The sequence below is a fragment of the Heloderma suspectum genome, chromosome 9, assembly GCF_057233095.1.
Source record: "Heloderma suspectum isolate Gila_16-S chromosome 9, 16-S_ref, whole genome shotgun sequence".
NCBI lineage: Eukaryota > Metazoa > Chordata > Lepidosauria > Squamata > Helodermatidae > Heloderma > Heloderma suspectum.
The window spans coordinates 40,323,637-40,467,815 of record NC_139466.1 but is presented as its reverse complement, the minus strand read 5'-3'; the positions used below and the strand labels follow the sequence as shown (position 1 = coordinate 40,467,815).

General features: G+C 46.2%; 2 protein-coding genes across 9 annotated transcripts; one reads left to right on the top strand and one right to left on the bottom strand.

Moving 5' to 3' along the window:
• Positions 1–29,717: 29,717 nt before the first annotated feature.
• On the bottom strand, positions 29,718–98,528 carry LOC146338639 (ubiquitin carboxyl-terminal hydrolase 12-like). 8 transcript variants are annotated; one of them, XM_084814187.1, is made up of 12 exons: positions 98,419–98,528; positions 76,464–76,724; positions 70,818–70,957; positions 61,319–61,399; positions 57,772–57,872; positions 53,663–53,876; positions 52,656–52,882; positions 51,528–51,604; positions 48,231–48,314; positions 46,210–46,407; positions 41,808–41,886; positions 29,718–32,982 (listed from the first exon to the last, which is right to left on the bottom strand). In XM_084814187.1, the coding sequence occupies exons 5-12, from the start codon at positions 57,829–57,831 to the stop codon at positions 32,881–32,883; spliced, it is 1,041 nt and encodes a 346-aa protein (XP_084670313.1). In that variant the 5' UTR covers positions 57,832–57,872; positions 61,319–61,399; positions 70,818–70,957; positions 76,464–76,724; positions 98,419–98,528; the 3' UTR covers positions 29,718–32,880. The 8 variants fall into 8 exon arrangements, 7 of the variants coding, with proteins under 7 accessions (XP_084670313.1, XP_084670308.1, XP_084670312.1 ...); XM_084814182.1 differs by lacking the exons at positions 57,772–57,872; positions 70,818–70,957; positions 76,464–76,724 and adding exons at positions 92,478–93,768; positions 96,128–96,293; XM_084814186.1 differs by lacking the exons at positions 76,464–76,724; positions 98,419–98,528 and adding an exon at positions 92,478–94,355.
• Positions 98,529–111,057: 12,529 nt separating this feature from the next.
• LOC146338638 (ras-like protein family member 11A-like) lies at positions 111,058–139,318 on the top strand. The gene is made up of 4 exons (XM_084813365.1): positions 111,058–111,456; positions 117,754–117,810; positions 132,854–132,936; positions 137,069–139,318. Exons 1-4 carry the CDS (start codon positions 111,222–111,224, stop codon positions 137,534–137,536), a joined length of 843 nt encoding a protein of 280 aa, XP_084669491.1. The 5' UTR covers positions 111,058–111,221; the 3' UTR covers positions 137,537–139,318.
• Positions 139,319–144,179: the final 4,861 nt, after the last annotated feature.

Below are 144,179 nucleotides of genomic sequence, written 5' to 3'. Positions count from 1 at the left end.
CAGAGGCTTCCTGTAATGCTTTTATGGAGAAAATGGTCATGAGAACTTAAATTAACTGGGTGTGTGGGAGGGTGTCTTATATATCTCATATAAGAATATGGTAGCGTAAGGACTACTACTTGAGATCTACCAGACCAATTTTGCTCATTTTTGCTTTAAACTGAAGCTTGAGTGGTGCAGACATGCAAAAAAAAATTAAAACTTCAAAGAAGTTCAAAGCTTGAACTTTGAAAGTTCAAAGCCAAAGCAGCCCAGGAAGGGAGAAGGGAAAGGGATGATGCATATGCCCCATGCTGTGCATGTAATGTAACATGTGACACAGTGTATGTAGGCATGTGAAATAATGCTCACTGCTGTGAGCTCTTAGAGTGCTCGGCCAATGAAAGGACAAGCCCAGAATGTTGGGAAAGAGGCTGAAGAAAAGTCAGTTTGTGACAGAGAAGGAGGAAGAAAAGATGAGGAGGAAGAGCACAAAGGACACTAGAGGGAGAACAGAGAGGAAGATCTTACATTATGTGTTTTCAGACTCAAACTGAAAGAAATGGTAGGCAACCTTTTTAAGAACATTTTTTTTTGTTTTCACCCTTGCCAGTTTGTCGTATATTTATTTTAAAAGTGTAAAGTTGTTCAAGTTGCAAGGGAAACAGAGATACATATTTTTATACAATCATTGTCAGACTACTAGACCCTGTGGTGACATGGGATTTGCACGTGTGTCTGTGTGTGTGTACATACATAGATATATACAATTATCTACTTACTGATGTATGTTGGGTTGTCCCATTGTGCCCTATCAATGGATCACAGCTTTGTGTCTATACCTATCACCTCTATGGATCTTAGGCTGTGTCTTATTCAGCAAAACGTTTTGTTTCATGTCTATTGGACACTGGAATGTCTCTTTAATAAGGGATTGGCTAATTTGGCTAATTGCTGATGGTGCAATGCAACTGATGCTTCTTTTAAATGTATGTTTTGGCAATGTCCAGTAGTTGCTCCTTTTGGGGGGAGGTTATTACACAGATAAATTTTGTACTGGAACAGTCTTTAATATTTGCTGAGGCACACAGTCTTTTAAATTATTTACCTGCTTCATGGAAATTAACAAATGGTCACGAGAGCAGTTGATAACGAGAGCAGTTTTGTGTGCGGGAACACCCTCCTTTTTTTTAGTGCATACATTGATCAAGAAACAGAGGAACGACTAGAAATACACATACAATGTTTGAGCGGGGGAAGAATTAAAAAGCTAACAGCATACCTGTAGTATGGGTGTTGGGTTGAGGCAGATGGCTGAAGCAGACTATGATTTGCTGATATGTCTGTCTGCCATTAAAGTTGCAAATCCAGATGGGAAAGCAGCTCCCAGTGCAGCAGGACTCGCTGTGAGTTCACTTTTCAGAATTACATCCCTCTTTGTCCTTAGTCATGAATGCCCTCTTTGGCTGTGTTTATCCCTTATCATGAGAAGCCATACGTATATCGCCGAAATATTTCCCCCTCTCTATTTCCAAGGAGATCACAATGAATGATCACTATAGCAACAAGCAATCTGCCTTTATTCAGCAACTGACTGACTCATCAGACATGATTGCATTGATATAACTGGAGTGACTGCGACATGTCGCTTTAACCAAGGAGCCGACCTTCGGGCTTTCTCCGACTTGATCCAGAAAGGTGTGGAAAGACCTTACTCCTCTTCTTCTTGACTCCAAAGGCATACACAAAAATTGACCCAAATTATCAGGAAATGTTCAGACATTTAGCATCATAAAGTCTACACCGAGGGTCGATTCACAACTCCAGTTTTGCCCCTTGAATAAAGATGCAACATATAGATTTCTGTTAAGGACCCATTTGTAAATTATCAGACCTTTATACAGATTCAGCAAATCTGTTAGGCCTTTGTCCATGCAGATGTCTTTGGTTTGCAAAGCCACTGAGATTTCTGAGTTTCTCAGCTACTGTGGCAGATAGGTTACAATGACATCTGAATCAGAGCTAAAAAAATTCTTTGCTCCTAAAAATGTCTGATAATGAAAATAAGGCTGTAATCCTACACCCACTTACCTGAAAGTAAGGCACATTGAACTCAACAGGACGTCCTTCTGAATAGATATGTATCAGATTATGTAGTGAAATATCAATACGTCTACATCCATTGGTCTATTGTAGAAGAAATGGTGTCTTCAGCAACTTAGATGTGTTGCTGAAATTATAGCATCATAGAGTTGGAAGGGACCTTGGAGATCATCTAGTCCAATGCAGTGGAGGCTGGTGTCTCCAATGTCAGTGGGGCAGTGAATCCACTCTGGGTTTCAACCAGAACCAGTCAGAACTCTAAAGGAGCTATCCAAGGATTTATCACCCCACTGACATCGGAGCCACCAGCCTCCACTGGTCCAACCCCCTGCTCAATGTAGGCTCTGCAACGAAGGATGCAGCTAGAGCATGCCTGACAGATGGCCATCCACCCTCTGCCAAAATACTTCTATTGAGAGAGAACCCAGCACCACCCGAGGCAGCCTGTTTCATGGCCAAACAGCTCTCCCTGTTAGAAAGCTTCTCCTAATGTTTAGCTGAAATCTCTTCCCCAGCATCCTCCAACCACTTGTTCTAGCCTTGCCCTCTGAATCAACCAAGGACAATTCTGCACCATCTTCTGCATGGCCGCCTTTCATATACTTGAAGAGCACTAGCATGCGAATCTTCTCTTCCCCAGGCGAAACCTCTTAGTTTTGTGTCGTCTACAAGCTCATACTTCACGTAGCTTGCGGCACCTTGCTTTCAGCAGCTTTGCAAAGCAAGGGAGGGATATATGAATGATGACCTGGACACCTGCATCACCACACTTCCTGCACTGTGCCCAGGGCCATTCAGCCCACATTCCCAATTTGATGGTGTGCACAGTCTCAGAGAATGGAATTCTCCCATGACTATTTTGATTTGACAACAAGGTGCTGGAAGCCATCAGAGGTTGACTATTAAGAGAGAGAAAGGAAGAGAAGAATGGCACTGTTGGTCCTCATGTAACGAAAACAGGAGCACCCATATACAAGAAGGAAGCATCACCAGGCCCCAAGGTTTGTTTGTTTGTTTGTTTGTTTGTTTATTATTACCTTTATATCCTGCCTTTTTCCCTCTTGCAGGGAACCTAAGGCAATGTTATGATCCACTTCCTCCATTTTGTCCTCACCACAATCCTGTGAGTTAGGTTAGGCTGAGAGTCAGTGCCTGGCCCAAAGTCACCTAGTGGGCTTCATGGCTGGGTGGGGACTAGAACCCAGATCTCCCAAGCCCCAGTCCAACATGCTAATCACTACATCTCACTGGCTCTCAATGTGTACAAGAATACCCCAAAAAAATCTGGGGGGGGGAGCCCTTACAAGTATGGGGGAGACTCACAGACCATAGTCAGTGGCTACTGAATTCTGACTGTTTGGATGGGGGGGATTGGAAACTGGAAGGTGAGGAGGTGGAATGGAATGGAGTGTCATGGAGGAGGTCATGGCTGGCTGGCGAACAGTGAACAGGATCGTTCCACACTGCAAATTTTATTGCAGGCCACGCGTGTAATATTGAAATTGTCACAGGGTTGAGATGGGATCAGTTGGCTGATGCAAGATGCATCTTCTCAGAGGAGGCTGGTCGTTCAGATTTAAGTGGGGCTGTAAATCCATACTGGCAGTGGAGGCTGGTGGCTCCGATGTCAGTGGGGTGGGGAATCCACTCCAGGTTCCAATCAGAACCAATCAGAACTCTGGCTTGGCACCTTGGATAGCACCTTTTGGGTTCTGGCTAGTTCTGACTGAAACCCAGAGCAGATTCACCACCCCACTAACATCGGTGCCACCAGCCTCCACTGCATCCTGGGTTTCAGTCAGAACCAGCCAGAATGCCAATGGAGCTGTCCAAGGTGCATTCTGGCTGGTTCTGACTGAAACCCAGGATGGATTCACAGCCCCACCCAGAATCGGAGCCGGCAGCCTCCACTGCATCTTCTGGTGGTTCAGAAAATCACGGCAGCAACCCTGCAGGTCGCTCGACATGCCTGAATGCTTCACACTGCAGTGTGAATCACACAAACAGAGCTTGATGGCTCAGGCACAGACACTGCTCGCAAATGTCTGTGCAGCCTTCAGCCTGATGCTCTCCAGATGTGCCGGACAACAACTCCCAGCACTCCCAGCCAGCATGGGGATGCTGTTCTAATGTTATTTAGCACCACTGAAAATGAGGGGCATTTAGAGCAGCACTAGATTCAGATGTTCAAGTAGCAACTAGCCACTTCAGTTAGATAGGGTGTGTGAGTGTGTGTGTGTGCATGTGTGTGCGTGTGTGTGTATGAAACCTCCTCTATTTTGCGAGGGTCCACTTTTTAAAAATCCTGTTTGGTGGTACTGTAGACCCTGCTGCTGCTTTGGGACCAGGCTTTCCCCCTGGCAGTGCAGTGGAGACTTCCTCCTTTCTGGATCAGTCACACGGATGGCCTCATTCAAGCAAGGCTCATGCACTGGAGCTGGATTATGTCACAAGGCAGATGAGGTTACGTGATGACGTTAATGAAGGCAAAGGGGGTTGGTTGAGAGCAAAGGCAAGTGAGGGCAAAGGAAATGAATATTTTTGGAAGGTGTTCAAAAATCATGGAAAATGGGAGGCACTTTTGGGCCTTTCTGGAAATGACATGTTTCAGCTGAGCCCTAGTTTCTGTGCTTCTATAAGGCATGGGTTGCAACTTCGAACAGATGTGTCCCCAGGTGCTCCTCTTTAGAGAATATCCCTCTCCTCCTCCTCCTCCTCTTAAAAACTAGCATATGGCTTGAAGCAGTTGCTCCTCAGCAACAGAATAGAAACTTGCCTGCTGTGGAGGCAGGATGGAAAGGACCCCTCGGTTTGGATACCTGGTGCCTCATACTTCCTTTTCAATCAGCCATTTATGCCCACATTCACTTTAGCAATGGAACACTTTGCATCCGTATCATTTGCATGTGGAGTTGCCAGCTGACCAGCTGGCTGCCAGAGGTGTTTATGTACAACAGCTGGATATTTGGACTGCTTGCCTAGATTTGTTTTATTGAGAATGTTCAGTTATTTGTCCATCTGTCTCTGAATACTGCTGCAAATACTACAGCAAGGGTGGGAAAGAAAATCCCCCTCCTCCAGTACAGTTTCATGAAGTGGAGGCTGATGGCTCCAATTTTAGTGGGGCTGAGAATCCATTCTGGATTTCTGTCAGAACCAGGCAGGATTCTGGACTTCTGGTAGAAGCCATGTCGCCCTGGCAAGTGTCCTGCAGAGGCTCTGCAGGTCGCCTCCTCAAACAGCAAAAGGTTGATAAACCTTTTCATCTTCTCCTGGAAGCTAGAGTACCATCTGGATAAGATCTTGGAAGAACAACTCCTTTTGCGGAACAGCGGAAGAGCTGGACTCTAAGGTCAGTTTTCTGGAGCATCATCTACTCAAAGCTGTTTTGAAACTCCTATGTAATTAGGAGACTCCAGGGCTGCTGAGTTCCAAAAGTATTTATGGATTAAAAATACCAACAATATCTGAGGACCTGCAAAATCTGTTGAAGTGACTGTTTGTTTGTGATTATACTTACTTGCTTTCTTTATGGAAGAGGAAGATGGCAGCATCAAGGGGAAGGAAAAAAGCCATGGGATCATCTCCAATTCCCCCAACACCTCCCTTGGCAAAGGTCGCCCTGTGGGATGACCTCTGCCGGGAGAGGGACAGGGGGAGTGCGACCCTGTTGATTCTCCTGGACCTCTCAGCGGCTTTCGATACCATCGACCATGGTATCCTTCTGGATAGGTTGTCTGGGTTGGGAGTTGGAGGCACTGCACTGCAGTGGTTCCGCTCCTACTTGGATGGCCGATGCCAGAAGGTGGTGCTGGGGGATTATTGCTCTGTGCCATGGCAATTGTGCCATGGGGTTCCACAGGGCTCTATTCTATCCCCCATGCTGTTTAACATCTACATGAAACTGCTGGGGGAGGTTATCCGGAGGTGTGGGCTGAGGTGCCATCAATATGCGGATGACACCCAGCTCTACCTCTCTTTCTCATCAAAACCAGATGAGGCAGTGGCTATTCTGAACCAGTGCCTGGGCACGGTAATGGACTGGATGAGGGCTAATAAACTGAAACTCAATCCAGACAAGACGGAGGTACTGTTAGTGGGTGGTTCGTCTGCCCGGCTAGGTGATATTCAACCTGTTCTGGAGGGGGTTGCACTCCCCCTAAAGGATCAGGTTCGTAGTTTGGGGGTGCTCTTGGATCCAGAACTGTCACTTGAGGCACAGGTGAACTCAGTGGCACGGAGCACTTTTTATCAGCTTAGGCTGGTATACCAACTACGCCCTTATCTGGGCAGAGATAGCCTAGCTACAGTTATCCATGCTCTGATAACTTCTCGTCTGGATTACTGCAATGCGTTATATGTGGGGCTGCCTTTGAAAACGGTCCGGAAACTTCAGCTGGTCCAAAATAGGGCAGCAAGATTGTTAACAGGGACTGGCCTGCAAGCTCATATTACGCCAGTACTTTTCCAGCTGCACTGGCTGCCAGTCCATTTCCGGGCCCGATTCAAAGTGCTGGTGTTAACATTCAAAGCCCTTAACAGCTTGGGGCCAGGTTACCTGAAGGATCGCCTCCTCCCATATGTGCCTGCCCAGACCTTAATATCATCATCAGCGGCCCTTCTCCATGAGCCCCTGCCAAAGGAAGTGAGGCGGGTGGCTACTAGGAGGAGGGCTTTTTCTGCTGTGGCACCCCGGCTCTGGAATGAGCTCCCTAGTGAGGTTCGCCTGGCACCTACATTGTATTCCTTTCGGTGCCAGGTGAAGACCTTTTTATTTTCCCAGGCATTTTAGCATTTTAGCTTTCTAAATTTTTATCTTTGCTGTTTTAAATCTGTATTTTAAACTCCTGCACTGCTGCTAGGGTTTATTGTGGTTGTATTGTTATATTGTCCCCTTCATGGATCACTGCCTTGTTGTGGCGAAGGGGCTTGCGTAACTCAGTGAAGCCATAAGCTATGCCATGCAGGGCCACTCAAGACGAACAGGTCATGGCAGAGAGTTCTGACAAAATGTGGTCCACTGGAGAAGGAAATGGCAACCCACTCCAGTATTCTTGCCAAGAAAACCCCATGGAACCTATCACAAGGCTAAAAGAGATGACGCCGGAAGATGAGCCCCTCAGGTCGGAAGGTGTCCAATATACTACTGGGGAAGAGCAGAGGGTATTTCCAAGTAGCGCCAGAAAGAGTGACGCAGCTGGGCCAAAGCCGAAAGGACACTCAGCTGTGGATGTGTCTGGCGGTGAAAAGAAAATCCGATGCTGTAAAGAACAATATTGTTTAGGAACCTGGAATGACATTCAATGAATTCAATGAATCAAGGTAAGCCGGAGGTGGTCAAACATGAGATGGCAAGATTGAACATCGACATCTTGGGAATCAGCAAACTAAAATGGACAGGCATGGGTGAATTTAATTCAGGTGACCATCATATCTACTATTGTGGGCAAGAATCCCTTAGAAGAAATGGAGTAGCACTCATAGTCAACAAAAGGGTGGGAAAAGCAGTACTGGGGTACAATCTTAAAAACGATAGAATGATCTCAGTACGAATCCAAGGCAAACCATTCAACATCACAGTAATTCAAGTCTTTGCCCCAACCACTGATGCCGAAGAAGCTGAGGTTGATCGGTTCTATGAAGACCTACAACACCTTCTAGAACTAACACCAAAAAAAGATGTCCTCTTCATCATAGGGGATTGGAATGCTAAAGTAGGAAGTCAAGAAATCACTGGGATAACAGGCAGGCATGGCCTTGGTGTACAAAATGAAGCAGGACAAAAGCTAATAGAGTTTTGCCAAGAGAACACGCTGATCATAGCAAACACTCTTTTCCAACAGCACAAGAGACGACTCTACACATGGACATCATCAGATGGTCAATATCAAAATCAGATTGATTATGTCCTTTGCAGCCAAAGATGGAGAAGCTCTATACAGTCAGTCAAAACAAGACCTGGAGCTGACTGTGGCTCAGATCATGAGCTTCTTGTTGCAAAATTTTGGCTGAAATTGAAGAACATAGGGAAAACCACTAAACCATTCAGGTATGACCTAAATCATATCCCTCCTGAATATGGAGGTGAGGAATAGATTTCAGGGATTAGACCTGATAGACAGAGTGGCTGAGGAACTATGGACGGAGGTCCGTAACATTGTTCAGGAGGCAGCAACTCAATCTATCCCAAAGAAAAAGAAATGCAAGAAAGCAAAGTGGCTGTCTGAGGAGGCTTTACAAGTAGTTGAGGAAAGAAGGGAAGTGAAAAGGAAGGGAGAAAGGGGAAGAAATATCCAACTGAATGCAGAGTTCCAGAGAATAGCAAGGAGAGACAAGAAGGCCTTCTTAAATGAACAATGCCAAGAAATCGAGGAAAACAACAGAATGGGAAAGACTAGAGATCTCTTCAAGAAAATTGGAGATCTCAAGGGAACGTTTTGTGCAAAGACGGGCATGATAAAGGACAAAGAATGCAGGGACCTAACAGAAGCAGATGAGATTAAGAAGAGGTGGCAAGAATACACAGAAGAACTATACAGGGAAGATCTGAATGTCCCTGATAGCCATGATAGTGTAGTCACTGAAGTGGAGCTGGACATCCTCGAGACTGAAGTCAAGTGGGCCTTAGGAAGCATTAGTAACAACAAAGCTAGCGGAGATGACAGTATTCCAGCTGACCTATTTAAGACCCTAAAAGATGATGCTGTTAAAGTGCTGCATTCAATATGCCAACAAATTTGGAACACTCAGCAATGGCCACAAGACTGGAAAAGGTCAGTTTACATTCCAATTCCAAAGAAGGGCAACGCCAAAGAGTGTTCAAACTACCGCACAATTGCGCTCATTTCACATGCCAGCAAGGTGATGCTCAAAATCCTACAAGCTAGGCTTCAGCAGTATGTGAATCGAGAACTACCGGAAGTACAAGCTGGGTTTCGAAGAGGCAGAGGAACTAGGGATCAAATCGCCAACATTCGCTGGATCATGGAGAAAGCAAGAGAATTCCAGAAAAGCGTCTATTTCTGCTTCATTGACTACGCTAAAGCCTTTGATTGTGTGGATCACAACAAACTGTGGCAAATTCTTAAAGTGATGGTAATACCAGACCACCTTACCTGTCTCCTGAGAAACCTGTACGAGGGTCAAGAAGCAACAGTAAGAACCGGACATGGAACAACCGAGTGGTTCAAAATGGGGAAAGGAGTATGACAAGGCTGCATATTGTCACCCTGCTTATTTAACTTATATGCAGAGTACATCATGAGAAATGCCGGGTTGGATGAATCAGAGGTCGGAATTAAGATTGCCGGGAGAATTATCAACAACCTCCGATATGCAGACGATACCACCCTAATGGCAGAAAGTGAAGAGGATCTAAAGAGCCTCTTGTTGAGGGTGAAAGAGGAGAGTGCAAAAGCTGGTTTGAAACTCAACATTAAAAAAACGAAGATCATGGCATCTGGCCCCATCACTTCCTGGCATATAGAAGGGGAAGAAATGGAAGCAGTGACAGATTTTACTTTCTTGGGCTCCAAGATCACCGCAGACGGTGACTGTAGCCATGAAATTAAAAGACGCTTGCTCCTTGGGAGGAAAGCTATGGCAAACCTAGACAGCAGAGTAAGAAGCAGAGACATCACCTTGCCGACAAAGGTCCGTCTAATCAAAGCTATGGTTTTCCCAATAATAATGTATGGCTGTGAGAGCTGGACTATAAGGAAGGCTGAGCGCCGAAGAATTGATGCTGTCGAACTGTGGTGCTGGAGAAGACTCTTACGAGTCCCCTGGACTGCAAGGAGGTCAAATCAGTCCATCCTAAAGGAAATCAACCCTGACTGCTCACTGGAAGGACAGATACTGAAGCTGAAGCTCCAATATTTTGGCCACCTAATGCGAAGAGAAAACTCCCTGGAAAAGACCCTGATGCTGGGAAAGACTGAAGGCAAAAGGAGAAGGCAAAAGGAGAAGGGGACGGCAGAGGATGAGATGGCTAGATAGCATCACCGATGCAATGAATATGAACTTGAGCACGCTCCGGGAGAGAGCGCAGGACAGGAAGGCCTGGCGTGCTATGGTCCATGGGGTCACGAAGAGTCGGACACAACTGAATGACTGAACAACAACAACAACAATTGTTATATTGTGGTTTTAATGTTCTATATATTTTAAATTGTTTTATTGTGTGTTGTTTGGTTTTAATTTTTGTGAACCGCCCAGAGAGCTTCGGCTATTGGGCAGTATAGAAATAAAATAAATAAATAAATAAAATAAAGGTTTCTAGAGATGCCGGAGATGTACAGGAGTTGCTGGCTCTCATAAAAACTTTGTCTTCTCAATTAACAGAACAGGCTAAGGGGCTGGATACAATCCAGGATTCTATTACTAACCTTCAAGGGGCTGTGGATTTATTTAATAGTTCTTTGTAAAAGATGGAATTGAAAGTTAACTCTCTCCAAGACCAGGTGTCTGCGCAAGAGACCGCTATGCATGTCTCCCATAATATCCTGTCTGTGAGAATTTCCCAACTGGAGGCATATACTCATAGAGGGAATCTGCGTATCATTGGTATCAAAGATCTGCCTGCTGATATAAGTCCATTTAAATTCTTGGATAAATTTCTGCATGAGCTACTCGCTCTGCCATCTCATTATTTACTTGATATTGAGCATGCATACCATGTTCCACGTCCAGTCCGTGGCACCAAAGGGACTGCCTTATACTGTTATAGTTCAATTTGCAAGAGTTTCCACAAAAAATCATATTTTGCTCTTGGCAAGGGAAGTGGGAGAACTTTTTGGGGGGCCGACATGAGACAAAGTTATGTTATTTCCAGATTACACTAAAGAAATCGCTGACAAAAGAAAGCAATTTACCAAGGTGAGAAATCAGGCAAGACAAATGAATCTGCAATATCATATCAAATATCCTGCTATATTTTGCATTCTTTTTGAAGGCCAGATGAAAAAGTTTTAAAATCATGAAATGGCGGAGGCATGGCTAGCTGGCGTTCTGAGTAAGGCATGGGAGACATCTTCCCCAGCCTCATGAGCTGGGAACTTTTCAATTATTATTCTTTTTCCGAATTTATTTGGGTTATAAGGTCCGGGCAGTACGCCAGTCCATAGGATTGTTTACATATACCCTCTTTTTCCCCTCTTTCTTTCTTACTTCCTCTGTTTTTACATTAGACATGATATACTGTATAATAAAATTCCTGTTTGTGTGTGTGTAGATATGTATACATTCATATATAGATTTAGAAATGTCACTATCTAAAATATAGAGGGCATAAAGTTATTATTATTATTACTTATCCTTTTTAATTTTCTTCCTTTTTATTATTATTACTATCATTATTATGAGACTTTGATTAGTAATATTTTGGCTGGTTAAATTGTTAAGCTTTACTATTATATGTTAACTGAAGGGCAATATATGGTTATTGGAAATGAATTGTAGGCTTGCTCCCTTGCTATAAGACTGAAGATATGATATTGAAATGTAAGGTTGATTATCTATGCTGTACTGAATTGTAATATTGGCAGTGTTATAGGTATAGCTTTTAAGTAGAATTGTAGTAGCAAGTTTATGTGTAATGCAGTTTAAATTTAATCCTTTTAAGTAACTTTTAAATATTTTTTTTCATTATCTTTCTTGCTTTCTTCTTCCTCTTCCTTCTTCTGTTCTTTTTTTCTTTTCTTTCTCGTTATTGCTGTGTCCTCCTAAGAATACTGCATTGTTGGAAACTGTAGATAATGACTAGGTTGTTGGTACAGTTTATTTCATTTATAAAGATAAAAAAATAGAATAGAAAGTATTTTCAAGAACCAGACAGGATTCTAAAGGAGCTCTACAAGGTGATGAAACTATTTTGGGCTAGGGTTCAGCACCTTGAATACTTCCTTTAGAGTTCTGGCTGGCTTTGACTGAAACCCGGAGTGGATTCACAGCCCACTGAAATCACAGTCACCAGCCTCCACTGAGTATATATATAGAATCCCCCTAAAAGTACAGAAATTATTTGGTTAATTGGCATGTATGTTTAAACTGAATAGGCAGTTTGTTGCTGTTGTTGTTGTTCCAAAGATGAACAAATTGCCTATTCAAATCAATAAAACATAAAGGTCAATTACCCAAGAGTTCAATCCAGGGGGGGATCTCCATGGCGACGGGTTTCCTTTGCTCTCCATTTTGTTGTGGTTTTATTGTGGAGTCGAATCTGCTCCGTCTGGGGACACACAAGGGTTGAAAACCCGGATTATCCCAAAGCCAGCCTTCGGCTCTGGGCAGGTCAGATGCAGTTTACTGCGAATTGTTTGGGTGGCTACTGGGTGGAGTCTCGTCCATGACATGTAATCATTTAAAGAGCCTGTTCCCACCCTCCCACTCCCACTTTGTTCCGCCCTTCTGCTTTCTCTGGCCAGTGTGTGTGTGTGTTGGTGCCCCCACCCTCCCCAACCTATGCCTGACCCTCCCCACCCAATTTTTAAAAACCCTTTCCTTCTAAAAACACAATAGCGCAATAGCGCAGGACTAAATGCGCAGTGACCCCTGACATTACCGCATTAGTGGGGATGCTCAATTACTCAAATCACTTTTGGTAGCCTGCTTTCAATCTTTAACATCCCCCACCCCTTCTGTGCATACTTACTCAGAAGTAAGAAATAAATCTCACTCCCCCGCAGTGAAAGGGTTAAAGGCTAAGCACTCTTTCGGTTCTCCCTTGTGCTTCTTTGATGTATGTAAAATCGCAGTAATGATTTTGCCTTCTCTTTGCCAGCAGGGGGAAGGAGAAAGGGAGAAAGGGGTGTGTGGAAGCAGTAGGCAAAAATGCACACAGGGGGGAAAACGGGATGGGGAGCAGTAACTCCACAGCAGATTGCTGGGATGCCAGGAAATTGGGGTGGGGGGAGTTAGAAAAGGGAAACATTGCAACCCTATGCATCTCTACTCAGAAGCAAGCCCCATTGGGTTCAATGGGACTTCCTCCTCTTTAACTGGGTTTAGAATTGCAGCTGACATCTTCCAGGGGAGAATTTGAAGACTTCTTTGTGAACCCAGTCCTCCAGAGCTCCCCCACTCCTCCCTTATTTCACTGCATCCCAGCTGTCTCCTTCAAATTCAGTCTTCAAATTCGATTTCAACTTGCCCATTTGGGAAGGGATCCTTCTCCTCCTCCTCCTCATTATTATTATATGTTCCTCTTCCTGTTTCTCAGGACTCCTGTGGGAGATGTTGGCTACAATTCTAAATGCACTTACAGGACAGGAGTAGAGATGCATAGGATTGCAATATTCCCATTTCTAGCTCTCCCCTACCCCAATTTCCCAGCATCCCAGCAACCTGCTGTGGAGTTACTGCTCCTCTCCCCATTTTTCCCCATGTGTGCACTTTTGCCTACTGCTTCCACCCACTCTCTTTCTCCCTTTCTCCTCCCCCCTGCAACGGGAAGGCAAGCGATCAAGCAATGAAGTGATTTTACATAACATAGAAATTTTACGGAACGGAGAAACTACAGAACACCAAAGAAGCACAACTTCACAATCAGGATTTAAGAGAGCGAAGGAGAAGCGAAAGAGCAAAGTGAAAGAGCGCTTTAGGGTGAGTTACTACAGTTAGCCCTTAACTCTTTCATGGCAGGGGAGTGAGAGTTATTTCTTACTTCTGAGCAAATATGCACAGAAGGGGGGGATGTTAAAGACTGAAACCAGGCTCCACTCCCCCCCCCCCCAGTGGCTGTGGTTGGTGAAACTGGAGTGCTTACTTCGCGTTCATGATGGAGCAGAAATGTGCTATTTCGATGTTGCGCTTTTAAGGGGATTTAGAGGTAGAGGCTGCTGAGGAGAGCACACCTGTACCTTTGGGGGCGGGGATGGCTGCCAGAGGTTAGTGGTAGGCAAAGTGAATACCAGCTCAAGATTCCTGAAGGGCCAGCTGCAAAATGGCAGAAACATCGGGGAAACACAGGGAAGGGAAACACTGGGGGAACACCCCTTGATGGGGGTCAGTGAGGTCATGGGCAGGCAAACGTCACTCCCCTGGGCAGGGCTACCAGGCCGATGTAAATGCAGAGGGCTGGAAGACACTGCAACAGAAGCACAGGCAAGATGCATTAAGGAAAACTATCAGACTAAAAGTAGTCTCTGAAAAACTTTTTTCTGAGACAATCTCTGGGATGGCTGCATGATGGCCACAACGTCATGTGCCCTGAACGACCTCCAAATGCAGCCAACTTGCAGTGAATTGCTTGAGAAGGCACCCCCTACTCATTATTTGAGTAGAGCCATTGAAATCAATAGGCATTAATGATTAACTTGAGCTCCATTTATTTCAGTGGGTCTGCTCTAAGAATGACTACATCTGGATCCAACCCCAGATAATCTCTGCACTTGTTGGGATCCTCTTTATGTTGTTGTTGTTCAGTCGTTCAGTCGTGTCTGACTCTTCGTGACCCCATGGACCATAGCACGCCAGGCCTTCCTGTCCTGCACTCTCTCCCGGAGCGTGCTCAAGTTCATATTCATTGCATCGGTGATGCTATCTAGCCATCTCATCCTCTGCCGTCCCCTTCTCCTTTTGCCTTCAATCTTTCCCAGCATCAAGGTCTTTTCCAGGGAGTTTTCTCTTCACATTAGGTGGCCAAAATATTTGAGCTTCAGTTTCAGTATCTGTCCTTCCAATGAGCAGTCAGGGTTGATTTCCTTTAGGATTGACTGATGTGACCTCCTTGCAGTCCAGGGGACTCGTAAGAGTCTTCTCCAGCACCACAGTTCAAAAGCATCAATTCTTCGGCGCTCAGCCTTCCTTATAGTCCAGCTCTCAGAGCCATACATTACTACTGGGAAAACCATAGCTTTGATTCGACGAACCTTTGTCGGCAAGGTGATGTCTCTGCTTCTTACTCTGCTGTCTAGGTGTGCCATAGCTTTCCTCCCAAGGAGCAAGCGTCTTTTAATTTCATGGCTACAGTCACCGTCTGCGGTGATCTTGGAGCCCAAGAAAGTAAAATCTGTCACTGCTTCCATTTCTTCCCCTTCTATATGCCAGGAAGTGATGGGGCCAGATGCCATGATCTTCGTTTTTTTAATGTTGAGTTTCAAACCAGCTTTTGCACTCTCCTCTTTCACCCTCCACAAGAGGCTCTTGAGATCCTCTTCGCTTTCTGCCATTAGGGTGGTATCGTCTGCATATCAGAGGTTGTTGATAATTCTCCCGGCAATCTTAATTCTGACTTGTGATTCATCCAGCCCGGTGTTTCTCATGATGTACTCTGCATATAAGTTAAATAAGCAGGGTGACAATATGCAGCCTTGTCGTACTCCTTTCCCAATTTTGAACCACTCGGTTGTTCCATGTCCGGTTCTTACTGTTGCTTCTTGACCCTTGTACAGGTTTCTCAGGAGACAGGTAAGGTGGTCTGGTATTCCCATCACTTTAAGAATTTGCCACAGTTTGTTGTGATCCACAATCCTCTTTATACCTGAATGGAAACCTTGCCAATTGTGTAGGCTTCTGTTTGCTGCCGTGGGACTGGACCTAGAGAGAGTTGAGTTCACCCAGGCTTGGTTTGGACTGGAACTGACTTGCAGCTCCAAGTGCAAGGGGAGAATGCAGGATCAGCATGGCTGGCCATTCACAACAGGCTGGCAAAATGTTTGCAGCTGCTCCTGGCACCAGCCCAACCCAATATATGATTCGCAACTAGATGAAAAGCCACTGATCCGTCAGTAATAGCCATGAGCAGTTGCATGATGCTGCTTTCCGTTCCTGACCTTTTCTCAGTCATCTGACATCCTGATCATGAAAGTCCTAGTTTGGAGAGCTCCAGATGCCATCAACCGTTACAAAAAGATTGCATCAACATCATCATCACCAGAACAACAAACAATTATTTTCAATTATTTAGCACCAGCTGTATCCTAAAGGAGAGGCCGTTCTCGGCTCAGTTGGCTTTGTGTTTCTAATTGCTGGTCAACGTTACCCCCTATTGATGATAGCTTTGAACTTTAGAACTGGGGGATTCAAAAATTATCTTTGGGCCGACCAGCTGTTACTGGGCTCGGCATGGTGCCGTATCCCAATGCAGCCATCCCCTGCCTTTTCTAATCCAAACTTTCAGGGTGGGCGAAATTTACTGTTTAGGAAATGGAAAGGTGCTAAGAGATATATATCAGCAATGCGCAGTATTTTCTTATTTTTTTACTTAATAATATGTATTGGTACGATATTAAAAATATGTAAATAAATAGACTGACTGAAAAAATCCATTTTGTATCATTTTGTACCAGTTGAACACAATTATGTAATTACTGCCTGGTCAGCAAATGTGTAATCCTGCACCTGCAGTCAGGGCTGGGCATGCTCTGCACTAAAATAATAGAAACAGTGGAATTCTGTGGCCTTGATATATTAAATAAAGGAACAGAGCTATCCCGTGCATGTCTACTCAGAGGTCCACTGGGACTTCCTCCCAAGTAAATGTGTCTAGGATTGCAGCCTACGTCTATTAACAGTGGAAGTCCCGGAGTTAATCATTTAAGGACCACTTTACTACATACCCACCCAGCCCAGAAATACACGTTGTGACTTGACTTGTGGCCAGTAATGAAGGCAGAAGCCCTGCGGCTCTTGCTTCTCCTCTCTCTGTCCCATTGCGCAGGGCAAAGGGCATGACCCAAGGGGATGTTGTTGAGGTTCCTCCCACCCCCCATTTCACCAGCTGTTGCATGTAGGGATGGGGAAATTCAGAATGTGCTGACATCATACCAGGCATTTTGTATTATGGGATGTTTCAGGGAAAGGAGGAGGAGGAGGAAATGTGGCGCTGCTGCTTTTGACAGTGGCCACATGTCAGCAGTAAGTTGGGCAATTTCCTCCCAAAGATCCACCCAGCCACTCCCCTCCTTGCATTTTGCCAGAGGGTCAGGCCATTTTAAAAACACCTTTGAAAGCTTTTCCCTGTGGTTGAGTGGACAGTGTAGCCTAGAGGTCAGTTTTTAAAGGGCAGATGAGCTGCTGAGTTTGTTCTTTTATTCTTACCACATTGTGGCATCATGATGCTTATTGCTGATAGGGTGCTTGGATATTGATGCATGGTCCAAAGGGTATGGTCTGAAGACATACAACCCAGGAACACTGCTGAAGCTAAGCAAGTCTAGGACTGACCAGTGCTGAGATGGGAGACACTTGGGAAGCCCATGCAGAGGAACAGTGTCAAGGGCAGGCATGGCTGGGCACCTGCCAAGGGCCCACACCCCAACAGGGGCCCACTGACAAGAGTACTTTGGAATTGCTGCCCCTCTTCACCATTCCAACCCACTTGTTCACCTGCTCTCACTTTGGTTCAGGCATTGGTGGTGGTGAGGAGTGCGGGAGTGTTTGTCTCTTTTAAAAGTTGCAATAGACCACCTGGAGGATGCTGTGACTCTTACATGGTGCTCAGAAGACATTCGTGATGCAATCAGCATAACCTGGAAGGGTTCTCTGTCTCCATTCTTCAGGTTAAAATTTGCCCAGGGGCCCTGCAACACACCAGAATGCTCGCTCTTCAAACACATCAGCTACCTGGTGGTATATGAAACCAGTTCAAGACTAAGAACAGAGGTTGTTGAACATTAGAAACACAGGCCTACTTGCTTCCTGGCTCTTTGCCTGTCAAGCAGGCAAGTAGTAGCCAAGATGAGAAAAAGGCAGATGGGGCAAGAGCAGCTGGTGGCGATGGTGGTGAGAAGGGAGACTCAATGAAGGAGGAGGCCCACGGAGGGTGTCTTGCCCAAGGGCCCTCCACAACCTGAAGCTGGCCCTGCCAATGTACATCACCTTGAGTCCCATGGAAGAAAGGCGGGAAATAATAAACCCTAAGTAGGATCACTCGGAAGTAAACCCAATTGAGTTCATCGGGATTTACTCCCTAGTAAAAGTGCTCAAAACTATGGCCAATGCTCAGTTTTGTAAGCACCACTGCTTGGCATAGCGTGGCCCCTATCCACGGCAGTTACGCCCTGCTCAAGCAAGCCCTTCCTCCAGCTAGGGCTTGCATCCCACCTCTGCAAATCCAATTAGCCCTCTCAGGAAATGACTGTCCACACATCCGTTGCCATCCGGGAGAGGCTCGATGGGTCCACTGCAGTGCTTTGCCACATGCTAAACTGTCCTCAAGGGAGAAAAGGTAGCAGGGATGGAGGAATGAGGGCAAATTCTGACAAATTCAAGCGCACATCCATCACGCAGAAAATGCCCTTTGAGGCTTTTTGAGTGATCAGTATGGTATTCTCAAAAATACCCTCTCTGGGGTGGGGTGATCACTAGGGTTTGTTTTTGTTTTTGTTTTGCAATATCCCTGCTACCAATAGTGATAGGCAGGCCGACATTCCGGTAGATTTGCAGAGCTGGATATTGCTGTGCTTACACCAGTAAAACAGCAGTGGGGTCATAGAGAGCCCTACTCTCATGGCGGTTGCCTAGAGATATTAATCCAGTGCTTAATGCTGACCTAGCATCCCATGGCTTTATTTTTTCCCCATGTTTTAGTGCCTGTCTTTCTGATTCAATGGTCTTTAGGGATGTATGAAAGTCACGTACCTTTCGCGGATTATGTTGATGGTGGGGGGGAGGCATTCCGTCCCTTCCCCCGGAATCCTCGCCGGGGGGAGAGGCGCTCTGTTCCTCCCCCCCGGAATCCACCGCGGCCGGCTGTGCTCCGTGGCAGCTCCACGGAGCAGCCGGCCAGGCCCAGCCAGGCCAGAGCCGTCCGCAGCCAGATTTCCGGCCGCGGAGGGCTCTGGGTAAAAAAACCAAACCAAACCGTGTACGCATATGGCGGTGGCTACGGCCGCCGCCATTTGCGTTCCTTATTTTTGCCATCTTAATCTACGTAAATATTTACATAGACTATGACGGCAAAAATAAAGGGGAACGCAAATAGCGTAGCGGGTGCTATTTGCGTCCCTTTTTGATTCACCGTTTTAGCCTACGTAAATCTTTACGTAGGCTAAAATGGCGAATCAAAAAGGGACGTAAATAGCGCCCGCTACGCTATTTGCGTTCCCCTTTATTTTTGCTGTCATAGTCTACATAAATATTTACGTAGATTAAGATGGCAAAAATAAGGAACGCAAATGGCGGCGGCCATAGCCGCCGCCATTTGCGTACGCAGTTGTTGTTTTTCTTAAACCCACCCAGCCATGATAGGCTACGTAAATCTTTACGTAGCCTATCACGTCTTTTTTTTTTTTACAAGCCTGGAAATGGCGGCAGCCGGTCAGAAGACCAGCCGCTGCCGCCGAAGCCACCGTTGGAGCCGCCGCCGCCCGGAAGATCTGCCACAGGTAAGTCCCGTCCCGGGGGGGATCCACAGAGGGGCGAGGGGGTGGCAAGCCATTCCACCACGGAGTTCAGGGGGCTGAATGAACTGGCATTCGGCCTCACCGATATCCATGGCGGAATTCTCTGACATCCCTAATGGTCTTACAGTTTATATAACGTTTCCCTGGGAGCTTTCAAATTATTTCCTATACCTTCTACATTGAATCTCTTTCAGCCTGAGGGCCAAATTCAGTTTCAGAGAAGGGGGGGGACACATTCCAGTGGTGGGTGGTGCCAAAATACCAGCATCTTTTAGCTTAAAGGTCCTACTGCTAGTAACTAAAGCCTTAGAAGAGGCATCCAACCTTTTAGAATGGAAAAAAAAGTGCACAAAAGCCAGGAAATCACCAAGCAGTGGTTGGGGAAAGGGGCTTTGGACTCCAAGTGGGGGGATTTGGCCTGTGTGTCTCATGTTCAACAACCTCTATTCTTAGTCTTAAACCAGCACTGGTTTCATACACCACCAGGTAGCTGACGTGTTCGAAGAGCGAGCTTTCTATTGTGTTGCAGGGCCCCTGGGCAAATTTTAACCTGAAGAATGGAGACAGAGAACCCTTCCAGGTTTTGCTGATTGCATCACAAATGTCTTCTGAGCACCATATAAGAGTCACAGCATCCTCCAGGTGGTCTATTGCAACTAGGCATGGCGGAGAATTCTGCCACGGATTTCACTGAGACTGAATGCACTGGCATTCGGCCCCCCGAAACCTGTGGCAGAACGGCCTCCCACCCCCCGCCACCCCATGGAATCCCTCCCGGGATGAAGCTTACCTGGGGCAGATGTTCTGGCGGCTGCAGCGGCGGCGGCAGCAGCTGGTCTCTTGGCCAGCTGCTGCGGACACAAATGGCGGCAGCCATAGCGGCCGCCATTTGTGTCCTGCCAGGCTGCCGTGATAGGCTATGTAGGTATTTACGTAGCCTATTACGGCAAAGAGCAGGGGCGCAAACAGCGGCCACTACGCTGTTTGCGCCGCTGCTCTTTCCGTGATAGGCTACATAAGTATTTATGTAGCCTATCACGGCAAAGATAGCCATGCAAATGGCGGCCACTATGCCATTTGCGTGGCTGCCTTTGCCGTGATAGGCTACGTAAATACCTACGTAGCCTATCACGGAAAGAGCAGCAGAGGAAATGGCGTAGCAGCCGCCATTTGCGCCCCTGCTCTTTGCCATGATAGGCTACGTAAATACTTATGTAGCCTATCACCGCAGCCTGGCTAAATGCAAATGGCGGCCGCTATGGTGGCTGCCATTTGCGTCCGCAGCAACTGGCCGTGGCCAGAACTCTGGCTGCGGATGGCCCTGGCCGGCGGCTCCACGGAGCCACCACAGAGCAAAGCTGGCCCACGGAGGATTCCGGCGGGAGGGACAGAACGCCTCTCCCCCTCCCCCACTGCGAATCCAAGCTGCGAAAAGTTAAGTGAGTTTCGTACATCCCTAATTGCAACCTTTAAAAGAGACAAACACCCCAGCCAATTTGCACGGGTGAAAGTGGGAAGGAACAAGCTGAACACAGCTGGCTTTTCAGGTCCAAAGGCCAGCTTTGAATAGCAGCCTGCTGGAGACTTGCACTGCAATATTCCAGGCAGGAAAATATTCTGCTATTTTTAGGCTTCCTGCTATCTTAGGAGGGATAGAAAAGAAAAATAACTCCTAGTATCTAAAGGTTTGTAAAAATAAAGCTGAATGGCTTCCTAGTTTGCTTCAGATCCAGTCAAATATGCTGCAACCTTTTGTTCAGAATTACTGGAATTAATGGCAAGCTGTCAGAACTAGAACAAAAAGGGAAAAATTAAAAGGAGAGAGTGAAAAAAAGGTTGACAGCATATTGGGGTATTGCTGCATATGGAGCTTCATGGTTTCTCTCCAGACCTGAGCTGCAGAGCAGGAGGCTCTCAGTATTTCAAAAAGAAAATAAAAGCAAAATAGTATGACAGTGGGTGTCCACAATCATCATGACCTCTGAACCAAGCCTCTCACAGTGCCTTGAGGAACATATAGATGAGGTGGAAATATAGGCTGCCCCAGTCAAGGGAGGACCCTAAGCATCTTCTCCTAGGACCTCCTGACTTGATGATATAGCCCTTCCAACTTCTTCAGAAGCCCCCAAATCATATCCCCATCCTCTCTGCACCATAAAATTCAGCAGTTGCAGAATCAGACAAGGGTCCTTTAAGATAACACAGCCAGCTAATGCAAGGAGGTGTGGTCAATCACAGTACAGGCATTGCCAGCCTACATGAGGCTTAGAGGGCCTCAACTCATCATTGAGACAACATCACTCCAGAGCTCAGCCAGCCTGGGGCCACTGGGAGCTGCCCAAGGTCCTAGTGCCTGCCTAGGGAGAGTTGCCTTGACCAAACTTTACCTGAGCTGATTAGACCTGCCTGGGAGAGCCTGTGTTTGACTGCTCCCCCTTCCCGTGTGAACCCACACCCATTGGAACAGGATAACAACACTTGGACAACTGCATTCCCATGGCACTCTCCACTGCAATGGGTTTTCTAGCTATTAGGAGGAAGAGAACATTTTCCCAGCTGCAAAAATATTGTGATGGAGTGTTGGGAAAACCAAGGCTGGTCAATTAATTATTTTTATAATAATAATAATAATAATAATGATGGTGATGTATAAATTATGTTGTCATTGCCATCCCTAGGAGCTATGAACAATACAAAGAGTGTCTGCAAAGGTTATACAATCTGAATGGTCAGTTTCATGTTTGAGAACTATTCACACATTACACCGAAAGACAAAACCTGGGTTTTCACAAAGGCAAACAGAGGTTATCCCAAGCAAGCAAGCAAGCAAGCAAGCAAGCAAGCAAGCAATGAGGATGGACCATTAGAAAGATGGCATGCATAATGTACAAAATAATGCTTTGAATAATACATAGGGCTTTAGCTCTGTGCTGGTGTGCAAAGCCCTGTGGGATTATGGGAAACACAGCCCACAGCAGAAGCAGCAGCAGGAGATGCACAAGGAGAGGACAGGGAGGTTCCTTCCTTCCTTCCCTCCTTCTCCATCTCTCTCACACATTGATCAGCAGTGTGCTGGTGTGCAAAGCGCTATGGGGTTATGGGAGATATCGTCCTCCTGAAGGATCTTGCCTTTGCAATGCACCTCCTCTGGTCCCCTGGGGCTTTGTGACATGAGAGCAACAGAGAAGGAGGAAGGGTGGAGAAGAAAGCCTCTCTTTGTCTCCAGTCCACTGCTGCTGCTCCCAACACTGCTTGTGGCAAGGGCTGGTGGCCACCAGGCTATCATACATGTTATCTAAGTAGGAATCTCCCAATAGGACAGGGCTTCCTGTCCTATGGGCATGTTTAGCCTTGAGAAGAGAAGACTGAGGGGAGATATGATAGCGCTCTTCAAGTACTTGCAAGGTTGTCACAGAGAGGAAGGCCAGGATCTCTTCTCGATCATCCCAGAGTGCAGGACACGGAATCATGGACTCAAGTGACAGGAAGCCAGATTCCAGCTGAACATCAGGAAAAACTTCCTGACTGTGAGAGCAATACGGCAATGGAACCAATTACCTCAGGAGGCGGTGGGCTCTCCCACACTGCAGGCGTTCAAGACGAGGCTGGACAGCCACCTGTCAGGGATGCTCTGACTTGGATTCCTGCATTGAGCAGGGGGTTGGACTCGATGGCCTTGTACGCCCCTTCCAACCCTACTAGTCTATGACTCTATGATCCCCATGGGACTCCCATTAGGATACCTAAGCCTTTCCTATACAGGATCTAAGTAGGGATCTCCCAAGGACAGGGCCCAATCCAGGATCCAAGAACTCACAAGCCTGAAAGCAAGTTGGCACAGGTAGGCAGAGACACCTGGGCAGCTCCCAGCCTCCCCTTGTTATCCTCAGGCCCTTGACAACTCTGGGAAAATCTCCTGTAGACAATCACAGGCCGACTCTAGAAGTGTTCCCAGACTGTAGGAGGGAGGGCAGGGAAAATTTCCCACAGGAACGCAGCTGAGATCTGCCAGTCCAATTAACTGAGTGTTACTCTGGCCTTGAAGGCCAGGGCTGCCAGGGCTGTCTTGAGATAACAGTGGTTGCATCACTGTGTGGTGTTTTAGCTTGGAGAGATCTCACAGTCAGCGTACAGCAAGAAAACAGAGTTCTTGACAGATACTATGACCAATGATGCTGAGAAGTCCAGCAAAACCAACAAGGATATATTTTGAGAAGTTTCCCCACCAAGAGCATGCTCCACAGGGCAATAGAATTAATCATGGCTCCTTGTGCAGCCCTCCCCAACCTGGTGCCCGCCATCCTGGCTGAGAATGCTGGGAGCCGCAGCCTACCACATCTGGAGGGGGCCACACTGGGGAAGGCTATTCCACACTGGCTGGCAGCAGCCCTACCTGGAGAGGCCAGGGATCGAAACTGGGACCTTCTGTGTGTCAAGCAGGAGCTCTGCCACTGAGCTACAGCCTATGATCTAGCAGCATCACCCCTCTCCCATCACTCCACATGGGATCTCATGTCTGATTCCTGCCACAAAAGTTAAGAGTCTAACGCGCTCACACGTCAAAAATGTCACAAGCCAAAGCAAATTAAAATGCTGAATTCAAAGTTTCATACTCAACTTTGTCTTCCTCTTCTTCATTATTCATTATTATAATAATTATCAATAATTGTTATTCAGAAAATTTTCAACATTTTGAAAATATGTAAATATTCGTTTCATCTCTAGTATTTTAGCATATTTCATAATGTTGATATTTAAGGTGAAGGGTTTATAAGCCACCAGGGGTGGGGGGAAGAGTAAAAAAAGTTTGTATGGTGGGATATAAATATATTAATAAATACAAAGTATATTATCATCATCATCATCAATAATAATAATAATGTCTGTCTGAGGGTGTATAGAAATGTGCACACTCATTTACATATCTAGTACAAAATATATTAGTGATTGTTGTAAGGTTGATTTTAAGATTTATTATCATATAATATTATAAATTTTATTAGTGATTTGTTAGTATTATTATTAATCTTTTAAAAACTCATTATTATTATTATTGTTATTATTATTACTATCATTATTGGTTACTAAGACTTTTGGCTGGTTAAACTGTTAAGCTTTAATATTATATAGTAGCTGAAGGGCAATATATGGTTACTGGAAATGAATTGTAGGCCTGCTTCCTTGCTATAAGACTGATGATATGATATTGAAATGTAAGGTTGACTATTTAGACTGTATTGAATTGTAATATTGCCAATGTTATAGGTATAATTTTTAAGTGGAATGGGATTTGAAGTGTCTGTGTAATGGAGTTTAAATTTAATCCTTTTCTTCTTTCTCTTTTTTTTCTTTTCCTCCTTCAGTATTGCCTTGTCCTCCTAAGAATACTGTATTGTGGGGAAATTGTAATTATTGATTAGGTTGTATTGTTTATTTCATTTATGAAGATAAAAAATAGAATAAAAAGTATTTTCAATAATAATAATAATAATAATAATAATAATTGCAGTGTACTCTTCCTCCAGAGAACTCAGAGGAGCATACATAGTTCTTCCCCATATTCTCCTCACAGCGACCCTGTGAGGTGGATGCATCCGAAAGAGGGTTCACCCAGGGTTCACTCTCATGGCTGAGTGGGAATCTGAACCCGGGTCTCTCCAGTTCTAGGCTGACACTAGCCACTACAACGATGCTGGCTTTCAACTCTTGTCCTGTAAGGTCCCCCCATGCACACACAAAGTTGCCCCTCAAGACTTCATTTATAAAATCTGCATACATCCCAGATACTTCCCCATTCTCAGGTTCCTGTTCTATCATTCCATCATACAGGTCTGTCTTTGCCCTGTACTGTCTACACTGAATATCAGCAGCTCTCCATAGACCCAGGCAGGGGTCTTTCCATGGCTATCTGATATCTTTCAAGACACTAGTGCAGAACCTGTGGGGGCCCCAGATGTTGTTGGGCTATTACAACTCCCACCATCCCCGACTATTGGTGGTGCTAGCTGGGGCTGCTTTAACATGAGAAGCTGGAAGGGAAGCTGGGGATTTCTCAGCACACAGAACATGCTCCACCACGGAGCCATTGAAAAAGTTCCCCCCTTCCTACTGTGGAACTTCCGGGGTGATTTTATGGCACCAGAAATCCCAATACTCAAAAGGCAGATGCTTGAAGACAAGAAGAGCTGGGCATTCTTCCAGAAAACTTCTCAAGCCTTTCAAGTTATTTTCTCTGGCTGCTGCAGTATAATTAGCAACAGAGCTTTTAGTGACTGACATTCACAGTTGTTGCTATTTTTTCCTATTCTTTTTACTCAACACTTCACTGGGTGATGGGTGGTGGAGAGGTTTTTTTGGGGGGGCGGTTAAATAAGGAGGGCAAAGGATGAAAGAAGCCTTGAGAGCCACATTTTGTTTGAGAAGATAGTTTTGTACTTAAGTTTTTGACAGAACCGCTTAGGGATCTATGGCCATGATTATGTCTTGCTTAGATCAGGAGTGGGCAAATTGTGGCCCTCAGATATTTTGGCCTACAGCTCCCATGATCCCTCCCCATTGGCTATTCTGGCTAGGGCTCATGGGATTTGCAGCCAGAACATCTGGAGAGCCACAAGTTGCCTACCTCTAGCAATGAGGATTCCTGAGAAGCTGACATGTTCCAGGTCAAGAATCCAAACAGCGCGTTCATCTTGCTGCTGCTGCATCTCCACCTAAGCATAGGAACACACATACACAGAAGTCTAAGCTTTCCAGACCTGCTCCTCATTAGAAACTGGTTAAGGCTGTGTGGGTGACCCCCCCCCCCAGGTGAGAAGTCCACAAGCGTGGCCGGTAGTGTAGTGGCAAATTCAGAAGTGCGGAGTCCCTTCATGACAGTCACAGCCACGCCCCCTTCTAAGAGTATGAGTGGAAGTGCTGGTAGCAGCAAGAGAAATGTGCCTGATCTCGGAAGCTAAGCAGGGTCAGCCCTGGTTAGTCCTTGGATGGGAGACCGCCTGGGAATCAGGCTTCCTGCATTGAGCAGGGGGTTGGGCTCAGTGGACTTGTAGGCCCCTTCCAACCCTATGATTCTATGATTTCTATGAACCTTGTAAGATATACAGCCTTCATCTGGGATCCAAAAACAGTGCAGATGAGAGTAAGGCAAGGGTATTTCAACTGGACGTCCAAGAAAAAATGCAGGGGTGTTAAAATCTCTTTCACCCACTCACTCAAACACAAACATTTTGGGTTTTCAAAATATGATACTCTATGGAAGCTTCCCCCTCTCAACTCAGCCCTCATGGACAGATCCCTTCCCATTTAAGCAGCCCCCTTGCACACTCCCTTAGCACCCCAACAGTACCCATTAGCCTTCCCTAAGCTCCTTCATTATATCTCCCCCTGCCCCCAACAGAAACGTCCACACACCCAGCTGGATTGAACTACGCACACACGCACACACACATACACCTCTTCTTTCTCCCCTCCCCACCACTGATTTTTCCCTGTTTCCCTCCCCTCAACCGGGGTTTGTTTGCCCAGGTACATGCCAACCTTGTACCAAAAATTGGAGCTGACAGAGCAGGTTGGATCTGGCAATTCCGCTTACTGTAGAAATTAATGTTCAAGAATTAACAGTGCAATCCAGTGGGTCTTTATTTCGAATTAAATTTACAGAGATCTTGGGAAGGCAGCTAAGGCTGCCGCCCTATGCACACTTACCAGGGAGAAAGCCCGATTGGCCACTGAACGTAGTGGGACTGACTTCTGAGTAGACACGCATAGGATGGTGTGATGAATCCTAAAAACTGGCGCAAACCAACTCTTACAATGAATATTAATAATTCAATGGCTGAACATGACATAATCTTTTTATTTATTTATTTATTATTGCATTTATATCCCACCTTTATTCCTCTTGCAAGGAACCCAAGGCGGCTTACATTATCTTCCTCCTCTCCATTTTATCCTCACAACAACAACCCTGTGAGGTAGGTTGGGCTGAGAGTGTGTGACTGACCCAAAGTCACCCAGTGAGCTTCCATGGCCGAGTGGGGACTAGAACCCGGATCTCCCAGCTCCCAGGCCAACACTCTCGCCACTACACCACACTGGCTCTTGCTTCTCATTTGCACCACCCATCTGCCTCCAACTTTTTCACGTTCATCAAGATGTGAAAGAAACTTTTCCATAAAATTTCTCCACCCCCCCACTGTAAAGCACAAAAAGGCACCAATCCTAAACACACTTACTGAGGGAGCTGGAGTATCGCTGTGGCCCTGTTCTCCTTTCCTGCCCTGGGATTGTGGGAGCGCGATAGGATGGTGCTCTAGCCGGCTCTGGCTGCTGGTACTGGGGTACAGTTTGGAGAACTGCCAAGAACAAGTTCAAACATCAGGAGTTTTAAGGGTGATGCAGTAATGCCCCCCCCCCCCTGCAACCTCAGTTAAGGGTATGTAAATCAGCTTTATGTGTGCTTTTAAATAAAAGGTACAAAACAATGGGAGCATATTTTCAGGAGGAGGACAAGGGCCTAGGCCATTCACATCTCCACACCCTTGCTTCCTAAAGGCACATTATTTCTAAATGGTGTGAGGAAAAAGGAGAACATGGTAATGATAATAATAGCTTGTATAATCAAAAAATAAGTTTCAAACAGCTATGTAACTTTAGATTACAAATTGAATTTAAATTTAGATTGTAAGCTTCTAGGGGCTGAGATCTGACTTTTTTTGCTGATGATTCTCTGTAAAGTACCACATATATTGTAAACACCAAAGTCTGTGCATCTTCCGGAAGCAGCTGAAGACATGTTTTGTTCAAACGGCTTTTTGGTGACCAGCAACAGGGAAAGACAAAGTTGATTGATTAGCATATTGTTAACAGCCCTGAGCCTTTGGGATGAAGTAGACTATACATCCAATCTATTAATTAAATAAATAAAACATCAGATATGGACAACAATGATGATGTATTTTTTTTCCTACCTCAGATAAAATAGTAACCCTATCATATGGACAGAATCAAGCCTCACGGCCATGGGGCTTACTCTCAAGTCTGGGGGCTTACTCTCAAGTAAGCGCAAAGCAAATATATGGAGGAAATGAGTGTGTGATGGTGGGAGGAAGAAGAGGGAGAACAAGAGAAAAGCTGCTTTACTTAACAAATGTGTTTAAAGACCATCAGGGTTGCTACTGGCTGCTGCAAGCAATAGCAGCAGCTCTAGGGCTCTTCCAGCCATCTGCCCTGGCCCACAAGTAAACAATGGTGGCAGTGCCCTCGCCACGCTCCCGCTGTGGCCAGCAGCAGCCCTGAACAGGTGGCTGGTGCTGCAGGATGACAAGGGCAGCACCGGGCACGCAGGCAGAGGCATGGAGCAGGGATGGGTGGAGAAGCTGAGAGCTGAGGAGAACAGGGGGTGCTGAGAGGAGGCTGCCGTGCTCCCTCAGGCTCCCTCTCCCGCCCCCTTTGCGGGAGCTCTGCGTGGTAGGAGAGTCAGCCGCCAGCTGCCCACACTCCCTTCCTCTGCTCCCTCCTCCCCTAGCAGACTGCGACCTGGCTGGGGGCCAGCTTCAAGAAAAGTGCGGGAGCGAAGCCCCAGCGCAACCTGCCACCACTACACCCGAGCATGGCAGAGAAAATGTTACACAGCACACAACAAATCCACGGAAGCCTTGACGGCACCTCTGGTTGGCACCCCTGTGGCAGCACTGCTCTCTGGCGCAGTGGCTCCTGAGGAGGGCGATGTTCATTTGGGGGAACCCGGTGAAAGACTGTCAGAGGCAGCTCTTGAAAGAACGCATGAGGCCACCGCACCAGCGCTCAGGGCTTCATCAACATGTTCTTTCTTCACAACAGCCTCCGTAAATTTGGGTGGAGGACCTCGTGGACAACAAAGGTTTGGATAGGTCAACCTTGTATCGCTCCTTAAATTCTACAAAACCTATGCCTTTATATCTGATGCAACACAGGACGCTGTCACTGGGGGTGGTGGAGAATTCCGCCACGGACTCCATCCAGCCCCCCCGGAGTCCATGGTGGAATGGAAGACTTACCTCCACCTCCCCGCAGAATCCTCTTTGGCCAGATCCTCCAGCTCCAGATTGCCAGCGATGCAGCCGTCATGCCGTATTGCTGGCTGAAGGGGACTGACTGCGGATGCAAATGGCGTCCAGGACGCCATTTGTGGCCGTAAAGGCCTTAGTTTAAGGTAAATGCAGCTATTTTACGGCTGCATTAGCCTTAAACTAAGGCCTTTACGGCTGCAAATGGCGTCCTGGACACTATTTGCATCTGCAGTCAGTCAAGTCCCCTTCGGCCAGCGATACGGCATGGCGGCTATATTGCTGGCGCTTCGAAGCCAGCCGGCGCCTCTGTGGAATCACCACAGAGCGGAGCCGGCCAACAAGGATTCTGGGGGTAGGAACAGATTGCCTCCCCTCCGGACTGGCAGGTAGGGGATTCGTACATCCCTAGCTGTCACTTACACAGCCCGCTCCATGGCAGCACCTGCTGTAGCCTGGAGCTCTTTACGGCTACGTCATTGCAGAAAAGGGCAACTAAGGCCTCAATTCTATGCACGTTTGGACAGAAAAAAAGTCCTACAACTGGGAGTTGTAGGACTTTTTTCTGTCTAAACATGCATAGGATTGCACCTTAAAATTATCAAGGGCGGGAGTAACTCCCTGATGAGGCAAGATTACAACATTTGAGGCTTTTTAACTTAGGAAAAATGTGAATATAGAGGTGTACAGAATTCGGCAAGGTGTTTCCAATAATGCTGATTGTTGGGGGATTCAGGACAATTAAAAGGAAGGACCTGGCCACACAGCACATAGTTAAACTATGGAACTGGCTACCACAAGGTGTTGATGGCTTTAAGATGTAGATGACCAATCTGGATGGCTTTAAAAGCGGATTAGACTAATTCAGGGAGGAGAAGGCTATCAATGGTAGCCCCACCCCATGTATATCACCTTCAGGTCCTTGAAGGAAAAGCAGCAAAAAATGTAATAATAAACATCAGCACCAATCTGGCATTTAAGCTCATATTCAGTTAAACACGCACACACACACACACGAGGCATTTCACCATACTTGTCCTTTATTGGAGTCATTTGGAGGTCATTTATTTTACAGAAGTAACATCACACCACTCTCTTCCAATTTAATCCCTTAGAAATCTGTAGCAAAATTGCACTTTTAATCTATAGTATATATCTTTCAATATTATCTCTCTCAGTTTCTCAAGTCAGGTAATTTTATTTGTAAAAACATTATCGCCAAATATACAAAATACAAGTTTAGTGTTCTCCTATGTTACTTTGCCATATTTGTTTAGCGTCTGCACCTTTACGCTTGGTGCCTTCCCACCCCACCCCAAGGCCTGTAAGATGACAGATATCGGTTATTGACCCCAGTTTGGGTTTTCAAGAGGATTTCTAGTAAAGGGAAAATTCACATGTAATGCAGTTTCATCAACCAGTTGTCAACAGTTATTTTATTAGGGATGACAACCTCTGAAGAAAAGAGTAAGTTTGCATATTAGACATTATAAATCAACCATGTCTATTTTCTTTCTGAAGTAATTTGAGGATGTGAATACTGAAACTTGAACCCAGTTCTGAAAACATTTTTTGTTTGTTTGTACAGTAGAATGCATCACTAATGGAAAGCCATTGGGTACAGAAAAGAAAACGGCAAGATGTCATAACCAGCTACTGTAAGAAGATGAAGAATATGTGATGTGCTGTTTGGACAAACTCAATTTTTTGGTAAAAACAGAACAAGTTATGGAATTGCATCAAGTAGATCTCCTTGGCAGTTGCCAATGTGCATTATATAGAGGGCTGCTTTGGGACAAGCAGACACAGCTTTAGTGTTATAACAAAATGGAAAGCCATGTCTCCATTTCCACTCATCTGCCCCAATCCAGAGCTCCGTATATACACTGGTGCCCACATGGAGCTCCTCTGCCTGTTTCCTATTCATTGCAACAGAGGGCGCTGATCTGTGGAGTTGTCCCCCCGCCCCAATGTAGCCTCCACAAAATGTCTCTCTCAATTTAGGTAAATTCGTGACACATCCCAGGTGAAGATACTATGGAGGCACATCAAAAGTTCCCACACCCAAAACTGGTTACTAGATCAGTGTGATCTTTTAAGTAGGCAACAGTAACTGGGACATAGCTAAAAACTATTTTCAAATGAAGTTAAATAATGCTTGCAGAGTCTTCTCAATTGCACATATTCTTTCTAATAATTCTTGGAATTGCAATATATAAAGTTGCCAACTCAACACTAATTCAGCCTTTGTAAGATTGCCTTATTTTCCTCTGTTGATGCAGCAGCAGAATAAGAACTGGGCTACAATTATTCAGAGGCAAAAGGTCAACAGATTAAAAGGAATGCTTCCGAAGGCATTGGTACATGTTCACCTGAATGGTTTCTTTTCAAACCTCCATTGTTTCCAAGACAAAAATGATCACATCAGTTAACCCTCACAATTAGTGTTGCTTAATGAGCATTTATAGCACGTAGAACTATTTCTAAAGTTGCTTCTATGTCTGTGTAGAATTTATTATACAGTGAAATGAACACTAAACAGATCCTGTTTCAGTAGAGGGCACTTCTGGCTTATATAATAGCTCCAACAAATACAGCAAGTTCAGCTTTTATACTTGACATGACTCCAAAGACTTGCATCTATTTCTTTGCTCCTCTGGATTCTGCAATATTGTGGCTCTGAGTCAAAACCACTAACAAAAACAAGTATAACAGATTATAAAGCATATAAAAATTACTTTTCAAGGAGATTTGGGGAAAGAGACAGACAAAAGAGCGGGGGAAACGTAGAATAAATAGTGTTATCTGAAATCAAGATGACACCTTCGAGGAAATTCATAATGCTTTAGAAACATCAACTTTTTGTCCTTTTCCCATTCATAAAATTAAAGGTGTGATGCTTCCAACATGACTTCACTTGGCAGCAATCCTGATGTCCTGAGCCACCAAAACCAGGCAGCAACTTCCTCCTGCTCATATCGTAAAACCAGTCTGCAGCCAACACTGACGATTTAAATCATTCTGCTAGAATACAGAAAAATGACAACAAAAGAAACCAAGGGAAAGTCTCAGGCCGTCACTGAAACGTGAACAAATCCCACAATGCTACTTCAAGGACACCTTCCTTGGTTCTTGAACAATTAAGCAGCCAGGTTTCAAGTAGAGGTAACATAGATTTTGGAAATTAGCACGTATAAAATAGCCCAGAAAGAAAACCAGAGCAAAATGTATCCTTGGTAATGGCAGTCGTCTTCCTTGTGGAAAGGGTCCAGCTAATCTCCTGTTGATCTCCTGGGGTCTTATGGCAATGTTAAGGAATTGGTTTTACTATCACTACGATGTCCTGCCTGGGCACAGCCTTGATCCCTTCTTTTGTACACCTGTAAGGTGTTTTAAAATGTATTGTCTTAGTCCCTTGATTGGTAGAAGAGAATATATCCAGATTCTGAGTTTTTGGAAATGTCTGATGTTAACCCATAGAATTCTTCAATTGCTTGAGCGTCGATTTTCTGCAATTTAAGGCAATAATCAGATTAGGATACATACGTTTATATGTTAGCACCACCAGCTATTTCTTCTCACCTAGCATTCTTATGTTCTCTTATTGTAAGTGAATTATTTTCCAGGGGGTGGACAGTGGGGCATGGAAGTCAACATCAGAATAAATCCACATTAAAACTTTCAAATACTCCACTGGATAAGCCAACCAGCCGCTTTAATTGGATCATTAACCATACATTACCCCATTTAGTCTATCAGATGAGGACTTAATGGCACTTAATAAAATTAATCTATTACGATCTCAATCCTATACTCACCTGGGAGTAAGCCCCTCTGAACTCAACAGGACTTACTTCTGAGTAGTCACATACAGGACTGCACTGTAACATTCTTTTACTAGTCAAAAAAGTTGCCCCGATTAGTCAGGCGGCAGTTTTTGAAATGTTAGTTATTAATAGAAAGACTTGCAAAATCTGTAGGCATCAGGTACCACCTAGAAAAGACACTTCCCCAATACATCTTCTAGGACGCTACCTACTGCATCACATGTCTGCAGCATCTAAAAACAAGTACATTTTTATTATACATTTGCACCACACAGTACACAGCCCTCCTCATCTTGACTGCTGCGAAATTTCTTCAAAGTCCTTTCCCTCAAGCCTCATTCTACTAGGGATGTCAGAGAATTCCGCCACGGATCTCGGTGAGGCCGAATGCCAGTGCATTCGGCCCCCCGAAATCTGTGGCGGAACGGCCTCCACCCCCCCGCGGATCCCCCCCCGGACGAGACTTACCTGGGGCGGACTTACCTGGGGTGGTGGCGGCTCCAGCAGCGGCTTCGGTAGCGGCGGCTGCTGGTCTTCTGACTGGCTGCCACCGCCGCCATTTGCAGTCTGGAGGTGTTGTTGTTTTTTTTTTTTACAGGGATGTGATAGGCTACGTAAAGATTTACGTAGCCTATCATGGCTGGGTTAAAAAAAAAAATGTGTATGCAAATGGCGGCGGCTACGGCCACCGCCATTTGCGTTCCTTATTTTTCCCCGTCTTAGTCTATGTAAATATTTACGTAGACTATTACGGTGAAAACAAAGGGGAACGGAAATAGCGTAGCAGGCGCTATTTGCGTTCCTTTTTTATTTGCCGTTTTAGCCTACGTAAATATTTACGTAGGCTAAAACGGCAAATCAAAAAGGGACGCAAATAACGCCCGCTACGCTATTTGCGTTCCCCTGTATTTTCGCTGTAATAGTCTATGTAAATATTTACGTAGACTAAGACAGGGAGAAATAAGGAACGCAAATGGCGGTGGCTGTAGCTGCTGCCATTTGCGTACGTGGTTTTTGTTTGTTTGTTTTACCCAGAGCCCTCCGTGGCCGGAAATCCGGCTGCGGACGGCTCTGGCCTGGGCTGGGCCTGGCCGGCTGCTCCGCGGAGCCACCGCGGAGCACAGCCGGCCGTCGAGGATTCCGGGGGGGAGGACCGGATCGCCTCTCCCCATGTCGAGGATTCCGGGGGGAGGGACAGAACGCCTCCCCCCCCACCATAAACATAATCCGCGGAAAGGTAAGTGACTTTCGTACATCCCTACATTCTACTGCCCTTCCTTCAGGTTCCTCTCTCTAAGTTAACTGCCTACTCCAAACTCCTCTTCAACCTCCTTGTTTCTGAGTCCCTTGTCCCTTATCTTCCCTCTGTTGAGGGACCGCTTTAGTTTGACCTTAAATTAGGTATCAATCCTAGCCAAACTGACAATGTTCCCTTCCCACACAGGGGCTGGACTGCAAACTGTTTAATCTCCTGGGTAATGGAACATTCTGTGGGATCACACCAGCTAAGCATAACAAAGTTCCAGATCTTATGACACCATTCAGAAACTGAGGGACTCAAGAGATTTTTTTCCAATTAGCTGCCACGCACAGCTTGGCTACAGTTAAGAAGACTGACCATGTCCAAATCTCTTTCATTGACAAGGCCCTTAAGGTGACGTAACAAAGCTGTTTTTGGGTGTCAAATAATAGCTTTGGCTATTGGGCGGTACAGGAATGTAATAAATAAATGCAATAATTTCAGTTCCTCAGAAATGGGAAAAATAAAACGAAAAGAAGGAAATCTGCATGCATCAAACTACAGTGACAACAAAAAAATGTGTGTTTGATAAATACAACTATGCTGATATTAAGTATCACTGACATTGAGGGTTTGTAAAAATATATTTTAAAATGGGCAGATAATAGTCTTGGGAGCATAATTTTCAATATCCAACACTGCTCTTTACTAGACATATCTAGGTTCGTGACATATCTTGATTCAAGTCCCTCTTCTACTTCCTCATGAATGTATTAGTGGTGTCAGGCAGATTTAATAATGAAATACAGATTTTACTTAACAGACCTTTTGTGCAAGCCCTGCCTATTAATGATGAAAATGCTGTTTTCTCTAACAGTATTGGGTTGGACTCAGATATCCACCTGTGGAAGAGGATGAACAGAAGTCGACTTTCCTACCCCCTCCTCTCCCCAATGGGCCACAAAGCCTTCTGAAGATGGCTGGGGGAGCGTGATAAGCAGAGTGGGGCTGTGGCACCGGGGGCGGGGTTGCTGAGGGGGGCGAGGGAAGAAGTTGTCCGAAGGCACCTTTTGCTCCACTGACAGGAAGTGCCTCCGCCCGATTTCCTACAACCTCTTCCTTCCCCATCAGCCCCTCTGTGCCAAAGCTCACCCCACTTGGCAGGGTGCCCTGACCCTCAAGGAAGCATGGGGGGTGGGGTTGAAGAAAGCCAGCTTCCACCTGCCGTTTTGCAGAATCCAGCAGATATCTGGATTCAACCCAATGTATTTTCAAATTAATATCTCAATAATATGACTCCATTGGAAATACTGGAACACAGGAGGTTTAATACTTCCTATTAGATTAAGGTACCTCCTGATAAGACAAAATGCCTTATAATTTTGATAAATTATCATCTATCAAAATCCATAATTTTTCCGTAGTGCTTTTCCTAGCCCTTTTGTTTATTCATTATATTAAAATATCAAAGATTGGGGAGATAAAGAAGGTTTAAACTTGTAACAAATTATCGAACTTGAAAAGACTGGTATTACTTTTTGAATGTGTATTTTCATAATCTCTTTTGAAAGCAAAGCAAAGCAAAGCAAATCCTTCTCTGACACCATTTGTTCTGCTTTTATCACTTTTTCTTGATTTGTTTTTCATTTTTTATTGAACTAAGCATATAATGTTAAGTCTATGGCTTGAAAATAAAGTGTTATGATGGGAACTCCCCTTTATCCTCTCTTATACCAAGGTCAGACTATGTGACAATCTATTTGTATTGTCTATTGTTACTCCCGGGAGCATTCCAGGTTCCAGGGCAAAGAAGGCACTTTCCCATTAACCCTCTCTGATCCCTTTAACTGGAGATACAGGGGACAGAACCTGTGATCTTCTGCCTGCAAAACATGTACTCTAAGTAGCGATGTACGAAAAATTCATTTCAGTTCATTTTTTATCACCATTTACTCAGTTCGCACCTCCCAAACCGGACTCCACAGACAAAATAAATTGCATTCAGCAGCATGCATGCATTTGAAAAATGTGTGAGAAAAAATGTGTACTTCTGAGAAATGCGCACAAATAGGCTTTAATCAATGGGGGAAGAATGCATACATTTCCAAGACCAATGTGTTCACGGGGGAAAAATACGCATGAAAATATACATGCATTTTCACACAAAAAGAAAGAAAAAAAAACAGATCGTAATCTGAGACAGAATTAGCTTTGAGGTAGGATTTGGAAAATTTCAACAAATGCAAGTTTTGCTCATATGCACATCCCTAACTCTGCCACTGAACTATGGTCCTCCCTCAGGCTGGTGTGTAGACACTCCATGCTTTCTCATGAACTCAGTGTCTGTTTAGAGAAGCTTCCTGTTGCGGCACATGGCACAAAGGAGAAGCTAGGCCACATGGCTTAAGTGAGAGTGGAAATGGCGGGAGAGAGTTCTCAGACAGGGGAATGCAGGCTCCTTCTGTAAAGGCTGCATTCAGGATTCCTGCAGGGTTGGGAAACAAGGGGTCCTCACTACTGCCACCACTCATTAAGTGACACTCCCACCCGCCCACCCATGACGTTGCTGCTTTTCCAACATGCGCTCAAACTGGTTTACAACAACTGAAAGTGGGGAGGCGAATCAAAACTACCATCATTAAGTCCAAACCTTCTTCGGGGGGTGGGGGGCATAGGTTTAGGGCACAATCCTATGCAGGTTGAGACAGAAAGAAGTCTTATGACTCTCAACATTGCCCAGCCAGCCATGCTGGGAAGCAGAGGACTCTTTTCTGTCTAAACATGCATAGGACTGCACCCTTACTTGCTTAACCAATGGTTGCCACAAAATAAAAAATACATTAATTTTTCACAAAATCTTAAAAGAAATGGGATGTAGTGCAAGTCACAGCCCACAGTGTACCAAATTAGCTCCATTCTTCTCTGCACCTACCACATAATGCTTTTTAGTGGAACATAACTGTCTTGATTTGACAGCAACCAATAGATTTTGCCAAAGTTTCCTCTGCCTGCAAGCCTCACTAGGATTTCAGCCAGAAATTGATCTAGTTGTTAGAGGTATTCCCCCCACCCACAAAGTTGACGAATGAAACACACCCTAACCCACAATTCACCATCTACATTAGCATTTAGGAGCTTTAGCTAAAGCTCAGCCGTATGAAAATTGCTGTTAAATCTGCAAGTGGAAAATATGGTGTTCGAATTAGTTTGTACATATTCCTTTGGAAATCAAAGCACAGTGTGGGGTAGTGGTGAGAGTGTTGGACTGGGAGGTGGGAGATCCGGGTTCTAGTCCCCACTCGGCCATGGAGGTTCACTGGGTGACTTTGGGCTAGGCATAGACTCTCAGCCCAACGTACCTCACAGGGCTGTTGTTGTGATGATAAAATGGAGGAGGACGATTATGTACGCTGCCTTGGGTTCCTTGAGGAGAAAAAAGGTGGGATATAAATGTAATAAATATATAAATAAAGCGCCCAAAACAAAAATCCTGATCAGTGATACGCCTGTTCTTACAAAACCTCTGCAATCACTTCAGATCTTCTGTCTAACCCTCCAACTTATTTAAAAGATGACAAGTGTGTATTTTAGAACCGAAAGGCTGACAGCCAGCTGATAAAGAAAAATACTGCTGCCTTTTTAATGAAGTGGAAATACTAGACTCGCACCCAACTTGTTGCAATCTGCTAGTTAAAAGCAGCTGCTCAAGCAGGTGGTTGCTATGCAGCTCCAGGCATCCTTGGATGAGAGTGATTACCTTGATCCATTTTAATCTGATTTCAGGCCTGCTTTTGGCACCGAAATTGCCTTGGTCACACTCAGTGGGGTAATTATAAATTTTGAAGTGCAGAAGCTTATCACTTTATTTATGTATTTTTTAAAATTTCTATACTCCCAATAGCTGAAGCTCTCGATACCCACGTCCCCAGGAAATTGATTACACACATACATGCACCCCTTTTCAATTATTTATACCCAAAGCAGCTGACACTCTGATTAAAAACGCCACCATAAAGCATAGACATCCAAAAAACAAAACAACACATAAACCAAAACCACTAAGAAAATCTCACCATTACGTTTACGGGTCCTGACTGCAATCCTATGCACAGCTACCTGGGAGTAAGTTCCATTGAACTCAACAGTGCTTACTTCTGACTGCAGGTTCAGCTTGTAAAACTCACTGAGTTTTAGCAAAAAAATCTTCAGCCAGTTGGCAGAAAGTTATGGAAACACTTAGTACTGGGGGTAAAAAAGTATGCATAAATAAAAATACAGACCAACAAAAAGTGGAAGCTTCGATTTTCCTAATTTAAAATTGTATTATGATTCTTTTCAGCTTAAACAGGTTATACCACTAATACAAGCAGACTATTCTGCGCCATAGGTAGACATAGAGCTTCCCCCCATGAACCGTAACATCAGATCTCTCCTTTTTTCATCTCTAAAGAAAAAGGCACTGGAAACTGTAAAAAATCCCTTCTTTAAAAATGCATTGAGAGTGTAGGCCTTCTGGAACAAAATTCTTGCTCCTCCTGTATCCCCACTTATCCCCTTTCTGGACCACCCAGAGTTCAGCGATCTGGATAAATACAAGCCATACAAACACTGGGAGGAAAAAGGAATACACAGACGCAGAGACATCGTACAGGGAGGAGAGCCCCTTTCAACAGAAACATTGCAAGAGAAATAACAAGGTACAGAAAGGAACTGGTTTCAAATCACTCAAGCACAAAGCTTTCCTTCAAAAACACTACGAATGAGGCAACCCGATCTCTCACCCTCTTCGAAAATGAATGTATTAGCTCGCAAGACAGGTCTAAAGGTTTAGTCTCTCGTATCTACAGCTGGTTAATAACACCTCATAACGGAACAACAGGAGGATTAAAAATGGTTTGGGAGAATGATATTGGGGAACAGATTACAGATACACAATGGAATGGGAAAGAACCCACTTAAGTTCTATTTCAACAGCAATTAGAAAGCCACATTTAAAACTAACAAAAAATCTTCAGCCAGCTTTAGCTTTTCACTAGAAATGCGAACAAAGAAGAGCTACCATTTAAACTTGCTAGCATGAAGGAGGAAGCCCAGTATTGTCGACGCTGACTGGCAGCAAAGACTCTCCAGGGTTTCAGGCGGGATTTTTTCAGCTGACCTGGAGATGCTGGGGGTCAAACGTGGAACTTTCTGATTGCAATGCATGTGCTCTACCAATGAGTGACAGCTCCTCCATGATATTAGGGCTCCTGCATCTCACAGCACAATTTAGGCAGCAAATTTGGGGGGGGGGATGGCGAGGCAGTGAAAATTGGTACCTGACGCTTTATAAAACCTAATTGTGCTGGTGACAACAACAGAGCTCCCCTCTCAGCAGCCTGGTTGCTGGTTTCTTTCTCTATGATGCCTTGAATACACCACTGTTCTAAGGCATTATGATGAAGCAAACAGCGGCCACCATGAAGAATGGTAGCCATTTCTTCCCCTACAATGCCCCAGAATTACACTGTGTCTGGGGCATCATGGCAGAAGAAAATGGTGGCCAAGCTAACAGGAAGGGATCTCTGAGAGAAATCACTTTTTTTTGAACGACCTCCTGTTCAGGGGCCTGAATTCATTTCCCCAACACAGGCAAAAATAGCTGAAATTATAATGTTGGCAATCTTCAGCCTAAATATAGTCATGAATTCTGTGCTCTACTTGCTGCATTGGGAAGATCTGTCATTCTAACTGTTGGCCATTCATACAAGTTATTTAATTTTTTACCTGGCTGGTTAGCATGTGGTGCTAATCTCAAGGCATTACTTATCACCACCCTGTGATTTCTGCTTTTAGTTCCATTACTGCCTTGCCATTTGTGTATGCTTTCACTTTTTTGCCTTTGATCAAACAGAACCGGTGAATAACTGTCACTTTTCCGGCACTTGAGAAAACCTTTCAAACTAAGATCTGAAAAGTAAAACTGGTTCCTATTTTCCTTTCCAATCCCATGAATCACAGCTCTTAAAGAAAATTAGCCAGGCTGCCGAAGAACTTCTTCCGTCCTGCATACTGTTATTTTTTGTAATCTTACACAGCCACTCCACTTTGCCCCTACCGGTAAAGCTGCAAGTTTCACAGTAACAATCTACCCCACTTTGCTTGCCTATTCATCCCTAGTGGCATGAACACCACAGGAATCAACACCGTATTTTTTTGGAAAAGTTACATCTTCATAGCCATGAAATTGAGATGTATGTGCAGTGTTGGCTAAATCTAGTGCCTTTTTTGGAATAGTCTCCATTGCCTTTCTCTTGTGGAAAGCAGTGAAAAGCGACAATGGGGTCACCTTTGCCTGGTGCAGATGTAACACAGGCACCCTGTAAACCATGGTTTGCAAATCAAGAACTAGCCTCAAGAATGGGAAATTCTTCCCTTTTACCTCTCCAGAGTGTTCACCCCCTTGCCTTCTGGGGTTTAACCACAATTTTGCATTCTATATCCATCAATGCAAACCATGTTTAATGCAAGTCCTTTGTAAATAAGAGACTGAAAGCATGGTTTGAAGTGGGTTTGCACGCCACGGTTATGAGGGAACCTGGAAACAACGCCATTTCCTTTAGCAATGCAACCCTGTCTGAGAAAATGTCATTTTTCAATATCAGCCACATTCAAGACCACACAGAGACTTACCATCACTGGTATCAGCAGAATTCAGCTGTTCTAGACCAGGACCCACATTAAAACCCAACCTTCAGGATGGAGCTCACTATGAATTTTTCTCTCTCTTCGCCTCTCTCCCACTTTCTGCTCTTTCTTTCCTTCCTTATGCAGCCCATCTACGGCAGGGTTAGGCAGAAAGTAGATCTCCACATGTTCTGGACTTCAACTCGCAGCTTTCCTAACCACTGGCTATACTGGCTAGGGCTGATGGGAGTTGTAAGCCAAAATATTTGGAGATGCCCACTGCTGATCCCAGTGGCAGCCATCTTAGATATTTCCACCTCTCCTGTGCATGCTTTTTCCTTCCTTTGCACCTGATTCTTCTGTGACCATTAGCAGCAAAGAACTAAAAAAACAACCACCACCAAGCACAAGCAAAAGAAACACCCCACCCGTTCCAAAACAGTGGCAGCGGCACTAGCGCAACCCACCCAAGGAGGGATCACAGTTCAGCAATGGTTAGCGATTTAAAGAAGTAATCACATGAAATGGAAGTGGCTTCAACCGAAAGCGTGAAAACAGTTTTTACGAGAGCCTCAAAACATGGTGTGAGATATAGACCTACCTCTACAATGTCATCGTCAAATAGCAACCAAAATCCATGGCTTTTCACAATGGTGATATAATGTCCACGGTTTGGCCCACTGTGACAAAGGAGAGATGTTATATTAATGGTGGCTATTGAAGCTTGGCCCTCAATAGCTTACCTACAGTATTATTGTTGTTATTGTTGTTGTTGTTGTTGTTATTATTATTATTATTATTATTCTCCTCTGCTTTTCAACCAACTGTTCTCCAAGGTGGCTTCCAACACTTCTTGAAAGAACACAATTATGTAAAACAAAACAAAAAAATTGAACACAAGTAACAGAACAGTGGCCAAAACAGCACACACACACTGAAATTAAATTTGGGGTATAAAGCAAGGAAGGGGCAGGCCTATTCTTCCAGCTATAATCTATGTGCAGAATTGCCTTTGATGTAGCAATTCACAAACAAAACGGCCCATAAGAAAATCGGAAGAGCCCTGGTGGATCAGACCAATGGCCCATCTAGCCCAGCGTCTGCTTTCCACATTAGCCGACCAGATGCCTTTGGGAAGCCCACAAGGGACAGCTCAGTCCTGATGTGGCTTCCAGCAGCTGGTATCCAGTGGCAAAATGGAAGGCTGAAAAACATCTAACGTGGGGGTGCAGGACTGTTTTGAGGTGGGGGGCCAGACTACCCACCACCAGGGCCATCATGGGCTGGATGCCATCAGCGGACGTCATCACCTTGCCCCCTGGTTCCCCCACTCCCGCCCCCTCTGGGCTGGGAGAGGCATGGGGTTTTCCTCCCAGCATGGAGAATGGCATTTGGCCAGTGCTGGGAGGAGCAGAGGCTGAATACCAGGCTTCACGTGGCGCCCCCACGGACACGCATACAGCGTAGGCTAAGTCCCCACCACCCACATCCTCATTGTTATCTTCAGTGTCAGGAATTGAAGCCTGAGGTGGCTTCCTCCCCCGCAGCACCTGGAGGAATCCCAGGAGTGTCCATGGGCTGGATCAAGGAGCCTGGTGGGCTGGATTAGGCTCACAGGCCAGAGGTTGTGCACCCCTTATCTGAAGGAACCCAGCTTGGGCAAGGCTGGTGTAGGGAATCCAAGCGGTCCTCCTTAGTTAACCTCAGGGTTTTGAAATGAGCATAAGTTGTGCAAGAGCAGAATTGTGCTTCTACTCATTTCAACAGGGGCTGTGGAGAAGCTTGGCAAAACACTCAGTACAAAATAGGCCCATTTAGGTCTTTTACAGTGCATATTGTGAGTGAGGTAGTATTTTTCAGGGTCCCTGAGCAATTTTTCCTCCTATCCTATAAATGCATTTTTGTTCCATAAAATTGGCTCCTTTATGCTATGTTTAATTGGCAGGCCATGTAATTCAACACTGATAAAGCAAAATCAAGTGACACTGTATTTTTGACAATACACTGTTGAACCACCTGGTGGCACTGGCTGTATAAAAACCTTGGTCAGACTGGACGGCTTTAAATAACTTCATTGTTCCAAAAATAGCGTTTACTTCCATTTTGTTTCCTCGAAGGTGGAACAGCCTGCTTCGACAAATAATTTGGCTTCGACAAATAACTCTGCATTTTCAAACAATCAATGCGACACATTCATGCATAATCTATGTGCACACATGAAGAGAATGATTAAATGAATGTGCATGGAGGGGGGGAAATCTAACCCAAGGTTTTTTGGGGGTGTTTTAAAATAGCTACACTGATTGTACAACTTAGATGGTATTAAACATTCTGCTGCTGTAACAACATAGAACAGGTACTGGACATTCGTCCTGGTCACCAGTCCCGAACAGCCTTTCCTGAGTTAAACTATCCCAGGGGGATGCAGAGTTATGGTAAAGGAGGTAAACTGGTGGAGAGTGGCACAGAAGAGCCAGAGAAAGGATGGGCAGAAGGGGACCACTTTGCATAAGGGGAGGAGGGAGGGGAATGGAGATGCAGGAGGATTTCCTTTAAGGACTTGCCATGAAGGGTTGTGATCAAGGATCATGTCATTCATGCTGGCTGGCCATCTGTCAGGGATGCTTTGACTTGGGACTCCCGCATTGAGGAGCAGGCTGGACTCGATATATATAAATAAATACTATTCTATGATTCTATGGGAGTTGTTGGAAGGTGCCAGGATGGGAAAGGCTATATGACATGATCCTTGATTATACCCCTTCATGCTGACTGGGAGTGATGGGAATTGTAGTCCAACGCATCCGGAGGGCTCCAGGTTGGGAAAGGCTGATGTAAGAGAATGTGAGATATGTTCTTAGTGGGGGGGGGGGGAGATGCTAGTGAGTGAGTGGCTGCCTTTTTCAAAGGGCACAGCAGCCTCCTGGGAATAGACATATGGAATTTGCTGCCACAAGATGGCCACTAGCCACAGGGCTGGCCTAAGATATCCTGCTGCCTGAGGCCAAGCAGCAAATGTTCACTTCCCCTCCCCAACCAAAGGTAAGGTGCATATTACCCAAGGCTGGCCACCTGAGGCAGAAAATCCCACAAGCGCTTCTCCTGGGACGTAAAGAGTGAATGAATGAAGGCACAATCCTATGCGTGTTTCGACAGAGAAACATCCTATAACTCCCAGCATTCCCCAGCCAGCAGCTGGCTGGGGAACGCTGGAAGTTGTAGGATGTTTCTCTGTCAAAACACACATAGGACTGCACCCTTAATTAAGTAACAAATTGCTGCCCTTTCATGACACCCAACATCAGCTGCCTGAGGCAACTAAAAGGGAATTGGGCCAACTCACAGAGGAAGGGGGGGGGGGGTGTCGTATGAATGGCTCTTAGCCATGACAGCTAAATGGGACTTCCATGGCAGAGGGAGGATACAACTGACTACAGTTAGCTAAAATCATGGAGGGCAGCTGCCTCCCTGCCTTGAACCTGCTCTGGTACTGCCAGGAACAGAACACATGGCAAAATGGTCCTCTGACCCAATCCAGCAGAGCTCTTATTTATTTTATTTATGTATTTAACATATTTCTAGGCTGCCTTTCAGGGCAAAAGCCCTCGCAAGGCAGCTTACGCCATGAAGTTCCATACAATAAAAACAGCAAAAATGAATAAAATCAACAAATCAGCCAACACCAGCAACAGAACATCTAGCTTAGATAGTAACAAAGATCTAAAACACAATTGTAGCTAAAAACCCGGAACTGTCCAATAAAATGTAATCGGGGAGGCCAGAGAAAATGACTAGGTCAAGGGCTAAAAGCCACCTTAGGAAAGGAATTGAGAATAAAGCTGCCAATATCAGACTGCCCCTATACAAATCTATGGTGTGACCACACTTAGAATACTGTGTACACACCTAAAAAAGGATATTGTAGAGCTGGAAAAAGTGCAGAAAAGGGCAACTAAAATGACCAAGGGGCTGAAGCATTTCCCCTATGGGGGAAGTTTACAACAGCTGGGATTGTTTAGCTTGGTGAAAAGGAGGCTGAGGGGAGACATGATGGAAATGTAGAAAATTATGCATGGTGTGGAGAAAGTGGATAGGGAGACATTTTTCTCCCTCTCTCATAATACCTGGGGTCATTCCATGAAGCTGATTGGTGGGAGATTCAGCACAGGCAAAAGGAAGTAGTTCTTCACACAGCACAGAGTCAAGCTATGGAATTCGCCACCACAACATATAATAATGGCCACCGGTTTGGATGGATTTAATAGGGTGTTTGGACAAATTCCTGGAGGAGAAGGCTATCTACTAGTCCTGATAGCTATATGCTACCTCCAATATCAGAGGCAGTATGCCTATGTGCACCAGTTGCTGGGGAACAAGGAAGGGAGGGGGGTGCTGTTGCACTGATGCCTGCTTGTTGGTTTCCTGTGGGCAGCTGGGTTGGCCACCAGGTAATTAGAATGCTGGACTAGACGGACCCTTGGTCTGATCCAGCAGAGCTCTTGTTATGTTCTTATATTCTTCTGCAATGATGAGGCCTGATGGGCCCTTGATGATAACCCACTCCAGAGGTGTGGGGTCACTGCCAAAAAGGCCCTCTCTTGTGTACTTGCCCACCTAACTGCCCTCAAAGGTGGACAAGTGAGAAGGTCCTCTGTTGCTGTTCTTAAACCATAGGCAAGCTGATATGGGTGAAGGTGGTCCTTCAAATGAGTTGGTCCCAAACCATTTAAGGCAGCTTTCCCCAACCTGGTGCCCTCTAGATGCTGACTGGGGGTTATGGGAGTTGTAATCCAACACATATGGAGGGCACCAGGTTGGGGAAGGCTGGTAAGGCCTTAAAGGGTAAAACCAGCATTTTAAATTGGGCTCAGAAATGCACTGGTAACCAGTGCAATTGGTACAGTATAGGTGTTCTTTTACAGACCACTCTCTTTTATGTTTTTACACCTGCCCAGGGAGCACAAACTGGACAGATGGCATACATATGACCTCTCAGAGCTCACCTGCCACAATGCACGACGACAGCTACGAGATCATACATTCTGTCTGGGTTGGTAGCATCCCCTGAAGTGTTGAACAGCCGAAGCTCCAAAGGAAAGACGACACGATAGGAGAGTTTGGTATACCGGTGCAGCTGGTCCATGTATTTGAACCTTTTCAAGTGCAGAGCAAGAATCATGGGCAACTTTTTCACTCGCATCCTGGGCCCCCAAAATGAGAGAGAGAGAGAGAGAGAGAGAACAAAATTTACATTACGAAACTTCTTAATATTGAGAACATGGTAAAGGCAACATTCAGTGAGATCTTGCGGACCTTTTATTAACCTTTTAATATTAATGCAGCTGAAATATTACTCAGAGCAGAAGGAAAAACTCAGAGCATTAAGGGACATCTGAATGCAAGGCAGCTACTCACATGGTCCAAACCCATCCATCTTTCGTCACAACAAGGAAAGTGGAACACAGAATGAACTCTGCCCTTTCGCCCTGCCTGTGATTGACTAAGAAATGAGAAAAACTGATTTTCTCTTTCATCCATGGGAGAAGAGAGAGAGACAAAAGGGGAAAGATATGCACCCCACCATCAAAGTCAGAAAGATTCAATTTGTTCACAAAAGTGGGGGGAGGTTGATATCACCCAGCATTTCCAAAAGGGAAAGAGAATTGAACTGAAGAAAATTTGATTGGTTCTGCTTCAAACACAAAAGGTGCTCCCCATTTATACCAAAACCTGACACCTTCCATTTTTCCATTTACAGACACAGAGGACTCAGGTCATCAGGACCACGGACTTCACCCCCCCACCCCCAAACACTTCTCTTCAAGAAAATTCAGGTCCAGTGCCAGGAAGAACTGAATTCTGCAACCTATATAGTTCTGTTCTGTATATAATTTGCTATATCATTCTCTTATGTCTCTTCTTTGGCATAATTAATTCTCCAACTTTGAAAAAATAGTCTGCAGAATTTATTCAAGTTTTGATAGTCACGGAGAGAGGGTGCGGAGCTATCCAGAGTACTAAAGCCCACACCCCAAATCTGGTGGAAACTTTATTTAGTCATCCTTTCAGTTTGTGAGATTTTAGCAGGCTTGGTCACATAGTTTTGAGCACATTTTAGCAACCACAAAGCCTAGAAACTTGGGTGTTTTTGTTGCTGTTGTTAAAAGAACCATCAAAGGAGAGATCTGCAGCAAGCTTTCGATATCATAACCTGTGCTTCTTCTGCACTCTGGAATCGCTGCAGACAACTCTGAATATAATATAACTGTAATTTATTAAAGCTATGTGTCTGTACCACCATTTAGTCAGAGATTCTCAAAGCGGTGTACAATACTACTACTACTATAACCAGCATAAAACACATTTTTATGAGAACTAGGGTGGTGTAGCGGTTACAGCAGGGGTGGGGAACCATCAGCCTGACTGGCCTGCTGCCTCTCCTCCCTGGACCCTTTGCCTTCCCTGCTGGAGCCCAAGAGAGCTGGTTATCACTTTGTCCCTACTCAGGAAGCTCACTTGGCTTCTGTGCTGGGCAGGAAAAGGGGCTTCTCTTTCTCCCTTCCCAGTACAGCAGTCAAGCAACCTGCTGGTGGAGAAACAGTTTGCTTGTTTCCTCTGCAGAAACCCACTGTGTTTCTGTGCTGTGCAGGGAAGGAGAGAAGCCTCTTCTCCTCTATCCAGCACAGAAGTGCATGGGTGTGGTCGTGTGTCTGTGATGTGAGAGAGGGAAAGACAGCGAGTGAGGGTGTGGGGCAGGGATGATCTTGAGAGAGAGAGAGAAGTGGGGTGGCTTTAGCCCTGCCCACTGGCAGCATGCAGTCCTCAAAATCTTATCCCTCAGATTCAAATTCCAGTTTAGCTACAAAGCTTCGGAGTGCTCTGGGCCCATCACTTTCTCTCAGCCTAGCCTACTACACGAGATTGTTGTAAGGAAATGGGGAGGGGTAGAATCGTGTATACCACCTTGAGCTCCTTGGAAGAAGGGTGGGATAAAAGCGAACCACATAAGAAATCTTAGCCTCACCTCTTTTGTGCTTCCTGTTTACTGCGGCACTGTTCACAGTAGTATTTATATTCACTGCACAGAGTCTCAGTATTACTGAACCCCCTGCAAAAATTGGGAATTAAATATGAGTTAGCAGCTTCAGGCTTTCCACCACGGACCATGATCTTCTCACGTTTGCCCACACACTGCTTGGGCCCACGCTAGAGCAGTCCCATGTTCCCACGAGGCAGCCTGCCACAAACTGGGGCCATCCAGATGCATGGGAAGTTGCAATCCAACACATCCGGACAGCACCAGATTGGGGAAGGCCAACATGAGGTCACCCAGATACCATCAAGTCACAAGCCAGACAGCCAATGGGCTGGGGCTTACCGTGTCACAGTATTTCTCCTTAACACGTGTCCCTGAGGCCTCATTCTAGGGACAGACGGACTCACCTCCATCCGCACCACCATCCATCTGCCCACCCCCTGTCAGCCAGCCCCCCCCCCCCCCCGCCGCCCCCCGGCTCACTGAGCTGCCATACGAGCACCCAGCGGCCACCCATTCCCTCAGCGAGCCACCATTTTTTGCAAAATGGAGGCTCGGGTTTTCCTGTAAATGTAATGTTGCATAAATGGCCCCTTTATGGCTGTCATTTATGCAACATTACATTTATGGAAAAACTGAAGCTGCTATTTTTTCACAAAATGGCAGCTTGTTGAGGGAACAGATGGCCGCCAGGTGCATGCAGACCACAGCAGCAAATCGGCCACTGCATCTGGTAAGCGCACTGGCTTGGCAAGTGGGGTCTCGGAGGCCGAGCGTGGGGGAGTCCGCCAGACTCCACCCCCCTCTTGGACTCTCGCAACATCCCTACCTCGTTCTCACATTCCTTGATGACATAGTGAAGTCTCTGCAAGGTTAATATTTTGCTTGAATGCACCCCCATGTGGCAAGGATGAATTCTAATTAACTAATTGCCACTGAGAATTAACCCACAGGAGCAGGAGGGGGGAATAATGGCCTAGTGGCAACATCATATGAAATAGCAACTTGAGATGTCGGCCAAAGATGTACAAGACAGTAATTTCTGAACATTCAGTGGCATGTCTGAAAGAGAAGTCAAGCACCCCTTCCCAAAACTTGTTTAAAGAGAAGTGAACCTTCACTATAATATTTACAATTTACTATGAAGATGCCATAGCTCGTAAAGCAGTCCTCATATAAAAGAGGACTGCTTTAAATTAAACTCGCTATCAATGACTTAAAAGAAAGAAAGAAGTCATTTGGTTGGTGTAAATTTTAAATATATATTAGGCCTGCAGTGTTTAGTCGATGTCATCAAGTCAAACAGATATTTGACTTTTAAAAATGCAGTACCAGTACTTACCACAACTGCAGATGGGAAAGTGCAGTCTCAAAAGAAGCATTCACTCCCGTGTGCGAAAGAAGGAATGCCTCTTCTAAGAGGACATATGCACGCATCACCTAAAAACAAGGCATGCTTTTTTCTTTAGAATGCAAATTTATGCAGATTTAGAGCACAATCCTACAGGATTGATGCTCCATAGACAGAGGGCTCTGAAGTTGTTGCCCCCTCTCTATTCCCAGCCCTGCCTGCAAGAGCCTCCTGTTCCTCTTTTGTGATGGATTTTGAGCTAGCGGAGTCTCTGAGCTTATCTTCCTGGGGATGGGAAAAGAAACTGAGAGGCTTGTGTATCCATAGCCCCCCTGCCCATCGGCATGCCCCCGTTCCCCCCTCCCCTTCCTGGGTGAAGAAGCTGCCATGGAGCTGTGTTTGGCAGCTGGGGGAAAGCCAAGCAGGGATCCCACCCCCACCCCACCCCAAGGCCGTAGCCCTGTCTGAGCTCCGAGAAAACGCTATATCCTATGGCTCCTCAGACAATGTGTAGGGGCCACAGGATTTCTCTCTTAATCAACTAAAAACCATACAGTTAATCAACTCCGATTTCTTTAACACTTAAAGCGCTAGTATGTATGTGTAAAAAGCATTTCCAGCTCCTGCTTAAGAAGAAGTATTCCAAAAAATGTACATGGTCTTAAGAGTTTCCCCAGCTCAAAACACTGAAGGAGATGAAGAAATATGATGGCATGACACAGCTGAAAGTCCATCTCACGTGTAGAATAGTCTCTGATGCAGAAATTGCTTATCTGTATGAAAGCCACACCCACACTGTCATCTGCAACAGCACAAGTGCCTTAATTTTGCTGTTTATACGTGAGACTTGCAAAGAAATCCACAGACTGAATTAGCAAACCATGAACCACTTGAACTTGACTAGCCTGCTTGGCCAAATATACCTACAGTCATCAATTATGGCACACTGACACATCAAAGGGAAGAACAGGAAGACCCGGCCCAACTGACAGACGTTCCCCTGTCTGGGAGCCTGAAGGCAATGCTTATGATGTGCCAAATGTGACCAGCTATTGACAGACTTGGAGTTCATTATGACTTCCTGCTGCACAGACTAGCAATGTTCTTAAATAGCAGAATACTTAAATACACAATATTTAATATCTTAAATACACAATATCAGTGTGTATGCATCTGCTGCAGCTTTATTGTTTTTACTGTTTTATTGCATTTAAATTGTATTGTATTTAAATTTTATTGTATTTAAATTGTATTTAAATAAATTTGTTTTATTTAAATTAAATTTTAATAAAAGGCAGGACTGAAATCCATCATTAAATAAAAATGAAATATCAGTGTAGGAAATCTGTCACCTGCAAAGTGGCCTTTTGCAAACAGTGTCTTATCTTTTTGAGGACTGTTGTATAGAAGAATGTGTTTCTTCACTATAAGCCTGTCCTCTCTTTTTGGTATTTTGGCAGGGCCAAAATACCAAAAAATGTCAGTATATTTAGCTTAAAGCTCTTACTGGGAGTAACATAAGCCTTAGGAAAGGCATTTAACCTTTTAGAATGGGAAAATGCAAAAGCCAGGAAACTACCAAACTATTGTCCGGGTGGGGCGGGGGGGAGGTTAGGTGAAGGGGCATGACCCTCTGGGGAACCCTGGAGGGCCAGACTGGAACTCCAAGCAGGCCAGATGAGGTTCAGCGCCCCTGGCCTAAATGAACTTCCTCCCATTCCTTCCTTTTTACACAGGCTTTCCCTTTGTCTCCCTCACTGTCGAGTTTTAGACTGTAAGCTGCTCAGGGAAGACACAACTTTTTATTGTGCCACTCTGTAAAGAACTATAGAAATGCTAAAAGTACGGTCTTAAAGCTTCGGTGTGATTCAGCTACCAAAATAAACTACTCAGCTCTATCTGGTCATTCCTATTTAACAACAACAACCTCTTACCTCAAACAGTGTGTTATTGATGTATTTTGTTCCACGTCAACCGACAGGTCCAGAAAATCCTCGTCTTTGCTGCTAACCTTCAGAAAAATAATAAAAAGAGGTAGGGAAAATATCATTAAAAAGAATGAGACAAGCTTAGAAATGTTTAGTTTAAGAAATAGAACAAAATGTCCATTTAGTAAGTGGGGCATTTCCTGGATTCAAAAGGACACCTGAATATGTAGCAAGTCACTGGCTCATTCAACGTTCAGAGTCATAACACCCGAATTGGCCCTTATATACAATCCAGGTGGCCGGCTGGGGTTAAATGGGGCTTCCAGGCCTGAAAAGGTTGAAGATACTAACTGGTCCCAAATGGGTACGCACTCTCAGTCAATTCTGGCACAAGAAAAAAGACCACTCTGCCTCTTCTCAAAACAAGGGGCAGGTGCAAGGCTGCATGCAAACAGTTATTCCCACGCAGAAAGGTTCCCCAGAAAACAGCCATGGGGCCAAACTAAACATGATGCCATTCATGCAATGAGCAATTCCACTGACATGAATGGGAGCTTTCATTCCAGTACAAATGGCGTGCATGCGGCCCCTGATCTAGATCGGGACCACAGCAGGGGACCAAGGATTTAATTCCTTCTCTCTACCCCAGGGTCCTGATCTGGCCCCCTACACTTTCCGGGAGTTGCAGTCCAACACACCTGGGGGGGCACATCTGGGGGGGAATGCTGGAGTATACAATATTGGGCTACATGGAGCAGTGATCCAATTCAGTAGAAGGCATCCATACCTCTGCAGTCCTATCCTGAGACAAAAAGGATTAAAAAGATAATTTCCCTGCGATCAAAGGAGACAAAGTAGCGCCACAGGGCTCAGTTCACACTTCAAAACAAGACTGAGAAGCGGCCCACCTGCTGAGGAGGGCAATATGAACAGCCCGAAATATATTCTACGTAGCTAATTGTAGGTTTAGTAGTCAGCTGGTGATGTCATAATAAGCGTTAATTTTTAGGAACAGTTCACGTTTTTGTATACACAAAATAAAAGGCAGGGAAAAACAGTCAAGACATCAGAAACAACCATGTAAATAAGAGTTTAGGAGAATTAGAAGAACAACCACCATCAACATCAACATACGGCTTCACAATTAAGACATCTGGTTTCGTTGGTTAGTGTCCCCTGGAAAATTTCATGGACCCAGGTGAGGTCAGTCTTGTCCCCTTCATCACTCTCAATACTTCCATTCTGGAGTTTGCCGTTCTGCTTCTCTTGCTTCTTTTCTTCTTGGAGCAAATCTGCAATCGTGTTCAGTAGGTAGTTCAGGAATTCGTGTGCATCCTGCTGCATGTAATTGTCAAACAGTTCTGGTCATGAAGGGACAAAGAAAAGGAGAATTAAGACATTATTAGACCATTAGCACTGTACATTTTATGTTACTCCCAAGACTGATGGCGGGGGGGACGACAGGGACGACAAGACAAGCATTGCCTAATGCTGTATCATTGCTGAAGATGAGCAGATTTGTACTGGGTTGGTCCCCTGGATGGGAGATCATCAAGAGTCCCACATAAGAAAAGCATTGTCAGTATAAATAAATATTGTTCAATGAAGCAGTGGCTTTGTAGGACCCTTTCCAAATCTACCAGTTCTCTCACAGGGCTCGCCCAAGTCATGTTGGTGTCTGCCTCCCCCACCCCCAGCCTTCTTCTCATCCACTAATTACAAGAGGCCACTGCTGGGAAGTTCTCCTGCACTAACCCTAAGCTAACAATCTAAGCTAACAAAAGCGGTGCAGTGGGCCTTGGGTAGGAGATCATCCTGGTAGACATCCCCAGGTAGGGCTGAGAAAGGGCCATGTCTGCAACCCTGGAGAGCCACTGCCTGTCCATGCAGATCAGCCTTCTCCATACCTCTGGCTAGAGGATCATGGGAGTTGTAGTCCAACACACCTAGAGGGCACCCGGTTGGGGAGGGCTGCTCTAGACAATACTGAGCTAGATGGACTAAACTTCTGGGAGTATAAGGTCTTCAGAACTATGGATGTGATTGGAGAGGTGCGAAAGGCGCAAACAGCGCAGCCAAGGTCGCATCTGGAGGAGCCCTAAGTATCCACAGTGCAGTGGAGCGTCAAGAGGCTTAGTTACCGTTTTCCTTCCTCAGCCGGGAAATAAATTTCTTGGGGGGGATGACCCCCACCTTCTTCTTTTGTGTGGCAATGCTGTTGAAGAGGTCTGAGAGGCACGTCAAGAGGCTTTCCTTTTTGCGGGGCTGGACCTTGTAGGCCAAAACTTTTTCCCGAAATGGACGACAGAAGTAAAGCGCTTGGAGAACCGAGTTGCAGTAGCAGGTATTGCCAAACTGATTAAAGAGAAAGCGGGGGCAGGGAGAGAGAAATGATGACTCGGTACCTGCTATACAAAACCACCACCACCACCACCACCACCACCAAGGAACTGAACACTGAGCTGGCTACAAGGAAAAGGGAAGGGGGGAAACAAGAAAGGTACTGCAGATGCTGAAAATGTGCAACGTTTGGTCTCATGAAATTACATTAAGGCTGAGTTGAAATGGCCACCCTATTCTCAGGTGGCAGCAAACATTCCCCCTGCCCCTCCTCGCCCCCAAATGATGCTAAGTTACGAGGTAACATTGTTCTGAGGAGCACAGGGGGTGGGGGTGGGGTGGGACGAATGGTAGCCACCAAAAAGGCTACAAAACCCCCCAAGCTAATGGCAAAAAAGTTAAGCTGGGGTGACAGTTCCAACCCCTTTCAACCTGCCCCCCCCCCCCAATCCCAGCAAAATTTCGACCCAAAAATCCTCCTCCAAGAACTTTTGGCTCAGGCCTAAATTAGATATCCTGTAGTTTTAAAAATAATTCCATAGCACTGGAAAACTTGCAAACATTGTCCGCCAGAGATGCTAGAGAGCCTCTGTAAGAGTAGACCACAGTTGGCTAAATGAACCAACGGTCCGACTCTGTGTAAGGCAGCTTTATATGGTCAGTCTCCAAGCAGAAGTGAAGTTCAGAAATAAAGCAGCATACAACACAGAAACCAAGTAAAGTGTTCGTCTTTGCTGTAATGTCTTAAAACTACTAGTTCTGTTAAGCAAGCTATGTGTCCCGTGTTGAAGCTATCTACAATTCTAGCAGAGCTGACAAAGGCTTGGGTAGAGACAACCCCCCCCCCCACCCCCACACACACACTTTTTAAAGCTCTGTAATGTGATTTGGCGGACAGACACTCAGTTCCTGTGTTTGGTTCAGAAACCAACAATGCAAGTTCACTGGGAGAAGGGAACAGTGTCCTAATGGATGTCACTCAAGAGGAAGCTACTGCACTGTTCTTGCTGTGGGTTAAGACTGGTAAACGACAGGCTGGTGGGGAGGGCAAAGGCTGTGGTTTCGGACACATAGCCGCCAAGAACTCCAAAAGCACAAAGCAGACACAGTGCTCCAAGGAACCTTAGCAGGGTCAGATTCTCCCTCTGGGCCAGCTTAGGCTGGGGACAGGCGGGTGGGGAACAATTTCAAGTTGCCAGTGCTCGGCAGAGAAAAATGCCGTTGGGTGCAAGGAGACCATATTTCCTGTTTACAAGGATGTATTGGCAACATGCCGGAGATAGCCAGAAGCAGCTGTTTTGCATCTGTCTTGTTTGAAGGCTGTCTCATTTCAGAGCAAAAGGGGACAGGCTGATGAGACGCAGCGGCCTCCGCAGGGGATGCATTCCGGATTGTTCGACACTCAAACCACTGAAAAATCAAAAGCCTTCCTGCATCAGCGAAAAGAGCCTGCCAGTTGTGTTGATTGGTTACAGCAATTTCATGTTAATCTGGACAATTTAATTTTCACAAATGTGCAACTGTAACAATTGATAGTTTGCATCATCTAGTTGCCACATTCTTTGCCCCCCTCCACCCCCAATACATTGCCAAAGCTCATAATCATTTCTGCTGATAATTTATATCTTCAGGGCATCTTGGGTGATATATCTGAAACGAACAACATTATCATACAAAAAAACCCAAACCCTGCAAACGCTGAGGATTCCATGACGCAAAACCTCTGGGAATACAGCTGCCAGTGATCACCAAAACCTTTTATAGCAGCCTCCCTCAATCTGGGGTCCTGCAGACATGCTGGACTACAATTCCCATTATCTTCCAGCCAGCCATATTCTCTGGTCATATCCTCTGCTATTTATACTTTAGCCATCTCCCAACCTTGCAAGTCAATGGGAGGCAAATGCACTTTTATTCAGACAGGACTTTGGCCTCATAAGCCAATTCATTATGGCCACTGTAAATTGCTGCAATTTATTCAAATGATTGTAGTTTTTTCTTGGTTTGACTGATGCAGTTTTACCTGCCTTGTTTTTATGCTTTTGACATGATGCATTATTTATTATATTATATTATATTATATATCTATACCACCCAATAGCCAAAGCTCTCGGGGCAGTTTACAAAGATTAAAACATTTAAAAATACAATACACAGATTTTAAAAGCCAATTCCATAAAAAACATGAAAAGAACAATATACAAGAACATACATCTAAAACAACTTCAGCAAGCAATCTCAAAGCAGACAACCATAACAATACGCAATTCCAGGATCAATTAAAACTCATAATATGCTGCCAAATGCCTGGGAGAACAGAAAGGTCTTAACCTGGAGCCGAAAAGAACAATGTTGGCACCAGGCAGGCCTCGTTGGGGAGATCAGTGCCCAGTGCTCTTCAACATTTTTATTAATGACTTGGAGGAGGAGGTGCAGGGAATGCTGATCAAATTTGCAGACTACACAAAATTGGGAGGGATAGCTAATACCTTGGAAGACAGAAACAAAATGCAAAGTGATCTTGATAGACTGGAGCACTGGGCAGAAAACAACAGAATGAAATGTAATAGGGATAAATGCCAAGTTCTGCATCTAGGAAAAAGAAACCAAATGCACAGTTACACGATGGGGGATACATGGCTCAGCAACACTACAAGCGGGAAGGATCTTGGAATTGTTGTAGATCACAAGCTGAATACAAGCCAACAACGTGATATGGCTGCAAAAAAGGCAAATGCTATTTTGGGCTGCATTAATAGAAGCATAGCTTCCAAATCCTGGGAAGTACTAGTTCCCCTCGATTCAGCACCGGTTAGGCCTCATCTGGATTACTGTGTCCAGTTCTGGGCACCACACTTTAAGAAGGAGGGCAACAAAGATGATCAGAGGACTGGAAACAAAGCCCTATGAGGAGAGACTGAAAGAACTGGGCATGCTTAGCCTTGAGAAGAGAAGACTGAGGGGAGAGATGATAGCACTCTTCAAGTTCTTGAAAGGTTGTCACAGAGAAGAAGGCCAGGATCTCTTCTCGATCATCCCAGAGTGCAGGACACGAAATAATGGGCTCAAGTTACAGGAAGCTAGATTCCGGCTGAACATCAGGAAAACTTCCTGACTGTTAGAGCAATACGACAATGGAACCAATTACCTAGGGAGGTGGTGGGTTCTCCCACACTGGGGGCATTCAAGATGAGGCTGGACAGCCATCTGTCAGGGATGCCCTGACTTGGATTCCTGTGTTGAGCAGGGGGTTGGACTCGATGGTCTTGTAGGGCCCTTCCAACCCTACTATTCTATGATCATTCCATAATTTGGGGGCCACCACTGAGAAGGCCCTCTCCCTTGTCGCCATCTTCCGAGCTTCCCTCAGAGTAGGCAGCCAGAGGAGGGCCTTAGATGTTGAGCGTAGTGTATGGGTAGTTTCGTGCTGGGAGAGGCACTCCATCAGGTATTGTGGTCCCAAGCCATGTAAGGCATTATAGGTTAAAACCAGCACCTTGAATTGGCCTCAGAAACATACAGGCAGCCAGTATAGGCAGGCCAGAATCGGTCTTATATGTTCGGACCTTCTGGTCCCCGTTATCAATCTGGCCACCGCATTTTGCACAAGCTGCAGCTTCTCAACCGTCTTCAAAGGCAGCCCCACATAGAGTGCATTGCAGTAATCTAACTTGGAGATTACCAGAGCATAGACAACTGAAGCCAGGTTATCCCTGTCCAGATAGGGGTGTAGCTGGACCATCAACCGAAGTTGGTAGAAGGCACGCCGCGCCACTGAGGCCACCTGAGCCTGAAGTGACAAAGATGGCTCAAGGAGAACTCCCAAGCTATGGACTTGTTCCTTCAGGGGGAATGCATCCCCATCCAGAACAGGTTGAACACCCTCCATCCGGTCAGCAGAACCACCCACCAACAGCATCTCAGTCTTGTCTAGATTGTGCTTCAGTTTATTAGCCCTCATCCAGTCCATTGTCGCAGCCAGGCACCGATTCAGCACATCCACAACCTCACCTGAAGAAAATGAAAAGGAGAAATAGAACTGTGTGTCATCAGCATACTGATGACAACACACTCCAAAACTCCGGATGACCGTACTCAACAGTTTCATGTAGATGTTGAACAGCATGGGGGACAAAACCGACCACTGTGGAACCCCATACTGGAGAATCCACGGGGCCGAACAGTGTTCCCCAAGCACCCGTTACCAAAAACATTGGTTTTTGCATTCACCTGTTACCAAAAAGGAACAGGCATAGTGTAAGGAATTATGCAAGTAACACAATCTTGGCAATGTTATTTATTAAATGTCTATCCCGTCTTTGCTTTCAGAAGTTCAAGGGGTACAGATAGTGGTCCAAGGTGGTCTCCCATCCAGGCACTGACCAGACCAAAACCTGCTTTGCTTGCTGCATTATGGCTCTTCAGAGCTGGCCTGGGCTCTTTAGTGCTTATTCCACAACGGCAGATACATACCCATCACTCCCTTCAGGTCCTAGATCCTCCACCTCACTGTCCCTGCTACTAACAATATGAATTGTACTGCAGCTTCTCTGTTAGTTTGATATTTTACAATTAGGGCAAGCTAGCATAAGGGGCACACGGCTGCATTTCTTCTGTTCATGAATGAATAATTCTGCCTGACTTATTAGACCATACAGCAAAATATGTATTTATTTAGAATATTTATATCCCGCCCTATATCATTTAAGATCTCAGGGCAGCATAAAACAATAATATGAACAGTAACAAATATATTTAACATTAAACAAGCTAATACCAATTAAAATCTAAAACAATAAAACAGTTAAAACAGTGTGCTACTTTAGGGAATGCATTTAACCCTCAAAGGCTTTGGTAAAAAGCCATGTTTTAACTTGGCGCCAAAATGAGACCAATGTTGGCGCCAAGGGGAGGGCATTACACAACCGGGGTGAGACAGCAGAAAAGGCCTTCTCCCACGTCCCACCACAGTGTATGATTTGTACTGGTGGGAAGCACAGGAGGGTCCCTCCAACAGATCTCAGTCCTCAGGCAGGCATATATAGGAAGAGGTGCTCCCTCAAATATCAAGGTTCCAAGCCGCTTAGGGCTTTAAATATCATCACCAAAACCTTTAATTCCAACCGGAAGTGTATTGGCAGCCAGTGCAATCCCTTTAAAATGATGTTATTTTTACGAGATGCTCTGGTCAGCAGTCTAGCCTCTGCATTTTGCACTAGCTGCAACTTCTGAATCATCTTCAAGGGCAGCCCCACATAAAGTGCATTGCAGTAATCTAATCAGGAAGTTACCAGTGCATGTACTACTGTGGCTAGGTTATCCTTGACCAGGAAAGGCCATAGCTGGTGGATCCACTGAAGCTGGCCCCAAGTACTCCAAGCCATGGAGTCCATCTGGGGCTCCAGTGATAGAGGTGGATCTAGGAGTACTCCCAAGTTACATATCTGCTCCTTCAGGGGGAGTGCAACCACATCCAGGACAGCTCGCTTACCCAGTTCCCAGACTCGGGAACCACCAATCCACAGAGCGTCCATCTTGTCAGGACTTAGCTCCAGTTTATTGGCCCTCATCCAGCCCATTACAGCCTCCAGGCACTGGTCCAGCACCTTCACCACCCCAGCTGACTCAAACGACTAGGAGAAGTAGAGCTGAGCATCATCAGCATATGGTGACACCCCACCCCAAAACTCCTAATGACCTCACCCAACGGCTTCATGTAGATGTTGAACAGCATGGGGGATAGAATAGAACCCTGTGGCACCCCACAGATTAATAGCCATGGGGTAGAACAGGAACACCCCAATACTACTCTCTGCAATCGGCTCTGAAGGTAGGAGTGGAACCACTGTAACACAGTGCCCCCAACTCCCAGCTCACAGAGCCGATCCAGTAAGACACCATGATCGATGGTATCAAAAGCCGCTGAGAGATCCAAGAGGATCAGCATGGTAGCACTCCCCCTGTCTTTCACCTGGAGCAGGTCGCCGGTCAGAGCAACCAAGGCTGTTTCAGTGCCGTACCCTTGCCTGAACCAGACTGAAATGGATCCAGATGGGTCCAGTTTCCTCCAAGAACGTCTGAAGCTGCCCAGCCACCACATGCTCAAGCACCTTGCCCCAAAAGGGGATATTAACGATGGGGCGATAGTTCTCCCATACCTCTGGGTCCAGGGAGGGCCTCTTCAAGAGAGGGCGCACTTCAGCCTCTTTCAAGTAATGTGTACATTAGATGTTTCATTTCCATAATTATTTCTGCTAGCAGCTAACTTGCTGATGCCTGATTTTCTAGTTGCAGCATTTGAGTTTTCCACTACCAGTAACCAGCTCCTAACACTCTGCCTGTGCTGGTGATTTTGGTTCTGGTTCGAACTGGAATGCTTTAAAAGCCCTAGAGAGGTAAAAGTGCATAAGCCCAATATTTATTTTTTTATTGGTGGGGGGATGGGATCAGGATTATGCTAGTCCCAAGACAGTATTCATGCACTGGACATTCGAATACGGGCCTACACACATGAAGTTCAGTATGCACAGGCCCAGTCAATGACAAACGTGCAGAGGGGGGATTCACACAGATCAGGCCTGGGTTCCGCCCACATTTGAATGTGAAGTTCAACAATGTGGAAAGGTAGATGCACCCAGGAGCAAAGTGGGGGAGCAGAGCCAACAGGCACAATCCCAATCCCCCACCTTGCACAGGGGCTATGTTTTCTGCACAGGGATCAAGATTAATATTCTGATATGGCAACTAATTGCAATTGCAATTCTGATATGGCAACTAATTGTCCTTCCTTTAATGGCAACTATAGATGTGGAAGCAGCAATCCAGAAGTGCACGAACACTGTTCTGTGATGTAGAAGATGGTTTACCTGCCACGCTAATCTTCCCCATATCATTCCAACTTTAGTATATGAGCTGCAAAAAAGCCCTTGGAACCCGACAGATTAGCAGGGGGGATGTACCCATTTTCTACTGCACAGTAACGAGTTTTGCACCTTTCTGGTTTGTTGCTTCTTCTTGTTGGCAGTTTGGAGTGTCCCTCTTTTGAACTCTGTAGACGATGGCTCCAATGTTACACTGCTCCTGTAAGTAGACTGCTTGTGTGAACAGGGCTTTTATTAATTCTGCTCAAGCTAGCTGCTCATGTATTGATGGAAGCAACTCAAAACCCTCTACTATTTCCAAGTAGTGAAACATTTGCTTAAGCAGGAAAGCAGCAGATGTTTTAAAATATACTCTTTTTAGTTTGCTTTATTTAACTTTATAAAATTCCGCTGTTGTTTTAACAGAGTTTGTGTGTCGCAGGATCCTAATATGAGTAACTTTCCATTTTGCACCAATAGCTTCACCCATGGGCAGAATGCTCAGAAGTGAATCCTTTTCATTTCAGAATCCAAAAGACTGAAGTAGGAAGGCAATATTAAACACAAACCCACACGGAGGACAGAAAAGCCACTCACGTTAACCAAGCCAAAGTAATGTTCGTTCGTGGGAAACTGTTCTGGACCAATCTCTTTCTCCAAAGCAGAGGCATTGGCGCCCTGGAAAGACAAAGTTACAGCTTAGCAAGGAAGGAAAAAAGAAGTGGAAAAAAGGCTGTACATCAACTGCATCTCTGAACAAGGAGGAACCATTATCTAACATAAGCATACACATGCTATGTAATATTCTGCTGTGACATGGGGCTCCCAGTGGTCTCTCATCCAAGGGACTGATCAGGTTCACACCTTCTTAGCTTTGGCAAAGCCGCAGCCTCAAGTGCTTCCCAGGCCATTCCCTGGGCCCTATTTAAAACACCCTTAGGACCTACTAAAGAGGGTGGGTACATTCAAATAACAAAAGATGCAAAGCCAAAGCAACATATAACTCTAACATCGTCTCACTCAGCGAATAGTTAGTGCTCATGTCAGCAAGAATTCCGATTTCCCAAGCACTACTGAAACACTAGGCAATGTTAATGCAAGACTACACTTTAAATTAGGATGACTCTTATTCCACACACATTTTTCCAATCTGTACATGAGGGAGGAGGGGGCTCCCAGTGGTCTCTCATCCAAGGGTCTGATCAAGTCCACACCTTCTTGAAAATGTATTTTGTGAAATAAAGGTGCACACATATATAAGAACACAGGAAACCACCTGGTCCATCCAGCTCAGTATTGCTGAGAACGACTAGGAACAGTTCTCCAGGGTTCCAGGCAGTGGTCTTTCCCAGCCCCCTCTGGAAATGCCAGGGACCGACGCTGAGATTTTCTGCACGCATGGCAGGTGCTCCACCACTGAACTACAAGCCTCTTCAGTATCCACAATAATTTTTAAAGACAGCCTTAAGCATTTCTTTTGCTGCAACTGTACATATTTAGAAGCCACTGCTTAGGCAGGAACAATGGCATGTAGGAAGAAATGCCAAGGGAAGTTTCACAAAATACATTTTCAAGACTCAGTGACCTTCCAGACAGGCTTCCAGATGCATGCACATGGGTGCTTAAGGTGCACATGCAGATGTGTCATCCACACGCAGTTGTCTTGGCCGTGGCTCCCTTGAGTTCAGTAGCAATCAAGAGTTCACTGCCAAACAAAACTATCCCAAGAGACAATATAGGCAAAATTACTGTGAAAAGAAAAGCATTCTTGCTGGGGAGGAGCACACAACACCACCTGTGAAAGAGGGAATGAGTCTCTTGAGTCATCTGCTGAAATCAAACTAATCGAGAAACTGGTTTACCCAGAGTATGTTACCTGTGAATTTATATGCAGCACCGAGTGATATCCAGCATTGTGCACGTCAGTTTCCAGATTCCCATTTCAAATCTCTATTACTGTCCCATTTATAGTTCAAACAACAATTTTGAACCCCCTCTTTAATGAGCTTCTGCCACGCACTGAAAACTTCGTTATTCATTTGGGGTGGGTTAGGATATTTTTAAATAATGTTTTAATATATAATTTTATTGTTTTAAATTGTACCATTGTACATTGCCCAGAGTGGCCAGGTGACTAGCCAGATGGGCGATTAAGAAATTTAACAAAGAAAGAAAGAAAGAAAGAAAGAAAGAAAGAAAGAAAGAAAGAAAGATGAATTACAAAAACCAGCACTTCCCCCTCTTTAAATAAAACACCAACATTATAAAAGTATTTCCATGCCTTGAGCACTCATTTCTCATCAAATCAGTACCTTTAATATGTACAAAAAATAAATGGATGTAACTAATATTTTAACTTGTGTATTGTCAAACAGAAAACTTAATGGCTTGGATCCAAAGATAGGACATGTGCATGTAGAAAAGAACTTCACACACCACTGAAACTGTTTTCGTCACAGTTCCCACTGCCAAAGAGATGGGACATTTTTTTCAATATGCAAGTTGGGTAGCTTGTCTCTTTAGCAGTGAATGGTCTGATCAGCAGAAGAAGCTGCTGCAGCAACAGCCCTTCTTGGGATCCTAGCCTATATTAGCAAGAAATTGAAGAAGCAAAGCTAAATAGCTGGAAAACAATGTTCAAACAATAGTTAATGCATGCAGCAAAAATAAGTTCAGAGTTTTTAACCATAATTGAGGGAAGACCAAAAAGAAGTCGAGCTTACTAGTGTTTCCAAGCGCCAGGAATGCCAGGGTTTGAATCTGGCCAGAGCCAGTGGGAACTAGGGATGAACAACCTCACCTGCACCCGGCTTCCCCAGGTGTTCGCCGAGCTGCTGCCCAGCTCGTGCTCCCCTAGATGTGCTCGCCAGGCCCCGCTCGCTCAGCAGCCCTGTGCCCAGGGAGCAGTCCTGCACTGCTCTTGAGAGCTGTCAGAAACTTGACAGCTCCCAAAAGCAAGGGAGAGTTTCTTCTGAGGAAGCAAGGGCGCCAGGCATGGGGAGGGGTGGGAGGGGGCACATGTTCCTCCCTCCCCATGCCTGGCACTTTCACTTCCTCAGAAGAAACGGAGTGCAGTCATTTTTTAAATGTCTTTCTTCCGTTCTTCCGCAAGAACAGAACAAAGACATAAAAAAAAGAAAAACAGAAAAGCAAGGGGCAGAGTGGGATTGGGGGACACCCAAAAGGCTCCCTGCCACTCAGGCATCCTCTCTTCCCCCCGCCACACACTGCCTGCTGCCCCAAAAAGGCATTTGCCCCCAGCCAGGTGGAGGATCCTTCTTGCCAGTTGCCTTTTAAAAGACAAATGGACAGAGGGATCTTTCAGCCCAGCAGGGGAACATACCTTTTTGGGGGTGAAATCCACTATCCTGCCAAGGACTGGCTTGCCCCTGCAGTCCTTGGTGGGGTGGGGCGGACCCCCCCATTTTCCCAAGAAGCACCTTAAAATCTAATGTAAGTTAATTGCTCCATATATTTACATGAGATTTTCAAAGTGCTTCTCATGAAAATCAGGCTGGGGGGGGGGAAATGCCAAGCCGCCCCCCTCACCCTGGGTGCTGTTGCCCCAAGGACCTGTGATTCCCCTCACCCCACCTGATTTTTGCAAGGAGTACCCTGAAAATCTAATGTAAGTGAATGGACCAATTCACTTACATTACATTTTCAAAGTGCTCCTCCGAGGGGCAGGGGTGAGGAATCCCCCAACCCATCCTAGGTCCTGTTGCCCCAAGGTCCCATGGTGGGGATGGGATTCCCCTCTCCCCGATTTTTGCAAGGAGCACTTTGAAACTCTAACGTAAGCAAGTGGAACCCCTCCAATGCCTGCGATTTTGTGCAGATAGGGGCCTTTTCTGCCCTATTACATTTACGGAATTTCCTGAGACACCATTTTTTCCCCACAAAATGGTGACTGCAGGAATGTCGGGTGCTCGGCAATGGCTCATGGAGACAGTTCAGCGAGGGGGGGCAGTGGCTCGGTGGGCACAGCCCGTAGATGTGAAGTGAGGGGAGTCCGTTGGACTCCTGGACTGAACCGAGCGTCTGCGCCATCCCTAGTGGGAAGTAGGGATGTGTGAACCCATGCCCGCCCGGGTTCTCCAGGTGCCCGCTGAAGCACCGCCCCCACTCACCACCACCCCTGGACCTGCGCTCGAGCCCCCAGGAGCTCGGTGAGTCATGCACACTCACCCCAGGCCCATCTGGCGAGCACCTGCCATTTTGCCACCATTCTTTAAATGAAAAAAAGGGAGCTTAAAAATGCACACATTTAAATATGCAGAGTTTCTTTCAGCTCCCCTTTTTGTAAAAAAAAACAAGGTGGCAAAATGGCTGGTACTCACTGAATGGGGCCCGGGTGAGCATGGGGAGTGTCCGGGAGAGTGCCTACGACAGGGTGCCACCTCCTCTTCCTCCTGCCTGGTTGGCTCAAGGACAGCCAACCGGACAGCAGCAGCAGGAGGCAGGGGCCACACCCCAGCTGCTAGCCATCTCTTGCTCGCGAGCAGGAGACAGCTAGTGGAGGGGGCGCCGCCTGGTCGGCTGTCAAGGTCAGCCGACCGGGCTGCCATGCCAGAGCTGTTCCCGGCTGCTTGCCGAGTTCCAGGGCACTCATCAGCCAGGCCCATCAGTAGTCTGGAGTTCGGCAAGCGGGGGCCAGGCATGGGGGATTTCATCGGCCTCCCAGACTAAGTTGGGGGCTTGCGACATCCCTAGTGGGAAGTGGCTTACCGCGCAGCATGTGTGATCAGAGCCCTCTTCAGGCACTGAGAAGAACTGCAGCGAACAGCATTGGTTCATCCAGTTGGCAGCAGAATGCCTCTAGGCAGATGTGTATAAATGGTATATACCTAGGTATAAATACTCTAGGTATACTCTAGGTATAAATGTGAGGAACCTTCTGCCCTTCCACAACAGTGGGACCTTCTGTCTGCTACAGTAAAGGCTCCATGTCTGCTGGTTCTCACATCCAGCTCAAGCCTCAAGGTCCAGCAAATGACCTCTGGGCCCCTCAGAACACAATCCAGATTCTGGTGCAATGATTCAACAGCACACATGTGGAACTATGAACTGCTTTTTGAACCCAGGATAGCTTTACAACTGTGTTAGATGCAGATTCAGCCGATCTTAATTTTGTGCCTCTAATTTATGTATCATTCCCTCCATTTCTTTTTCTTTTTTTGGAATATATTTTTATTTATTTTTTCTTTATAAGTGAAATAAACAATACCAAAATTACCAACAACCTAATCAATACTTCAATTTCCCAACAGTACAATATTCTGATGGGGACACCACAACAACACATTCCCTCCATATCTGATGTTGCTACATAAGCATCAGCACTTGTACAACAACAAAACACCACCCACACACAAGAGGGAGGTATCAGAAGGCTCAGCAGTTCTCAAGGTGCGCAGAAGAGATCAAGTCTCCTCCATCTTCCGAGTGACAGCCCTTCTGACATTTGAAAGCCCTTAATCTTGTCTTCTCCAGGCTAAACATAGCCAGATCTTTCAACTGTTCCTTACAGGACTTGGTTTCCAGATCCCTTGTCATCCTGGTCGTGCTTCTAGGGATGCGCTCCCATTTGTCAGTGTCCTTATAAGGTGGTACCCATAAATGGCAGGACAACTGACAGAACAGAGAGGAGGACAAGGATGGGTGAGAAATGGGAGAACGGGCAAGGAGAGACGAAGAGGGATAATACTAGGGGACAGGGTGATTTGGAAATGTTTGCTTCCTTCCGCAGACACCTCTGCCACCCACCACAGCAGATTTTCAGGGACAGCAGAGGGAGGAAGAATTGGCAAACGTCACCCCCTTCCACCGGTGGGAGCATCCCATGAGCAGAGTTTTGCTCACAGGAACCCAGGATCCAAGCCACTATTTACGAAGCACCGTCAATGTGTATGGCATATTACAGAGTAACAAGCAAGATGAAAATTCCTGCCCCAAGGAGTTTACAACCTAAAATTAAAGACAATGGGAAGTAATAAAGGGAGGGGAGGACCATGGGGGTGAGGGTAACAGGGGAAGAGTATGTGTTCAGTTCCGTTACAGATCCTCAGGATTCATTCAGTTCAATTACTCATACATAGGCTTCATTTCAATAAATGAAGCATCTCAATTTAGTCACTGAACTCCATTGGTCTGAGTCAGTATAACTCTTTACAAGACTCATCACCCCACGGACCTTAGAAGGTGCATCTCAATACACATATGTATTATCAGGTTATTGCCTTGACCACAAGGCATAAGAAGAAAAATAAAACACAACATTTTGCACATAGCAAAGGGGTATAGCATCATAAAAAGCCAAATCTCTTGGGATCAGGAAACAAAACATTCTGCTGAGTTGACCAAGAGTAAGAATGCAGGGGTAGAAAACGGAAAGTAAATAAGAGAGTAAAATAAATGGGTTGGGAGTAGGAGAGGAAATCCTGGAATATGCCCCTGAGTGACACATTCAGAATAGCCAAGACTCTGGAACTCTGTGCCAAGGGAGGCTAGGTTGGCCCTTTCTGTGTTGTCCTTCCACCAGCAGGTAAAGACATCTTTATTCGGGCAGGCCTTTGGCATTTAGACTACTTTGCGGCTGAAGGGGTTTTAAATTGGTTGGGGCTGTTTCTTTCACTGTTGTGTTTTTAGTTGTGCTTTTAATCTATTTGTTTTTAATGTTATGTTTTAATTAATTTAAAAAATCCAAGTGTAACCAAGCGCATACCCTGGATTTTAGGAAAGCTGATTTTAATAAACTCAGAACAATGATCAGTAAGGTCCCATGGCAAGCGACTCTAATGAGAAAAGGAGTCCAAGATGGGTGGGTGCTTTTTTTTAAAAAAGGACATTCTAAAGGCACAATCACAAACAAGTCCAACAAGAAAAAAAGGTGGAAGACAACAGAATAAGCCAGTGTGGCTTCACAAAAAGCTTAGAGATGACCTGGAAACAAAAAAGGACACATATAAGAAGTGGAAGGAAGGCCAAGCAACAAAGGAAGAGTACAGGCAGGTAGCACAGAATTGCAGGGATGGCGTCAGGAAGGCTAAAGCTGAGAACGAGCTGAGGTTAGTGAGGGATGCTAAAAACAACAAAAAGGCTTTCTTCAGCTACGTGCATTGTAAAAGGCAGAGGAAAGAAATGGTGGCTCAGCTGTTAAATAAGGATGGCAAAATGGTAACAGATGACAAAGAAAAGGCAGAGGTGCTCAATTCCTACTTTGGCTCAGTCTTCTCCCAAAAGAGGGTCTATGGCCCCCCCAGCAAAGGCGAAGTACAGGGTGAAGGGGCAGGATTGCAGCTTGAGATCGATAGGCATATGGTCAAGGAACACCTAATTACTTTGAATGAGTTCAAATCTCCAGGGCCAGATGAACTGCATCCTAGAGTAATAAAGGAACTGGCAGAAGAACTATCAGAACCAATGTCTATTCTCTTTGAGAAATCATGGAGGACGGGGGAAGTGCCAGATGACTGGAGGAGGACTAATGTCCCTATCTTCAAAAAGGGCAAAAAGGAAAAACCTGGGAACTACAGACCAGTCAGTCTGACATCAATCCCTGGGAAAATTCTTGAGCAGATGATAAAGCAATCCATCTGGAAGCACCTGGACAAAAATGTAGTGATTACTCAAAGCCAACATGGATTTGTCAAGAACAAATCCTGCCAGACAAATCTGATCTCATTTTTTGATCAGGTAACCTCCCTTGTGGACTGTGGGAATGCTGTGGACATAAAATATCTCGACTTTAGCAAAGCTTTCAACCAAGTGACCCATGATATCTTGATTAGCAAACTAGCTAAACGTGGGCTAGATGAAACAACTATCAGGTAGATCCACAGTTGGCTACAGAATTGGACTCAAAGGGTGCTTATCAATGGGATCTTCTCAACTGGAGAGAGGTAATGAGCGGGATACTGCAGGGCTCAGTCCTGGGCCCAGTGCTCTTCCACAGTTTTATTAATGACTTGGAGGAGGAGGTGCAGGGAATGCTTATCACATTTGCAGATGACACGACAATGGAACCAATTACCTAGGGAGGTGGTGGGCTCTCCCACACTGGAGGCATTCAAGATGAGGCTGGACAGGGACATCTGTCAGGGATGCTTTGACTTAGATTCCTGCACTGAGCAGGGGGTTGGATTAAAGGCCCCTTCCGACCCTACTACTCTATGATTCTATGAATTATGATTCTGTTTTTAGTCTAGATTTTATTGTTAGCTGCCCTGAGTGCCTTTTTCCCCCGACTCTCAAGGGATACAGGCTTCTCTCTTTCGATGTCTGTCTCAGATCTCAAAGGTATCTTTCTTTGAGATCTTAAGTTGCAGATCTTTTTCAGAGAGAGTTACGGAGCTCACTCAGCTGGTCAATGAAGATGAATCATGCTGAACTTAAACATCCTGAAGGCTGTTTCAAAATTTGGCTTTGCTGATGGTTGGTTTCAAGGCAAACATGCAGAGCTATCTCCCATATGAATCAGGCATCTTTTAAGGAGGATGCTCCCACCTCTTTTAGCTTCACAAAAGCCTGCTTCTTCTCCGACTCACATATTACAATGACTTCAGTTTGGATTGTGTGAAAGTAACAAATGTGTTTATTCCCAGAAAGTTGTATTTTCATCCAAAAACACAGAAAGCTTTGCCGTTTTCAACAAGGCCATTGTGGCTCTAGCTGCTAGCACTGAAGTGCTGCTGCCATTTCAGAACCTGAGACAACATACGAAGCCATTGTTCACCCCAAGTGACAGGCACAGCTTTTTCCACTCCAATTTTAAATGCATCTGTCTTTTTTTTTTTAAAGAAAATGATGTGGCCAAAATGCATTCAATAAATCAATACCCAACAGGATGTAAGGAGCAAGCAGAAGCAACATCTTTACCAGCAAAGCTACGGTTTCCCAGAGAAATGAGGGGTAGTGGTTAGCTAAGTGTTCCAGAAAGTGCCTGAAAGATTGAACTGGTCATTAAACATAAAATGCTGCCGGGTCTCTTGGTAAGTAAAGCATTGGTCAGGGCAGTTCCTTTGGGACCTGGGAGCCAACTGGCATTGTGTAAGTTCCTGCTAGGCCTAATTCTTCCGGGAGAGGTTGACCTGTGTCAGGGCTGTACCACTTCAGAATGCAGATAGGGCAGGGTTTTCTATGTACAGGGTTCTTTTTGTATGGAGAAGTATTCTATCACGTGAGCCCCCACCGGCAGCCTGAAATGATACAGCCCAGACACCAGTTGGGGAGGGGCCATAGCTCAGTGGCAGAGCCCCTACTTTGCATGCAGAAAGTCCCTGGTTCAATCCCTGGCTTCTCCAGGTAGGGCTAGGAAAGAATCCTGCCTGAAACCCTGGAGAGTCGCCACCAATCAGCATCAATGATAATGGGCTAAATGGAGCAAGGGTCTGACCCAGTATAAAGTGACTTCCTATGTTCTTATGACCACTCTGAGCAGGACGACCCAGTCCTCACAAGCAGCAGTTGAGGAGGTAAACCTGTATCTGGGCTGTACCATACCAGGCTGCAGTTGGGGGCTCATAAAATGGAACACTCTTCCATACAAAATTATTCCCTCCACACTGAGAAGTGAGAAGTGTTCTAGCATAACCTTCTCCCTACATCAGGGGTGGAAAACGTGCTGTCCAGATGTTGAAGTATCCAGATGTTGTGGACTGCAACTCCCATCATGCCTCAGCTTAGCTATCCTGGCTAGGCCTGATGAGAGTTACAGGCCAGCAACATCTGGAAGCCTACAAGTTGCCCATCCCTGCCCTACAAGCTGGTTTTCTATGTTCAGAGTATTCCTTTTGATATGGAGAAGCATTCATGTAAGCCCACACCTCCGACCTCAAGTGATATAGCCCAGGCACCAGTCAACCTCCTCAGGGAGAACTAAGCCTAAATTGGTGGCAGATGCATGGCAACAGCGCCTGAGTTGTACGGAATCCAGCAGAGCGGATTCTGTACAACTGGTGTAAGATGCACTGGTGTAAGATGCCGTGAATATTTGTTAGAACGGCCAGGTATAAGTGCTGAGAATAAATGAAAATAAATTTTGAAAGAGTATACACCAGCCAACCAAAAACAAGATAAAAAAATGTTTTTAGCCCACCAGTTCGCAATGCCTTTATGTTAAGTAATTTGTGGCTGACAAAGACTTCTTTGCACACACGCCTAGATGATGTTGACTCGTGACAAGTGACCAGACACACTGTGCAGAAGCGCTCTTCTGTGATAAAGGTTTGACGTTTTCTATAAATGGAAAGCAGGAAAAGATTATTTTTAATGGTAATGTCAGATAACATACTTGCCAACACCTCACTTACTGATGTAATTTTATTTTCATCAGGCAATACCTGCACTTGAGTCCTAGTTGTTTACTTTTAGATCAGCCTTCCCCAACCTGGTGCCCTCCAGATATGGCAGACTACAACTTCCTCCATCCCCCAGCCTGCCATACTGGGAGTTGTAGTCCACTAGGATGGGGAAGGCTATTTTAGACACTTGGCTAGCCATGTTCTACTATAGTTTTTGACAATGTGAATCTCCTGTTCCTGAGGATTGGGGGATTGAACATTTTGGCTGGTCAAAATGAGTGCTCAGGACCAACTCTTCATAGAATCATAGAATAGTAGGGTTGGAAGGGGCCTACATGGCCATCGAGTCCAACCCCCTGATCAATGCAGGAATCCAAGTCAGAGCATCCCTGACAGGTGGCTGTCCAGTCTTGTCTTAAATGCCTCCAGTGTGGGAGAGCCCACCCCCTCCCTAGGTCATTGGTTCCATTGTCGTATTGCTCTCACAGTCAGGAAGTTTTTCCTGATGTTCAGCCAGAATCTGGCTTCCTGTAACTTGAGCCCATGATTCCGTGTCCTGCACTCTGGGACGATCGAGAAGAGATCCTGGCCTTCTTCTCTGTGACAACCTTGCAAGTACTTGAAGAGAGCTATCATATCTCCCCTCAGTCTTTTCTTCTCAAGGATAAACATGCCCAGCTCTTTCAGTCTCTCTTCATAGGGCTTTGTTTCCAATCCCCTGATCATCTTTGTTGCCCTCCTCTGAACCCTCTCCAGTTTGTCTGCATCCTTCTTCAAGTGTGGTACCCAGAACTGGACACAGTACTCCAGATGAGACCTAACCAGTGCTGAGTAGAGGGGAACTAGTACTTCCCAGGATTTGGAAGCTATGCTTCTATTAATGCAGCCCCAAATAGCATTTGCCTTCTTTGCAGCCACATCACATGGTTAGCTCCTATTCAGCTTGTGATCGACAACAATTCCAAGATCCTTCTCGCTTGTAGTGTGGTTGAGCCACGTATCCCCCATCTTGTAACTGTGCATTTGGTTTCTTCTTCCCAGGTGCAGAACTTGGCATTTATCCCTATTAAATTTCATTCTATTGTTTTCTGCCCAGCACTCCAGTCTATCAAGGTCACTTTCAATTTTGTTTCTGTCTTCCAAAGTATTAGCTATCCCGCCCAATTTTGTGCCATCTGCAAATTTGATCAGCATTCCCTGCACCTCCTCCTCCAAGTCATTCATAAAAATGTGGAAGAGCACTGGGCCCAGGACTGAGCCCTGCGGTACCCCACTCGTTACCTCTCTCCAGTTTGAGAAGATCCCATTGAGAAGCACTCTTTGAGTCTGATTCTGGAGCCAACTGTGGATCCCCCGGATCATTATTTCATCTAGCCCACTTTGAGCTAGTTTGCTCATCAAGAGATCGTGGGGCACTTTGTCGAAAGCTTTGCTGAAGTCAAGGTATATTATGTCTACAGCATTCCCATAGTCCACAAGGGAGGTTACTTGATCAAAAAATGAGATCTGATTCGTCTGGCAGGATTTGTTCTTGACAAATCCATGTTGGCTTCCAGTAATCATTGCATTGTTTTCAAAGTGCTTACAGATGGATTGCTTTATCATCTGCTCCAGAATTTTCCCAGGGATTGTGTCAAGGGCTCCTTGGAGGGCTCTCTCAGTCTAATTCAGTAGCTAAGTCCAGACACAGACAAAGGGATTCCTTTCAAAGCTTTATTCCTCTTTTACAACTTAACAACTATACCGTTTGCAACTAGATCTGAGCAGCACAGTACCTATGGCCTAAGTTGGAACAGTTGCTCCCCGTTTGAAAGGGAATTACTGGCAGACCCCTGAACTTAAGGATTAGGGAGAGTCCCTCCCCTTTTCCCTTGGATCCCCTGGGCGCAGCCGTTGTTTGCGCGCCAACCAGGCACTACGCCTCCTTTCCACGCCCTCCATCTGACGCCGCTCTCTGCGTCTGCGTCGCGCATCCACCAAGTCTGCTATCTGTGCTTGGTCACTCCCTGGACTGCTAACTAAACTAGGAATGCTGGTGGGAGGAATCTCCGTCAGCTGTTGGTCCTGGGAAAGAGGAGCGTGCTCCTCTCCCAGGAGCGACTGCTCTTCCTCAGAATCAGAACTACTCTGGGATTCTATGGGCTCAGTGTCCACCCTGACAGATTGATGTCAGACTGACTGGTCTGTAGTTCCCAGGTTCCTCCTTTTTACCCTTTTTGAAGATAGGGACAACATTAGTCCTCCTCCAGTCATCTGGCATGTCACCCGTCCTCCATGATTTCTCAAAGAGAATAGACAGCGGTTCTGAGAGTTCTTCTGCCAGTTCCTTGATTACTCTAGGATGCAGTTCATCTGGCCCTGGAGATTTGAACTCATTCAAAGTAATTAGGTGTTCCTTGACCATATGCCTATCGATCTCAAGCTGCAATCCTGCTCCTTCAGCCTGTACTTCGCCTTTGCCAGGGGGCTCATAGACCCTCTTTTGGGAGAAGACTGAGCCAAAGTTGGAACTGAGCACCTCTGCCTTTTCTTTGTCATCTGTTATCATTTTGCCATCCTTATTTATTAGCTGAACCACCATTTCTTTCCTCTGCCATTTACTATGCACGTAGCTGAAGAAAGCCTTTTTGTTGTTTTTAGCATCCCTCACTAACCTCAGCTCGTTCTCAGCTTTAGCCTTCCTGACGCCATCCCTGCAATTCTGTGCTACCTGCCTGTACTCTACCTTTGTTGCTTGGCCTTCTTTCCACTTCCTATATGTGTCCTTTTTTGTTTCCAGGTCATCTCTTAAGCTTTTTGTGATTAGAGAAAATCACTGGCTTCTTCTGTTGTCTTCCACCTTTTCTTCTTGTTGGAATGGTTTGTAATTGTGCCTTGAGAATTTCTTTTTTAAAGACTTCCCACCCATCTTGGACTCCTTTTCTCGTTAGAGTCGCTTGCCATGGGACCTTACTGATCATTGTTCTGAGTTTATTAAAATTAGCTTTCTAAAATCCAGGGTACGCGTTTGACTACACTCGGCTTTTGCTTCCTTTAGAACCAAGAACTCAAGTATAACATGGTCGCTCTCCCCCCAGAGTTCCTGTAACTGCTATTTTATCCACTAAGTCATCCCTGTTGGTTAGGATCAAGTAAAGGATAGCCGATCCTCTAGTTCCTTCTTCTACTTTCTGTAGGAGGAACTTATCCACCATACAAGTCAGGAATTTCCTGGAGGGGCCATGTTTTGCATAGTTTGTCTCCCAACAAATATCGGGGAAATTGAAGTCCCCCATTATTACTACGTCATGCTTCCTTGAAACACTGGTTATTTGCTTTTCAAAAGTTTCATCCTCATCTTGTCCTTGATTGGGTGGCCGGTAGTAGACTCTGACCACCAGGTTCCTTTTATTCTTTGCTCCATTTATTTTGATCCAGATGCTCTTGATGGGGCTACCAAGCTCCTCCTCCTGTATTTCTGTGCAGAGATATGTATTTTTCACATACAGTGCAACCCCACCTCCCTTTCTGTTCCTCCTGTTCTTTTTGAACAAGTTATATCCTTCCATTGCTGTATTCCAGTCATGAGAGTCATCCCACCAAGTCTCAGTTATACCTATCAAGTCATAATTTCCCTCTTGTATTAAGAGTTCAAGTTCGTTCTGTTTGTTTCCCATACTCTGGGCATTAGTATACAGACATGGAAGACCATGTGCTTCATAGTCTGGCTTTCTTCCTACATGTGTCTGAAGACTATTACTGGGTGCTATTAGAGCTGTTCTCTCCATTGCGGTGCATGAGCCATTGTCCATTGTTACCCCCAACCTTACAACTCCCTTCCTCAAAGGATTCAGTTTAAAGCTCTCCTGATGGAGTTCATGCTGTAGCCAAACACATTCTTCCCAGCCTTTGTGTGGTGCAACCCATCCTTGCCAACAGCCCATCTTCCAGGAAGTATAGCCCGTGGTCCCAGAATCCAAATCTCTTGAGCCGGCACCACCTTCGTAGCCAGTCATTCATCCCGAGTATTTTTCTTTCCCTTTCTATCCCTCTTCTAACTCCTGGAAGGATGGATGAGAAAACTATCTGGGCCCCAAAGTTCTTGAGTTTCCTTCCCAAAGCTTCAAAGTCTGATGTGATTTCTTTGTAGCTCCACTTGGCGGTATCATTTGTTCCCACATGAATGACAAGAAAGGGATACCTATCACTGGGCTTTATGAGTGCAGGCAACCTTTCAGTCACGTCTCTAATCTGTCCTCCTGGGAGACAACATACCTGGCGAGTCCATGGGTCTTTGCAACATACTTGGGTCTCGATCCCACGCAGCAAGGAGTCTCTCACTTCTACCACTCTTCTCTTCTTCTTCTTGTAGGCCTGGGTTTCATCGCCTCTGCTTGACTGACCTTCAGCTTCTTGCTCACTCTCATGCAGGTTCCCCTGTAATTCTTCCTCTGCAGGCTGTCCTCCAGTCTCATCCTCAAGTACCTAGAATCGGTTCCACAGCTCCACTGCTTCCACTGGTGCAAAGTGGCATCTAGTTCTTCTTCTCCTGTCACCCTTTTCCAAGGAGTATCCTCTACTCCATTTTTCCTCACCTCAGCCTTTCCCACTTCTGCCTCAGCTTGCTGTTGCTCTTGAAGTTTCTGGTCTTCACTTTGCTGCTATAGTTCCACTGTTCTGTCCAAGAACTCTTCGTGTTCTCTTATTCTCCGGAGGGTCGACAGTCGCCGCTCCAGTCCTCTTACTTTTTCTTCCAGCAGCGTGATCAACTTGCACTTGTTGCAGGTGTAAATCATGTTGTTCTCAGGCAAGAAAACAAACATTGCACACACCTTGCAGGTCACCACCACTGGAGAGTCTTGTCCTTCCATAGCCTCTTTCCCCTTTTTGTGTCTAGCTTTCTGGTTGTTCTAGACTAGCCTGTGCCTGCTCCTCTACTCACTAGAGGTTAAAAGCAGAGTCCCACTGGTGTGGAAGTGTGTTACAAAAAAAATAAGTTTTAAAAAATGTTAGGGGCCTCCCGCTTGACCTCCCCTGCCGAAATCCCCTGGCCAACTCCTGTTTTCTCCCCCTGTTCACTCGCTCTGGTCGCTCGCTCTCTGGCAGCTTGCTTGCTTCTGTAGTCCCTGGACCAGCTGGAGCAGCTTCCTCTGCTCTGCTCAGCTGGGAGGCGGGAACCAGACTGAAGCTTCCTGCCCACAGCTGCTGGGAGTACTTAGGCCACATACCCCCAATTCAGTTGGAGCTCTCAGTTGGAGCTCTTCCCTTCTCCCAACGTTGTGCTGATTTGTGCTTCATGTTGTGCTTATTTCAGAAGCAGTTGGAAAGCAGCGGGAAGCCTTTCCAAATGGCTCCAAAGCTCATCCCAAGCCTCCACCCTACCCCTGGATCTGAAGAAGCACAGCAGCACTCCCTGACCCCAGGCTGAGCTTCTCTCCACAGTTAAAAGATGTGATGTGGACCTTTTCGAAGAGTCCAGTCTTATCCTCACTTGCTTCCTCAGTGATGAATTGTGTTTCTTCTCACGTGGTCATCTGGAGACAATCCACACGTTACATAGCAGCAAACCAAGGTTGGCCAATACGTCACACACCTCAAGGAGCTGCATCCAATCCAGGAAGTGTTTGCGATTAATGCACTTGTATAACATGCTTCCAAACATGTTTCTTTCATTTACACGATCTGTTTTTCAGTATATGCTTAAACTCATCTTAAGCGCACACCTAAAAAAACAAAAACAGCTCCTAGATGAGACATTCTAGAACAGGGGTGCTGAACCTCTCACAATTCAGCCCTCCAGGGTCCCCCACAGGGCCACGCCCTTTCCCCAGGGCTCACGCCCTTTCCCTCCACTGCCAATCATTTGGTGGTTTCTCAGATTCTGCATGTTTTTCCTCATTCTAAGAGGTTGAAATGCCTCCCCTAAGCCTTAGCTACTAGCAGTAAAAGCTTTAGGCTAAAATACGCTGGTATTTCTGCCTCACCCCTTTTTCCTTCGGCCCTGCCCACCACTGAAAGGTGCCCCCTGAGAACTTCTCTGAAATTTAATTCCAGGCTGTAAGAGGGTTAACATCCCTGTTAAGAGGTTCAACATCTCTGTTCTAGAGCCCTGAAAGGTGAACTGGTGACTAAGGGTTTGAATGGCTGACAGCAGCTGGCCCAATAACAACAATGATGACAGAGCCAACATACATTTCCCATGCAAACTTGGTCATACAAATCAGTATTCAGATACAATTCACCAAACCCTAAAGAGCAGCCCATGATGGTTGGGGATGATGGCAACTGTAGTCCACAACATGTGAGAGGGGGGAGACTAAGTTAGAGAATGCTGCTAAAGAGCCAAGGCCAAGGCAAACGGTGACCATAAAAACTGTCAATATTGAAAAGCCACAACTAGTATGCTTGCGCTAAAATCTATACAACACACAGTACAAATGCACCATATATAGGCAGCTGTATTGTGAGCTTTCATGCTACAATGATGAAACCCACAAAAAGCACTTCAGAGACAGACTAGCCCAAGTCAGCAAGCTGTTTGTTAAGAAAACATCATTAGTCCTACACAGAGGAATGAATAATACTAGCTTATTTGACAGGTGTGTGAATGCTCCCACCGAAGGGATTTAAGACTAATATTACATATGGATCGTAAACAGTGTCTATATCATATCCACATGTGAACCAATTTCACAAGCAAGTGACTCATCACTGCAGTTAAAACACAGAAGGCCAGATTAAGCTAGATCCAGGTTCTTCTCTCTCTCTCTCTCTCTTTCTCACACACACACACACACACACCCCATTACTTTATTATAAGATGTAATAAAACTACCTCCCATTATTTAAAGACTACTTTCCTACTTGATTTGCTAAAGAACTTCTTGTACTCTCCCATCCATCACAGCATAATTACATCTTCCAGCAGTTCATTTTACAATGCAATGGAATCCGTTCATGGGTAAAGTAAGAACTGATTTATTACCCATGACACATACAAAGCTTTCCTGTAAAGGTTCTGAAGGCACATCCTCGATTTTTGTTCCAGTTCAAGGTTGCACAATCCTCTCTTAAAAAAATACTGCTCTGAGTAAAAATATATATATAGAGAGAGAGTGTGTATGTGTGTGGGTGTGTAAAGCAGCAAAACAACAAAGGTACAAGGGGCTTTGGATCCACTGTGGATGCAGCCAGGCTGAAGGTAAAATATTCAAGAAAGGTTGAAAGACTAACAACAGAATATTCAAACACTATATTTATTTATACACACACACACACGCACACACACACGCACACACACAGTTCCACCTAAAGTAAAATGTTTTTTTACTATCTGTATTTCCACTTTGACACCTTAAACATTCTTGCAAAAGATTTGCACGCAGAAGTCTTCAGAAATAAATATGCTGTCAAGAACAGCAAAACAGAAATATATAAATATGGCTGCAACTTTTACAGCACACATGCATGTCTATTCAAAAGTAAGTCCCATCAAGTTCAATGGGCCGTATTCCTAGGTAAGTGGGTACAGGATTGCACTGTTAACTTGTTAGACTAAATTATTTTAAAATTTTTGATCAATTAAAAAGATGTTCAAATTAACTGGGCATTTCTTTTTCTTTTTTTAAAGATGTAGCTGATTGTATCAAGTGCATTCTTCCGTCCACAAAAGGCTGTTTGATCCAGCTGGACAGCGTCCATGAATGAAAAGCAGAGAGAGGAGATTTTTTGTAGAGCCCACTCCACCCCACACACCATCTCCCACGCTTTTCCGGAGGGTTCCCCAATCCTCTGGAGCAGATTTGGGGTCTGCAGAGGAAAGGGGGGAATGAACAAACATCACTTTTGCCCTGTTCATTCATGGAAACCTCAAGTGAATCAAAGAGCTCTCCATGAACAGAAGGGCACAGTTGGATACAGCCCATTATATTTAATACAAATATCAAAACTGCATACGGCACACCACCATCTTAAAAAAGAGAGAATTTCCATACTCTCACACACAAGAGGAAATAGCTTATGCTTCATCTAAAAACAAAGAAAGTGAGGGTTTTGTTTCAGAGCTATTGTTCTCTCTCATATACAAATTTGATTGACTTTGACTAAAGACCAGCAGTTTTCTTCCCCCCACTCCTCTTTTTGCTTCTCCCTCCCCTTACTTTTATGATTTCACTCTCATGTATCCCATCTCTGGTGCTATTGTACATTTCCCCCAATTCTGGGGACACATCAGGGGAGTGGAAAAACCACAAATCCTGCAGATACCAGCCTTTTAACAATCCATCCCTTCTTGCTCACAGAATGCCCCCTTTCACCTCTGCTGACCAAGATGCAAGGGACGTTTGCATGGAGGCTGGGAGGGGGGTTATGAATTTGGATCATCTCCCCCTCTGACGTCTGACTGCTGTCTCCAATCTCTGAGGGGCAGATCCAAAACACCTTATGGCTCTTGGGACACCCTCCCTGGGACCATAGGATTATTGCAGCCTAAGATTTCTTTAGTCAGATAACCCTCCTAAATATACTTTCTCCTCTCCCAACACATATGTAGATCTAGAGAATAGTCTATCATAGCCTTCCCCCACCAGGTGCTCTCCACAAGTGTTGGACTACAACTTCCATAATCTCCTCCCCCACACCCCACTTTGCAGTCTGGATGTTGCAGTTAACACATCTCAAGGGCACCAGGTTGGGGAAAGCTGGACTAGAGAATACATTATCAAGGCATCATCCCTTCAAAATCTTTTACTAATGTACTGATATACAGTATATTTAAGAAATGTAGGATATAAATGGTACAAATTAATACATAAATAAAACGTGTATTGGGCAAGTAGTTCATCAGTGCAGATTTTGAATGTAAAGATTATTTCATAGTTATTTTCTTATTCAGACATAATGGAAAAAAAACTTGCATGTGCTCATCCAGTGTCTAATGTTACCAATGCTCAAAACATCTGCTGGCTAGAATACTCTGGGGCAGATAATATTTTGTTCTAATTTCCTAAAATGTTGCAAGTGCAAATTTTATCTTTTACTGAAGCCTTACAGGCAGTTTTCTAAGTATCAGTTCCAAAAACTGATACTCCTACGTTAAGAATGAACTTCGGAAAGAAGTGCAATATGTTTCCCTGAAGAGCAATTTATAGATCCACAACTCAGACTGGAAACATTAAGATGCAGATCCATGCCCTCAACACTTCCTTACCCCCACCTTCCAGGAACATTGTTCCATGAGCAGGTTTCCCCTATCAGTGAACCACCAGTAACTCAGATGTGAAGAGCTGTGCATATCCACCGCTGTGTACAGGGCACAGACTGGATCATACCTGTCTGTCTCCCCTATGAGTGCCATCCTGAGCACTGACAGATGTTAATCAACCACTGCTCCAGGTAGCATTCAAGTATCAAAGAGTGGATGATTAACAAGGAGTACTTTCTTTTCCTGTGGTTTCTTTTCCACTTCTTTGGAATTCTCTCCCCCTAGAGCAGCCTTCCCAAACCTGGTGCCCCCCACATGTGTTGGATTTAGGGATGTACGGAAGTCCCTTACCTGAACCCGAAGCTTGATTCGCGGTGGGGGGGGAGGCGCTCCGTCCCTCCCCCTGAAATTCTGGCCGGGGGGGAGGCGCCCCGTCCCTCCCCGCCAAAATTCTGGCCGGGGGGGAGGCGCCCCGTCCCTCCCCGCCAAAATTCTGGCTGGTGGGGAGGCGCCCCGTCCCTCCGGCCGCGAATCCTCCTGTCCTGCGGGGATGCAAGTGGCGGCCGCCATAGCCGCCGCCGTTTGCATCCCTGCAGTCAGCCGTGATAGGTTACGTAAATGTTTACGTAGCCTATCACGGCTAAGTGAAAAAAAAAAAACCGCGTGTACGCAAATGGCGGCGCCCATGGGCGCTATTTGCCCAGGGCGCTATTTGCGTTCCCCTTATTTTCGCTGTAGTCTACGTAAATGTTTATGTAGACTACACGTGCCAAAATAAGGAACGCAAATGGCGGCACCCATGGGCGCCACCATTTGCGTACGCGCGTTTATTTTTCTTTTCACTCAGCCGTGATAGGCTACGTAAACATTTATGTAGCCTATCACGGTGTTTTTTAAAAATCTAGCTGTGATAGGCTACGTAAATCTTTACGTAGCCTATCATGTTTGGGTTTTTTTGTTGTTTTTTTTAACTTGGAAATGGCGGCGGTGGCAGCCGGTCAGAAGACCGGCCGCCGCAGCTGCCAAACCGCCGCCGCCGCCAGGGACATTCGCACAAGGTAAGTCCCGTCCGGGGGGGGGCAAACCGTTTCTCCACCAATTTCGGGGGGCCGAATGCGCTGGCATTCAGCCTCCCCGAGATTCGTGGAGAAATTCTCTGACATCCCTAGTTGGATTACAGCTTCCAACATGCCCCAGCCAGCCCTGGAGAGCACCAGGTTGGGGAAAGCTGTCCTATAGGCTTGGCAGGCACAGTCTCCCTCTCCTTGTGGAGGACAGTGAAAATTTATTTTTTGCAGAGCCTTCAGAGAATAGGTTAAGCATATTATTCTTGCTCTGTTACTGGTTCTGATGCTCTGTTTTGATTCTCCTGCTGTTACTGGTATGTTGCTGCTGCTATTTTTGCCTACTGGTTTTTAAATTTATTTTCAAGACTTTATGTGTTGAACTGTGAATTGTCCTATGCTTATTTTTTATTGTAAATCCATCTTGGGAGCCATTATGGCTGAGGGGTGGTCTATAAATATAGCAAATAAAAATAAAGAATAGATCAATAATGCCCTTCATTTCAAAGCATATAGCCAGTGGCATTACCCGCTCTTCTCATATCGCTGGAAGGGATGTGGATCAAGGGGTGGCTATTTACAAAGCAAAAATAATTAAATTCTCCTGGAGAAAGAATCCATCTGGGACCAAAAAGAGAATGTGAGAACAACTCCTAAGGAAGTTATAGCCAGCAAAATCCACCCAGATGGCCTGTCAGACATCCCAGTAGAAACGCGTATCCATGGCTGTTCTTCAATTTATGCCTCAAAATTAAGGAGAGAGTAGAATGTTAACACTCGCCTCTTCACATCCCAAGCTTAAAAATCCAAGCACGATGGATAAATCTTCCAGCAACTGACCCAACTGATGACATATCAAGGACAACGCAGGGCTGGAACTTCTTCCCTCCTTCAGGGTGACTCAGCCTTGATGCTTTTACTACGAGGTTAACTCAAGATTCTCGCACAAATGTAACAGTGCTTCTGGAATTAGAACATGTGTGGCATGTTTGGCAAACTGACACATTTATCTGCATATTTCACAAACACAAGTACTATGTTGATTGGGGAGGGGGATCTCTGTTCTTAGTCTAACACAATCTTCTCTCACTCCAACGCCAAAGCTAATAATTATTCCTGTGCCAGAGCAGCTGCAAGAACAAGGATTATTTATTTATGCAGCAGCAGCGTGCATGGCACCTTTCAGAGTTTCACAGGCAAAAAAATAGATAGGTCCCTGACTCCAAGGAGCTTGCTGTCCAAAATCAACAATGGGAAAAGGAGAGGGACAGATGCAGGCGAGCAAATGCAGCTACCTATACTTAAGTTTAGTTACATTTAAGTCCACATTAAGGAGTTACACCCAAAGCTGAACAGAAAAGGTGGAATTGAGCAGTGGTGGAGATGGCGTGCGAAAGGGAGACTCCACTTTTATCTGTGACTGGGAATAACAACGGGTATTCCTCTCCCCTCGCAGCATTACACAAAGGGGAATCCCAATGGAGAGGGGACAGGATTTGGGAAGGAAATCTCTATGGGCTGGACAGGACACCTACGCAGGCCAGATGCGGAACCTCTGCGGGCTGGAGGTTCCCCATCCCTGACGTAAATAATTCTCCTTAGCAATCAGACACTATAACAGTAATCCCCAGAGAAACTTCCTTGTTCAAACTTGGCCAGATGGCAACCTCCATGCCTGGGGTCCATCTCTGCTAGTGTGACCATCAGAGGAGGACCCAGCGTGCAGAGATTGGTCCAGCCTTGCTAGACCGTAATCCCAGATAGCTTTGCTTTCCTTCATACTTTTCTCCTTTGTGATCCTCTCCCTTCTCCATGTTTGTTAGATACAGTCAGGACGGGGGAGATTGCTAAAAGTCCCCCTTCCAAAACCTAAGTTCCTATTTGTTCACATTGGTCAAAGAATGACAAAGCAAAAGGCATCCTAATCGAAGCAACCCTCTCCTTGAAGAATGTTCCTCTGCCGTGTGTGCCTAGGCATGGTAAGTTCTTAACCTTTCTATTCTTCAACCTTCATTTTCTGCCACTGTCCAGCTCAGCTGGGCCCCTGTGACCAAATCACCATACTCTGAGTTACATCTTTTGTGCACAAGCCTCCCTGAGTCCCCCACATGTCACTAGAGCCAATTCCCCAAAGCATCTGCAACTCTTTTATACTTGCTGCAGATCCAAAGTAATGGTTCTTCGATTATTTTGACTAACCAAAATAAGAGCTGGAGGGAGCAATCCTATGGCTGCTAGACGGCCATAGGATATTGTGTTATCCGGGAACTGACGTCGATCGCCTTGTAGGCCCCCTCCAACCCTACTATTCTATGATTCTATGAAGCCCACACTCCGAGGTCGGTTCCCAGAGAACCGACCTCCCCCCACTTCTGCACTGCCTTGGAGGCAGCACGGAACAGCCCCGTCCTCCGTGCTTCCAAGAGGAGTGCGGACCGGCCAAAAAGGGGCGTGGCTGGGGGTGTTCCGGGGCGGGCAGGGCGGAAATGCCTGCACGACGCATCCCATGTGTTGTACAGCAGCCTCCTTCCCCGCTCTACCCTCCCACAGCTACACAGCCGCAATCAGCTGTCTAGCCAAAAATGCAGGGCAGGAGAAGCACAGGGGGAACGATCTCCTCTGTGCTTCTCCTGCCCTGCATTGGATAGACGGGCGCCTCCAAGTTCGGAGGCAGATGCCTATCTGAAAAGGATTGTGCCCTTACTTACTTAATATTCATCCTACTTGAATATATGCTTCCTTTTTTCTCTCTCTTTACAAGCAAAAATATGGGCAAAACTCCTACCTTGATTAAAATATGTAAGTCCACCAAAGGCCAGATGAACATGGTGTTGGCAGGCAGATTTATGTCAGGGTGGAAGCCCCGCTATGCTCAATTGATTTAATCTCAGGTTAGGGTGCATAAGATTGCAGGTTCTGGTCCCTGCTCAAAATAAGTTTGGGGGTTCCCCTATTCTTTTTATGCCTGCTTCTGCATAGACTATTAACTTGTCTATACATTTTTAAAAGCCCACCTTTTCCCACAAGACTGAGGGGCCCCAACATATTGGTTCCTATGACTAAGGTTAGTGGACAAACAAGGTTGTGCCTGTTGTATATGTTACATTTAAGAACCAAACCAACAGGAGCAGGCCATTAAGTAAACTGGAAGAAACAGTTTCACTTTTGCAGCAGAAGCCTGAATGACTGGTTGGGCCTGTATAATCGCTTCAGGGGGCAGAATGATCCTGGGCCTAGAAGAGCCAGGGACAATTCTTTGTTAAATTGCACTTGTTTCTTTTTCTCCAATCCACATTTTCCTGCCCTGGGCTTTCCCAGTGAGTTGTAATAATAGAGAGCTGAGTTTTTGGAAGAAGTCTGGTGTGTGCTGCTGTTCTTGCATGTGCCATAGCACCTTTCTGATCATTCACCTTTCACCTTCGGGGCAGTGGCTTTACAGAGTCAAATAGCAAACCTATTCCCAGAATTCCCTGAAGACTAGCTGGATGTCAAGGGCTCCTTGGAGGCCTCTCTCAGTCTAATTCAGTAGCCAAGTCCAGACACAGACAAAGGGATTCTTTTCAAAGCTTTATTCCTCTTTTACAATTAACAACTCTACCGTTAGCAACTAGATATGAGCAGCAGAATACCTATGCTCTAAGTTGGAATAGTTGGTCCCCGTTTGAAAGGGAATTACTGGCAGACCCCTGAACTTAAGGACTAGGGAGAGTCCCTCCCCTTTTCCCTTGGATCCTCTGGGCGCAGCCGTTGTTTGCGCGCCAACCAAGCAACTACACCTCCTTTCTGCGCCCTCCATTTGGCGCCGCTCTCTGCGTCGGCGTTGCGCGTCCATCAAGTCTGCTTCCCGCGCTCTGTCACTCCCAGGACTGCTATCTAAGCTAGGAACACTGGTGGGAGGAATCTCCATCAGCTGTTGGCCCTGGGAAAAAGGAGCGCGCTCCTTTCCCAGGAGCGACTGCTCTTCCTCAGAATCAGAACGACTCTGGATTCTATGGGCTCAGTGTTCACCCTGACACTGGAGTTCTACAGTGATCCCTTGGCTGAGGAGTGTAAGGCAAGCAACAGCCCTGAGTGGGAGGGAGGAAGACAACTAGGCCCCAACACTGCTTTGAGCTCTCTGGAGAAAGAAGAATGCAGGATATAAATGTAATAAATAAAAATAAAATAAGAATGCTCAGTTGCACTCCATATGGGCTGCATCAGGTGAGTGTACCTTTAGTAAAGTGAAACTGGTAAAGGATCACCTAAGATCTACCACCCTAAGAAAGGCTTAACCACGTTATTATGGCCTTAGCAGAAAGGAAGTTTGCTAGGCAAATCTCTTTTGATCATTTCACTGATACATTTGCAAAAATGAAAGCAAATTTGTGACGCATTCCATATTTGTATAGGCCTGTCACGCTAAACCATAGTTTAGCATGACATGAGGGAGCCGCAGGTTCACACGATCTTCTCCCACACAACTACAAGGAGTTTGGAAGCATTCAGTTGTGACTTTAAATGCAGCTTGCCATGTCATCCAAACCCAAAATGTGGTAACTGTTTAAAGTAACTGGGGTTACTTTAAACAAGCCAGCTTCAATAAGTATGGTTTGAAGTTGATTTGTTTGAATTGTTTTTTCAGGAGACTTGAGCACCAAAATGCACTGAAAACATTCGAGTGTTGAAATATAAATTACAAATTAAAGGAACCACGTTATTATGGCCTCAGCAGAAAGGAAGTTTGCTAGGCAAATCTCTTTTGATCATGTCACTGATACGTTTGCCAAAATGAAAGCAAGGAAGAAGTAATTCAAACAGGCTACCTGTAAGTACTGAATGATCAATTAATTATTGTAATAAGGGGTTTTTGTTTCAATTATGAGAATGTTTGATAATTTCTGCTCTCAATTTTAGTCATAATACCTAATTTCCAGCGACTGTAAAATATTCCTTTTACATTCTATTAAAGTAGGTTTGTTTTTCTAGTGAATAGGCATTCATGGTTATTTAATGAGATGAATTTATCCTCATTAAATACTACATCCTAAACTATACAGTACATTATGCTGATATTCCATGCATTTTAATACATGATGTTATCTATTAACATTGTGGGGTGGGGGGAGTGCAAGATGAGAGCCCCAAGACAGCTTGTCTCTGCAGCCCTGGGTTTGGCGCACACACACAGGAAGCTGAAAAGTCTACACTGCTGCCAGAACATGAACCAGAGTTCAAGAGAACATGGAGGAATAAGTTGGGGTTTGCACTGTTGTAGCAGGACTTGAACAACAGACTGATTTCTCCCTCTTTGTTCCTCATACTCGAAGATAAAGCTGTGTGCCTGGTCAGCAGGGTGAATGGCAATGCTGTTGATAGATACCGAGAGTGATCAAGGAGAGAAAGGCTTGAGAAGAAAGATAAAATAGTTCAGTCTTGGCATGTCAAGTCTGAGTCAGTTACAAGCCATCCAAGCGGAGAGATATATCAGCCAGGCAGAGTTATGGGACTAGGAGGTGAGGTCTGGAGTAGAGAGTATGTCAAAAGCATACAAGTTGCAATGAAAGCCATGGAATTCCATGACACCACACCAAGAAATAGCATAAAGTGAGGGAATAGCAGAGGACCAACAGAAAAGAACCCTGAGGGACCCCAAAAGAAAGGGGGGAGGTTGAGGCACAGTGGCAGTGGACACACAGAATGAACAATCTGAGAGCTAGGAGAAGAACCAGCAAAGAACAGAGTCACGAAAACCTAAGGCATGGAGGGAATCAAACAGAAGAGGGTAAGCAACAGTCTCAAAGGCAGACAAGTGGCCAAGGACGACATAGGGACCTTTTATTTAGATCTAGCAGCAAGAAGAACTCCTGTGATTTTAGCAAGGGCATTTCCAGTGGAGAGCCAAGGCCATAAGACAGATCGTCAAGAGGGTGGAGTCCAAAGCGAGAACGCCATCAGAAATGAATAGCACACTCTAGGGGTTTAGAGGCAAAGGAAAGAAGCGAGTTCACCAAGTAGGTGGAGGGTGAGGATGGGTTTAAAGAAGGTGGTGTATGTGTGTTTTGGGGTGGCAGGGGTGGAATGGGTGAAGCAGTGTCATATTTGAACACAATATAGAAGCAACCAGAGGAGAGGGAAGGTGAATTATATGGTGTAATAGTCATGGGGGGAGATAGCAACCAGGAATCAAATGCAAACAGGATAAAGGGGGCATGTGAAGAGATTAGATGACCACAGCAGAGTATCAACAGATACTGGGGGGGAAGAAGAGAAGGGTTGAGAAAGGCGAGGAGGGAAAGAGTAGAGGAGGGAGATGAAGTGACTACAGTGAGTAACTTCAGTTTCATCACTGATGGAGGAGGTGAGGTCCTGGGCAGAAAGTGAGGAGAGTGGAGCTGGAGGGCTAGGCTGTAGAATAGCCCCCAAAGGTAGAAGAGATATTCTGGGGACAGCTGGAGTTGATATGGATCCGGAAGGTGTGGCAATGTTGCTTGGCTGCATATGTAAGATAGCAGAAAAGGAGGAAGGGGGATTGCATAAATTTAAGGTGTGGCTGGTTGGGGAATGCTGGCATGTACACGACATGTTTCTGTCTAAACATGCATAGGATTGCACCCTTAAAGTAACTAAAGTCAGCTAGATCTTTGGATTTCCTCGAAATGCACTGTGCAGCTTTGAGAACATGAGCAGAGGAGGAGGGAGTAAACCAGAGCTAGGGAGAGTGGGGAAACAAGTGGATGGAGAACAAGGTCACCATCTGACCAAGATATGCACTGCACTCACTGTATGTGCCTTGACAGTTTAACAGAGGAACTAAGCTCAGATTTGGTGAGGACAGGCATTACTTCACTTTTCTCAGCTACACCAATATCAACATGTTACATTAATTCTGTATTTTCCAGTGTGATTAGAAGCTGAATAATGTCTGAGCACTCACTGGACGAAGGTGCTCGTTCAGTTCCTGATCAGCAGGAGGGGTTTAATGGCAATGCAATCGAACAAGCATTTCTTCTCAAATAAAATCTGACCTTATAATCAATTGTGGGTGGAAGCCAATGAATGTCAACCTTTCCCACCTGTTCCTAGCAACTTGTGGCATAGCCTTCCCCAATGTAGTGCCCTCCAGATGTGGCGGACTACAACTCTCATAGTGCCCCATTATGATGGGAGTTGTAGTCCAACACATCTGGAAGGTGCCAAGTTGGGAAACGCTCTGGCACCTGGGTGAACTGAAGCAGGCAGGAGGGCCAAATTCCTCCTTTGGCAGAGGCTCAAGGGCCTCACCCATCACTTTTCAACCCAAAACATCACTATTCTATGAACAAAGTACTAAAATCGGGGAAATCAGTCATTTCTGCTGCACTTGCAGCTTAGCAGTTCTTAAGCATTTATCCCTTGAATAGGATGGTATGTATTCCAAATGTGGTTCAGTAATTTCTCTTGGGCTTACTGTGTCCTAGAGACCCCAGCAGCGAGCACTGCCAGCTGTAAAGAGGCAGGTACAGATCAAGCATGCACGTGCCAAGCACAAGCAGCAATGGCAGAAGGGGATGATGGGGCAATCTGTCACAGCAGCAGCCATTGCAGGGCCTGCCCGGTTGCTCTACAGGGGTGTTGTTGGTTCCCTTGTGCAGAGCGGCAGGGGTGCTGTGGGTTGCACTACGGGCCCCAAAAGGTCTGAAAATGCCCCAGAGGTTTATGTTTGAAACCCCTTTGTTAAGTTATAACCAGTTGCCACCCAAAACCCATCCGCTTGTCTCTTGAAAACAGAAATGTTGCACAACTCCTGCCTATTCTCTCTGTAATGCACTCTTAAGAAGTATCACAGCCATGGTAAGGAAGGTCCTCCCATATTCGAACAAGGAGCTGGTAGGGAAACTAGAAAATTAAAGGCAAACAAGTAGATCCACATACACTCGTGACACACAGGCCAGTGGCTTCTTTCCCTATGCAAACTCAAGGTAACTGCCCCACAGACACTCTGCATACTTCATGGAAGATGTAAAAAATGTTGCCACATGTCATGTTTTCCGCATTAAGTAATATGTTTGCTTCACCTAGGAAAATGACTGGTTAAGGGCGCAAACCTAGGCATGTTTAGACAGAGAAAAGGCCTACAACACCCAGCATTCCTCAGCCAGCAAGGCTGTCTGGGGAAAGCTGGGAGTTGTAGGCCTTTTCTCCATCTAAACATGCCTAGGATTGTGCCCTAAGTTCCCTAATTTTCACATTGATAGAAGTGAATGCTATGGTCCTATCATACATTCACCAAATTGGTGTGTAATAGAGCTAAAGAAGCTCTATAGGATTCACAGAGCAATCCTATACTCATACTACACCAGGACTAGAAATACTCTACTGCAAAAACAAAACGAACAACTGCCGCATCCAATTGCCTGCTCAGGCTGGGAGGGGGAAAACACACAACCAAAAATAGCATGAAAATGGCAGACACACCCCAGCGTCTCTGGAAACGCTGCCAGGACAGCTCAGGGGCTGCATCTCCCCCAGCAGAACAGTCCTGCTGGCAGCATGTTTCAGCAGTGTATCTATCAGTGTACCACAGTGTATCTATCATGGCAGTCATGTATCTCACTTTCCACTGCTATTTGGTGGGCCTTCCACTGAATATGGACCTCAATCAGCCCATCTCACGAACAGGATCACACCCTTAGAAGGGGGAAACCCTTCTAGTATTGTAAATCTGCAATCAGACACATGCTTATTTGGAAGCACAACCTTCTGGATTCCGTGGGGTTTACTCTAAGGTAAAGTACAGGATTCCAGTCTGAAATGGAACAGGTTTTTCCAGTAAAACATATATTATGCTGAGCTCTGTGGAAGAAGCATAGGATTAAAAAAGTTACAAAACACAACAACTATTTTGGGGTTCAAAAGTGCTGAAACCTATCCGCCCCCAAATTAGAATGACCTGGCATGAACTCTACTTCTTTGATTGCAATGACTTGCTGGAAGGAACTTTGCCCTAAGTCAGTAGTTCCAAAAATATGTGCCAGGGCACACTAGTGAACCATGAGATAACTATGTGCTGCAAGAAATAAATGTAATTAAAGGCTCCTGGGAAACAAAGTACGCATCCAAAGTGAAGACTGTCCATTGCGCCTCTGTGTGAATCACTGCTCTGGCCTTCCAGGCAGTCTCACTTGTGCAGGCCATTTTGCTGCATCTCTGCAACTGATATGATCCAATTGTTCTCAATTATTTGCCCTCAAGAGGATGTCTGCTGCGTCTTTGCAAACAAGGGACTCAGAACAATAATCTATGCAGACCAGGGCTGAGCTCCCAAGCACAGGTAAAAGCGAACATCTCAATTTTAATTCAGTAAAAAAGAAAAGTACATTTGTACAACACTTCTCAAATTTTTAAGCCCATTGCGTAGAACAGGGATACACTCCTACATGAAACTTAGTTTGAGCCAGCGTCAATTATAAGCAAATTTACACAACACATTTTCTTTAGTTTAGGAAAATGCAGGTATTTGGTCCTGCAGAGATGCCCTGCTCACTATAGGAAACTTCCCACATGGACAGCAAAGGACTACACTGGTACCTGCTCTTTCTCAGAACACATCCCCAACTCTGAGAATGTATGTGATTAAAAAAAAAGAGAGAAGCAGCAACAGCGGCAATACTTGTCATTAGCTTCCTTGGGGAAGGTGGAATGTAAACATAAGTAAATAAAATAAACAGTGAGAACCATAAATGGTGATAGAAGGGGGAAACAGAGGGAAAGCAAGAACCTCAGAACAGGGGCCAAATCCAGCCCTCCTGGGGTTCCCAGGATGGCCACACGCCCTCCCCTGGCTCCACCCCCTTTCTCCCAACCACTTATCACTGGCAGTTTCCCAGCATTTGTGCAGTTCCCCCCCCCCCAATTCTAATTGACTGAATGGCTCTCATAAGGCTTAATTACTGGAAGTGAGAATTTTCTGCTAAAACATGCTGGTATTTTTGGCCCCACCCACTTTTGCCTTCAGTCCCACCCACCATTGGAATCCCCCCGACCCCCAAGCTGAAAGAGATTCTGCTCCCCTGCCATATACTGTCAGACCACATTTGTATAACCAAGACATCAGTCCAGGGATTTTTTTTCCCACCACCCAGCTCCACCCCATGCTATGGTAATGGTGCTAGGCCTGACAATTTCATCATGTTTCAAAATATACTACAAAGAATGACACACAGGAACAGAAGATTCACACTTTGCACACTGTTAACAGGGCAAAACAGTGTGCGACATTATGGGAAGTTCATGCTTTTACCATTTATGGTCATTAATCTCTCCCAGAGCTGTTCAAACTCCAAGACTGATACCAGCCATAGTGCTTTGACATGCCAACCTGGGCAATTAAACCTTGTCTCCTTGTTATGATTGGTTGCAAATGGCTATGGAATTCTTATTCTCAGGGGGGTGGGGGTGGAATGGGCTTAGGTGATTGCAGAATGGATACATGCCACAGATACAGAGTGCCTGGCCTCAGAAGCAACATGCAGTTAGCGGCAAATGCTCCGAGTGCTTGGACTGATGTACACTGGACCCAAAAATGCTCAAAAGGGAGATGGAAAAGGGAAAGTTTGGGGAGCGCAGACCCCTTGAAAAGGGGCAAAGGTAGATGGGAGATGTGCTCCCAAATAGCAGAGCACCTCTGTCCCATGTGCTGAAAGACTTCACAATATTATTTTTTCTCTCAGCAGTCCTGGACTCAACTGACATGCCTGCAAGTACTTTGAATAAAGGTAAAGGTAAAGGTGTCCCCAACCAGTCGTGTCCGACTCTAGGGTGCGGTGCTCATCCCCGTTTCTAAGCCGAAGAGCCAGCGCTGTCCGAAGACGCTTCCGTGGTCATGTGGCCGGCATGACTGAACACCGAGGTGCACGGAACGCTATTACCTTTCCCACCGAGGCGGTACCTATTTATCTACTTGCAATTTCTTGCTTTCAAACTGCTAGGTTGGCAGGAGCTGGGACTGAAGACAGGAGCTCACTCCGTCACACGGCACTCGGGTCTCGAACTGCTGTCCTGCCGACCTTCCGGTCTGCAGTTCAGCGTTTGAATACTCATGTTTATAAATATTATTACTTGATTTAATACTTATTACCCCATCTTTATTATTGATTTAATATTTATTATGCCATATTTCTCCCATGACAGAGCTCAAGGTGGCCTACATGGGGTACCTAGGCAGTCTCCTATCCACATACACACCAGACCTGCATTGCTTCAGCAAGGTGGCTGCATCCAGTGTCTTCAGACCATTGCCTTTCCTCCTGGTGTTAATGGAGTCCCACTTAGCTGGAAAGAAGCACCACCATGATTTTCATTGCCAGACAAGGGCTTGTGTTTTGAATCATGCAGGCTGCTTAATATAACCTTTTTAAATGCACATTTCTCTGTGTCCTCCACAGTTCCCTGCCAACACCCATCATCTCAGTAGGCATCATTACACATAAGCCACAGCAGTATTCAGGATTCCAAGACATTTTTAGAGTTATGCAGATACTTAACAAGCAATGATAACTCCCTTCCATAATCCCCCTTTACATGCTGCAGATATTCTCTCTAAACACATTCCAACAAAAATCTACCATATTTCATGGGGAGAGGAGGAGTACAGGAAAACACATCTCAGTTATTTATAGCATGCTGGCTTTCCTAAAAAAAGAAACAATTATTACTAATTTTGCAGAGAAAGAAACCAGCTTGGTAGAGAATTTGATTGCACCAGCTTGGTAGAGAATTTGAGAAGAGAACTTTCTACAGGGTGACTACAAAGGATAGGCAGGAGTGGTAAAGGATCATGAGGCAACCCCTCCCATTCCATGTACAAAAGCCGACTGTTCTGGCAGATGATTCTGTCTTAACACTGAAGATGGGGCAGTATCCTCTACTGCTCCTGAAGGCTGCAGGCTAACTTAGGGGTTGCAGAGCGGGACACGTGGCCCACAGCTCTCTCTTCCAAAACCTTGCTGCCACCTCCCAGCATCTGCTGCCTGAGGTGACAGCTTCACTTTACCTAATGATAGGCCAGCCCTGGTTACACTGCACTTGTTTGTAGTAACAGCCTGATAGATTGTCCTTTCTCCATTGCAAAGAATCCTCAGGAGGGGGCACTTTGTAGCACAGAAAGGGGCAGCTTCTTAATTTTTCCCAGGCCAGGCACTTTCCCTCTGAAACTTCCCCAAGACACTTCTTCCCCAACAGGGTTCCAGACGCAGGTCTATAATGCAAACATAGGCAGGAATAAAAGCAGAAGAGGACTGCTCAGGAAAGCAAGATGACAGAAGAAGGGTTCAGCTTCCCAGTCCCCTGCTCCTTCCCCACTGAAAATAACTGTCTCTTCTAAAGTGCCTTTGTGACGGAGAAGGGGCTGTCAGACGAATGCTACCCACTGCTGCAATGTAACATGCGGCTCGGCAAGTGAGGCTGAAGTGATCTTGGTGTGAACTTGATGGAAAGTGCTTTCTTGGATGTAGGATGTAAAAACTTGGAGAAGACTGACATCTTGAGAGGGGGAAAAAGAATAAGACAGATACAAATTCAAGACAACTTTATTTACTTCCTTGGCTATTTTATTTACGTTTTTGAAAAAGAGTTACTAAGGGTAAAATCCTACGCATATTTAAACCAAAAAAGTCCTACAATTCCCAGCATACCCTAGCCAGCATGGGTGGCTGGAGGGATGTTGGGAGTTGTAGGACTTTTTTCTGTCTAAACATGCATAGGATCGCCCCCTAAGAGAATTGAAATTCTCACTCAGGAGAAATATGTGAATGGGTTGAGAGAAAAGCACGTGTGTTGGACTGCGGGGCATGGACTGAAGACACATGATACAGCAGACTTGCTGAAGCTAAGCACGACTAGGAGTGGGGAGACCTGGGGTCTAGTCCCCACTTGGCTGTGAAGCTCACTGGGTGACTTTGGGCCAGTCACTGATTCACAGCCTAACCTACGTCACGGAGTTGCTGCAAGGATGAAATGAAGAGGAGAAGGATCATGTACACCACCATGGGCTCTTTGGAGGAAAGGTGGGATATACAGTCAGGGCCAGAAATATTGGAACAAGGATAACTGTTTTGGCAGTTGGCCTCTGTACACCACCACATTGAAGTTGAAAGGAAACACACCCAGATGGGAGCGAAGTCAGGACTTTCAGCTGTAATTCAAGGGGTTTGATGGGGCACTAACCATTCAGAAAGGACAGCCAGTGGCATACACTCCCCCCCCCCATCGTTGGTAGCTCATAAGTAATGGAACGAATGGCTGACAAGCAGCTGCATGGCCAGAGGTGGCCTGTTTCCTGGGTACCCCATGACCAATCAAGCAGATAACAGGCCTGGAGGTGGTGCTGAGTGTTACATTTGCATTTGGTAGCTGTTCACTGGAACCCCCAACATAAGGTCCAAAGAGGTGTCCATGCGAGTGAAGGAGGCCATCATTAGGCTGAGGAAACAAAATAAACCCATCAGAGAGACTGCAAAAACAGTGGGAGTGGCCAATACAACAGTTTGGAACATCCTGAAAAAGAAGGAATTAACTGGCAAGCTCAGCAACAGCAAAAGGCCTGGCAGACCACGGAAGACAACTCAAGTGGATGACCGCAGAATTCTGCTCATGGTGAAGAGGAACCCTTTCACAACATCTAGCCAGGTCAAGAATGCTCTTGAGGAGGTAGGCATGTCATTGTCAACATCTGCAGTCAAGAGACGGCTTTATGAATGTAAATACAGAGGCTTCACAACAGGGTGCAAGCCACTGGTAACGCTCAAGAACAGACAGGCCAGATTAGCCTTTGCCAGCAAACACCTAAAAAGGCCTGTCCAGTTCTGGAATAAGATTCTTTGGACTGATGAATCCAAGATTAACTTGTATCAGAATGATGGGAAGAGAAAAGTATGGAGAAGGAAAGGAACAGCTCATGATGCAAAGCATACCACATCATCTGTCAAACATGGTGGAGGCAGTGTTATGGCACAGGAATATATGGCTGCCAATGGAACCAGGTCACTGGTGTTTATTGATGACCTGACTGCTGATAAAAGCAGCAGGACGAATTCTGAAGTGTATAGGGCTATACTTTCTGCTCAGATTCAGCCGAATGCTGCCAAACTGATAGGACGTTGCTTCATATTGCAGATGGATAATGACCCAAAACATACAGCAAAAGCTACCCAAGAGTTTCTCAAGTCAAAGAAGTGGGATGTTCTTCAATGGCCAAGTCAGTCACCTGATCTCAACCCAAGACAGCATGCTTTTCACTTACTGAAGACAAGACTGAAGGCAGAAAGACCCACAAACCAGCAGCAGCTGAAGGCAGCTGCAGTAAAGGCCTAGCAAAGCATCTCGAGGGAGGAAACTCAGCATTTGGTCATGTCCATGGGTTCCAGACCTCAGGCAGTCACTGACTGCAAAGGATTTTCATCCAGGTATTAAAGGCGATCCTTAAGTTTGAAATGTTGGTTTGTTCCATTAATTATGAGCCACCGACGACGGGGATGTGTGTATGCCACTGGCTGTACTTCCTGAATGGTTAGCGCCCCACTTTTGTCAAACCCCTTGAATTACAGCTGAAAGTCCTGACTTCGCTCCCATCTGGGTGTGTTTCCATTCAACTTCAATGTGGTGATGTACAGAGGCCAACTGCCAAAACAGTTATCCTTGTTCCAATATTTCTGGCCCTGCCTGTAAATGTAACAAATAATAAATAAAAGAACAAAATACTAACATTAATCAAATGCAGACTGGAATAGGTCTCTAAAAGCCTCCTAAAGGCCAGGGAAGAGGCTGCTATATGTGCTTCCCAGGGGAGGGTATTCCCATGATGTAGGGCCACCACTGAAAAGGCCCTCATCCTAGCACTTACCAATCTCACCGCTCTCATTGGTGAACCACAGAGCAGGGCCTCAGGTAATGACCTTAAAGCTCAGGCACACTTGGATGGTTGCAGGTGGTCCTTCAGGTAACTTGGTCCCAAATCATTTAGCGCAGGGATGGGCAACCTGGCGTCCTCCAGGTGTTTTGGGCTACAACTCCAATCAGAGAAAGACAGGATGCGCAATGGTCAGGGATTGTGGGATTTGAAGTCCAAACCATCTGGAGGGCACCAGGTTGCCTACCCCTGATGTAGAGCTTTAAATGCTAATACCAGCTCCTTAATTTGGGCCCAGAATGGAATAAGCAGCTCCATAGATGTATGGCATAGATGCCATAGATGGCACAGAATAGATGTAACTTGCTCCAAACACCTAGCTCCAACAAGCATTCTAGCTGCTACATTCTGGACCAATTGTAGTTGCCAGACCATCTTCAAGGCCAGCTCCACAAAAAGCTCACTGCAGTAATCAAACTAGGAGGTAACCAGAGTGGGCATTACTGAGGGAAGATCAGCTTTCTCTAGATAACTCTGCAGCTGGCAAACCAGTAAGAACTATTCCTGGCCACCGATGCCTCTTGCGCTTCCATGGTAAACACCAGGTTCAGAAGAACTTCCAAACTACATACCTGCCTCTTTAGGAGGAGTGCAACCCTATCCATCCTCAGTTGCAGACCTCCAACCAGATCAGCAGGTTTCCCCACCCACAACATTTGCATCTTGTTTGGATTAAGCTTCAATCTGGTTGTCCTCATCCACCCCAAAACTGCCCCCAGCCTTGAGTTCCATCATCAAAGAAAATAGAGATATAAATGTAATAAATGAAAATGACTCTGCTATCTAAAGAGAAGGGAATAGAAATGGCAGCTGGAAGCTCTGAAGAAGGAAGAGGGTCATGAGAGCGCCTAAGAGAGAAGAGGATGCTCTACAAAAGTGAATTCTGAAGCAAAAACATCATTCAGTTTGGGAGGTGGGAAAAAGGGGCACTGATACAAATTCAAGGTAAGATGTTCGCTATGGAACATACCATGGGAAGAGAAGAGGAGGCTGGCTAGTTCTGACTCAAGAGAAATGAACTCTGAGCAAGAGAGAAGGCGGCTCAGGAGGAAAAATAAATTATTTCCCACTGTTTCAAAATTTCCAGACATTTTACCTCTCTGCTTCCTGCTTCACACATCATGCAGTTCCTACCCACAAAGCAATTACATGACAGAAAGTGCATTAAAAGCTGTACACAGATTATTACGATCACACCCATGTATATTTCACTGAACCTCCACATCTAGGGAAGCCATGCTGGGCTGCAAGGTCCCAATGAAGCTGCACCTCACTTGTAAACCCAGCTCAATGTATGCATAAAAGCTTCTCACAGGTGACAACGTACACACACATTTCATGCAATTCAAGTTGACAAATGTTTTGCATGTCAAATATTAACTAGGGGGAAAGGGGAGGTGGGGTGAATTGCAAGACTGAAATCATCGTGGGTAAGGGAGAGCCTGACGCAAAAGGGAGAGAAATCCTCTGGAAATAAAACTTTTAGAGGTAAAATTTTAGCAAGGCAAAAAGGGATACGCTAGCTGTGGAAGGACAACATTGGCATGAACAGGAAGCCATTCTATGCGGGGTTGCCAAGCGGCCAGAATTTTACCATTCCCCACTGTCAAATTCGGATGATGCAAAGCCAGAGGAGGAACAAGAAAAATGCAGTGCCCGCTCAAGATGGATAGTTTGGTATTCTTCCCTATTGTCTATAATTAGCTGTTGTTTTTAAAATCGAAATACATTACACTTTGGAGGGGAAAGGAGACACTTTATGCTCAGAAGCACTGTTTCCTTCCAATTTTGTTCAGTATATTATTATTATTATTATTACCTTTGCACATGCGTCAGGAGATGCACACTTCGCCCTTCTTTTTAAAGAAGGCTGCTTCTCTCCAGAAGAAAGGCGCTCTGCGTGCGCTCAGAGACATGCCGCCCCAAGTAGCCAGAATTTGGGGGCGTTTAAAAGGGGATCGTCCTAGCCCCGGAGGACACCAGCTGGACGTTTCACGTATTTATCTCTCTCTCCCTCGCCCCCATCCCCGGTTTCTACCCCTGCCCCAATATGGCTCAGCACAGCGGGAACGTGGGGGGGGGGGTTCCAAAGGCATTTGGAGGGGCGTGCGGGGGTCGCGGGCTGGCTTGAGGGCGCGGCTTCGGGGGCCTGCTGTGGGGCGGGGCGGGGCGGGTGGGGGGAGTTGCAGCCGCGCCCCCCTCCCCCCCCCCGCGTCTCCCCTTACCATGGTACAGATGGAGGCGAGTCTCCGGACCGTCATCAGTATTTCCATCCGCCTGGCGACCCGGAGCCCCCCGCCAGCGCCGCCAGCGCCATGTTGGGTCCCGGCCGCCCAACTGACAGCGGCAGCCGGAGCAGCAGCGGCAGCCGCAGGTGGCGCCACAGCCAAAGCGGTCCGGGCGGCCCTGCGCGCCGCGGCTAGAGCGCTCCGGCATCCCCCCGCTGCCCCGGAAGGAAGGTTCCGGCCCTCCAGACGTTCCGGCCTCCTCCTGGCAGCGCGGCGCTCGTGGGGCCCGATTCGTGGCCTCTTTTCTACCCCCTCCCGGCCCCACGCCGCCTGGGGATGCGACCAGCGCCCGTGCCTTCTTTCCACACCCGGCCCTACACATGTCCCCCCGCCCCGCCCCGCCCCGCCCCGCCCCAGTTTCTCGGGATCCATGGGAAGAGATCTTCCGTGCAGGCCTGGCCGGTCGCGCCTGTGCAGGTCTCCTCAGAAGTAAGACGCACGGGCGGTGCACCCCTCTGCACGTTTCTGGAGAAGCAAGTTCGATGGAGCTTGTTCCCCAGTAAGTGTGTAAAGGATTGCGGCCTAAGCGTGGTATCCAATGTTAGCCCTACCTAGAGTAGTCCCATTCATTTCAGTAGGCCTACTCTAAGTAGAGCTAACGTTGGATATTACGCTAAGGGTGCAATCCTATGCATGTTTAGACCGAGAAACGGTCTACTCCTCCCAGCATTCTGGCTGGGGCATGCTGGGAGTTGTAGGCCTTTTCTCAGTCTAAACACGCATGGGATTGCACCCTAAGTGTAAGAATGGCCTGGGGACTTACTCCAGAGTAAGTAGGTTCAGGATTGCATTTGCAGCAGCCATGTGCTCCGATTCTCATGTACATCTGCTCAGGAGTAGATCCCGTTGAGTTCCTGCGGGGATCACTTTGCTTTCTGAGGAATGGGAGCTGTACATGTGCAGCAGGGGATGGGGATGGCAGAGACACACACAGCCCTGGCAGGACCCTTCTGCCTTGAACCAGAGGAGCAGGGATTTTATCAGGTGAGGCTTTTCCTCCCGTTGAGATGTAGGAGTGTGAAAAATCTTCACCTGCTGAACTTCTGCCTGCCAGACCACTGTTGATGGCACTGCTGTGAACACCTTGAAGGATCGTGGGATCCAGCGATGGTTAAACCAAACTCACATGCCTATGCAAAACTTTGATGGCACCACTTCCAGGTCACGTGTATGAGAATTTCCCCCATGGGTCAGATCTGACAGGGATTCAGCCCCCATGGGTCAAATCTGTCTTGTCTCTCAATATACTTCCATAAGGGTACTCAATTTCCTTTTGAGGATTAGCCAAAAAGCAGAGGAGATTCGCCATGGTAATAGGAACAACAAAAACTATGTTGCAGGGGGCATAACATCATAGCGTTTTATGAGAAGCCTCTTGGTTTTTCCCCCATCAAGAACATAATGGATGCCCTTGATAATAAGAGATCATTGTTTTTCTTACAAGGGATTTACAAGGAATCGAGTGAGAACAGAACGGAACTTGCTCTGCTTTTCCTTTTTATCTTTCGGTGAGGGAGACCACACAAACCACAGGACAAAACAACAAGCGTTTCAGAGCAGAGTCGAGCTGATTAAGGAGTCTGACAATCTTGGTGCATTAGGTGAGGTTTCTCAAATGCGTAGCTACCTCAGCAGAACCACAAAATGGATTCCGAAATCTGCAGCTCTGCAAAACGATAGACAGGTGTGGTGGTCAGAGTGAGGGAGTGTGAAAGAAAATGGCCACTTTTTCCACATCAGTGTTAGAAACCCAACCCCCACCCCTCCAAATGCCTGACATGCTTTGCACGCTGAAGGACCCTGGTTCCCCAGCGTCTCCAGGTGGGAAAACTCCCCTGTCTGAAATCCTGGAGGGCTGCTGAACGGCAAACCGGTGTTCAGCGGTGACCTGTACCTGCTGCTGAATGTTGGGTTCACGTCTATGCTGCCCAATAGCCGAAGCTCTCTGGGCAGTTCACAACAATTCACAACAGTTACAAGCCAGAGGTACAACACCGTAATAAAAACATATTATAAATTCCAACATATAAAATTTAAAACAATTTAAACAGCTACAAACAATTTCAATACTAGACCTTTTCAAGACAGCTAATATAAATGCCCCATCATATGCCATTAAATGCCGGGGAGTAGAAGGCAGTCTTAACCTGGAGCTGAAAAGATGACAATGTTGGTGCCAGGTGGGCCTCAGTGGGGAGCTCCTTCCCTAATTGGGGGGCCACCTCTGAGAAGGCCCTCTCCCTTGTTGACACCCTTGGAGGAGGCACTCAGAGGAAGCATCAGATGTTGATCGTAGTGTCTGGGTAGGTTCATATAGGGAGAGGCGCTCCATCAGGCATGACAGTCCTGAGCCATGTAAGGCTTTATAGGCTCAAACCAGCACCTTGAATTGGGCTTGGAAACATACAAGCAGACACTCAGTCTGGATTGAGCTTCAGTTTATTATCCCTCCTCCAGTCCATTTTCGCAGCCAGACACTGATCTAGCACATCCACAGCCTCACCTGATGAGAATGAAAAAGAGAAGTAGAGCTGTGTGTCATCAGTATACTGATGGCAACGCATTCAAAAACTCTGGATGACCCCACTCAGTGGTTTCATGTGGATGTTAAAAAGCATGGGGGACAAAACCAGTCCCTGAGAAACCCCATACCGGAGACTCCACGGGGCCGAGAAATATTCTCCAAGCACTATGTTCTGGATCTGGCTATCCAAGTAGGAGTGGAACCACTGCAATGCAGTACCCCCCACTCCCAGCTCAGACAGTCACCCCAGAAGGATATCATGGTGGATGGTATCGAAAGCCACTGAGAGATCCAGAAGTATCAACAAGGTCATCCTCCCCCTGTCTCTCTCCTGACAGAGGTCATCACAAAGGGTGAACAAGGCAGTTGAGCAAGGGAGTGCAACCCCACCCAGTCTTCATCGATTGTGTTCCTGGAATGATAATGGCAGTTCTGTTAGGATCTTCTTGCCAGTCCTGTCACCGCCTGGACTGCCACCGCCAATTTCACTCTTCCCCCATCCCGCCGATCACCCCCACTTTTGGGCTGATCAAGCCCAGTGTCACTGAGGCCAAGGTTTCGGTCGCTGCCACTGCTGCTGACTTCTCTTCCTAGAGGATGCTGTAGTAGTCACTTTCAGAGGGCCTGCCCTGAATGCAGAAGCCCAAGTGTCTTCTAACGGATGGTCCGGCCAATGCTATTGGAGAGTTCAATAACTATTTATATGCAGCAAAATGTGCACAGAATCATACTGTGAATCCCCACAAGCCAGCCTCTGTGCTCCAGTGCCCACTTATCTGGGAAGAAGCCCCACTGAATCCAGTGGGACTTACTTCTGAGTATGCATATGTAGCATTACACTGTAGCTCTTCTAAGAATTGCCCTTCGTTAATTAAGAACTTCAGAAGGTCCTGGAGATTGTTGCCGACCCAGAAATGGCTTCATCATCACTGTCCCTGTGTATAAAGGGGAAAACACCAAGTATATCTAAGGGACCTCTCTTGTTAAGAACCTGCCCTGTTGTTAAGATCTGTAGGAGAGGCCCTCTTGAGAGCACCATCACCCATCTCTCGGGCACATTGTGAAAGGGCTTTCTTCGGTGTTGCTCCCAAACTGTGGGATGCACTCGCTTAAGAACTCCATTTGGCCCCCACTTTCCTGACTTTTAGAAAGGATGTGAAGACACATCTTTTTAATTTTGCCTTTCAAGTAATGTGCTGTTTTAATGTTTACTGTTTTTCATGTTCTTTTTTTTTATTGTGAAGATTTTGTTTTAAAATGGTGTACACTGCCTTGATGGCTTTTTAACAAATAAGGGCTCAATCCTGTGCGTGTTTAGACAGAAAAAGGTCCTACAACTCCCTGCATTTCCCAGCCAGCCACGCTGCTTGGGGAATGGTGGGAGTTATAGGACTTTTTTCTGTCTAAACATGGACAGGATTGCACATTTAGGGCGCACATAGATTGCACATAGCTGGCTGGGGAAGGCTGGGAGTTGTAGGACTTTTGTCCATCTAAACGTATATAGGATTGCACCCTTAAAGTATTTTTATCATGCTCCTCAGCCAAAAAGGCTCCCGGAGTGGCTTACATACAATCAGTAAAACAAGTCGGTCCCTGCCTGCAGGTTTGCAATCTAAAAAGACACGACACACAAGGAAAAAAGGAATGGGGAGGGAAGAGGAGAGGAGAAAAACTAAGTCTTTCAGTAGGGCTGGTGGAATGGCTCTCCTTCACCTCTCATCTCCCGTAGCACAGCCTGCTGGAATGGCTGCTGGTGATGACAGTTGAAGGAGGAAGTATTATTATTAAACGTTAACAAAAAATAAAGGGAATAAAGAAATTCCACATAATTTCCAGGGCTGGTTGTCATGGGTCATTCAACTTGGCTGCTTCTCTGTTGGACTGTGAATAGCACTTGCAAGAGATAACAACCCTGCTGTCAAGTGGAAAGGTGAGGTAAGTCCAGAATGTAATGTCAGGATGGTCCTGGAGCATATAAGCAAACAAGATAAGAACTCATGGACTCTCTCCAGCCGATGAAGATATGATCTCTCATGTAAACAAGGCCCCAGCCTGCATTTCCTCAGCAACTATCTTCAAACTACCTCTTGGGACTGAGTGTTTTTGTCAAGGCGAAAGATCTTCCGTGATTTTCTACAGTCCTTCTAATCTGTTTGAGCAACCTATTCCCCTTTTCTACACCTTGGACTTCTCCGTTGCAATCCACTTCTTGCTCTACAGAAAAAGCCCCAGGCTCACTCAAATGCCGTGCTTGTACAGCCAGTGTTCTGGAGGTCCCACGTTCTCCTTTGCCTGCCCTCGCACAGGGACATGAACCAAAGGCAGCCAAGTCACGCAGATGACACACACTCTATTTAGCCCTACCCTTGAAATGCATGGCTTAGGAAAAAGCAGTCAGGGGTCCAAGGGTGGCCTTTTAAAAGGGTCTCCTTCCTTATAATGAGAAAAAGAGAGCACTGGGGACTTACAGAGTCTTTGTAATGCAAGTTGTAATTTACAACTATATTACAGATAGAGCTCATTGGAAGTAAGCAGACTCCTAAAGCATGCAGCACAGCTGCTATTCCCGCATCGGACCTCCAAAGAGCAACAGCATGAATTCTGTAGCCAGCCCCCTACGCTACATGTTCTTTAACCAGCCCCAGCTAAACTCCCAGCAATTTGCTTGACGTTCCTTCTGCCCAAATTCAAACCGGTTTCCTTTCCACAACACACAAACTCTCACCCTGCAGGGAGATGGCCTATTTGGGAATCATCTCCTAACTATTAGTAAGCAAGCAAACAAAAGAGAATTGATTCTTCTAGATACTCCAGGAGTCCATTTATGTTGCATTACTGTATGAGTGCACAACTTCATTCTGCTTCTCAGGTTAGCAGTGGGGGGTGAGCTGAAATGGCCACACATCCCCAATTTTGCCATTCCTTTTGCAACCCCATTCATCGTGTAATGTCATTCTGTGGGGACTTCTGGGAGGGGGAATGTTGGCCATCAGAGGACCACTGCTGCAAAACAATGGGGAGGCTTCAGTGCACTTTTCTCCCCACCAATATCCTAGAATAGCAGGGTTGGAAGGGGCCTATAAGACCATCAAATCCAACCCCCTGCTCAATACAGGAATCCAAGTCAAAGCATCCCTGACAAGTGGCTGTCCAGCTTCATCTTGAATGCCTCCAGCGTGGGAGAGCCCACCACCTCCCTGGGTAATTGGTTCCATTGCCGTATTGCTCTAACAGTCAAGGAGTTTTTCCTGATGTTCAGCCGGAATCCAGCTTCCTGTCACTTGAGCCCATTATTCCGCGTCCTGCACTCTGGGATGATGGAGAAGAGATCCTGGCCTTCCTGTCTGTGACAGCCTTTCAAGTACTTGAAGAGCACTATCATATCTCCCCTCAGTCTTCCCTTCTCAAGGCTAAACATGCCCACTTCTTTCAGTCTCTCCTTGTAGGGCTTTGTTTCCAGTCCCCTGATCATCTTTGTCACCCTCCTCTGAACCCTCTCCAGCTTGTCTGCATCCTTCTTCAAGTGTGGTGCCCAGGACACAGTACTCAAGATGCCCCAATTTTGAGCTGAAAGTTATCCACAAATAACATTTGGCTCAGCCATAGTTAGTAGTAGTTTACATTTCCCCAGAACTGGGATCATGCCCACTCCTCTCATGTAGTAACAGGAGTGCCTTTTACTGACTCTGACTGGTTCACCAGTTGAGCCCACTGGTGGAAGGTCAAGACCAAATTACTGTCACTATCTACAGACTACTATCCTGATGACTTCCAGATTAGACTACTGCAAGATGTTCCAGATGGTGCAGTCCTTGAAGATGGTTTGGAAACTGCCGATGATACAAAATGCCATTGACAGGTATGTGTTAGTGAGAACATGTTACGTCTGTTCTAAAATATTTGCATTATCCATTTGTTTTGGGTCCTAATTCAAGGTGTTGCTTTTGACCTTTATAGCCTCATGTGACCTGGACCCTGGCTGTCTCAGTGAGAACTGTCTTCCATATGACCATCCCAGCCTAGCATCGTAAGAGCCCCCAATGACACTCAGCTCCAGGTAATGGTTCCATCCTCAAAAAAAGTAAGATGGTCATCTGCAGAGGTCTATCCTGTGGTGGTTCCCGAATTATGGAACACAGTCCCCCAGAAGTCTGTCTCTGCTTGTATACATTAATTTATTTGTCTGTTCAGACAATTTGAAGGCACTGCTCCATCTCCAAACATGATCAGAATGACCTCTCGTCATTCTGATCAAATCGCGCAACTCCTTAAATCCCTTAAATACTGGCTTCCTGTCCAAACTTGAATCCAGCACAAGTGTCTCATCTTTACTTTTAAAGGCCTGATCTCTCCGCTCTTCCATCCCAGTACATCCCTGCTTATGATTAGGGATGCTGGAGAAGTCTGCTACGGACCCGAATGAGGTCGGAGTCCTGAAAATCCGACCTGCAGAGTCCGTAGCAGACCGGCTCTCCCGGCCAGCGCATCCTCCGGATTTCATGTGGCTTGTTTTTGTCTTTAAACAGGTCAAGACAGCCAACTGCAGCCACAATTAGTGTATCTTGAGCAAATTATGGCTGCAATTAGCATATTTTATGCCATTTGTGGCCATAAAGTGCTTAGTTACATGTCAACTGCACCCATAACAGGGCTCCGGGAAAATCCACTGAGCCCCAAGAGGGCCAGATTTCCCCGCAGCAGACCCCTGCAAGCCCAGACATTGGGAGTTCACACATCCCTGCTCGTGATCGTCACTCCTCCAGCTCCACCGCCCTCAGCCACCTGAAGGTCTTCAGCTCCCTCAAAGGGCTCTGCCCTTGCTCCTTTGCTGTCCTGTGATGGAAAGGCTTCTGGATTGTGCGGATCCATGCCTCTCCTCCCACCTTCCCTCCCCACTCATCAGCTGGCCCTCTTCCCACCCACCCTGAATGATCTTCTCTGAGGTCATTGTTGCAAACAGAGAAAGAGGACCCGCCACAGAGCTTTCCGCAGCAGGGCAGGGAGAAGATCCATGACCAGATCTCCTCCTCTGTGCTTGTGACATGGTCTACTGGTGTGGAGGAGGAAATCTGCCACATCCTACAACACCTCAGACACTGCCTAGGGGCCATAGGATTGCTCTGCCTGGCGCTTTTGGAATTAGAGATTTTTATCATTGCTTTTATGCAGATTCAAATGCTTATTTTATTCCATTTTAACTGGAATTTATTTTATACTTGTTTTACGAACAGTCTTGTGAAGATTTCTTGTTGGTGTTGAAAGACAGTCTAGGGGGGAAAGTACATATCTATATCTATATTTATACGGAAGAAAGTCCTGTTGATTTTGATGGGCCTGACTTCCAAATAGGATTGCAGCCTTTGTCTAAATATATACATTGGGGGAGGGCGAGGCTGTGGAAGAGGTTTTTCTGTTGTGTTTGCACCGGCTTTTCATCATCATTAGAGCCCATGTTGCCTTTGGCTGATGCTTTAAAAATGTGTTTTTAGTTGTATTTTGCTTGGCACCCAGACAGCCTCAAGCACCAATGGAACTCCAAAAGTAACGTTTTTATAGTGCTTTGGACTTGAGACTCTCTGTATACTTTTAATAAATGCAATAAAATTGCACTGGAACAGTGCTACTGTCCTTGCAGAACAGAGGCACAGGCAGATCTCTGCAAATCAGTACAGCAAGACCAGGAGGAAAATGTTCATCTCGGGGCTGGTGTCAAGGGCAGGCATGGTTGGGTGTCTGCCAAAGACCCACACCCCTGCACCAGCCCACTGACAAGACTCCCCTGGACTTCCTCCTCCTCTTCACCACTGAAACCTGCTTGCTCACCTGCCTCTCATTCTGGCCCAGACAACGGTGGCGGTGGTGGTGGTGGTGGTGGTGGTGGTGGTGGTGGTGGTGGTGGTGAGAAATTGGAGCAGGAGATGCCACCACCTACTTGCTCACTGGTTCTCTGCCTGTCAAGGAAGGAAGTGGCAGCAATGATGAGAAAGAGGAGGAGGAGCAGTAGACGATAGTGACAACGGTGGTGAGAAGGTGGACTCATGGAGGTATGGGGCACATTGAGAGCGCTTTGCCCAAGGGCCCTCAAAAACTGCAGTCAGTTGTGGAGCATTTCCTCTTAGTTGGTGGTGGGCATGAGAGATAGGGTCTTCTTAGTGATGGCTCCCACATGTTGCACTCTGTTCCAACTGATATCCTCCAGGCCCTGTCATTACAGGCCTTCAAGCACTGGCCTATAAAACCTTGGCCTATAAATGAGTTAGGACTCTGCTGGTGCCATTGTGCAATCCATGCTCTCTGGTTCAAACTGTTTATGTTTTGATTTTATTATTGTTGTCGTTATTGTTCTTTATCATTGCTTTGTGTGAGGATGGGACGTGCATGTTTATTCCAGATAGCTTGGGACAAAGAAGTTTAGAAGATCCAGAATTTAGGCTGAACTCTTACTATACACATTTACCTGGGAGCAATCCCATCGAACCCAATGGGACTTACTTCTGAGTAGACATGCATAGGACTGTACTGTTATGACCCGAAATGTATACAGACTTTCCAACACTGTTGGAGGGAAGCTAATATGAAAGCAGAGCGATTGATGGGCAGAGAGGGTGCAGCAAGGGCAGCCCTGGAGAATTAGGGCTGCAGCGCCACCTTTGGTGTGAACTGGTGTTGTGCCTTCAATCCCACTGCAGTGACACAGAAAGCTATGGGGCACACATTCAGTTTGTACCCATTGCCAGCAAGGCCAGGAGCTGTGGGCAAGTAGGGATTGGATTCGTAGGGCTGTGTGAGCAATGCACTGCCTGAACCTACACATGAATGCACTGATGTAGCAATGTTGACACTTTCCCGAATGTTGTGATGCAGTATGGATTTTTTTTTAATCTGCACAAAAATCCGTATAACAGGGGCAAGTGTGTACAAAAATTTGGAAAAGTGCATACAAAAATGCATCCATGTGCCTGAAAATGCTAAAGATTTTCATGATGCCTTTTTTTTTTTTTTAAAGCAAACCGATGCAGAAATGGGACTAAACAAACTTAATGTGGGAAAAATGAGAAACGGAGTAGAATTCATCCATCCCTATGGGCAAGTCTCAGAGCTCTCACCAACACAGAAGCACCGTGAAAGCCTCCCCTCCTGTACTAATTCCAGCATGGCATGCACCCAATATGAAAATCAATTTTCAATTCCAGTGCCCAGTTACCAGGACTGGCCATTCAATGCTGTCTCGTCTGGTACAGAAGGTACCTGAGCAGCTCCCCATGGGAGGGTAGCAACACCCTAGCCTAGATTTCTGGGATCAATCCAATGGATTCAGTGGCAAGCAGCATCATACAAGAAAGGCAAAATACAAATTCCAAAGGCAGACGCAGTGAGTGGAAAGGGAGCAGCGGCTTGGCCTAGCAGGATCTCTTACAGCAAAACAGCTGGTTCAGATGGAAGCTTCTACTCTCAGAGCTTGCCTTTACAGGTCTGGTGGAGCTGGATTGGTCCTTGGGGGTCAGCTAACTGAGTGCTCGGTGAGGTGGCAGAACCTAACTTGTATTTCAGCCTATGTGCCACCCTTGAGGAACAGTGTTCAGTCTGCTTTCTGCAACAATCCTATGCACACTTACCTAACAGCAAGCCATCTTGACCAAAGCAGGACTAACATCTGCATTAAGTAAATATGCGATCCTATGCATGTTTACTTAATGGATAGGATTGTTCTGTACATGGCATGCGAGAAATTTTAGCCACACCTAAGCCCACTGACACATAATGGGAAGACAGGATACCCTAGAGAAGATGCTGATGCTAGGGAAAGTGGAAGGCAAAAGGAAGAGGGGCCGACCAAGGGCAAGATGGCTGGAAGATATTCTGGAGGTGATGGACTCGACCTTGGGGGAGCTGGGGGTGGCAATGGCCAGTAGGAAGCTCTGGCTTGGGCTGGTCCATGAAGTCACGAAGAGTCCAAAACGACTGAACGAATAAACAACAACAAAGCCCATTGAAATCAACTTCTGGTCTGTCAACCAATAAACTAGTTGTTGGCTACTTAACTTCTGAGCAACTGATTGCTTAAGTTAAAATAAATTACAGGTCGAGGGGGCATTGCTGTCAGGGGACTCTGAGCAAAAGGAGACTGTCATCTGTAACCATTTCCAGAGGGGGAGTAGCCGCGTTAGTCTGTTGTAGCAAAACCAAGAAAGATTCTTGTGGCACTTTAAAGACTAGCAAATTTATGCTGGCCTACGCTTTTGTGAGCCAGAGTCCACTTAACAATGTTAGCCAGCAATGTGATATGGCTGCAAAAAAGGCAAATGCTATTTTGGGCTGCATTAATAGAAGCATAGCTTCGAAATCCCAGGAAGTACTAGTTCCCTTCTACTCAGCACTGGTTAGACCTCATCAGGAGTACTGTGTCCAGTTCTGGGCACCACACTTGAAGAAGGATGCAGACAAACTGGAGAGGGTTCAGAGGAGGGCAACAAAGATGATCAGGGGACTGGAAACAAAGCCCTATGAAGAGAGACTGAAAGAACTGGGCATGTTTAGCCTTGAGAAGAGAAGACTGAGGGGAGATATGATAGCGCTGTTCAAGTACTTGAAAGGCTGTCACAGACAGGAAGGCCAGGATCTCTTCTTGATCATCCCAGAGTGCAGGACACGGAATAACGGGCTCAAGGGACAGGAAGCCAGATTCCGGCTGAACATCAGGAAAAACTTCCTGACTGTGAGAGCAATACGACAATGGAACCAATGACCTAGGGAGGTGGCGGGCTCTCCTACACTGGAGGCATTCAAGAGAAGGCTGGACAGCCATCTGTCAGGGATGCCCTGACTTGGATTCGTGCATTGATCAGGGGGTTGGACTCGATGGCCTTGTAGGCCCCTTCCAACCCTACTATTCTATGATTCTATAATGAGATGCATCTGATGAACAGGACTCTGGACCACAAAAATGTATCACCATCATAATAAACGTGTTTGTTTTTAAGGTGCCACAAGACTGTTGCTTTTGTCATCCCCAAATGTCATAAACTTACAATTGGATAAAGGAAAGCGGCCACTTATTGTATAAGTGAGAAGCTTAATTCTGTTTGCCCATGCAACTGTTCCAGTTTCCAGGGTCAACGTTCCAGGGTCAATACTTCCAGGATCAATGTTCCACTTATTGTATAACTGAGAGGTGTAATTCTGTGTGCCCATGCAACTGTTCCAATGTTCCAGGCTCAGTACCTCCAGGGTCAATGTTCCGAGGTCAATGTTCCACTTATTGTATAAATGAGAAGCTTAATTCTGTGTGCCCATGCAACTGTTCCAGTGTTCCAGGGTCAACACTTGTTGTTGGTCCCACCGATTATTTGGGGGAGAAAAATGTTTACACTATGATTGAAGCTTTAGATGACGGGTGGGGAACCAGGGCTGGGGCCCTCCAGATGTTGCTGGTCTACAGCTCCCCGTCAGTCACCACTGCCCATGGACCATGCTGGCTGGGGCTGATGGGACGTTGGAATCCCACAACATCTGGACACAGATCCGCCTCAATCCGCTGCAGGTCCACTTTGAACAGAGGGGTGAAAAGAGATGGATCAGGCCCTCCCCAATGAAGGCCTCTTTGTTACAGCTGCTGCTCCCGTCATACTTCCCTCTCACCTCTGGAATGACTGGACCTGGCCCAGTGTCTCCTAGTTGCCAATCCCTACTTCAGATGATTAACTGCCCCGCTGGATTGCTAACTCTTTGCAGCCCTCACTGGATGCCTTTGCCCAACTCGCCATGCTTGAGATTTCTCTCTGTGTGTTCTACATTTTCAACAGAAGCATGCACAATGCCAGCCAAGGCCCCTTAGAACAGAGCAGCAAGACCTCCAAGCGAAGCATCTCCTCCCCCCAAATGCTATTTGCGATAGAATCTCATTCTATGATTGCTTCCAAGGGGCAACCCATAAAACAGGGAGCAAAGCAGGAGGGGCGGAAAAGGCGGAAAATGAGCGCAGTTACTGTGAGGCCCGGACTTTATGTCCCAACTAAAGGAATGTCATGTTTTGCCTTCTGATTGGCTGAGGAATGCGGGAGTCAGTTTTCACTGGAGCTGATCAAAAAGTTTCCCTCTGCCTGTCTGTGCAGAATCTGTGGGGAAAGGGGGCCGGCGGGAGTGGTTCTGTTTTTGTTTCTCCTCCAAAATGCTGCTTCAATGAAACTGCCAGAAGACTCCATTGTAAGGATACATGAGAAAGGGGAGAAGCGAGGCAGTCCTTTCTTCACACACCCTCTTTCTCTCCCATCACAGTGGAGCTCATTGGGTCTCCTCCACTGGCATGCGCTTCATCACTGGGAATACTATGTCACAGTACTCGGCCAATTTCCTCTTGGTTCCCATACCCGAGTATCCCATCTTGGACTGTGCGCCCAACAAAATCATCAAGCTAGTAGTCTTGGGCAGTAGCGGTGTTGGCAAAACGGGTAAGTCTTTGGGCATCGCTCCGAACGGTCTGCTCTGTTCTTTTCTTCCCTTCGCTTTCTCCACCAGCCAGATCTGCAGTCTGATTTTGTGTTAACGTTTGATGGAAATAATGATCCAAGGCTGTGCTTATCTTTCCAAACATAAAGGTTAATGAGATGTTTTTTATTGCCACGATGAAACCAAATGCCTGGGGAGTTTTAGCAGATGAATCAGGTGAGAGGTCAGTGTAAGGATGGGGGCTTTTCGTCAGCCTGGAATAGCGGGGTTTCATTCTAGGGTCCAGGGAGAGCTGTGCTGGGGAGGGGCTCAGTGGAAGCCAATCGGGGGCTCATCATTGAGAAGATCAGTAACAGTAGACAAGCTTCTTTGTAAGACTGTGGCTGGACCACAGCTACCAGTTTCTGTCCGCACAATGAAGTGGCAAAGAGAAGCTCCCATGTGTCCTCAATGGTGCGCAGTTCACGTGGGGGTCAAGACCCAGCTGGCTTGGCCAGTGTCCTACACAGGGGTATTGCTGGGCACTTAAAGGATTCGGTGGCCCAGGCCCATAGGACACACATCTGCATACGCTAATTTATATCTATACCTGCAAATTTAGAAATAATTGCCAGGATTTATTTATATGTCACGGGAGGCACAGCCAGCCAATACTTTTCTCATCCAAATAACCTGAAATAATTATTCAGTTAATTTGTGCCCTGCCCAGGATCATCCCAAGCCAATGGAAAAAGTTCTTTTTCTAAGCTTAATTGCCATGCAGGGGGAAAGTGGGGGGTGGCATTTGGGGAGGGGAGAGTTAGCTGTTCCCTCCCAGGCTGCAGCCCATCTTCAAAATTGCCTCCGGCATGGCAATTAATCTTAGATAGAAACTTTTTCCACTGGCATCAAGGGACACTCAGGGCTCTGGGGAATATATCGGGGGCTTTGGGAAATGGATCGGGGGCCCAGGCCGAGCAATGCCCTCATCCCACATGAACCGAATATGTGCAGGAGAGCACAGGAAGCGGCCTCAGTATTCCAGGTCAGACTGTTTGTCTATCTAGCTCAGCATCGTCCATTCTGACCAGCAGCGGCTTTCCATGCTCCCGGGCAGAAACCTGTCCTCCCCATCACCTGCTGCACGGAGCTGGAGTTGCCAAGGATCGGACCTGGGACCTTCTGCCTGCCACATATGTGCTCTACCACTGAGCTCTGGTCCCTCCTAGAAGATGCAGCCCTCCTGCTCTCCGCCTGCAACAGAGTGAGCACCAACCGCTGTCTGCCTCACAAGCAACAGCTCTGACCAACCACCTGGCCAGCAAACCACCCAGACAAGCCCCTTAGCACATGCCCTGGAATACCCCAAAAGGCACTGCTGGGGGGAAAGGGCTGCCTGAACATGGGAGGCTTGACAGCTAACTGGTTAGCACCAGACCATCTTGTGGGAGGCTGGGCGCTCAGGGCCTCAGTTTTCAGAGTGTGCCTGGGCCCCGCCCTTCAGGAGCGGGAGGAGAGTGGAAGGCGCACACAGGAGGGCCGTCAGCCATTCCTTGGGGAGTGATCTGCTGCTGGCGGAAGACAAGTGGCTCCTAGCAGTCTGCTCTGAGATCCTAGCAAAACTCTGCAAGCAGCAGAGGGAGGAAAGAGGCACTCGCATCCAGTGCCAGCTCCAGGATTCTGAGGGTCTTTGGGCAAGACACCCCCAGTGGGCCTCTCCCTTGGGGAGTCTCCCTTCTCACCGCCACCGTCACCAGTTGCTGTTGCTCCTCCTCCTCTTTCTCACCACTGCTGCCACTTGCTTGCTTGCCAGGCAGGGAGCAGGGAGGCCACAGCATCTCCTCCTCCGCCTGCTCACCTCCACCGTTGTCTGGGCCAGAGCGAGAGGCAGGTGAACAAGATGGTTGCAAGGGGGAAGAGGAGAAGCAATTCCAGGAGATTCTTCTCAGTGGGCCCCTGCTGGGGTGTGGGCCCTAGGCAGGTGCCTTACCATACCTGCCCTCGATGCCGGTCCTGGTCATATCCAGTCATTCAGGTTCACGTTTAGAACAGCTAGGTGGACGTTTTTGCCAGGCAAGATGAGGCAGGTGACATGGGCAACAATCACAGTGAAATAGTCTCTAATATCCAATGTAATTGGACAATGGAACCAATTCCCTAGGGAGGTGGCGGGCTCTCCCACACTAGAGGCATTCAAGATGAGGCTGGACAGTCACCTGTCGGGGATGCTCTGACTTGGATTCCTGCATTGAGCAGGGGGTTGGACTCGATGGCCTTGTAGGCCCCTTCCAACCCTACTATTCTATGATTCTATGATCCATGGATTGTCAAATGCAGTGGACAGAGACCCTGCATGTCCACCACAGGATCCTTGCTGCTGGCAGAGAATTCTGGGATGGGTCCTGGGGTGCACAACCCAGTAGTAGCAGTAGTGGTGGTCGTATTTTTATCCTGTTCCTCAGCCAAAAAAAAAGCTCCTGGGGCAGCTTACAATCAGTCAGTAAAATAAGACAGTCCCTATTTGCGGGCTTACACTCTAAAAAGACACAACACACAAGGAAAGTGAGGTGGAGAGGGAAAATGAAAACATAAAGCAGATTTCCAGCAGGGCTGGTGGAATGGCCCTGCTTCACCTCTCATCTCCGGTGGGAGGGGGGAGGCAATCCAACCGGAGCAGGCCCTGATGTTCCCTCAATAAGGATTCGAGTAACCATTGCCAAAAAAGAGGACGAAAGAGGTCTGCATAATTTTACATGTGCTAATTTATATGTATAGATGCCAATTTGGAAAAATACTATGATTTCAGTAGAAATACAATATATCTTCCCATAGTGGGGAAACAATGATCAAGTGAGCTGTGTGCCTGCACAGTCCACTCTCCGAGTGCCAACGTTTGTCGATGGGCAACTCCATGGCCCTCCTTATGGTTCTTTATTGCTAAAGTAGATTTGGATTGGACAGCTCTTCAGGTAGAGGACTGGCAGCCCTTCAAATACAGGAATGCCCTATGTAAAGGAGAACACCTGGCCACCTTCAACTTACTGGGCCTCTCCTCCCTGTGTAAACTAAGAGCATGCCCTACAACACACCCGCATTTGAAGAAGCTTGTCCATGTTTATCGGTCTTCTTACTGAGGAACTCCTGATCAGGACCGGCGCCAAAGGTACCATTCTGAGGCACCTGCCAAGGGCCCACAGCCCAACAGAGGCCCACTGACAAGAGCCCCCTGGAGTTGCTCCTCTTCTACATCCTTGCAGCCTGCTCGTTCACTCATCCATGTTCCTGGTCTGTTGGAAGGAACCATAGCCCTGGGCTCTTGGGATCTATAGTCCAAGTTGTGGAGTGCTCTTTCAGAAGATTGGGGCAGCTTCCATTGCTTTGTCTCCCGCCAAAGGTTTCCTTGCTTGAGTTTCTCGCAGAAGCATCACTTCGTCAGCTATTTCTGTGGCTTTGGCAACTGTTTGCAGGCACTGCTTGGCTACTTCTTCATAAAGCTTTGGAGGGCAGGATAAAAGGAATTGTTCCACTCCTATAAGTTGATAAAGTCTCTGGCCCTCAGAACTGGCAAATGGGCCTCCTTCACTTTGCCACCATTGTATTAAAAGCTGTTCTAAATGGCCCCCCATCTGAAAGAAAGTCAGAGACCTGAATTTCCCCCAGCTTTGTTCAGCAGTTGATCCAAAGCGTGTCCTGATTCTGCTTTTAAAAAGATCATAATCATTATGCTCCGAATCTGCCATATCTTTGTACACCTCTTCCAGTCTACCAGTGATCTGAGAGTATATGCGTTTCATGTGCTGTTCCTTGCGTATTCCAAAGTCCATTCAGGCCCTTTCATGTGAAGTGAAAAAGGCTTCAGTATCACTGTCTCTGGCGAACTTGGGAAGATGTCTGGAATCTACCAGCTAACTTCTGCCTCCATTGTTGGGTGTCTGGAGGTTTACTCTGGCAAGTTCAATTTGCAATTCAAGCATCCTTTCTTTATGCTCCCCCCCCCTTTCTTTCCTCTCTCTTGCCTCTCTTTCCCTTGCTCCTTCACGGTCACTCTCACAACTGGATTCCCAAGCAGAGTTCTGCTCTGATTCTGGAAGTTAGACCACAATAGATCCATTCGCCACTTCCATCTTTGCTATTGCCTAGTCTTGATTAAAATCAACAGCAAAACAAAACCCCTTCCTGTGTGTGTATTTGCACTTCCAATTCTTTTTAAAAAGACCCTTCTAGGCATTTGCTTTAGAAAGTTTTCTCAATGAGAATTGCTCAAAAATCTTCAGAACAGATCCTACCACGCTCCCAGCCAATTTTTTATGAGACTGGGGGGGGGATTATTTTCCTGGGGAACCCACATAAAGAAGGGCTCCACCAGGAGGAAAAGTAATCCCTGCTTCCTGTCTGGTAACATAAGCCCACTGAGGAACCCTGGAATGTAGTCTGCAAACCACTGAAGGTGGAATTACATGCTAGCAAATGTGAGCTTCCAAAGCCCCCTTCCCATTCTCAACTTCAACACCCCCTTCCCAAGTCTGGTTTTTCCCAGCCAGAATTTACTTCCGGAGTTTACTTCTCATCTTGGAGTCAGGCTGGGCGGGGGTGGGGTGGGGGGTGGAATCCTGGCTAAAACAGCCAGCAGGGAACATTTGTCTTGGAGAATCAGTGGGAAGCAAAACGGTTAAGCATTCCCTTGTGCCTTACCGATTCTTCCCTGGAAACGCTCCCCTTGCTCATATGAGCAGGGGGCAAAGACGATGTTGGGGAACTCCATGTTTGGACCATAACATATAGTTCCACCCACATCTAGACGGCAGCCTCGGAAAGCTCCCATGAAACCAGGGCATCTGTGTCATCGCTTTTCTGTCCTGCAATAAGTTTTAGATATGAAGTGTGTAAGTATATCACGTGGTTCATTTCCTCAAAACAAACTGGGCTAAAAGGCACTGTGGGAAGGCATTCCGTTTCATATAAGAGAGGCAGCAATTTTCAGCGACCACGGTTTCCCAGCCTTCCTAATGAAGGGATGCGAGAGAGCCATGAAAAAAAAGACAATAAATGTGAGCCTTTTCCAAGTGTACAAACAGGGTCATTTCTAGCAAAGAGGTAACATTAAACATGGCAACATCGAATGTCCCTGCTTGTAATCTTATATATACTTCCCTGGGAGAAAGTGTCATCAAACTTAATGGGAGTGGTGCCGTAAGAGTATTGACCTTAAATCTACAAGGTTTGGATTATGATTGCTTTGTAGCTCAGTTTGTGGAGTTTTCTTTAATAAATCCACAACCATTTTACACACCACAGCTACATTTAAGCATCTTGTGAAGGAAGCTTGATCGCAAATCAACTTTCAAACCCTAACAAGAGCTTGATTTGAGTGACTTAGGGTGCAATCTTATGCATGTTTAGGCAAAGAAAAGGCCTACAGCTCCCAGCATTCCCTAGCTAGCCTGGGAGTTGTAGGCCTTTTCTCTGCCTAAGCATGCATAGGATTGCACCCTTAGGGTGCAATCCTATGCATGTTGAAACAGAAAAAATGTCCTACAACTCCCAGCATTCCCCAGACAGCCTGGCTGGCTGGGGAATGCTGGGAGTTGTAGGACTCCCCCACCCATTTCCGCATGCATAGGATTGCACCCTTATTGTAGTTCATCAACTCCCAGGGAAAACCCCAAATAGAGATAATCCTCATGACCATCTGTTGGGATACTTGTGGCTTAATTTGCTAGAGATCTGTATTGTGAGCCCCACATATTTTCCCAGTTGTGGCATGGAAATTGTATCAACCTGGGCTAGAACTGCTGACCTGGGAGTCATTTTTCTGGGGCTGTAATTAGGATCCCGAGAGTTCTGGCTATTCCTTTTGAATGCGCTAAGTTTCTAGCCCTCCTGATAGTGGAGAGATGTTTGAATCTAGAGAATATCAAAGAACAATGTGATAGCCACTATGTTCATAGGATGATGATGTGAATTGGGGGGTGATTTCGTATTGCAGCCATAAGTGCGCTGTGTGTTGGGCCATAACTCCCATGCATCCCTCCCCTCAGCCAGCATGGCCAGTGGCCTGGGGAAGATGGAACTTTTAGTCCACACATCTTGAGGGCCCCAGGTTGGGGAAGGCTGCCTTATTGCATTGTGCACGCCCTGAGAAATTGCCCTTGGTTGCTGAACAAGTCCTCACCCAGCCCCGTTACTGATCCTGATTAAATGCATGCAGTACTGTGGCTGAAAATGGCACTTTTAAATGCCGCTGCAGGCTGCACACAGGCGAAAAGTGGCAATTTCTGACTCTGATTAAAAGGTCTTTTTCTGTTGCTCTTGTTTTGCAGCCCTCATCGTGCGCTTTCTCACAAAGAGATTTATTGGAGACTACGAGGCCAACACTGGTATGTGTAGTTTGTAACCCCGCTTCACAGATTCCAATTCAAACAGGCGCCTCTGGCTCACAAGGTGGGGTAGCTGGCTGAACTCTGAAGCAGATGGCGGAGACAGTGGGGTGTCCAGAGCAAGCTGGACAGCATCCCCCTACCAAAACACCCTGTGGTTCTTTGGTCTCCTTTCATCTTAACTAGATAAGGCCAAGGTGATATTCTGAATTAAGACCTGGAATGTGGGTAGCCCAAAAGATTCAGGATGGGGCGGGGTGCAATGGCTTGTCCCTGCACAGCACTGTGACGGAGAACTGGAAAGAGAAGATCTGAAAACATAATATGTCATGTGGGTTGGTAATGTGGCGAGGCCGTCAAGTGAGAGGTCTTGGGAGGTTGGGTAGCGTTCCCATGTCTCCGGGCCTTGCCTGGAGTCTCCAGACGAGACGGGAGCAGGGAAATCTCTGGGCGAGAGCTCTCCAACAACTGGGGGCGGGGTGTCCCCGAGCAGGAGGAGGAGGTGGATGGAAGTGGTGACTCCACTGCGCCTGGAAAAGGAATGGGGGGGCGCACGGGCCTGCCGCATCTTTCTGTCGTGGGCGGCCATAGCTGGAGCCACCACAGCAGCCTGCCCGCCCCCTTGGCCAGCCGCTCCCTCCTACAGGCTATCCTGAGAGGCTGGCCCTGGCCGACCTCTTGCGATCATTGGTGAACAAGTCAGGAACAGCAGCCCCGCCATGGGCTATAAATCTTTACTATAAATCCTTTTGAATGTATGGTGCTATAACTTATGATGATGCATTATTATTATTATTATTATTATGCTAGAATACACATTAGCATTATTTGCTTGTGTGTACCAAGTCTTTTTAAATGATGGGATATATACAACAATCCTAGCTAGGTCTACTCAGAAGTAAGTCTCGCTGCATGTACGTAGGTCTATTCAGAAGTAAGTCTCACAGGAGTAAGTCTCACTGAATTCAATGGGACTTACTCCCATGTAAGCACATGTGTGTGCGAGAGAAATTGGTTCTTCCCCCCTCCCCCTCCGCTTTCAGTGTTGGAGAAGCCAGCTCTTCTAGAAATGGCTTTATCTGTGTTGTTATTCTGGATACATTTGCGAGTGGGTGGGGTTGGTGGATTGAACTGTTTGTAAATTTAGGCCTCAAATCCATTTTGTTTTGCTATATAGTGCATCTGAGTCACTTTGTGATCATGTGGTTTTAAAAATCCTTTCTTTCCTTTCGGTGATGCAAGTCAACACATATTCCTGGCTAAATTCCCCCTGTTTAATGCTTGCTGGGCCAAAGTGGGGTTGTTGTTTTTTTAAATCATGGGATTATGTAACCCAAACTCTCCCACTTACAGTTATTGATGCTTAATTGCCCATTGTCTCAGGTTGCCTGTGTGTGAAATGGGTTTCCTGGTCTCCCATCTCCCTTTAATTTAAATCTAGGCGAACTGGGCTTGTCTACAAATGCCTTCCTCTGTGTTGTGAACATATCCTGGATAAATTGGGGTGGTTTTTAAAGCCACTTTAAAAAGAAGGCTGCTCTCTGTTGGTTCTGTGAACTTTGTATGCTGTGATTATGTAAACCAAACTCATCCACTCACTTGCTGTGATTGACTTTAATTCCCTGCTGGCTCAATTTGCCTGTGTGTGAAATGGGTTTCTCCCCCTCCCCTGCACTTATTGTTTCCAATAAGTGGGCGCTGCCACAAATTGCTTTCTTTGTGTTGTTATTCTGGAGAAATGTCTGGGAGGGGGAGTTGGTGGGTTGAACTGTGTAGCAAAAGACTTGTGTATGGCAAAATAGGTGCCCTTGGGTCCACCTGGCGACACCCTGTGACATCGCCAGGGGCCATCCCTAGGTTTCTGTTTCGGGCCCTGATATTTCAGGGCCCGGGATGTTCAGGACAAGGCAACCCAACCGGGGGTGGGGGGCTCTCAGTTTGCATACCCCTTCATCCCTCACTGGACTGGCTAAGGAGACCCTGCCTTGATGGTTTTTGTTGGAAGCCTTGCATTTCTAAAGCTGGTCCTCATTTCATTTGGTGCTGTGGATTACAGGCAAGAGAAAATACTATTGACGCATCTAAAAGGCACATATTTTCAGTGAATTGCCTCTAGCTATGAGAAAACCATAAATCAAAGCCCCATTATTTGTGATCTTTCTCTACCCACCAACCCACCCCCGCCTGTTTTTAGCCAGTATTATATCTACTCTGATGGAAAAGGATCAGAGGAATGACTTTGGCTGACACACCTCCAGTAAAAAATAACCAGGATCAAAACATCTTCACTTGCATCAACTGAGCAAAAGCTCCGTTCTGCTTCCCCGCCCCCACCCACGAAATGGAATGACCCATTAAACAGATCAGGCCAAGGTGGAGACTTCTGTTTGTTTTTAGTGGTGCTAAAAGGGGGAAGAACTGAAATGAAAGTTGCTGCCAATTGACCAGCAACAAGCAGCACAGTGTATTCCTGTGCATTTAACAATAGCTTGGCCCTCCGAAATCAGCAGATGAAGCTTTTTCAAGCCTGTAGATAAACATGCTCACCTGTGAAAGTCAACAAATTAAAACACGCATAAAGACATAGGAGAAAGGGTCAGTAAAAATGTTGGAAACTCTAGGTATTTATTTTGTTCAATACTAATTCTTCAAAACTATCTAAGGCCAGATTCTCACTTTGATTTTGTGATGCAATAAAGGTACCATGGGGTGATTTTTCTTTTTCTTGTCATTTTTTACATCATCAGCATTTCTTCAGAATGCACCTCTGGGTGGTATATTTATGAGGTTTACCATATCCTGGAGTACCATAGTTTCCAGTCATTCATCAGGATGTGGTAAATCTGAGAACTTGTGATATAGAGCATATTTAGAAGAAATACTCACTACACAAAAAAAACCCTGTCGTCACTTTATCATGAGTTTTGATTTAATCTGTGCTACTGCGTACTGTAAACTTATCTGTGTTTCTGTCCTCTTGTTTTACGGTTTTATCAGTTGATGCCATGTGATTGTGTTTGAAGGCACAATCCTATGCATGTTAAAAAGTCTTACATCTCCCAGCCACGGCTGGCTGGGGAATGCTAGGAGTTGTAGGACTTTTTTCTGTCTAAACCTGCGTAGGATTGCACCCTTATTCATTTTGTGCCCTGCTTTGGGATTATTTTATAATGAAAAGCAGGTAATAAATTGTATGTATATATAAATAAATAAAATGCCAAAGAAAGAGTTTGCAGGTAGAGTTGCAGCTTTTTTTTTACCTGACCTCTCTCCTGTGCATTTGACAATCACCTGGCACACTGGTATTTAGCAGCTAGTGTTTTCCCCCACTTTATCTTCATGATAAGAAAAACATTGTTTGCTCTTTTTCACCCATCAGGTTGCTGTTTAAAAGCATAGGAGCCTGGCCCATTAAAAACATTGGCAACTTAACTTGACAGGTGCAATCCTGCAATTACAAAGCTTTCTAACTAGCTGCCTGAAATTAAGAGCAGGTCTTGAACAGTAGACTCCACTCCATTCTTGCTTTCTGACAGTAATTCTGTGTACATTAGGCAAAAATTCAGTAGGGCCACCATTTTTCACCAAAAGCAGCTGCATGCCAGGAAAAGCATTTCCTGCTGAATTTCTGACTGTCATGCATCCATTAAAGCCACTAGAAAAATGGGTGGCAATCCTAGCAGCGTAGCCTGAACTGTCAAGAGCTAAAATACATAAAGTGTGGTCAGAACAACATCATTGTAAATGGTATTCTGGGGTAGGGTTGCCACCTGACCAGAAAAAAGAACATGGCCTGCTCCTGTGCCTCTTTAATAGAAGTTTCATCTTCAAAAACCAGTAGGCAAATATTTTCAGTGTGGAGATTAAGATGATCACCTGCTAATCACAGCCAAGCTGCTCTTAAAGGACCAGGAGCAAGTAAAAAAAAATGTTGGCAACCTCAAGCGGAGGAAAGGAGAGCTCATCACCAAACAAAGGCAGCCATTTTTAGATACCTTTATTGAACATGGCAAATTGATCCCAAACAGGAAGGAGTCTTGTGGCACCCTAAAGCAGCGGTGTGGATCCTCAGGCCTGGGGGCCAAATTCAACCTTCCTGGGATCCTACTCTGACCCTCCAAAGCTCCCTAGATGGCCCAGCCACCACACCTTGCCACACCACCTTTCTCCCAGCCATAGATTGTTTGGTGGCTTCCTGGCTTTTGTGCAGTTTTTCCTCATTCGAAAAGGTTGAAGTGCCTCTCCTATGTCTTAGGGCTTCTTCACATGGAGCTTTTATCCTGCTCTTGAGATTGCTCACTCATGGAAGTTTCTGGGCCCTTTAGATGACATCGTGAAATCTCCAGGGCATCTCCTGCACTAAATGACCTTTATTCCGTCTTTAAATAGATCAGAGATAATGAGCTCTCAAATTACCCCACTTGTGTTCTGCTTGAGTTCCCTCCGTGAAAAAGGAAAAGCCGCAAGAAGAGGAGCAAGGTCAATGAAAGATAGTGGAAGACTCAGATAAGGGGGAGAAGGAGGGGGAAAGAGGAGCCTGTGTCAAGGGACTCCGTCATGATCCTGCATTTAAAACAGAAGCAGAAAGCCCCCTCTTAAATGTGGGGTTTTAGGCTCGTGTGGCGCAGAGTGGTAGGTGGCAGTAATGCAACAAAAACTTTTCCCACGACCTGAGTTCAATCCCAGCGGAAGCTGGTTTTCAGGTAGCCGGCTCAGGTCGACTCAGCCCTCCATCCTTCCGAGGTCGGTAAAATGAGTACCCAGCTCGCTGGGGGAAAGATAGTTAGGACTGGGGGAGGCAATGGCAAACCACCCCACTATACAGTCTGCCAGGAAAACGCGGAGGAAAAATGGCGTCCCTCTAGGGGTCAGTAATGACTCGGTGCTTGCACAAGAGGAACCTTTCCGTTCCTAGGCTGGTGTAGAGATGCTCTTAGTTACTAGCAGTAACAGCTTTAAGGTACAATATGCTGGTACTTTTTTGTAGTATTGCCTCCACCCCTTTTGCACTTGGCCTCTCCCACCGCTGGAATGAGGTTCACCAAAACTGAATTCAGCCCTCAGGCTGCCCCCCCCCCACAACACCCTAAAGACAGATTGATCTACTGTGACTTTCGTGGGAGGAACCCATCACCAGATGCATGAACTCTTTGTGGTCAGGTGCAAAGAGGATGGGGGTCCTGAACCTGGAATACTTGTATAGAAGAGGAGATTTGTAATGCAAGCGACATCTGCTGAAACCCCCCTTTCCACTCAACTCTTAAAGGTGCAGGGAGTCCGGCCCTCTTTTGCATCCGACCCCTCTTGTTGACAGAGGAGACAAAGAATGAATGAATGCAACCTATAAAGTCTGTCCTTGCATGGCTTTCTGTCTCTCTCAACTAAGACTAACTTTATGCATCTGATGTGCTCTAATCCATAAAAGCTCATCTTAGCCTTTAAGGTAGGCATATTGAAGTCTGGACTTCTCCAGCTGGCCACGCTCCTTGCCCTGGCCCTGCCCCTTTCACCCAACCACCAATCGTTTGGTGGTTTCCTGGCCTTTGCATGTTTTCCCCCTATTCTAAAAGGCTGAAATGCCCCTCTTAACCTCATTACTGGCAGTAACAGCTTTCAGCTAAAAGATACTGGTATTTTTGCCCCTGCCCACCACCAGAATGCAGTCCCCTAAAGCTTCCCCAAAATTGAATTCAGACCTCAAGTTGGAATAAGTTCAACACCCCGGCTTTAAAGTGCTGCAAGAGCCTTTCTTGTTTTTACCAAATGTGGATGTGGCATAAATGCCGTTGCAGAGCTGGTTTAATTGACCCATGACGGAGTAGGACTGCCACATTATTTGTTCTAGCAGGGCAGGCAGGAATTCATTAGGTCAAGCTCCATGCATGGAGGTAGACTATTGGAACAGCTTCACCTATTGAATTTCAGCCTGCCCTGCCTCTCTCAAAGGCACTGGCAATTTTGTGATAGACTTTAAAACTCTGTAGTAGAAAGACACTGATCAAGAGTCACTCAATACTCTCTGCCTCCTGTCTGATTAATGATAAGCTAGTAATGTGACCTCTCTGTCCCTTTCTGGCTGGGCTTCTCCTCCATCAGCTTTGCTCCTAAGAAGTTAGAAAGTCAACAGCCTGCTCCTTGGCACGTGTACTCAGTTCACTGGCACTTGTTTCCGTGTGATTGGCTCTGCATAGGATTGGACTGCAAAGAAAGAAAGATCCAGGGATTTGCTGCTAGGGAATTATCACCGGGAACAGCATGTTTTTTCCATTAAGCAGCCAACCCTTCAGCAATCCTTGAACCAGAGACAAATATGCTATAGATAGGAAACAGGTGGTCATATATGGCTGTGATCATAGGGAACTGCTTCTCTTGCTGCTGGGGAATAGGGCCAAACATGATTAGTGTCTGGAAGTCCCGGGACATCTCTTTTTGATACGTTATGGAAGAGGAATAATATGCTGTCTGGTCATATAAAATGCTGTGGGTTTTCATCCAGGTACATTTTCCCTCTCTGTGCATGCACCCTCCAATTTGCTTGGGAGGGGCGATAGTTCAGGGGTAGAGCAGCTGCTTTGCACGGAAAAGGTCCCAGGTTCAATCGCTACCCTCTCCAGGTAGGGCTGGGAAAGATCCCTCTCTAAGAACCCTAGATAGCTGCTGCCCGTCAATGTAGACCAGCCAACCCTAACCAGAGCCACTCCAGATGTGTCAGATTACGCCTCCCATCATCCCAAATTACAACTCCAGATTACAACTCCCATCCCAGATTAGATTACAACTCCCATCCCAGGGAGGGAGGCTGCCCTTGTGATTCTTCCATCCCTAATCCAGCTGATATGTCTGTTTATTCATTGATATTATTGCCCGTGCCTTTCCTAGCTTGTCGAAGGGCTGTGTTTCCATTTTGGAAGCCCACGGCCACCGGCACCTCTCGAAAGGAGGCCCTGGAGCAGACTTCCCCAGGCTGGGGCCCTCCAGATGTGTTGCACTACAATTACCATCTTGCCCCACCAGCATGCTGGTTGGGGCGATGGGAGGTATTATTCTTATTCTTATTTATTACATTTCTATATCGCCCAATAGCCGAAGCTCTCTGGGTGGTTTTCAAAGATTAAAAACATTAAAAATACAGTATACAGAGATTAAAAGCCATTTACATTTAAAAAAAAACACGAACAGACAATATACACAAGAGAGCCTATAGCTAAAACAACTTCAAACAAGCAATCTCAAGCAAACCACCATAACCATAAGATGATCCAGGATCGATTAAAACTTATCATATGCTGCCAAATGCCTGGGAGAAGAGGAAGGTCTTAACCTGGTGCCGAAAAGATAGCAATTCTAGCTCCAGAATCTGGCTTCTCATCAGGGAGCTCATTCCATAATTGGGGGGGCACTACCGAGAAGACCCTCTCCCTTGTTGCTGTCTTCCGAGCTTCCCTCGACGTAGAAAGCCGGAGGAGGGCCTTGGATGTTGAACATACTGTATGGGTAGGTTCATGTCGGGAGAGGTGCTCCATCAGGTACTGTGGTCCCAAGCTGTGTAAGGCTTTATAGGTTAAAAGCAGCACCTTGAATCGCGCTCAGAAACATACAGGCAGCCAGTGCAAGGAGGCCAGAGTCGGTCTGCTATGTTTGGACCTTCCGGTCCCCGTTATCAATGCGGCTGCCGCATTTTGCATGAGCTGCAGCTTCTGAACCATCTTCAAAGGCAGCCCCCTGTAGAGTTGTATTGCTACACGAGAAGGCTGATGCAGACAATACTGTGCTAGATGGCCTAATGATCCGAGTCCTTATAAGCAGAAGAGGCTGTTGGTCCAATGCCGGTGGGGCAGTAAATCTGCTCCGGGTTTCAGTCACAATCAGTCAGAATTCTAAAGGAGCTATCCAAGGTGCGGAGCTCCTTTAGAGTTCTGACTGACATCTGGAATTTATTTATTTATTTATTCATTCATTTCATTTCTGTACCGCCCAATAGCCAAAGCTCTCTGGGCGGTTCACAAAAATTAAAACGAAGTATAACATAAAACAATATAAAATATGAATTGTTTAAAACTACAATATAAAAGTACAACCAGAATAAAAATTAGCAACAGTGCAGATATTTAAAATACTGTTTTAAAATAGCAGTGCTAAAAGACTAGAGTGCTAAAATGCTTGGGAAATAAAAATGTCTTCACATGGCACCAAAAGGAGTACAATGTAGGCACCAAGTGAATCTCTCTAGGGCGCTTATTCCACAGCCGGGGTGCCACAGCAGAAAAGGCCCTCTTCCTGGTGGCCACCCACCTCACTTCCTTTGGCAGGGGCTCCCAGAGAAGGACTCCTGAAGATGCTCTTAGGGTCTGGGAAGGTACATATGGAAGGCGGTGATCCTTCAGATAACCTGGCCCCAAGCCGTTTAGGGCTCTGAATGTTAGTACCAGCACTCTGAGTTGGGCCTGCACATGGCCTGGCAGCCAATGCAGCTGGAAAAGTACTTAATACAGCATACAGTGCATGAAATACTCTGTTACTTGTTGATTGGGCAACTATTACAGAGAGAGATACTGATGAAATACAGGATGAATGACCCCTGTGCAGTGGATTCAGGGTGTCTCTGCATATGAGAGTTGAAAGTGGATGGATTCACCGCCCCGCTGACATCAGAGCATCTAGCCTCCACTGCTTATAAGGCAGCTTCTTCCATTCCTATATTCCAGGATTTCTAACTGGGACTCAGTGTGGGTTCAGGCAGCAGTTGTTGGGCTGGGAAACCTCCTCACTGAGTTTGAAAGCTGCTGGCCTGGGGGCACAGGGTGCTTCTGGATGAGGCTCTTATTGATCCATCTGTCAGCCTGCCCCACTCATGGGACATCTTCCACTCATAGCCCTCCTGTGTCTTCCCACCGCTTCTTCCATCTTTTTTCTTACAGCAGCAAATCCCTCAAGGATAAAAACACGGAATAGCTGCACAATCCTAGGACCCTTCCCTCTGGAAACACCCACAGTTGCTCCCCAAAGCTGCAATACTTAGGGCCAAAACAGGCATTACTCTAAATCTGAGTCTAGCAGCTACATCTCTGTGCCCCTCCCCCCCAGGGATGTTGGAGAAATCTGCAACAGATTCGGGTTTCTATGAATCCAACCCGCAATTCCTGCAGCGGACCGGGTTTTGAGCAGATTCCATCGACTTCCAGACTGTTTTTGTTTTTTTTACTGGGGGGGGGGATTTGTGCAAATTAGTGCAAGTGTGCATTAGTGCTAGTGAACATTACCACAAGTGGGCATTTGCAAATGAACGAAATTCTCCTATCTCGTACAAAAAATCCGATTCCGTCAATAAGCGGATGACAGAATGACAGACACCCAACAATCCGCGAAACACAAACAGAATGGATTTAAGAAAATCTGTACATCTCTACCCCCCCCATTTTTACTCTAGAGGAGGTGCAGGGACCTGGTCTGGACTGGGACCTAATTGTGGGAGTAGGGGACTTTTAAAATCCAGATCAGACCCTCTGCACCAACTCTAGTCTAAAAATGGGTAGCGTGGGGGAGAGATGTAGCTCCTAGTCAGAAGTTTGAGGTAAAGTCCTTAGGCCTGGTGATGTGGTAGAACAGGACCTGGACTGCACCACCTCACTCTGCAAGTATGGAACTGCATGACTGAATGATCCCCCATATTAAAAGAGAAAGAGAGACATCTCCCTGCAAAGAAGGGAGGTTGGCACTCTAGATGTGGTGGATCCATCCCGGCACTATCACTTCCTCCCTGTGGCTCTGCCTGGCGGGTGAGGCTTCCCCTGTGCCATGGCCCTGGTGCGAGGCTTCCTGGGAGTGTGACCAGGAGGCATCTGGCCCTGGCACCGTGGGAAATGGATTTATAGGACAGGCCGCAGCTCAGTGGGAGAGCACCGCTCCTCACTCTATTGCAGGAGGAGAGCGGGGAGGCGGCATCTTCAGGGAGGGACCTGTACTTGGTCGGAGGGGGCGTGTTTGCATTGCAGAAAGTCCCAGGTTCAGTCCTTGGCATCTCCAGTTAAAAGGATCAGGGAACAGGCACCTCTCTGCTGGAGACCCTGGAGAGCCACTGGTAGTTGGAGCAGACAGTGCGGGGCTCAGGGCACGCCCCTTCCCCCCGGCCACACCCCTTCCCCCCGGCCACACCCCTTCCCCCCGGCCACCAAGTGTTGGGTGGTTTCCCGGCTTCTGTGCACTTTTTTCCCCATTCTAAAAGGCGGAAATTCCTTTCCTGAGGCTTTGTTACCAGCAGGAAGAGCTTTAAGATGAAATACGCTGGGATTTCTGGGATTTTGGCCCCGCCCCTTTTCCCTGAAGCCCTGCCCACGATGGGAATGCAGCCCCTGAGAGCTTCTCCGAAGTAGAATCTGACCCTCGGGCTGTTCTGCACCCCTGTTCTAAACTGAAGAAGGCGTTCGTGATTTTAGACCAGGGCCTTCTCCAGCATTAGATCAGGGATGGGGAGCCTGTGCCCCCCTGGATGTTGTTGGACTACAGATCCCATCACCACTGGCTGGGCATGATAGGAGCTGCAGTCCAACACATCTGGAGGGCACCAGTTTGGGGAAGGCTGCTCTATAGAAACGACGCTCACCGGGCTGCATTTCCCCAGTGCTTTGATTAGCATGATGTGGCTTTCTCTTACACTATTAGAAATGTGAGTACAGACCTTGGACTGAGTGGGCTAGAGAAATTAAAAACCCATCTTGTCCTGAGAGGCGGTCACTAGGTCAGAGTGGAATCATGTTCCCAATGCAGTTGGGCGGAAGCTTACTCTCCAGCAGGAATGTTTCATGGCAGATGTGCTCATCTAAAGGGAATCTAAAAATATCCTTCCCAGCCTCCCTTTCTGAAATATAATTGCTACAGCTGCCAACTTTTTAGCTGTCTCTGCTCCTGTGTCTTTCATTGTGAACAGCAGCCTGAGGCACAGGAAAGGAGCCGGCGAGTTTTTCCCCGGTCCACCTGCTCCATCTCTGCCCGTCAGGCTACTGTTAATTGCACAGTAGTAGTAGGAGCAGTAGTGCAGTGGCAAATTCAGAAGGGTGAGGTCCCTTCGTGACAGTCAAGCCACGCCCCCTCACAGCCACGCCCCCTTCTAAGATTGTACAACCTTGCAAGATATACCGCCTTCAACTGGGATCCAAAAACAGTGAAGCTGAGAGTAAGGCAGGGGTATTCCCATTGGACGTCTGAGAAAATATAAAGGTAAAGGTAAAGGTGTCCCCAACCAGTCATGTCCGACTCTAGGGTGTGGTGCTCATCTCCATTTCTAAGCCGAAGAGCCAGCGCTGTCCGAAGACGCTTCCGTGGCCATGTGGCCGGCATGACTGAACACCGAGGTGCACGGAACGCTGTTACCTTCCCCGCCGAGGCGGTACCTATTTATCTACTTGCAATTTCTTGCTTTCGAACTGCTAGGTTGGCAGGAGCTGGGACTGAAGACGGGAGCTCACTCCGTCACGCGGCACTCGGGTCTCGAACTGCTGTCCTGCCGACCTTCTGGTCTGCAGTTCAGCATCTTAACCACTAAGCCACCGCGGCCCAAGACTGAGAAAATATGCAGGGGTGTTAAAATCTTTTTCAGCCACTCACTCAAGCACGAACATTTTAGGTTTTCAAAATATGATACTCTATGGAAGCTTCACCCTCTCAACTCAGCCCTCATGGACAGATCCCTTCTCATTCAAACAGCCCCCTTGCACACTCCCTTAGTGCTCCAACAATACCCATTCGCCTTCCCAAAGCTCCTTCATTATATCTCCTCCTCCCCTTCCAACAGAAATGTCCACACGCCCAGCTGGATTGAACTACACACACACACACACAGAGAGAGAGAGAGAGAGAGAGAGAGAGAGAGCTAGTGGTAAATTTGGAAATGCAGGAGCTCACTGTGACAGTCTCCAAGGGCAGTCCAAAAAATTCAGGCAGCTGTGTTGATCCGTATCAACAAACCAGTTCTAGGAGTTTTCATCTCCACCAGGAGCACATCTTTGGTAAAACAAATAGGTCTTCCTTGCCCATTCCAGACCAAGTCATCCCAAATACTTTGCATTCCAACATGGAACAATATATTGTTGCTTGGAAAATTCATTCCCCCCACAGCTACAGTGAGGATCGCAGCTAAGCTGAGAGGGAACAGGGAATTCTGAGGGGGGTGGGAGATGACATCAGAGTCCCTGCTAATGTAAAAGAGTTGGGGCTGCATCCCTGCGAGCCCTGCCTCCACTACACCGCTGCACGGGAGTAGGGCAGTTGTAAAATGCAAATCTGCGAACTTTAGGAATGGCTCGGAGCTTACAACCTGGCCAGCATGTGGTGGTGTGGTGATGAGAACACATTCCTGGAGGACAAGGCCAGTAATGGCTACTAGTCCTAATGGCTCTGTGCTAACTCTATGCTAACTCCAGTATCAGAGGCAGTATGCCTACTGGGGAACATGGGTGGGAGGTTGCTGTGAACTCATGTCCTGCTTGTGGGTTTCCTGTGGGTAGCTGGTTGGCCACTGTGTGAACAGAATGCTGGACTAGATGGACCTTGGTCTGATCCAGCAGGGCTCCTCTTATGTTCTTTCAAGCCTGGTTGGCTCCAAGCCTATTGCAAATCAGTCATTAGTCTCCAGCCTCATGGCCAGGATGGAAGAGAATCCCAACACGTATGGGAGAACAATGTTTTTCGGACACTTCCCAAGATATGCCAAAAGCTGAATTCCGCACGTGATGGCAGGTGGAGTGTTGCCACCTTGCAGCCCGGAGCCCGAGCACGTGCCTCTACATTTCTGGATGTAGTGCTGGATCCATCTGCCGCCACCCCTTCCATCCCTAGACTGGTCATCCACCCTCCTGCTTCAGCTGATTTGCAGCACCCCTGGAAGCCTGTCCACAACAGGGCCAGGCATGGAACAGACCACAAGACCAGAGAGGCTCCCTCCCCACCCTGCCTCCAAAGAGTGAAAGGGTGGTATCTCCTGTCAGGGTTGCAAGGAGCCGGCCCCAGGCAGGTATGTTCATCTGGCTCGCCAAAGGCTGGGAGTTATGTGGGGATGCCAGGCTGCATCCCCTACTGTCACCTTTAAATGTGCTGTTGAATTGGGAGCCAGCCCAGCCCCATCTCCCTGACATCAGCCTGTAACGTTCAGGCGCAGAAGTGAATGGAATTCATTGGGTCCCGTCAAGCAACGTAGGCGGATTGCAGTTGGGAGCACAATTCGGGTAAGGGCAAAGTCTCCCCCCACCCCCGGCCAAAGGGATCAACAGGAACGTGAGCCAAGGGGCAAATCTACCTTCTCCAGCAATATCTCAGGTACACCGTAGAACTGAAGAATTCTCATTCACTACTGTGAGGAACTGGGTGCACGGTTGCAGCGGTGACGTCATCTGCTCTTCAGCTTCACTTCTGACACCGAGGGTGCTTCCGGATAAGGCTTTTATTGTGCACACCTGCTCTTCCCTTCACGTGCTCCAGTGCCCACCCTGACTTCCGTTTTGGGCTGACCATCATTTGCCATTACTTCTGAATCAACAAACTATAGTTTGTGCTTACTGTCCAGACCAGAACTGGAAACCAGCTTCAAACCATGGCTTACCATTATGGTTTGGTCGCAAGAGGAAGCTGTAGCTTGGTGACTCAGACATCATGGCAAACGATAGTTTGCCCTGAACCAGAAAGTCAACAACATTTTAATGATTGTTGGCTTTGTTTGTGGATATGAATGCATGTACCACAGCAGGGTTTTTTGTATGAAGGAAAGTTTTCATAAAATACCATTTGGGGATGGTTTACATGGTTAAACCAGCTAATATTATCAGAGGGAGAGAAGGAAGACCACATGACAGTCATTTGCTTTATTAGGAATGTAATAAAGATACAGGATGTTTAAGTGAATAATAAGTTCATATGTTTATTTTGTTAACATATATTAACAATATATTGATAAAATATATGTAACAATTGTGTTAGATCCCCCCTTTTTTCTTATAGAAATGGTCATAGAAGGAACATCTGTTACATACAATTGGTTATATAACAAAATTGTATACTCCTGTTGTGTTTTTATTTTAATCAGAGCATGTATGTATTATATTCAGTCAGTCAGTCAGTCATTATATTTCTATACCGCCCCATAGCCAAAGCTCTCTGGGCGGTTCACAAAAATTAAAAACCATTAAAATACATTATATAAAATATAAAACTATTCATGTAATGACGCAGAACAAATAGCACACAACAACAACAACAACATATGTAAAACAATTTAAAACCATCAAGAGACTCTTTATACACTGCCAAATGCCTGAGAGAAGAGGGCAGTTTTAACCTGGCGCCGAAAAGATGTCAATGTTGGCACCAGGCAGGCCTCATCTGGGAGATTATTCCACAAGTGGGGCGCCATCAGCAAGAAGGCCCTCTCCTTTGTTGCTGCCTTCCAAGCCTCCCTCAGAGGAGGCTCCTGGAGGAGGGCTTTAGATGCAAAGCATAGCGTACAGGTCAGTTCATGCCAGGAAAGGCGTTCTATAAGGTACTGTGGTCCTGAGCCATGCAGGGTGTTGTAGGTCAAAACCAGAACTTTGAGTTGGGCTCGGAAGCAGGCAGGCAGCCAGCGCAAGCAGGCCAGAATCAGTCTTATATGTTCATATGACAATTGTATAATTGTTGTTGTTATTCATAAACAATTTGCATGCCCTGGCTCTCCTGATCAGCCTTTTGCCTGGCAGAAGCAGACACTCTGAGAACATTGGCACCCGAGGTGGTTGCTTAGAGCCAAGCCAGACATTACTTTAAATGCGTGTCTAGCAGCTGTATCTTTTTTTCATTTTTACTCTAGAGTGGGCCCAGGGTCCCCGATCCAGATCAAGACCCTAGCGTGTGGGGGTGGGGACTGGGTCCCTTGCACCTACTCTAGCATAAAAATAAAGACACACTAAGGCTGCCCGTGGTTTGCTTCTATAGTTGGGCCAGCCCCGCCCAGCATTAGTGGAGGATAAAAATATGCTGTGTGTTGGTCTCTGGTGCATTCATTCTCATCTTTTTTTCGCAGGTGCCCTGTATTCCAGAAAATTCACCATCGATGGAGAACAGATCTCCTTACAAGTGCAGGACACGCCCTTCGTTTCATTGGAGGTATAATGGCTGCTGTGATGGAGAGGTGCTTCAAAACAAAGATCTAACAGCCTCTAAACCAGTCTTCCCCAGTCTGGTACTCTCCATTGGCCACATTGGCTGGGGACAATGGGAGTTGTAGTCCAACACATCTGGAGGGCATCCTTTTGGGGAAGGCTGCTGTAAACAGTAAACTACCATGATGCAGAAAAGGCATCTTAGTTGGAACCTCAAATCGAAATGGGGAAATTCCCAGTGGAAGCTGGTGGCTCCGATGTCAGTGGGGCAATGAATCCACTCTGGGCTCCAGTCAGAACTCTAAAGGAGCTCCTTTAGAGTTCTGACTGAGGCCCAGAGCAAATTCACCACTCCACTGACATCAGAGCCACCGGCCTGCTCTGGGAATCCCAGCCTAAATGTCACTGCACTTTGGTTGGATGGCTTGTGATGTTTACAGCTAGAACTCCCTTGCTTGAAAACATGGAGATGGCTGGATCTATGCATGCAGCAGGACCAGGACTGTACCACTCCAGGCTTCAGAGGTTACATTTTTGACTACTCCCCCGTGTAAAAGAGAGAAAAAAAAATTCCTGCAAGGAGAAATCAAGAAAGGGAGGGGGGTGGAATCTCCCTGATGTCATTGCTTTCTACTTACAGGGAAGTTTTGCTGTGGTGGTTTTGTAAATACAAAAGGGAGCATTCAAATAGGTAGCTGGGGAACACAGACAGTCAGTCATGCATTGCGGCCTGCCAGGTGTTTGACACTCACCTCACCCCGTATTTGCAGTTCTGGGCAAGCAGCCCAATCAGGGGGCTTACTGAGGCCCTGACTGGCTTCCACACGTGGCTGGTTGACAGTATGGCAAGTCACATGTTATGCTTTCCAGTATTAGTGGAACATCCAGTATTGGAACCACAACAGAACAGCCATGGTGGATGTGCTTGCTGGGATAAAAGATTTGCAACGAACTAGTTGGTTGGCAGCTTGAATGGGAGTTAAACCGTTCAGCAAGAGCTGTGCAGTTACCACGGGTGTTCCACATGGTCTGGAACTGATACATGGAGAGGGGGAGAGCCCCACCTCTCACCGGCCTGCTGAGCCTAGGGGAGACTTGGGCTGGAGAGAGTGCTGAAGACGGTAAGAGGGAGGGGCGGCTGCACCTCCTGTGGACGGCCATCCTACTAGGAGGGTCCCATGTGTTGGAAGAATGTACAGGGGGTGGTGCTGAGCTTCGCGGGCTATCCCAGCCCCCCCCCCTTATGCACCATGGCCACGCCCTTCTGCCCATGTTCCTGGACGGTGTGTGAAAGCACCCTCCCCATTTCCTGGAGGAGCTCTATGCATGGGGAACCTTTTCCCATGCCATCCGAGCATGTGGATGTCGGGGAAGCATTGCTGCTGTGGGCGATTGGGGGGTGGGTAGCTAGCCCCACAGCCCCCCCTCGTGCATTTTTCACTGTGTGGGGGGGGCAGGGCAGCTTCATGTGAACCATCCAACGATCATCTATATTCACAGGTCTGGCAGCATTTCACAAGCCTGCAACATGTATTTGACCAGAAAGGACAGTGGGACCCTCTCCCCCACCCCAAAATGAGGACTGTGGCCCTGTTCACACACGACAGGTGGAAGGGTGGTTAGGGAAACTACGGAGCGGGTTACTGCGGTTCGGCTGCTACAACCTGCGCGCCTGTCACATGACCGGAACCGCACGGTGGCTGTGCCACTTACCGTTCCCCGCTCCGTGGTTCCCGCATTGTCCTCCCGCCACTTAATATAGGAAAATCTCTAAGTGGGTCACACTGAAATGCATATGTAATACAAGATGAAAACAATATGAAATAATGATTGTGGGCGCAATCCTATGCATGTTTAGACAGAAAAAGTCCAACACCTCCCGTCGCCACCGCCATTGCGCTGGGAGGTGGTGTGTGCCAGCCACTCCATTCGTCACTATGGGATGGCGAGCATAGAGTCCGGCCTCACTGCCTAGAGTGTCCCTGGAACTGGCGGATGCTCTAAGTCGCCATCTCTATGGTTATTTTCATGCGGAGCAGCCATTTTTAGCAACAGAGATCCCGCCACACGGCACAGTAAGCTACTCCGGGCCTTCGTAACCCCACTGCAGAGGGGCTAGCCAGGGTGGGTTCCTAGACGGCGTGGTCAGGATTTTGACCCCACACACGACACACTTAGGCGGCGTGGTTCACTCAAAAACGCAAACCATGGTGGCTTGGCGTGACGTCTGAACAGGCCCTGTGCATGCACACTAAGGACAGCAATCAGGACTTGCCAGAGATGGCTCAACCTTGGGGCCAGTTTTCAATAGCAGGGATAATCTCTACAACATCTCCGGCGTCAACAACATTATGTAGGACTTGGCTGATGGGAAAGTGCTTCTGACCATCTACAGAGTTCATTTCCCTTGATAATGGAAATTTAGAGCCACACCTCAAGGATTATTGCACCTGGCTTCCAGGGTGATTTACGCCTCACCACTTTCTTTTTACAAATTAGGCAGTGGCAACAGCATCTCCCTATCATTCCGTTTTTGGCTCTGTTTAAAACGATACTCTCCAGCATCGAGCTTTCAAAGGAGAAAAGACCTTACAGGGAAACACAGTTTCAGGACTGGATTGTTTTGAGCAGAGGTGCAGCAGGGGGAATAGGCGCTTAGCAGCAGAGGCCAATGGCTCCAGTATCAGTGGGGTGGTGAATCCGCTCCGGGTTTCATTCAGAACCAATCAGAGCGCTAAAGGATCTATCCAAGGTGTGACTGGTTCTGACTGAAACCTGGACCAGATTCACCACCCCACTGACATCAGAGCCCCCAGCCTCCAGTGGTGCTGAGCAATGTCTCCATCTCACCATTTTTAAACTCTCTAGGAAAGAGAGAGTTTGGGTTGTATCCAATGTTAGTCTAGCTTAAGTCCCATTCATTTCAATGTAGGACTAACATTGGATACAACCCCAGGTCTGCAGCCAAGGGGTGCAGTAATATGTATTTTCATTTGGATCCAGATCGGTAGAGCTTTTAGCGGCATAGAGCTACCCTAACCAGAGCAGTTGCATTTTTTCATGGTGTTCTGAAGTTCCAGGGAATCACTCAGTGACATAATTTTGCCTAAAATGTTATTCTTTGAAAGAGAAAGCCAAAAGCAAGGAGATAAGGACGTTGTTGGCTGATGAGCTGCTGTCCGAAAAGTGCAGCTTCAGTAACTACTTCTGTGTGTGATGAAAATAAAATTATTAAGGACTGATTTCCTTTCCTTTTAAACAACCTTGCCAGTCCTTTCATTATATCCCAGTCCATTTTGATTATTGAGTCCATTTCATTCTTGGCTGAGAGCAGATATAACAAAAGGAATTTTCTAATCATTGCAGTTGCCTTGTGGGCAGTCTTTTGCTCTTTTCTGTAAGTCTTTTGTTTAATGGTTATTTATTTATTCATTTATTATAATACTGCTATACCGCTTAATATAGCAAAATCTCTAAGTGGGTCACACTGAAATGCATATATAATACAACATAACAATATGAAATAATAATTAAAGGTGCAATCCTATGCATGTTTAGACAGAAAAAAGTCCTACAACTCCCAGCATTCCCCAGCCAGCTGGCTGGGGAATGCTGGGAGTTGTAGGACTTTTTTCTGTCTTAACATGCATAGGATTGTGCCCTGAGGGTTTTTTTTTTAACAGCGTTTCTTTCCCCCATACCCCACTGAGGTACATTTGCCAGTCAAATATAGCAGGCTGTCACAAATTGAGTTTGTGGTTGTTTTACTCAGGTAGCCTTTCCCTAGCTCTGAACCCAGGAACCCTGCTCTTATCTCTGATCACTAATAAGAGATAAGAGTGGGGTTTCCCTTCTCAGTGATAGAGGAAGGCAGCCTTTCTCTAGTGCTGAGCATTGAGTGGGGCATGGAAGAGGGAAAGGGACCTTGGGCAGACACCGGTGGGCCAGATGGGATACCCCACAGGCTGGCTGTGGCCCACAGGCTGGAGGTTCCCCATCCTTCACTTAGGGGAAGCCAGTGGAAGAAGGTGCTGAGGCAAAGGTGGACGCACCTCTGAGTAGGAAACACACCTGGGTTTTTTTGTTTTTGTTTTAAATGGCATCTTAACCTCTTTCCTCTTGGGTGTCGATGGCAGGATGAGAATGACACCATCTGCTGCCAGGAACAGATAAACCGGTCCATCTACTGGGCTGATGGCTTTGTGTTTGTCTACTCCATCACGGACTATGAGAGCTACCGCGTCATCCGGCCCTTGCACCAGCACATTCGGAAGATCCATCCCAACGCCAACATCCCGCTGCTGCTCATGGCCAACAAAGGAGACCTGCTACGAGCCCGGCAGGTGTCCGCCGAAGAAGGCTGCCAACTGGCCAACGAGCTGGGCTGTACCTACTCTGAAGTGTCCGCACGGGAAAACTGTGAAGGGGTCCACGAGGCCTTCAAGCAGCTTTGCCAGGAGATGAGCAGGATGATCGGGGGCTGCAATGGGGAGAAGCGGAGAGGGCTCCACCTTGTCCGGCCCAAGTCCCCCAATATGCAGGATTTGAAAAGGAGGCTCAAGCAAGCCTTGTCTTCGAAAGGAAAAGCAACCACGATGCTCTGATGTCTCTCACAGTGCGAGCTGAGGACGAGAAGTGATCAGACAATTGATATTTATATCTATTTATGGCCTGTCTTTGCCAGCATCCTTTGGTGTGAAAGAATTCCTTTCTGCAAAGGAGGCCATGATGGATGGCCACTTTTGGAACTTGGATCCTTTGGTTAAAAAAAAGGTCACCAAGAATGAAGACAGGCATACGAAGATAAAAAGAGAAGTTTTAGCGGGGGGTTTCATCCACAGTGTGAGCTCAGCTTCCTAACTGGCATGACAGACAGACATTCATACCAGCAAATCAAACTCTGCTTTAGCCATCTGTCTTGCTTCTCCATGTTTCAAGCAGGCAACCTACCTCCCCCCCGCCTCTTATTTTTAAGGTCCCACATATATGTTTATTCATTTTTACAATTATCCTTTGCCTTTTTAAGAAAAATAAACACACACGTTTTAAACACAGTTGCAAAACTGCTCCAAAAACAGGAGGAATGGTTGTTGACTTCACAGGCTCTAGCCAATATGCATTTTTTCACAGGGGGGTCTTCCCCATTCATATTTCACCACACTGAAAGCCTGCACAGCTAGATTTTTTAAAGAGCTTGTCTCAAAAAAGAAAAATACTGAGACTTCCTCTTGCTTCTCTTGCATTGGTATGTTTGGAGAAGTAGTTCTAATTTTATCTAGGACAATACTAAAGTTTGGAATGAATGACTCATTCAGCACCAAGGTCTAACTTGGAAGTGCATAATGAACTGAAACTTTGTAGTGCATGTACATAATTGTCACAATCCAACAGAGAGTTAAGCATCCTTAAGCCCATTGAAACCAGTGGACTAAACACGTACATGCCTCTGTATTGGATTATAGCCATTTTGTGTACACTTAAGGCCAGTTCATGAGACCATCTGCCAGGAGCCGTCACCATGGGATCGCTGGCTATGTGAACTAGGTACAACATCTCCACTAAATCAACAGCTCTGCCTAACTTCAAAAGCCCTCTGCATGTGAAGAGTTCAGGCCTCTGGCCGGAATTATCTGCCCCTTTCCTAACAGCCCACTGCATGGGAAGGAAGATAGAGAGGGAGAGAACTGGAGGTAGCAGAAAGAGAAAAGGCTTAACCCACCCACTTTTGGCTCTGGCCCTACTTACTGCTGGCTGCTGTTCTACCCACTTCCAACATGTGACCCTAGAGAGAACAGCAATGGGGAAATGCTGACCTAGACAGAAAAAGGTGGTCCTCCAGCATTAAATGAATGAGACTATATGCATAATTTCCCAGATGGCGGACGTTTGAAAGATACACAACCCAGTTCGTTGCCCTAAGTCGTGGTAGACCCCTAGTTCTTCTTTTGAAGTAAAGAGCTGACTCGAAATTTCTCAGAAAATATGTTTCTGATAATTTTCTTTTCGTCGTTCTCTCTCTCTCCCCTGCCCCCCCAAAGCAGGCAATTTTGCTGGATATTCTCCACCAGTTCTCCCCATATTGGGGCAGGGGAGAGAATCTAAAAATGGTGTCCATGCTGCCAGCACAGGAGCTCTGCTGTTACCACCCCTTCTGGTGGCAGCTATATATACGAGAGAAAAAGAACGAAGACACACGCGCCCTCCCAATTTTTACTGACTGAGAATTAGGTGAATACTTTCAGGATGACATTTTTGCTCAAGCTTCAGTTTTCTCAGCAGCCAGATAAGAGGGCTGAGAAGAATCATTACTGCTAATGTTAACTATATTCAAACCAACAGCACAGGCTACTCAAGAGAATCAGATGAGTATAACAATAATGAGAATGAAAATAATAATCAATATGGGGTTTGATTGGTTTGCCATCAGCATTTTGAGCCTCTCAGATATATTGCTATGGTTTTCACTAGGATCATGAGGATTAGACACTTACTATGTTTTAAAAAATGAAAAACTAGGAATCCCAGGAATCTAACAAATATGACTTGAGTCATTAAAAAGTCCCGCTATGAAGCCACACGTTCTACACTGTCGAACTAGTTAGTAAGACAGTAACCAAAACAAACAAGATGGTGACGCAGCTAAGGCATTATCTGATGAAAAATGCCAAGCCAATGGGAGAGGAAGGCTACAATCCTATACATGCTTACCTGGGAGTAAGTCGCGCTGAACATAATGGGTCTTCCTTCTGAGTAGCCATGTATAGGACTGCACTGTTAATCCTATATTATGTACTGGAGATCGGTTGTAAGCTTGACATGTGAATACCTGTTTAATGCTTAGTGCCCTGGATTTCAATAAGACTGGGAACTGTACAATACCTGACATTTAATTCTAAGCACCAACTACATAGTGCAAACGCAGTTAAAGCCAGCTGTAACTTTAATTTGCTTTCAGTGGAAGTTAAATTAGTCACAACTAACTTGTTTCATTGTATTCCATGGGACCCTGGCGAGTCAAAGTAGACATTATTTAATGGTGTCTTTGAATCCTATGCTTGGCCTTCTTTAAATCCAAGTACTCCTTCTTAAATGCTTGGGCCCAGGGGCATTGCTAGGGTCTTAAAAGATGCAGGGCACAGGTCCATAACACAAATTTGCATACACACACTTGCACACGAGTCTAAGCACACGTCTAATACGTGTGTGTGTGTGTGGTGCGTCCATGCAGTGTGCTTGCGTGTGTGTATAGATTACATACATACATACATACATACATACATAAGAAGCGTGCACTGACCCCTCACCCCATTTCAACTCAGACCCTGCTTCAGCATTTTGGAAAACATCCCACCTCTGCTCGGGCCAGTTTGTAGTCTGACCACTTCAGCTCAGCACCAAACCTGTGTCAAGGTTTAGAAAAATGAGTATTTATGCTTCCTGTTGACTACCATGGGAAATTAGGGGGGAAAAACACCTATAACTTTTTTTATCTTGGTCAGAACTGGATAATTTCAGGCATAGTAGCCCCATAGAAGGGGATTACACCTGCCCAATGTCAGAAAAATAGGTGCAGGGTTTATATTTTGATTTTCTTTTAAAGGGAACTGCCAATAATGTTTTAATTCCTTGGTAGAATTGGATACAAATGTCAGGATTCATTGCCCCATCAGAGGAGATCATGTCTGCCAAATTTCAGAATGATAGCCACAAGGGTTTTTGTGCAAGGGTGGCCTTGACATTTTGAGGTCTCCAAAAGAGGACATACTTATCTCCCTATGTTCCTTGTGGACCATTGTTCTGAAAGTTACAGACAGCCTACAGTTGTCCCTAAGTAAGAAACCAGCAAAGTTTCAGAAGGATAGGTGCAGCAGTTCATGTGGAAGGGGAGTTCTCCAGTCTGGGGGAGTGATTTGCTTTCCCTTCCATTCACCCCTTCCCCAATAGTTTTCGAGTAAATGTGTATGAAAATGCACAGGTCATTAGAGGTGTCCCCCAGGCAAGAAACCTGCAAAGTTTCTGAAGGATATACATGCATTCTGATTTAGAATTACTAGAATTTATTTACATTTCACCAATGTTAGCAGCAGGGGAACATGGGTGGGAAGGTGCTATTGCACTCATGTCCTGCTTGTGGGTTTCCAGTGGGCATCTGGTTGGCCACTGTGTGAACAGAATGCTGGACTAGATGGAGCTTGGTCTGATGCAGTACAGCTCTTCTTATGTTCTTAAATAGAGATTACCTCTGAGCATGTACAGAATGCTTTTCTTTCACCCCTGAGCATTTGCATTCTCCCCCTACCAATTCTATTCCCCTTCATGCAACCATCCCTCCTTATCCTACCATCCTCCAGCAACTTTTCATAAAAGCAGATGTCTCGTTTTGTGCAACTCCTCTCTCTGCACAAGCTCTCATTGTATCTTCCTCCCCATAAGTTCATTTGTGGAAAGACTTCACCAGGATTCAGCCAATGAGTCTGTTTTCAAAACTAGGGCTAAGTTATGGAGAAACTCTGAGCATGCACTAAGTGCCTTTCCCTCACCACTGAAGCTAGAGTTCATGCAAAAAACACACACACACACACACCCCAAACCCACAAATGACAAAACATGCATAGGACTGAGCTGAAAGGGTAGTCAATTCATTAGACAATTGGGTAGGCACTATATTAAGCCTGCAGTACCATGCTCACAACTCAGGACTTCTTTCTGAGTAAACATGCAGAACATTAAGGTGCAAACCTCCCTGCAAAAGTAACTCGTGCTGGAATCCTATGCACACTTACCTGAGGGTGAGCCTCATCAAACATAATGGGACTTCTCAGTAGGCATACATAGCATTGCATAAATTAGCAATATTTATCTCCCCTCCACTTAAAAAACAAACCAAAAACTCCTATTTTTATTAAAGCTTTCTGTTCAGAGGAACACAGGAAGCTGCCTTGTACTGAGTCGGACCCTGGGTCCATCTAGCCCAGTACTGTTGACACTGACTGGCAGCAGCGGCTCTCCAGGGTTTCAGGCAGGGTTCTTTCCTAGCCCTACCTGGAGATGCTGGGGATTGAACCTGCATGCCAAGCATGTGCTCTCCCACTGAGCTACAGCCCTTCCTATCGCTGGATAATGGCAACTGACAAACAAAACAGGCCCAGTTTTGTTTCTCTGCAACCATGTGAACCCAGTTTTCTCAACGGCTTGAGTGAGGAGGAGAAAAACCAACCCTCTTGTCTGTTTGTATGAAGTCAAATACAGTTCAGAACTTCTCTTGCCCACTGAAGAGAATTCTCTTTAAGAATTCCTCAAGGTATGCTCTGGGTGGAATAAGGAAGAGAAAGAAAGAACAGGATAGGGGAGGGAAGAAGAAAAGAAGAATGGTGATTGGAAATGTGTGCAGGGGTGGGGGGAGAGAGAATTCCCTAAGCCAAGTGGCTCCTTTCGGAGAGGTAGTACTTCAGAGGAATTTAGGAGGCTGTAAGGATTGCATGTACTTAAATGAACTTTATGAGGTGAGGTGGCTGAGGGCTTTTTCTAGCTTTTTTAAAACTGTAGAACCTATTTAAAAGCCCCAGCAGTTTCTTGATCATGACGCCACAAAGTCCTAACCCTCCCTTTGGAATTATTTGAGTCCCACAGCTATTTAGGAGAAATTAAAGTGGAGGGGGAGAAAAAAGTTTGTGGAGGCTGATTGGATCCTTTGCTGTACTGCAGCTACTAAACTTCTGCAGAAGCCAAAGGTTCCAGTTCGGGGCAATAAAATCTGATGCTGTGTGAAATACCAGTATTTCACATGCAGCTCTTTCTTCCCTTCCTTCTCCCTCTTCAAAATTTCATTGCAGGCAATCTCCCAACAGTGGGCAAGTAAGAGCAGAAAAGAAAAGTAGGGGGAGAGAAGTTTTTTGCACCTCAAAAAAACCCTGCACCAGAGATTAGGGATAGTGACCCCAATGTGTGAATGGTCTGACCCTAAGTGACCCTAAGAGATTAGGGATAGTGACCCTAATGTGTGAATGGTCTGACCCTAAGTGTGAATGGTCACCTTAAACACCTTCTGATTAGGATCTCTAATCCCCTGGGTGACTTGACAGTTTTTACTTTTTGTTTTAGACTTTGAGAAAAGGAAACTTTACGCATGGCTAGTGCAAAAGCTGCTGGACCTAACTGTCTGAAATTTGGTAGGTTCAGTCAGCTCCATAGGGCCTGCTAGGTCCCCAAATTCCATGAACTTATGTGGAAGTACAAAAAAATTATAGCTCTTTACTTTGACAGATTTTCTTGGAAAAAGCAAATTTTACCTGTGGCTAGCACAAAAGCCACTAGACCTAACTGTCTGAACTTTGGGAGGCTCAGTCATCTCTGTACGGGCTTCCAGGTCCCCAAATTCCATGTACATATGTAAAAACACACAAAAAATATAGCTCTTTGCTTTGACACATTTTCTTGAAAATATTATTATTATTTTATTATTATTATTGCATTTATATCCCGCCTTTATTCCTCTTGCAAGGAACCCAAGGCGGCTTACATTATCCTCCTCCTCTCCATTTTATCCTCACAACAACAACCCTGTGAGGTAGGTTGGGCTGAGAGTGTGTGACTGGCCCAAAGTCACCCAGTGAGCTTCCATGGCCGAGTGGGGACTAGAACCCGGATCTCCCAGCTCCCAGTCCAACGCTCTTGCCACTACACCACACTGGCTCACAATAGTAAGTAAAATAGTAAAATTTTAATAGTAAAATAGTAAGGTTTACCTGTGACTAGCACAAAAGTCACTGGACATCACTGACTGAAATTTGGCAGGTTCCATCAGCTCCATGGGGGCTGCCAACTTTCCAAATTCCATACACATATGTGGAAGAACAAAGAAATTATAGCTCTTTGCTTTGACACATTTTCTTGGAAAAAGCAAATTTTACCTGTGGCTAGCACAAAAGCCACTAGGCCTAACTGCCTGAAATTTGGCAGGCTCAGTCATCTCTATGGGAGCTGGCAGGTCCCAAAATTCCATGCATGTATGTGGAAGCACAAAAAAAAATACAGCTCTTTGCTTTGACAGAAATAGGAAATTTTACCTGTGACTAGCACAAAAACCACTGGACCAAACTGCCTGATATTTGGCAGATCCAATCAGTTCCACTGTGGCTATCAAGCCTACAAATGTCATGTATTTATCTTACAAACTAAAAAAGATATGGCCATTTCTGTTTTCCAATGCAAGTCAATGGGAAAATGTAAAAAAAAAAAGCACTTAGG

Bases quoted from the DNA above. Each gene is read 5' to 3' on its own strand.
- LOC146338639 (XM_084814180.1), bottom strand. From the start codon at position 98,466: ATGGAAATACTGATGACGGTCCGGAGACTCGCCTCCATCTGTACCATG. The intron at 61,400-98,418 runs GTAAGGGGAGAC...TTGTCTTTCCAG, and splicing joins TCGCCTCCATCTGTACCATG to GGCGCCAATGCCTCTGCTTT. The intron at 51,605-52,655 runs GTATGTTGATGT...ATTTTTCTGAAG, and splicing joins GATGTCTTAATTGTGAAGCC to GTTAGCAGCAAAGACGAGGA.
- LOC146338638 (XM_084813365.1), top strand. From the start codon at position 111,222: ATGAGAAAGGGGAGAAGCGAGGCAGTCCTTTCTTCACACACCCTCTTT. The intron at 111,457-117,753 runs GTAAGTCTTTGG...CTTGTTTTGCAG, and splicing joins TAGCGGTGTTGGCAAAACGG to CCCTCATCGTGCGCTTTCTC. The intron at 117,811-132,853 runs GTATGTGTAGTT...TTTTTTTCGCAG, and splicing joins AGACTACGAGGCCAACACTG to GTGCCCTGTATTCCAGAAAA.